Source organism: Xiphophorus maculatus, chromosome 11 (genome assembly GCF_002775205.1).
Source record: "Xiphophorus maculatus strain JP 163 A chromosome 11, X_maculatus-5.0-male, whole genome shotgun sequence".
Taxonomy (NCBI): Eukaryota; Metazoa; Chordata; class Actinopteri; order Cyprinodontiformes; family Poeciliidae; genus Xiphophorus; species Xiphophorus maculatus.
Window position 1 is genome coordinate 1339261 of NC_036453.1, and position 120297 is coordinate 1459557.

The 120297-nt window shown below is 38.5% G+C and overlaps 2 protein-coding genes across 3 annotated transcripts; one reads left to right on the forward strand and one right to left on the reverse strand.

Moving 5' to 3' along the window:
- Nucleotides 1–28115: 28115 nt before the first annotated feature.
- adgrd2 (adhesion G protein-coupled receptor D2) lies at nucleotides 28116–71714 on the forward strand. Of its 2 annotated transcripts, XM_023341855.1 has the most exons (26): nucleotides 28116–28196; nucleotides 28495–28541; nucleotides 28731–28788; nucleotides 28901–29140; nucleotides 29224–29853; nucleotides 31693–31815; nucleotides 35092–35186; nucleotides 35765–36061; nucleotides 40178–40289; nucleotides 41674–41808; nucleotides 42050–42158; nucleotides 44140–44245; nucleotides 44334–44389; nucleotides 44514–44640; nucleotides 44747–44850; nucleotides 45090–45192; nucleotides 45973–46126; nucleotides 51239–51372; nucleotides 51796–51911; nucleotides 56183–56303; nucleotides 60094–60135; nucleotides 60264–60317; nucleotides 60915–61062; nucleotides 66304–66362; nucleotides 67570–67600; nucleotides 70826–71714. In XM_023341855.1, the coding sequence occupies exons 2-26, from the start codon at nucleotides 28497–28499 to the stop codon at nucleotides 70831–70833; spliced, it is 3207 nt and encodes a 1068-aa protein (XP_023197623.1). In that variant the 5' UTR covers nucleotides 28116–28196; nucleotides 28495–28496; the 3' UTR covers nucleotides 70834–71714. The 2 variants fall into 2 exon arrangements, 1 of the variants encoding a protein (XP_023197623.1); XR_002753443.1 differs by lacking the exons at nucleotides 67570–67600; nucleotides 70826–71714 and having other exon boundaries at nucleotides 60953–61062.
- Nucleotides 71715–74756: 3042 nt separating this feature from the next.
- On the reverse strand, nucleotides 74757–96471 carry LOC102230421 (steroidogenic factor 1-like). The gene is made up of 7 exons (XM_005812757.2): nucleotides 96249–96471; nucleotides 94336–94454; nucleotides 93839–93980; nucleotides 92499–93154; nucleotides 83176–83295; nucleotides 80013–80160; nucleotides 74757–78034 (listed from the first exon to the last, which is right to left on the reverse strand). The coding sequence occupies exons 1-7, from the start codon at nucleotides 96268–96270 to the stop codon at nucleotides 77781–77783; spliced, it is 1461 nt and encodes a 486-aa protein (XP_005812814.1). The 5' UTR covers nucleotides 96271–96471; the 3' UTR covers nucleotides 74757–77780.
- Between the last annotated feature and the right edge of the window lie 23826 nt (nucleotides 96472–120297).

Below are 120297 nucleotides of genomic sequence, written 5' to 3' on the forward strand. Positions count from 1 at the left end.
TAAAGAAGAAGGGACCAAAATTAATCCATAGAAATGTAAAAGACTCCTTGTTAGTTTTGGTGTCAGTAGTTGCCACTGTAACAGTGTTTAGGTTTAAGTTGTAGAATCCCACTTGCCTTATATGGATCAGTGCAATGGGGAAATAGCGCCCCCTCTTAGTGTGGCTGGTTAAATGTTGCTGGCTCCTGAACTCAGTGCCAGTCTGTGAAAGCTGCACCAGAGGTGAGTTGCTTTTTTCAGCACACAGTAGAAACGTGTTAGCAACATAATAAAACATCATTTTTATTAACTTAGACAGATGGTGTGAAATTTAGTATTTACTAGATGTGTGCCTAAGCACCAAATTTTGTACTTTTAGTTTAGTTAATATTATCAAACACTTCATATGCTAAGTTAAAGGCTAACTTAATGCTGTGTTGTAGTGTGCTGAGTGAAGCTGAGCCGTTGCACTGATTCGAACCCCCGATGTGTTCTCCTTCAGGAAATAAACTGCCTCATCACCCAGAAACTTCTCGTCTTCATTAAAAAATCTACACAACGCAGAGTCGAGGGGTTACTTGGGCCAGCCTGGTACAGTGGAGTGAAGCAGAACCCGGTTACACCACCGTTGGTGGCAAAACCAGGTTTTACGTTTAGTACATGATTACTTTTTCACATTGGGCCAATTGGTTAGGTTTATAGATTTATACCAATTACATCTTGCATTTAGAAATTTGTCTGAAAACTGAAACTTTTAGAAACTTATCTCAAAAATACAGTAGATGCCAAAGATCCAGATTTTGGGTATTAAGATACTTTACATCTAACGTGCATAAACAAATGAGTTCAAATGTCCTCTAATTCAGAAAACATTACCTTTTGCCCCTTACCTTCATAATAATACATATTTTACACATCTAAATGAAATATGTCACAACTGTATGGCCACTGATGTAGCTTGTTCCTGAGGTCTGAGAGGGTGAGAGTTAAAGAGAAGAGCATGAACACATATCAAAGGGTGAGAAGAAGCCAAGAAATATTTTGACTCTATGAGTGGGAGCTGATGTGTGTGCGTGTGTTGGGTGGGGGTGGGGGGGTGCTTAAGTGTGTGTGTGTGTCTCTCTGTGCGGGGATCCATGTGTGTGTATGCATGTGTCTATGCCTGCGGCAGTAGCAAGGGTCGGGCAGAAAAGACTTTTTCTCCACATCTTCAAACAGCAGCACAGTTCTGTGCAGCAGGACCCTGCAGACGGTGGCAACGCCAGGGGCTGCCAGGGTGGCGGAGAGGAGTCACACTGCTTCAAAGAAACAAGACACAACTGCGGGGCAGAGCATCTGATCCAAGCACGCGCCTCCACCCTCCAACCAAGCATGGCAAGGAGGAGATGCAGTCGGTACGGCTGGTTTGGGAGGGGGTGACTTCTCTATTCACTGCTGCTTCACTTTCTCGTCGGAGCAAACAAGAGAGATATGAAGAGGTTACAATTACAGCCCGTCATGCAGCTTAAACACCCTGCTCCATCTCCCTCCGTCTCTCCTCCTGGGAGAGGAGAACCAGAAAATGGGCAGACAGCCACAGAACAAACTCAAGAGGAAATGTTTTTCTTAAAACTGTGATAAAATTGTTAAGACAGTCTAAAAAAGCATGACATGTTGACATGCTGTCAAGCCTGAGACTGTAAAGAAGTTATATTTGACGTGGTGACAGCTGTGGCAGTATTTTGAGCCAAGCTGGCTGCCGTAGAGATGTTGGACAACATCTCTACGGCACAGTGTTAGTAAACATAAAGTTTTTCCAATGAAATTTGCAACACTTTTTCTTCACAAATTAATCACAAAAAAGTTACAAGTTTGTGAGTGTTTGTGAGTGTGTGGGAGTGAACAGTGGTGTGTTTTTAAACTGCTTAGCAGTCTGGGAATTTTTGTATCAATACAATTCCAAGAAAATACAGGGTTAGTAATACCAATACTCTTTTTCTTCCAATGTCGTCATCATCCAATAACTTGATAATTGAATTTCAGTTAGTTGATAATAATTATGATAAAACATGGGAAAAAATTTGAAGGCAAGTCAAAGTGTTTTATTAAACTATTTTTATGAAACTATCAATGTAAAATAACACAACATAACAAAATTAAATGACATAATTTCATTTTAACCTTCTACTACACACTGTTTGGTATTAACTAAGTCTTTAACTGTAATCTGCATGTATTCTAAATAAGAATACTATTTTCCCCTCAACAGCAAACAGAGGAGCATTTTCATATTCAATGTTAAGATTGATAAGTCCAGCTCTAAGCAACAGTGTGGAGGAGTGTATTACAAAAGCCTATAAAAATGTCAGATACCTGTACACAAAATATATTATGAGAGATGTAACAGTAAGTTAATGTAGTTCTGTTCAGTAGATTTGTTGGCAATGTCCTGATTATTTGTTTTGTGTTATATAATAATTTAAAGTTTAATTAAAATATTGCTAATAATGTCTGCATTCCTAACAGAACAAATACATAAAACTAGGCAAGTTAAAGGCTTCTCATAAAACATTGAATCTAAAAGAATTTAACATAAAAAAAAAAAAAAAAACATTTTTACTTTCAAGCCAAGGAAAAAATCTGATGATAATAAAAGTCTCTCCTTTGGGAGCCATGTCACAAGAAAAAGAGCCAAACTTCATGTTACTGGAGGACGACTTCAAAGAAGAGTTAGGTTTTAAATCAATATCCTTAAAATTTGAGCACTTCAGAGAGAACTTTTCAATTCATCATCCAAAAACGGAGAATATGGAACAATAGTAAACTTATTAAGACATGGCCATGCACCTGAAGACCCTGGTTTCTTTGGGGGAGGTGCAGAGATTCACATCTCAGCTGGGAGAGTCTGTCAACAGGCAACCATTAGTGATGTACTCTAAAAAAATCATTGGTGGTCATGCAGAGTAATTTGAGCATTTGTGGCAGGCTATGTTGTGGTGAACCATTTGTAGTGTAGCATAGATCAAAGGGGAAGATGTGAGCACCATGTACATGAGAGTGATTAACAGCGCTAAGAACCTCCTTCTATCTCTGATTGACTGTTTCTGACATCCGTGTGTTTGTTCAGATGGCAGCAGGACCACATGGACCACAGGGAGGCAGGGGAGCTCCATCTTCTTCCCAGATTATGTCTCATATGATCCTGTCAGCTTGGTGAGTTTAAACATAATGAAACAAAGAGGCAGAATAAACATGCACTCCTTTCATTTGACATTTATGTGCTACTTTGCACTGGTCTTAAATATATTACCCAATAAAATAGAGGGACGCTTCTGTTTATGAAGGGATGTGATATATAAATGTTAAGGATTATTTCTATATTTCTATAGACGGTTCATGGGAAATGCAGCTGAAATGCAGCTCCAGCTTCATGACTCTTAGTGATAGATTTTAGTCAAATAACTTCTCAAACTCCAGGTGAAATATTTTATTTGGGGTGGTTTTTTGCAGTCTGGTTCGCCTGTAATATTCACAATGACATTTACTGGTGATGAGTAAATTTACAACCCTTCAAAGGATAAAGTAACTACTGCTGGGCAGAGCATCTGATCCCAGCAAGCACTTCCACCTGGCAACACTATCGTCGGCCACAAGTGGGGGGCGATAGCTTCAGCTAGCTCTCCTCCAAGCAAACAAGAAAGGAAAAGTGCAAAAGTTACAATTACCGTCGTCACACATCTTAAACACCCGGCTCCTTCTCCTTCCATCTCTCCTCCTGGGATTGGAACAGCAGAAAATGTGCCAAAAGCTACAGAATAAATAACAGAGCTGGGGTGGGGCTGAGGGTCTCTTCAAATGAATGCTAATTCCACTGAACCTCCACAACCACTGCACCCCAGCACCAACAACTTTGTTCACATATTGATGGGTTCTGCAATGAACTTCAATGACAGCAGCCATCTTGCAGAGAGGACGATCAAGCCAGAGAAATGGTGAGAGAGAGAGAGAAAGTCAGAAAAGCAGAGGGGGGGAAAAGGAACTGGGGTCCCAGATTATTTCTCCACTCGATCCCAGCCACTCATTTCATTAGCCACCCCGTTAATTAGCCTCCTTGAGCTCATTTGCAAGTCAATGTCTGTGGCTGTAGGACTGGCGGCTTTGAGCCGCAGCGCCCCTGTGATCTCTGGGTCCTCCAGCCCCTCCACCCCTCACACACTGGATGCAAGCCTTCCTGACAATTAGTACAAAAGAGATTCATGCTTCGTATAGCCAATACATTATTCATATTTTCTCCTCACTTAAATAAATCATAATGTTCTTGAGGGTTTTACTTAAACAACATGCTTTCCATCCCTCTCTCCCGGCTACAGCCCACTCTTTTGGCAACATCTAGGAGAAGCTGGTTTGCAGTGACCTTGGCCCTCGTTTGGATCTCTGCTTTAGTTCTGCAGAACAACCCAGCTCACAACATTTACTCCGCCACTTAATCCAAGTAATAATCAGATTGGAAAGAAGGTTTACTTTGAGCACTGTAGTCCTTCCTCATATGACTAAAAGTTACAATATTGCTTAGATAATATTGTGTGAAACTTTTTGCCCCATTACAGATTTCCTTCAGTTTATTTCTTTTTTTGTTTGTCCTTTATCAGTGTTTCAGATCAGATGAAGGTCATAATAAAGTAAACTAAAGTAGAAGTAAAATGATGACTAAATTTATTAAAGGAAAAAGCAATCCAAAACCTGTTTTAGCTCAAACTACACGCTCAGTCAGATTTAAGTAAAAAAAGTAATTAATTAATAAGTCCAGCCTTTGATTAGGACAAAACCTCATTTTGTTAGCCATTAAAAGTTGGATTACAGTTTGGTTTGAATCATTGTCCTGTAGCAAAACCAAAATGAGCTTGAAAATGAGATCAGGAGTTGGGAATTTATTTTTCAAGTGAGCAGAATTTATGACTTCATTAAATATGCAAGCAAAGCAAAGCAGGCCCTGACCATCACACTACCTCCGCCATGTCTGACTGTCTGTGTGATGTTGTTTTCTGATAGGCTGTTTGTTTTAAATCAGATGTAACGTGATCCACTTCTCTCCAAAATCTCATTTCTTCTCCCATCTGTCCACAAAATGTTGTTCCAAAACTCTGAGGGATTTTTTTTTTTTTTGGCAAATGTGCAATGGGTCTTGGTGTGCTTGGTCAGCAGTCATTTTGACTTGGAACTCTCCCATGGAGGCCATTTTTTTTTCATAACCTCTGACCTTACCTGAGACAAGTGACCTGCGATCCTCTAGATGTTAGTCTGGGTTCTTTTGCCAACTCCTTTGACTAATCTGATAACTTGTAGGACTGTCCCCAATGTCCTCAAAATGTGATGAATGTCTCTCTGTAGAGTCCACTGGCATCCTGTAAATTAAAAAATTTACTTAGGAACCTTTTAAATAATGACAACTTTAATGAGTTTTTCTTATGAGTTCTTGAATTTCTATCTAGCTGAACATAATGTTTTGCTTAATGCGATCTTTATGCTTACTTCATGTTGTTGGACAGGTTCTATTCAAGAGAGTTCCCAGCTCTGGCTATTGAAATCACAGTAAATAACAGTAATTATCATTAATAAAATAATAAGGGTTCAATTACAGGTCAGTTTGAATTATTTTTTTCCACCTTAAAGGGAAAACATCATTTTTAACGTTCGTTCTGTACTTACTCATGTTCTTTTTGTCCTATTTTGACTCTGATTCATAATCTGACACATTTCAATGTGACAAATATAACCAAAAAAATCTGTAAGGCAGCATGTACTTTTTCATAGTACTGTAGCTTTTAGCTTTCTTCATTCTTTAACCACAGATAAAACAACTCTCTCTTATCATCAATGCTTTCAGCATTATATAAGTGTTTATGTTAAGCACAGATACAAGTTTAAGTTTCTTCAGTTCCCTCAGAGAGCAAACAGAGACTTCATCCGGAGGATCATGTGCCTCAATCCCTCTCAAGTCCTCCACATTGATCTGATCTGTTAGTGCTGTTGTGTTGGCCCAGTGCTGTCTGGACAGAGCAGCGCAGCTGTCTCAATGATTTAGCAGCCCTTTGTACTATTATTCATCTGACTGGAGGGAGTCAGTGTCCAGCTGAGGGCTTGCATCTTTCATGACCACTTGCACTTCATTCAGACAAAGGTACTTCCAAAGAATACTTTCGGGACCACAGCACATGTATATTGATGCATATGGCTGCATATTGATTTTTAACATCTTTATTTTATTGTCAAAGAATAAGACTCGCTGAAGTGAACTCTTAAATTTTATGTTTTTCTTTCGACAGATGCTGCCAGTTTCTCTGATGCACCTGTCACTTTAGTTAAGTCATCAATGCATGTCCGACAGCTGTCAGTTTTAACTACAAAGTTTACTGCTCATTTGGAAAGTTGCCCAGTGCTTTATAGTGAATAATCCCTCTAACTCTCTCTCTCTCTCCGGAGTTCCTCTGCCTCGTTCTGGTTGCTGTATTTTTAAGTGTTCTGCTCCAGAGTTGTGGGGTCTTGGAGATCTGAGGCTTCAGGTATACACAGCTAGCCTGTCACTTGAGAACGGCTAGGAACAGATAGTGCAATTAGCCAGCAGAGAACATGTTTATCTGTCAGCCCACAGACAGGTTGGGACGGCTTTGAGGGGAAGGTGGGGAAGGGAGGTGCACCACCCGTTCTCTCTGTGCTCAGGCTATTAGACAATTTCACAGAGCCCATTTTCAAATACAAAAAGGGTAACACCCATGCTCCCTCCACCCAAACCCACCCAATTAGCAGAAAATTCCCCCTTCTTCAGCATTTATTACACCTATTCAGTATTCTGGATGCTGCTATCACTTTTCCATAACTAGGCCGTACAAAGAGCAAATGCTCCATTTGGTGTGATTTGTTGCCCTGCTTGACCACTTCTTTGTGTCGGCCGGGCTGGTTAAGCGCCATGGAATGGTGCACCCCTGCTGTTTTATCAAGTCTGCTGAATCCGTAATGAAATAAGTGAGGGTGACAGTGGCTAGGGAGGGAGGGGAGGCGGAGGTAAGAGCAACAGAGCGGCTTATTTGAATCATTTAAGCAAGATGCAATTACAGCTGTGCCTGGTGCGAAGGAAACAGCCCATTTTAAAGGCAACACAAATCAATGGGCACGGCAATGGTGATGTGTTTGACAGAAGTGCCTGTTAGTGGTATGCGGCTGCTCCAGAGGATCATTACACACCCTGTAGACAATACATTATCCACAAAAGAGAAGAATGAAAACAAAGAGCAGTGGGAGAGGAGGAGGAGGGCATGGAATCGTCTTTAAAATGGCCCATAAAGGTGTTTTGGAGAAAGAAAATGTCACTCTGTTTGCACATTTTCAGGCACTCTCGCATCCTTTTGGCACTTTTACACACTTATCCTCGATGCCTGCAACTTAGGCTTTCTCCAAGCTTCTCTGAGGAGCCTTTTCTTTGACTTTATGGACAAAGAAAGTCAAACAGTGAAAAATCTGTACGCCTTAGAGTCATCCTTTACCTCACTGAAAACCATATCCATATTACCATCAGCTCTCAGTAGCTTCTCCCAACTTGGTAGGTTGTAGTTGTGCTGTACATGTGTATGTTCTGATAAGGGATGAAATGGTGCTGCTTACGTTGAAGTATTGTTTCACAACCTTAACTATCTTTAATCCTGTAAGACTCAGAGTTGTAATGATGCAACATCTCTACTTCAAACAGACGAATTACGAATGTAAACTTTTTTACCCTGTTTCTTTTTTTGTTTTTTTTTTACCCAAACTTACTCAAATGGTATTACAGTGACTTAGAAAGCTAGTGAATAAGAAAAACTACCACAATTTGAAAAACTTTGGCTAAGCAACATCTCTGTGACTACACTTGTGATTTGCTTTATCAGATTAATAAAAAAGAAGGCCAGGCTGCCATCAGGATTCCTTTTAGCATGACCAGAGCACGATCTGTTGGCTGGACAGTATGAAATGTGGTCAGCAGCGTCTGCTTTTCCATTGACCTTAAAACTGCACAAGTTGAAATTCTGAAAATAAATGGAAACATGCCAATTTTTTTAAAAAGTCACATTTTCAAGTTCATTAAGAATGTTTTTTGTATTAGGATGAGGTTGTGTCAAAATTAGTGTATTTCACAAAACTGCAATCAATTTATTTATTTTTTTGCATCACGAGTCAAGTGATCAACAACCACATGTTTCTAATATTGGAAGAGATGACAGGAAGTAGTTGTAGGATGATGGAGCAGCATGTTTTATTTAATGACTTATTGCATGAACAAACTTATTCTTGATTTTGAACGCTTTTTTAATTTAACGGAAACATTGTATTTGGGAAATTGTGTTTTTTTACATTAGCAGAATATCAACACCGATTTGCATCAACATTTGTAATGGAAATGCAGCGAGTGAGATGCAACATTTTGCCCCTCACCCAATGTCTTTAATTTTGTTTTACAATTTCAAACAGCATATGAAAGGAAGGCAAAGCCAATGGAACTTCAAAGGGAGGGGGACGCTGACATATCTATGTGTGACTTTGACTTGTACCAAGGTCACATGTTTCACAATGATATTGTTGAAATTAAACATCTAATTGTTTTTACTGAGCCTATTGAAATCCTGCCATTCATTTCTCCCAATATTGTAATGTTACAACATTCTCATGAAACCTTAATAAAAAAAAAAGAAATGACAGAACCTTCGGCTGCCTCTGCGTCTCCACTGTGTTCTGACCTGTCTGCTGTTTGTTCCCTCATGTTCTCTAACAAAACTCTGAGCCTAGAAACACAGTGTCTGAAAGAAAAATATGATGTTTATTTAAACATATGAATATGACATATGAAAGCCTTTATGTACTTTAAAATATATATGAATATGTTTTACAGCTCTCCAAGATTGTTGCTTTTCCCCTTATGGACAAAGAAATTTCAGTTTCTCAGTCATGGAGTAAATGAAGTAAGATAGCAGCAATAAAACATTCAGGTCTGTGTGGCTGATATTGACATGCAGTTGAAGCTTAAAGCCATCTCAATGATACACTCTGTCCATCTGTATTCCTTTAGCAGTAAAGGAGACCAGACTACAAGCCAAATCCGCAGAGTGTGAAAGTCAAGACTTTGCTGCTTTGATTTTGACCATTCCTTTCCTTTTATCTGTCACTTCCGATTGCCCCCTATCGCTCTGAAACAAAATGCTCCTTCTTTAGAGAGTCCCTTTAAAGTATTGGACTAAACATGTACTCAAAGCATATTCAAAAAGGATGGGAATTGCAAGTCAGTAACTGTCCATGCTTAAAAACGTCTGAAAGTCTTTCTGAAGCCAACTTGTATTTGTTTGATTTCAAAAGTTCTCATAAGTAATGAGAAGGAAGGAGGGAGGATGGAATGAGGTCACCTACAATGACAATTCTGCAGAATTTGGGCTTTTCCAGTTAGTTAGCCTCAACATTAGATGAGCTCCAGCAGCATTCAGGCCCAGTGTTGGGTGTAACTTTGACTGAGCCTGGCACCTCTGGGACATGTCAAGCATGAGTGCTTTCTCTATCTCTCATTCTCACTTTTTGATTATTTCTCCCTCTCTCTTTGCCTGAGGACCAGGCCATCTGCTGCCTGTTGGTGCAGCCAGGCATTCTGACTGGAGTCGGCGCAGACCAGTCTGAGCAGCTCGTTCTGTGCATCGCCTGGTTTTAGCCACAGATTCATGCCGCTTCTCCCCTTTAGCCAAACACTTTGCATTTGTAATACACTCTGCAGCCGCCGCCGAGTTGTAAATAAAATGATCCGATCAAAACACGAACCATACAGCAGCAGCAACACCCGTTTCCCTGAGCGCTCCAGCCTCTTTTTCACACAGAGGGGGAGGAGGACGCTGGGGATTGAGAAGCAACGCTGAAAAGTTGTCAGAGAAAATTAGAGGAGGTTCCTGAACCGTGGACCCACTGACTGGAAAACAGGAACAGGATGAGAGACCCCAGACTTTCAGTCTAGTCATGTGTGAAAAGAAAAGAATCTCTTTTTTTCTTAAGCTTTCTGGCGACCCCCGCCCCCGCCCTCACCCACTCCACCACTCCCTCACCCCCACAAGTCCCTGAGTGCCAGTGACTTCCAGAGCAGGCTGCAAGTGAAAGAAGCCTAAAAGTGCCAAGTCAACAGCAGCCTTGCCTGGCCTTAATGTATGCAGAGTTTATTGCTAACCCCTTGCTTCAGTCTGTTTCCAGGGCTCGCCTCCTTTGTACCTGACGCCCTCCACCCTGCTGCCTCTGTGGCTTTCTGTGGAGAACCGTGGCTGGCCATTGGGGCCCCGTTCTGGACCACCCCTCATCTATCAGTGACACTACTGGCTGACAGAGCACTTATTCACATTCACTCATGAATATTTAATTTACTCCTGCTTCCTTCAAGGGTACAACAGATACAGCATATCTAAATACAGGAGAGAGAAAAGTGGCATCTCTTAGTTTACCCCTCCCCCTCCTCATCCTCTTCGTCAGTCTTTACACATCTACAACCTAAAGATCAGCAGCAACATGCAGGCCTTAATTTCATTTCCGTTTCATCAGAGGTGTCAACCAGGAAAATCCCCCCCCCCCAACACTTTGAACAAGCTAATACAATCCTGCACCGTTTGCGCGAAAGAAAAATCCCATTTGTCCTTTGTCAGCACAAACACTTTAATTTGAGGCTTTCACTCCTGAGTAAGCAGCAGATCTTCTCAGAAGTCCAGAGAGACGGAGGAAACACATGTGGGTCCTTCAATCTCGCCCTCATCAGCAGAGGCACAGTTCGTTCGGCGTGGCCTCCATGTTTTTGTCAGTCAGCGAGGGCATGCATAAGTCAAGAGGAGGGGAGAGGGGAGAGGGGTTCGGGCGCGTCAGCGGATAAACAGCCGCCAGGACCAGCAGTCACATTTCTGTTGCAAAGTCTTGTAAGACTGCTTGATGTGGCAGACTTTCTGGGTGGTTTGGAGCTGTGCTGTGCACGGTCAGAAGCACACAGTGAAACTGTAACAGCGAGGCTTCTTCCTGTTGTGGCACAGAGACAGAGAAGACAGCAGTGGGAACTGAGTAAAATGACAATGAAGTGCTTGAACAGCATTGTCTGGTCTCTTGTAGTGAATAACTGACATTGCGCAAAATCATCTCAATTACATTTTAGGGAAATGCAAAGAAAAGTGCAACTCAAGACTTATGGTGGTTTAATGTTAAAGACACGGTGACTCTTAGCATGCAGCTATAACAGAGACTTTAGAAAAAACTTCGGACCCTTTTGTGAAGCATTCTATGTAGAATGGCATAAAAACCCAAACTCTACTGAACATAGTCTAACCCCAGATAAAAAAGTAGTACAAGGCCTATAGCAAAACAATAATTTAATATTTGATACAAAGCTAGAACTGAATTTCCTGACCTTATTACAGATAACAGATAATATTCAAATAAGACTGAAATGACTAAAGAATATTTTTTCTTTTCTGTTCATGTTGTTTTAATCCATCAGATTATGCAATGACCAGATCATAAAACCTAAAAATTCAGCCAGGCAGAGCAAAGTTTAGAAGGTTTATTTGACCACTGGTGGTGGGCAGCAACAGCTTTCTGCAAAGATCAGGAGTCTCATAAAGAAAATGGAGAAGGTTAGCAGCTGAGTTGAAATCTTAAACCAAATAATAATCAGAAAGCCACTAGAATCTTTATAAGAAAAGAGTCAGGTTGACAGAGCTCTTAGCTCTTTTAGGTGCAGGCACTCAGTAATAGAATCGGCCAAGGCAGAAGCACTTTCCTCTTTGGTCCAAGTTCAATTCAGCAGAGTTAAAAGTGGCTGAGGTATGCAAGCTGTAATTATTAGATGATGTCGGGGATCAGGCAATGGTCAAAAACAAAAGCTCGAAGGGTGGTGAGGCTGAAGATGATCTGGAAGGGAACTTCTTCTGGAGATTAAAGGCACTTTACATCCATAATGGTGTATTACCGCCACCTAAAGGAACTAAATGCTATGACTTCTTAAATATTTGTAAATAGACCCTATACCCACAGGAAAGACATAAAGTATTGACATCCACATTTACTGGATCCCCAATCCAATACACTCTTCATAAAAACATTGTCTGATGTTTGGTTCAGAAGGCATTTCCTTTCAGCTGAGTATTTGCAACAGTCCAAGAGAGTATGGTTCACAGTTTCTGACAAAAGTTACAATACCCAGTGTTCCCTATGAGAAATAAAGTGTTGCTTAAACTTGAATGATCTATTCCTAATCTAATCAATCTAGTTCCTAACTCCTCCATAATACCTGCCTCTGCAACACAGAAAGAAGTCTTTCTCCTGAGGCAACAGGCAATAATCAGACACAGGTGATGTGACACCGAGATGATTTTAGGTTCATCTGCAAAGGTTATTTTCTCATTTATGCTGAACGTCCTCACGGACCAGACATCTTGGGAGACCAAAAACAAACATTTTTGAAACCGGATCCCAGGATAAGTTTCAAAACGCCATTTTTATGTTCCCGTGTGTTCATGCAGGCCGCATCTTCTTAGAAACAGTGACATAGTAGCTCTATCTCTATCTCTCTGTCCCTTATGCACCTGACTTTTACAAAAAAGAAAATAAAAATATGGAGCCCTTCCTTGTTATTTGGTGTCTTTCGCATCGTTCGGGGCAGTGCAGCATGTGACAGTCGGTGTCCCATATCTACCACAACGTTTTCAGTGATGCAGCATTGTTTCATGTGGATGAACATTTTTTTCTTAATCAATAACAAAAATTAACTATTAAAATATTCACTGTGAAGACTGGACCTAGGAAACGGGCAGGTTCCTGGTTGGAATACTGCAGTGCATAGAAATATGCATCACCCTGGTTACACTACAGATACTCAGCCTTTGCATAATTCGCTGAATGTGCTGTTCTGTAGTGAAACCCAAATCTGCACTAGCCAAAGAGATGGCACTAAAACATTAGTTTGGTGCAATTCATGAAGCTAATTGACAAAAAGGAGTGGATTTCCACAGTCACTGATGAAATGGAGCTTCATCCCAGAAAAAGCAGCAGGGCAGGTGGAAAACATTTACTAAAAACAATTGGTAGATATTAACATTTTTGAAATTTTTCTCAGTCCATCCATTCAAAGTAGATTCGCTGATGAAATCATTGTCTTTAGGATGACGATGCTTCTTCCCAATACACAAATAATAAACTCAATAAAGCAGCCAGTCAAGAGCCTGGATCTTAATCCAACTGAAATGTATGGCAGAAACAGAACAGAAACAGTGTGTGAACAGTCTCATATAAGAGCTGCTGTATGAAAACATTGAGGAATCGTTTGGTTTTCAAAAGCATCAGAGTTCAAACTGGAGAATTGTTGCAACAAAGTATAAAAATCATATTTTAAATCATATTTAACTAAATAATTCCATATTCCCTATTTGATCCAAAAAAAAAAGTTCCATCAATTACATGCATTAGGCCAGATCATTGGATTTAATAGGTTGCTCTTTAGATCATCAGTTGGGTAGTCAGGTTTATTTCCATATGCAACCTAAAAATATTTTATACTTTGTGGAGTCTGTTGCTGCCTGAGCTCCATGATGTGGCAGTGACTGACAGAACCTTTGCCCTACAGCTAGAAGCTCCTTTACTTCCCATCATGCTGAGGCCTTCCTGTGTAGACTTTCCATCATCTCCTCATACTTGTATTACTTTTCTCCAGGATTTTTCTCCTGACCAAACTACATGAAGGCCTTGTGATGGACTGTGAATCTGTTCAGTGGCCTGCTTAGTCATTGGCTGCAACACAGACATCAGCGAGACGCTTCAAGTTTTAATAAGTAGATATGAAAAAGAATGAAGGTTAAAACATAATGCGATCAAATAAGGTAACATGCTCTGTTGCATTTCTCTATCAGTTAATGAATATAAGTCCTCTATGCTTGTTTTAGATATGACCTGGATATTAGTGGATATGCTGTTTTCATTATTATAAAATGTGAACATTTCTGAAATTGTGTATGAAGAAAGCAACAGGAGATCGCTGCTATTGATGCTATTTTTATTACATTTGATGTGAAAGTTAGACCTCAGAATATCCAGATTTATTTCATCCTGAGAAAAAGAAACCCATTAGAATGTTTTTGATCTTGACACCTCTTAAAACTTTATTAAAAATGGATCAGGCATAAAACTAATCACAGTGGGTTAGCAATGAATGTTTGGCTTAATTGTGCTGGCTGGATTTAGATATATGGCACTTGCATATCCTCCCACTTAACTAGTAGCCTTGTGAATAACTGGCAACCCTGTCTTGGCGGCAACGTATTAACAGGGATTGTGGTTTGATTGGAATCTACCACACACTGTTTGTGACCAATGTTATTGTGCCAGCGAGTTGGAAAGAAAGAGAAGCTCTTCGGCTGTTGCAGAGGATTCAGCATTAAACCATCCAGCTGCAGAAAAGAAAAAAAAATCATTCTAATCCATTTGACCTTCTGCTCTGCTGAAAAGGAATGAAATTACACCAGTTGATTGGATAGTGATAAATATCCAATCAACCAGATTTAGGTATTTGCATATTTAGATGCAAATATCTAAATGTATTTAAATATTTATAGGTCACCATTCCAAAAGTATGATCACATAGCAGCAGTTATAATAATTACGGTCCCTTAAAGGCCTCCAGTCTATCAGTCTATTACCAGCATTTATCCAATTTACTAACTACAATGGAAGGTGATGCTTTCCCTGCCAGAGAACTCTGAATCATGTTTGCAGTGATCAGAGTTCACAGCTCTCTCTGTGTGATGAGGACTTAATTAACTTTGTAGATTTGGCTGCAGCAGATCGTATTGTGAATTTTACTATGGAAGCTGGGGCAATGAGCAGGCTAAGTGCAAACCTCTGTTCTCATAATTGCACATCTGTTTTCCGTTGCTTGCTTGTGTAATTACCTCCTCCTCAGTCATCCCAGCGGAGGCCGGCTGCAGGTGACTGCAGGTAAAACGGGACCGGGAAACCTGTGTGCTCCCCGATAAGCACAGATGTACAGGAACAACAGGGATGGATGTTGTGACAGCTTCTCATGGGCACGCATGCACATAAACACACACACACACCCACGCACGCCCACACACACCCCCACACCTCTGCACACACAATGGTTTCATTTTCAGGCGTTACACCACAGCACCATCCAGTGGATGATGATGAAGCTGCAGCCCAAAGTGGTTATACTAGTTATCGGTGCAGCTGAACTCACACACACATACACGGTGTGGCCAAGCCCAGCTGTTTTTATTTATTTATTTATTTTTGTCTCGTCACGTTTCTGAAAAGATAACTCTTGTTTAGTATGTGTGAGTGTGTGATTCTGACTTGGATCATATGTTTGAATAAACACAGCGTCCATCAGTTCATTGAAATGATGGGTTGATGAGGAACATACAGTATCTGTCTTTTGCAGTACTGAGCTTGATAGAAACTCTGTCATATGTTAAATCATAATTACACTAAACTGACAAATGCAGTCAGAAGTTTATTTACACTCATTTATTAAATTTGAATTCATGTGGGAGTTTTAAACCAGATACACCAAATATTATTTTGAAAACGTATTAGAACACTCAAAATATTGCTATTTCACATGACAAATTTGTAAGTGTATATAGCTGCATCATTACACTGATAAATAATAGATGATTATTTATTAGAAATAGACAAATTTCAAATTCTAATCAAAATATCGATTTTTTTCTAAATAACATTTAGATACAGAGCAAATCAGCCAATCACACGGTAGTAACTCATTGCATTTGGGCATCAAAACATGGTAAAAATGCTAAAGTTAATAGTGATCATCAGAATGAGGAAAACATTTGGCCACTGCATGGGACGGAACTTCATCCATCAAATTCTGGTCCAGAATTGTTTTTCTTCAAAGTAGGTCTGTGTGTGACTAAAAATGTAGTATAGTTATTTAAGTTACATTAAATATTTTTATGAGTACCTCTTCCTACGGTCATTGCAGTATTGGCCCAACCCAAACACAGACATGGTTTGGCCACTTTCATAATGTCTGACTTTGAGCTCATTAGGTCCACAATAGGAAAGTATAAAATGTTCCAAGCTGCAGCCAAAAAGGGGAAAATATACAACTTCAGTCTGTCAGTCCTCTCTGGGCCAGGCAGCTGCTGCATCCTCTGATATAAACAGTGAGGAACAATCTTCAGTCTGCGCTGCTCTCCTGTCCACAACTACTGCTATCATTTTTGTGTCCTCTACTCCAACGATGTTAACTAACTTAACAGTTTTTGTCAGAGTTATACCTTTGTTTGTGTCAGTGTCAGTGGTTGAGCTGTTTTGTAACTTGTGTTAGACTGACGTTACTACCCAGAGCGACCTCAGCGCTGCACACAGGCCTGGGCTGGAGGTGAGTGGCTGTGAAAGAAAAGAAGATGCTTCTAGAGCCTCAGCTGCTAAAGGAACATTTGACCTTTGGCATTTGGTGCTCAAATCTCGCCATGCAACACAGGCTGTAGCCTAAAATAAGAAAGGTTTCAAACAGCTAGCAAGTATGGAAAGCCAAAAGTGCCACAATTTGATACATTTTTAATAAAGTGAGAAACAGCAACAGTTTACATTACACATTTGATGATGTGCTTTTGCATGAGAAGCAATATATGTATAGAAAAACAGACATTTTTATGTGTGATATTAATTTGTATTTGATTTAAAATTTTAATTAGATCCCCCAAATTAATTACATCATAAAGTAATCAATTTATTTTTATAGTCTTTACAAAGAGGAGACTTTTTAAATCAATAAAAAAAACATTTAATGTAGATACTGCATTTTCATTTCTTTTCAAATGAACAAATATAGCAATGTATTAAATAACTGATAAATACATAATTAATTTGGCTCACAGTTAGACTAATATAGCAGGAATATTATATGGTGTCGATTCGAAGGAAGAAAATTTTAAAAATGCAAAGTATGGAGAGGGAAGAAGAGAGAAAGGAAGAACATGGAAGAAAAGAAGAAAGAATGCAGTATCAGTAGTGTTTTTAATAGTAAATAATAAATAATTTTCTACTAGTTGTAGAATATTGTGGGTAGGAACTCACATGAAATGATCTTGTCCCAGACCAGCCAATGTTGTCAGACATCCTGGTTGTTGGTGTTAGGCAGCCATGAATATTTTAGAAACTGATACTCATCTTGATGACCATTTCAACAGATCAAGTGATCAATTAATGTTGATTCATGTTACCAATCAACTAACTGATATGCCCATTTTCTTAAAAGCTATAGTTTTCTCTTGTATCAGGTACCATACATTTTTCACAAAGAAAAATTTAAATTTAATTTATATGTTAAATTCTTTTTGTGTCAGCTGCATTATTTAAAGAAGATTTAAAGAAAAGGGGAAAAAAGAGGAAAATTTAATGAGAAGCAGCTGTGTGTGCAAAATACACACCCTTTGATATTTGAGTTCAGAGAATGTGCAGACATGTTTGAGATAATAGCAATACCTTTCACAAAATACTTGAAACACTGTCTCTTAACACACATGCAGAGATGTGGTTATCTTTTCAGAATAATGCACCATGTCATAAAATGAGAGTGAAATCACTGCATTCCTATGACAGCATTTGCACTTCCAAGAGGGGGCGCCCTGTCCCCCCAACGAGACCAACCCTCCACCCCAGCCTGGGTGCTTGTTCTCTGTTTGTGTAAGCTGGGCCTGGACAATCTACACATGCTTTGCTGGAGGGTTACTATTCTTGGGAGAAAACGCATGAAATTTCTTGGAGGAGGAAGATTATACCTGAGCAACAAAATGATGGTTAAGTATTCTGGCCCTGTCGTTTGGGTAGGCAGACCTATGAAGACACTGTTGCAGCATCAGTGCTACTAAAGATAAACTCATGCAGCATATTCTTAAGAATTTTCAAGAAAATTAGTCCAGGAAATGTTCTTCAGATGACAGAAGACAACTTTGTAGCTGTCTTTATGTGGCTCTACAGATTCAGGTCCAAGTCCATCACAACATCCAGATTTTGGTCCTGATCACTAGGGTTTAGTTACAATAGCAGAAACTGCATCCTGACTCTAGACTGCTTGTTTTTGATTCAAAAATAATTTTACTTCTATTGAGCTCAATAAAGAGATTAGAAAAAAACAAGCATTGATTTATTTTAAGCATCTGCTCAGTGGGTCCATAGTGATTCAAAAATGCAACTTCAACACTATTGTGTAGAATAAATTTCCTTCCAAGTTATTTCTTTTCCTGATAAATTATGTGGAAATACAGGGTAGCAATGACCTCAGAAATGCCCCCTTGTTCCTAGAAAAGGCTCCTGTAATGAAAACAAAAAATTCTGTTGGTTTTCCTCTGTTAATGTTATGATATTTGGTACACCATTAAATCTGTAGTATATAGCTTTTATAAACAATTTATTTTTTACATATTTGTTTAAACTGTCACTTTTTCATGACAGTATAACATGAGAGGTAATCAGTGAAAAAATCCAGCTCTTTTCCTTCCTCTCTGCTATCCTACAACAATCTGCAGAAATGCACAGGACCCGGTCAGAAACAACCAATCAGAGCCAAGGGCGGGGTCTTAGTGCTGTCAATCAACTCCTGTATATGCTACAGCTCTGAAAGTGGTGGGGAAGAAAACCTAGCATTACAGGAAACGTGTTGATCCTGGCTCTGAAGGGCTGTTTCTTACAGAACAGTGTGTTTCTGGAAACAGCTGCAGGGCCATGTGGAGGAGGCAGAAGAGATCCATCTATTCACAGATCTATCTCACATCTGTCACAACATAGTGACAATTTTAACAAATATGTAAGAAACACATTGTTCATAAAGTTACGTACTTCGGCTTTAAAGACTACTTTTGGGCTAAAACTCTTTAAACAAACGTTAAAGTTTCTAACTGAAAAAGAGTTTTAGTATTTAACAAGGTCAGACAGTAAATCTGAGAAATAATTAACAAAGAGGAGATTCCTTGATGTTGGAAAACTTATACTGTGTGAAACTCAACTGGTTTATGACTTTATGAAGCCTTTCTCTGAAAAGAAGGCAGTTTACTCAGCCCAACATTGTCCCCCTCAAGTCAAAATCTGTCCAAAGAGCAGAAAACTAACGGTGGACCTTCGGCCCTCTCCCCCTCTCTCTCTTTTTCTTTGTGTCATGCCAGCACCACTTATTGTTTATATGGCTGTTTGTAAAGCTAGTCTCCATGGTAATGGCATGACCCCTGCTGCTGTTCATCAGTTGCAGGCCTGATTGATGGCAACCAGGCAGCCATAAAGGCTATCTGCTCTCTCCAGATATGGCCAGACAAACATGGCCACTGATTGTTGACCTACCAGAGGTGTTTGTTAGCAAGGATGGATTCTGCAAATGTCTGCCTATAAATATTGGGCTTTTGGGCTAACCAGCTGATTTGTGCAGTTTGAGTATGTGGTTGGATTTGTCAGGTAGGTACCATCTTTGCTCTATAGTCAAAACTATTACTGGGTCACGAAACAAGTGTAAAGCAGATTCTCTCAAGTGTTTAAAAATACATCTGCTCTCCTCCCCCTTTCATGTTACCAGTTTATGTTGTAGAATCTTATTTTTATTTAAGGTCTCTTCTGGAACAGAGCAGCTGGCTGAGATTAAAAATGAGGAGCCGAGGGGCTGTCACCGCTTTCTCCCCTGTCCTCTCTTGCTGGGCTGGTTCTTCTGGGAAAAGCCTTCATCCTCGCTCCACATGTATGTCACTGGCCTTTTGTGAGCAACGAAGCACGCCCACAGAGTGTTTGACGTTTCCATACCTCTCTTACAATCCACAGGTTGTCATGGAAATGCGCTGGGTGGCAGTGGGTGCAGAGTTACAGTGAAGGAACAGCCAGGGAAGAAGGGAGGTCAATTAGTCCACTTCTCTTTTGTGAGTCTCTGCTTATTACAATCGGACCAGAAGAGTCTGGTCAGAACATTGTACATTGCTCAAACTACTGGGAAAAACCCAGACAATATTCTACCTCAAGGAGGCTTTGGTGTGAATTGCCTCCCCTGAAATGTGGTCCAAACTCTGGAAGATTTATTTTTGTTTGCTTGCTGTGTTCAACCAGCACCCCCAAAAATGAATAGCCCTCTTTTGAACGTTAATCTTCTGAAGTAACTTTCTTTTTTTTTTGGATCTAGCAAAAAGGCTTCTGAATAGCTTTTCATACAATGAAAACAAGGCCCAGACCATGAGGACAAAGTCTTTTAAGACTCTTTAAAGCAGTTTTAAATGCATTTTCTAGTTAGTATTATGCCTGAAAATACCATAAAAGTATCTATTAAGAAATTATAATAACTCTGTAAAAAACTTAATAAAGCTTCTGTATGTATTGTTGCTTTGGGATGTAAATAGAATGCCTCAAGAACTTTCACTTAGACTTGGATTGTGCATTGTCGGTTTTTTAACAACCGTCTCCTGGATTGTCACTGACGTCAGGTTTACAAGAAAAAAGAAAAGAAAACGAAACAACAGAGATGAGGTGTTTTTTTTATTATATTTTGATTTCTGTATAATTCTTCAACTTTTGTAGTAAACTCTGTTCCATAGTAATATATATATATATATATATGTTAGTTTGACTCTAAAATGTTAAATTTCTACAAGGGATAAATATAAGCAAATTATTTATTTTCAATTATAATATACTCCTGATCCCAGATAAGACATTACAGCTATATAAAGCTATTATGTTTGAAGGCTTAACTTTAACCAATCAAACCGATTTGCTCAGGAATAAATGAAATACTATAGTAAACCAAACATTTTGCCATCGGTGTTTTTATGACAACATGCCGGGAGTCGGGCGTTCTCTAAACCAAACCTGAAGCGCCCGGCCAGCTGGCAGCTGGCATGTGGAGCTGTCTGCTAATGCAGCGGGAGCAGACATGTCCGACAAATTCAGAGCAATATTGCAATCAGGTTGATATACTGAGCAGATATTTGAGACTTACACAGATACATTCTCACCTAAAAACATTGTAAAATATCATGCTGAATCACTTCAAGTGTAATATAGCAAAAAAATGTGCAGCACTTCACCACCATTGCCGCTTTGCTTGAACACTCGGTGTGGATCCTCAATGAATTATGGGATATGTTAGGAAGAAACAACGGCCTCAGTTTTCTGCTCCATGTTACTCTAAACATCTGCCGGCAGTGTGCTACTGATCATTAACAGCCTTCTGATATTAGGCAGGAGTCTGTTCACCCAACCAACTCTCCACATCCAGTGGGCAGTGCAGGTTGCTACAATCAATAGTGGCCACACAGGCACACCCCCTGGAAGGAAACAAACGGAGAAGTTTTTAGTACAAGCATTACACGTTTGACATGAAGTCCTGCTTTCAAAATAAAAATGTAAACAAAAGTATTAAAAGTTTTGAGAACAAAAGACATGATATCCTGCTTTCAGACTGGAAATGTGTGCTTTTGGATTACGGCAGAAAAATTCCTCTATACCTCCAGAAGTTCATCAGAGTTGAAGGAGATGCATCGAAGGAGACTCTCCAGAGAGTCCAATGGAAGAACATCAGGAGGGAATCAGACTGGGAAGGAGGAAAAGCACTCGAGTAAGCATCAACTCATTAGAATAGAATAGAATAGAATAGAATAGAATAGAATAGAATAGAATAGAATAGAATAGAATAGAATAGAATAGAATAGAATAGAATAGACTTACTTTATTCATCCCAGCAGGGAAATGATTTCGCAGTTACAGCAGTATAGAGACAAGACACACAACAACCACCACTGAGTAGCAATTGTAGACAAGATAAAATAAAAATAAAATATAACATGCTGTCAATATAAAAAGCAGCTTAGACATTAAACATTCAATGAAGTTTTAGGAAGGCCAGATAATTACCAGAATATTGGGGAAAATCATCCAGGGTTTGCTTCAAGAAAGCCTCTCTCCTAAATATTTCTTTAATCAGGTCAGATTCCAGCTGGACATCAAGCAGCCTGTGGAGGAAAGGTAAAAGAGAACACATGAAAACCAGTCCAGCTCCTGCACACACTGGGACACATTGGAACAATGAAAAAGGATTCTTTTTTTTATTTATTAGGGTAAGATTTTAAAAAAAGAAAAAATTGTATGTAAAACATAAAGTATGTGTCTGTTATTAACCAGCTTTTTTCTCTTTCAGTATAATGCTGTCGAAAAGCAAACATCCAAAAGTTTTTACTCAGTGGTCAATTTTATCAAATGTGTTTTTGAAGTTTGGCTCAATGCAGAAAGTGTTTTCGATGAGTGATTCTTATCCTGTTATTAGAGTTTGCAGTGAGGAAGATTAACTTCTCTCATCCAGACAATTCTCTGCTCTGGTTCAGTAAATGTGTTCTGTCTGGTTGAAGCCACGACTCAAATTCTTCTACAAACTCCTTCTTGACATTGTGGATCTTGTGCAATGATACACATATGGGACCATCCCCAAACTGCTCACACAAAATAGAAAACATGAAATTGTTAAAAATTTCTTGGTATTCTGAAATATTAAGAATTAATTTCACTGGAATTAAGTCCAGCTCCTCTGGACCAAACTTTACACATTTCGCAGTCAGGCCGGTACTGTTCTCCCTGCAGCTTGTCTAGACACAAACCAATTTTATGAAGCTCATTTCAGGTAATAGGTTGTTCTTTTTCACTCAGTAGAAAGAGGGATGGCTCCTTAGTGCCTCATCATCCACTTCATGGATGAGTTGCTATTGTTGACAAATGCGTCCAGTTTGTTCTGATATCATAAACAGTTACCTGTAGAAGATTGAGTAGAGTAGAAATTTCACTAGACTTGCTGCACAGGTGAAATCAGATCATGATACTAAGCTGAAATAACTGCAGCTCTTTAGAGCGACAGTATGCACAATGTTTTTTAGAAGCAGTCTGTAAGACTAGGTGCTGGATTTTTTTTTTATATACGTGTGGTCATGTAAGTGATTGGAAAAGCTGAATTCAATGACCTGGAAAGGAGACTTCAAATATGGTCAAATAGCTACAATATTTTTTTCAGTGGATATTTTTAACCCCTGACCCTTAAAATAAAATATACTGAAAAATATGAGATTCGAAGGCAACAATGACTATTAAAACTGTCGCCTTTTTCTTGGCAAATGTTTGGTGCTATCTAGTGACGACAGCCTTTTTTCCCCACTGGGTAAGAATGGAAGAAATTTTCCTGACAAAAATCAATTCAACAGCAGACCTTCAAAATAATAACAGTTTGAACACTTTAACAATGGTAAGAGGATTAGAGGATTTTCCACAGAGGTTTGAGTTTATACCATTGGTTCTTATTCTTCAGATAACCTTCATGTTTGGGTGAACCCGTTTCAACTTTGGCTGGACACATTTGAACCTTTCAGTGTGAAACAAAGCTTAGTTGTAGTTGCCGTCACACAAAGGGTTAATATGTCACTTTGCGCGTTGATTTACTGGCTCTAACATTATATGTTCTAAAACATTGTCTCGACGTTCTTCACATTTTTTATTTATTTCTTTGGTATTTTTTCATTGAATTTCTGAAAGAGTAGATTTATGGCTATAATGTGGCCTAATTGTATTACTGGAGAAAAGAAGCACCCTGGTAAGAGACGTTTTATTAAGTTTCTTACAACATGCATATGAGTTGATTGTGTTGTTGCCTCCTGCAATATAACAAATCTCCAAAATAAGTTTTTTCTTAAGTGTCTTCTGTGATTAAAGCCATTTTTTGTTTTGCATATGAGGGAAATGTACATTGGTCCTGGTGAAGTATTAAGTATACATGAAGACTTGTTTTATATGTATATCAGAACATATAGATCAGTAACAACATTTTGTTCTCGGGGCAATTTCACAACCATCTATTCATCAAAATGAAAATGAAGGAACCTCTGACCCTATTATACTGCTATGACTAACATCTGTCTGAGCTACATTCTTTTGTAATTTTGAATAAGGTACAATAAATATGTGAATGTGCCCATATTCATACATGTTCCTGTAAATTACACCCAGAGGAATGGCACCAAGTTCTCAAAGATTAGCAAATATATGAATGTTTGGTTCACATATCAAGGTCAGTTTTTTGTCAATTCGAAATATTCTGTTTTTAGTCAATAAAAATCAGACATTGAGTTCTATATACTGATAATTAAGCTTTTTATTGTCTTCTCACACTATCAACTGCTGGAAATTTTATACAGAAATTTTTTTATCTACTGTGGATTGTCTCTAATCCACATGTTTAATATTATTCACACTTGCTCCAATATCAATAATACATACAACAAAATTATTCATAAACAGGCTCAAGGTAATAGAAACTTAGAGATCTTTATTGGTAGGTCTTTTTCCTCTTGTTGATCTTGTCACACTGTGGGCTGTTGTCTATGTGGAATACTAATTGACTTGTTGTGTCTTAATGGGTCTTTTCCTGGATTACTGGATTCTTGGTATTGAACTATTTAGCCTTTGTTACAAAAATATTAGTTCTTGTTTTTTGGAGTCTGACTAAAACAAGAAAGAAAACATTCTTAAAACATAGGCCAGTAAACCTGTACACAGATAAAGTCCAATGTTCCCAATATAAAAGAAAGAAATGTCAAACAGTCTTTTTCATGAAAATAACTTTAACAGATTTCAACTGAACCCAAGAGAACTTAACAGTAAAAAAATGTGTTTGATCAAGAGATTAAGGTTTCTTCCAAGTCTCCCCTCATCAACTGGAAGATTTATTATCTTAAATACAATGGTTACATATTGCATTTGAAGACAAAACCTTTTTACTAGCTATTTTATTGACAATAAATCTGAGTAAATTTGAGCTTTTATTAGGATTATCAAAGTCTTTTATATTTATATTACTTATTTATACTTACTTATTATTACTTATTATTTATCATACTTACAGTCAGTCGATGATGCCACAGTAATTAAATAGGAATAAACACCTTGATGGACCCATCCTGTATTCTGTTTGGTGATTATGGATTTTTACTTTTAGGAAAATGCTACAGAGCCTTTCATTGCTAAATTTCATTGCCACTGACTTTCCTCCCCTCTGACGTAGGAGCGGCTCTGAGCAGGATTAAATCCCACAAGGCTGCGGGTCCTGATGGCATACCTGGACGTGTCCTCAGAACGTGCTCTGGGGAGCTGGCAGGAGTGCTGACAGACATCTTCAACCTGTCCCTGGCCCGTGCTGTGGTACCGACCTGCTTCAAGTCTACCTCCATCGTCCCAATCCCCAAGAATCCCAACCCAACCAGACTCAATGACTACCGCCCGGTAGCCCTTACCCCCATCATTACCAAGTGCTTGGAGCGGCTGGTCCTAGCACACCTCAGATCCTGTCTCCCCCCCACACTAGACCCCCACCAATTTGCAGAACAGGAGCACAGAGGACGCAGTCTCTATTGCGCTGCACTCTGTCCTTTCTCACCTGGACAGTAAGAACACTTACGCCAGACTGCTGTTCTTAGATTTTAGTTCAGCATTCAACACTGTCATCCCATCACAACTCATTACCAAACTCACAGACCTCGGCATCAATCCATTCATGTGTAACTGGTTGCTCGACTTCCTGACCAGTCGACCTCATCATGTCCGGCTGGACAACCACTTCTCATCCACCATCATCATAAACACCGGAGTGCCACAAGGCTGTGTGATGAGTCCCTTCCTCTACTCCCTCTTCACCTACAACTGCAGACCTGTCCATGGCTCTAACGCCATCATCAAGTTTGCAGACGACACCATGGTGATCGGCGTTACAGAAGCCTACGGACCAGAACCACCAGGCACCGGAACAGCTTCTTTCCCACAGTTGTCACGCTTTTGAACACCTCCTGACATAAAACATAAACTATAAGGACTGTACTCCCCTATCCTCTCATACAACAATAACACATGGACTATCCTCACACACACACACACACACACATCACGGACTGTTTTCTTCACACACACATACAACCTGTAAATTTATCTGCCATTATTTATCTTGTATTATATTATATACATATATAATCCATTCCCTAACATTCTTGTATAATCTGTATATTCTGTATAATCTGTGCATACAGCTCCCATATTTATATTTATACACAATATCTATATCTCTTTGCTATAACCCCTTATAGTCCATACATACATAGTCTTGTACATCTGTAAATAAATATTTATATCTCGTAGAGCACTTCTGGATAGATGCAAACTACATCTCGTTGCTTGTACTTGTGACAGTGCAATGACAATAAAGTTGAATTCTATTCTATTCTATTCTATTCTATTCTAAAGCATTCCTTCCAACCTCCTTCTCGCTTCTTAATGAACTAACAATTTTTTGGAGGATGGCACAAAAAGCCTTTTATTGCACTTCAAGTTATTTTTGTCTTTTACATTAGTTACATTTTCTATCTATTTCTTAGGGCGGTGGTGCTCTTTTAAATTGTTGAAATCGGTCCAAACTGCATTCTTATTATCTGTTTATGTCTTTATCTTATTGTATCTGTATCTTGCAGTCACTTCACTTCTGCTGTCAAAAATTTCCCTTAGGGGTCAATAAAGTATACAGTGGCTTGCAAAAGTATTCATACCCCTTGAATATGCAGAAAATGTGCGTCGTCGAAACAGGATGCAGCAACACATAAAATGTTTGTTCTTTGTGAAAGTGAGGGGAATGCAGGGTAGAGAGAGAGAGATGGAGCTTTGATGTCATCATTTAAAAACAGACCACATGGCAACACGGAAACATGAAATTTATCCACTCCGGAACCCTGTTTCAAAAATTATCATTTCTGATGTCCTGAGATGTTGAATCCATGTGGACATACAGCCTAAACGACAAAAAAACTTTTGCAGATACACTGAAAATCATCTCAGTGTGAATGGGGCTTGAAATTGAAGTGTTTGACATAACCATTGTAACATCTGGGTGAAAAACGTAGAAGCACGCAATCCTAAAAGCCCCAACATGGTTGGACAAAAAGTCGAGCTGTTTGTGCGCGGTCACATGGTTTTCAGACGTTTGTTTTTGCACAGACCTTTCAAGGTCCACATCTAGGTGTGAAGACATAGTAAACACAAAGATTATGGTAGTGACAAACAAGGATATGATATTTGATGGGCTGGAAAATCTCTTATGTTTTTGCATTATCAAAAAGAAAAGAAGGAAAGGCATTGGTGAAACGTTCTCCTGCTGCATCAACCCAGAACTGAGCCTCACAGCCTCGAACAATCACTCCTCAAAATCTGACCATAATCAGATAATGTCCTGACTATTGGTGCTACCAGACTACCCAGTCCACCTTGCATAGATAGTCAGAACTACAGATCATGGAAGTTGAGTAGCGCTGTTATGGGGTTCCATTTGTGTCAAAAATAAGCAGAAGTCAGATGTGTAGATGTTGCATATCTCTATGTTACACATGCGTTCGCTAGGTGTTGTGCTGTAGGAGGAACTTCACAAAACTGCATCTTGAGAAAAGAATATTATTCCTTAAAAAAATCATTATGTTAATGCTAACTGACCTAAAACAGGAATTCATTCATATCAGGAAATGAGAGAGAAATCTGTGTTTTTTTTATAGTGTTTTTAGATAATTTATTCAAACATTTGGTTTCAACTGTATATTGAACTATAATAATAATATGAAAAACTCAGATGATGTTGTGAAATAATTACAAGGAACGCTTTACATTTTATAGAATATACTAATTATTTTATTCTTTAAGCAACATGATTTTCTGAAAATGTTTACAAAAAATATGAAGAGGTTTTATTAGATAATAATATGAGTATTTTCAGCTTTACTGTCTATAAATTACAGTAATGGAACTGATAGGACCATTAACTTTCGAGTGGCCTGTTGAAAACATAGATAAGGGCAAAGTGGTGGGTATGTGCAGCTTCCTGCTGCTGTAAATGAACTCTCTGTGCCAAAGGCTTGACACCGCTTGCGCAAGTGGAGTTCTTTTTAAAAAATGACCCTCTTTGCATGACAAAAGCAGATTGCTTTAGGGTGGCTGCACAAGAGGGAGGAACGCAAGGAGGAGTGTTGAAGCAGGAAGGGGAGGTAGACGGGGACTTGGGCAGATGCACTGGGAGCACTGGTTCTTTTTCTCTGAGGAGAGTGTACACACTGCAGGACATGGTTGACATTGACACAGAGGTACCGTATGAGGAGCTAGAGTTGGATTTATGTTTCGCTGTTTGGCAGTTATCTCCAGAGTGGCGTGAAATGAACGCACAATCTCTGAGTGCAGAAGAATCTGGCGATATTTTTTTGCAATTTGTGAGGGTCAGCGGTTGGGGAGAGTCATTGTGAAACTCTGCTTGCGTGTTTTCTAGTGCTGTTACTGGCAGTGAATTTTGCATAGTGATGTTTTTAAAGCAATCATTAACCGATGGCACATGGATACAGTGAAAATACATTTTTGTAGCTCAACTGATTCATTTCTTCTGTCTAGAAATGGCTGGGATCATGCTTACAGGACTCGTACTCTTCTTGTTGGAGGTAATATTGTTCACAATATACTGTGTAACAGAAGCCATATTTGTAATTTTTTTTTAATTCTCCAAAGGCCACAAAAATTTAATTGAAATCATTGCAACGAATGAATCTTAAATAGCCACGATTCATACAAGTGTGAACACTGTGGAACATCCACTGTGGAATGATAAACTGGGAATCTTTTCTCTGTAGGTTATATGTGATGGTGAGCCAACACATGCTGGGACAGAAACAATGGAACAGCCCCATGGTGAGGGAACAGAGTCTGCAATTATTCTGGCATTTTTCTCATTTAAAAATTGAAAAATGGGCCAACTGATAAGATTTCTAATCAACTATCTGTAATGTGTCTGCTTTCTCAGAGCAAGTCAAGCTCATCCATCCTACATCACAATGGGTGCTGAAGTTATTTAACGACTCGCTGCCCTTTTCCAGAGCTGAGAGTTTCTGCAGAGGTCAGTTCAGCTCTCTGATGACCCTGGAACGGTCAGAGGACAAGAAAGAGACCGTGGAGTTTCTGCAGCAGACTGGACTTCGCTCTCCAGTCTGGGTTAAAGATCACTCCAGAGCAGAGTCCAAGCCGGTAGCTCTCTCCAAGCAGTGTAAGTGGAACTAGGGATCTTCAAAACTGTGATCAAAATTTTCCCTGAACAAAAAGTATATATTTTTTTCTCTCTGGGTTCAGATTTGGAGTTCTCAGTGCTAAGATTTCCAAAGGAATCCCATGAAGGCTTTGCACGTGTCAGAGTGTCTTTTCCCGCCATGTCGTCTGTCAGTGTGTCTGTTCGAGTTCAGTGGGACACAGAGTGGACTGATGTATCAACAGTCTTCTCCTACGCTGCACCTGTACTGACCAATGAGTTCCAGCTGCGAGGCCGAGTGGACACGCAGGGTCGTATCCACCTGGCCCTCATAATCCACGGAAAACACTTTCCATACAAGGCCTCCTTTGCAAATGATGGTGCATGGCATCACATCTGTGTCACATGGAGTAGGATGAGCAATCACTGGGCTATCTATGTGGACGGAGACAGGAAAGACACGGGCTCTGGTACAGACATGGACAGGGATATACACGGTGATGGTATTCTTATCCTGGGTCAGGACCAAGACTCCTTTGGGGGAAATTTCACAGAACCATTTTTTGGGAACATCACTGACCTGAATGTATGGAACGTTTCTTTGGAAACGAGGCATGTCCGTGCCTTGAATTTGTGCTCGGCCACAATACAGGAAAAACTTTTCAGCTGGAACCTCAGCCTCATAGACAGCCATCATGTGGTCAAAGAGGTGAAGGCCCCGTTGTTCTGTCCAGGTAGGATAACAGTCTATTTATAAAACCATAAGTTCACAAAACATGTTGGGTTTTTGTTTTTCACAGCCAATCAGCCAGTTACAAATTTTATAACATTCTCTTGAAATGACAGTAAAAAATGTGGTAACACGCCTCCTTCACTTTACTTGAACTTTCCTTAGTTCAATGATACACATTAACAGATGAAGTTGAATTAGAATTGAGCTTGATTACATTAAAAGTAGAATTTGTTGCTTATCTCTCTGCTGCTTTTGTAGTAAATGTGTAGTAGGTCAATATACCAAACACAGCCACTGTGCATTACCAATTTCTAATTAAAATAACATTTCTAAATGTATTTTGCCAGTGCATTTACAAATGATAAATAGACTGGATGTACTGGCAGATATAAAAAAATTGAAAGGTGCATAAATGTGCAACATGTCTTGCTAGTCATCTCAGAAAGTGAAACAGTCATTTTTCATTACACATAGTGTACATTATTCCAAGCTTTAATTTTTTGCAATTTTAATGATCAATGTAGACAAAATAATTAAAGACATTCAATGCCACAAAGTTAGAATATCACAATAGATCGATCAAAAAAATATGTTTTAAGCACAAATGTAAGTACGTACATTTCTGTACACTCAATGCTTTGATTGGCTGTTTGACACAACATTTGTAGACAATCATTACCTGTGATCACAGGAGACAGGATCACAGGTAATGATCCTGCAGAGGTCAGTTCAGCTGTCTGGTCACCCTGGAACGGTGACCAGAGATATGCAGGTAATACCTACCTATATGTAGGTAGGACCTAATACATGTAGGTAATACATGTATTACCTACATGTATTACCAATGTAGGTAATACATTAGTACTGCAGGCAATGTAGGAATTTCTGACAAACATTAGAAGAACATTAGAAAAAGTTTTTTTTCTAAACTTTTAAAAGCAAAGAGAGTTTATGAACTCTGTTTAATTCATGAGAGTTCATAAATGAAAGTGAAACTCCCCACAAATCACTTTTATGCTGATGGAACTGTCTAAACTGGTTGCTTAGGGTTCTATATTTATGTTTCTGAGTGAATGTTGACATTTTTGCATAATTCTTTTAGTTTGGTATTATTTTGTCTGAAACCATTTCTCTACTGGCCTCTTTGGTCAAACGGTTCTTACGCAGTTGAATTTTCCTATAGTGGTAAGGCTTGGTACAACTTCGTCACTTTGGGTATAAAACCAGAGTCCAGGAACCTGGCATGTAACATAGTTAGAGCTGAACGGCTAAAAAAACAAAATAAAATATTTTGAAAAGTCCTATTAAACGTCAGGAGTCAGGACTATAAATTGACTCAGATGCCATGGCTTGATCTTCATAAGAAATATTAATGCCTAAAACTCTACAAAGTCTCTGCAAAGAATAGTTGTTACCATGAGGTGGCCCAAGCAGTTGGTAGTTTTTGTCTTTTCAGATTGTCTTAAAATATGTTCAATGACGATTTTTTGCAGCTGTGTAGGTGATGAATTCAACCTTTGCAGTGTTTACCTAAGCGCCACTGCTGAACCTCTTATGTAAAATGTGTGTAAAATGTCTTGTTGCTCATGGAGCCGTCAGTAAAGGACAGTGAAAGGCGAAGGCATTTAGAACTGAGCGGTCTGGAAGTCAGCGCCTCCACTTTCTGCTTCCCTTAATTGTGAACCATAAACATCCAGGAGAAATTCAAACCTTGCCAAAATATGTTTACGAATAATCTTATAGTTGAAAGCTGAAGCCATTATTCTGCTTCTGTGTGTGTGCGGGTGTGTGGGGGTGGGCGCCTGTGTGTGTATTTGTAACAATTTGAATGTATGAGCAGCAGTGCTCCAGCAGATGGAGCTCCAGGGCTGCAGGACATTGCAGGGCTGGTCGGATCAGCTGCCATCCTTCAGCTGGACAGACTGCTCTGATCTTCTGCCTTTCATCTGCAGGAGCAGCCGAGGTGAGACTCTACAGTGTGTTTCAGAATAATCCATGATTTTGCAGTCTGCATGGTATTGTTGAATTAAAACTGGGCCTATAAATACACATCAGTGACTCTGTAGGAGAAGAGTTGATGTCTTTTAAAATTTTGAAAGCAATGTTGAACTGGTTGAAAGCACAATATCCATGCCGAGGTCCTGGCAGAAACCTGAACCCAGAACCTTCCTGATTAATGAAGTTTAAGACCTGGTACTCTGGAGGTCAGTGAGGTCATACGTAGTTTGTTATTTTTCTGGTTTCGGCTAAAATGGTTCTATGGAATCCTTCACTATCTTTATTGTCAACTTCCATGTCCAGATGGTTAGCCACAGTTGAAATGTGTAATTGGTCTAACATTTTTTAGACGCGTTATTGGGATTGTCACAGAAACAGTGGATGATATTAAATATAGATTTTGTCTCGTTTTTATGTTGGACTTTAAAATAGTGAGGAATTGCAACTTCTCACGGTACACTTCATCCTACAACCATCTGATTGATCTATCTATCTATCTATCTATCTATCTATCTATCTATCTATCTATCTATCTATCTATCTATCTATCTATCTATCTATCTATCTATCTATCTATCTATCTATCTATCTATCTATCTATCTATCTATCTATCTATCTATCTATCTATCTATCTATCTATCTATCTATCTATCTATCTATCTATCTATCTATCTATCTATCTATCTATCTATCTATCTATCTATCTATCTATCTATCTATCTATCTATCTATCTATCTATCTATCTATCTATCTATCTATCTATCTATCTATCTATCTATCTATCTATCTGTCTTTATGTCTGTCTGTCTGTCTGTCTGTTTTAGAGATGGAAGGTAAGTTGGAAATGGGACAGAGATTATTGTAGTTGGATTTGGTCCATGTTTTTTCAGGACAACTTGAGATGTTCTCGTCATATTACTTAATCCTGCTTTAAATCTTTCCATTGTGTTCCTTGTTCTTCATTATGCTGATGTTCACTAATGTTCTCCAACAACATCTGGGTTCATGCTGAAATCAGAATACACACAAATGAACTCTGTTTACACTGAGGTTTATTTTAGAGTGATCATTTAAAGAAATCTGAAAACAAATGTTTTCAGATTTTACACAATTGTATTTGTAAAAATGTGGAGACACTGTCTCATTTCCCCCTAAATCACAATTATACACTACTTTATATTGTTTATATAAGAAAACACATTGAATCTACATTCAATGTAGATTCAATGAAAATGAAAATACATAAATTATTTTTTTTATTTTTATTTTACCTTGCATTGTTAAATGTTTTTCCAACAACAAATAAAGCAAACTTTAATTCAGGTTTTAAAATTGAGTTGTGTATGAGGGTGTTACATTTTGTTGAATGAATCAGCGAGAAGTTTGATTTTTCTCTTTCAGTTTTGCTTTCTTTTTACTAGATGTTTCTGTTTAGAAGCACAAATAGGAATTTGTCCAATTAAATTATTCACTGTCCCTTCAAGTTTGTATAAGATGGCATAAATGCCCTGAAAAACAATTGTAATTTTAGCCAAGTTTTTATGTTTTCTTTAATTTTAATTTAATTTCCTTCTGAGATAAAGGAAGTATTGAATTGAAATAAAGTGAATTAAGGGAACGTTCAGCATTCAAGGTTTCATAACAACACAAAGGTGCTTCTTAATTTGTTTCATTTGAACATCAGTTTAAAAAATAAACAATTGTTGCCTCTGTACTGGACACTGGGTTTGTACAGGCAACATCTGAAATTTAGTAATTAGCAGTGAAAACCAGACAAGTTAAAACATTTTTAAAACACAAGGTTAACACCATCAATAGGAACACATGTAACACACCTCAGTCTACATGGACTGTTGTGTGTCAACCTCTGAACTACAACATTCAATATTTTATCTTTATTTTAAATGAATCTTTTGTCTATTTTTAGCTTTTAGGAAATGTCTTCGTTAAAAAAATAATTTAATTTAGTTCAGCACACACAAACTATTGCAGGATTTATAACATAAAGCATTTGCTCTTCTCCAGGTTCTAAAATTAATTAAATATGACCTCAGGTGAATAAAAACACACCACAGATTCCAGCATGTCATTAATTTTTTAAACAAAGGTAAAACCAAATTGAAAAAGTTTGTGAAAAACTAAGTTCAGTAAAAGATGATTACACTGCTTTGGCAGTGTAATCTATGATTATCTACATTTTAACATGTAGATAAAACTATTATTATCTACTGCAGCAGCAGATTATCTTTTTTTTCACTGAGATTCAAAATAGAATTCCTGTTCAGATTCTGATTAAAGAATCAGATAATGAACTGATGGAAACCATGCCATTATTGATAGTTAATGAAATATGCAGTTATGAGATGACCAAATTCAATATAATACATTTTCAAACGCCCCCATATGCAGAACAAGTTAGGTTTGATTGCTGTCCTCCTATATATCCATGTGTTGTAACAGATTTGTATCAAATTGAAGGCGATTTCCACAGCCAGGTAACTCTGATAACTAAAACAGAAATGTCACACTTCAAAATGATTGTCCTAAACAAAACAAAAATCATATGAATTAAAAGAAAATATCTTAATCAAACTGAATTTAGCTATTTTTAATTATATGTTTTAAGAAATCCAGTTGGTGTGTGTTGTTATTTCATTGAACTGAACTTTTGTATTTGTTTTTCTTTGAGTATCTCTGACATGACCTGCTTGTTAAATAATTAATTGAATTACTGCAATGTAAATGAATTAAAGTAAGCTACTGAGATCTGGAAAACAGTGACCAGCAGTATTTAGCAGAGATTCTTATCTAACATTTTAATGAAGGGTTTTTAGTTATAGATGCCTGTACCAATGAAATGAAATAACCAATAGCTGAACTCAGAAAATGTCAAATATTTTCTATCAGACTACTCAATGAGATCTTTTGCTTTTGTTTTGCTCATTAATATAGTGCATATTCTCCCATACGAATGTTTAATCAGCATTGTATTTGTACCTGATAAAAGCAAGGACATCTAGATGACTAATGTAACATGTAGGTGTTCAATAGTTGAAAATGATTTTATTCAGGGTGTATGGGCCTTCTGATGTCACTGAGAGCAGATATAGTAACCTGTCATGATGAAGAGAAAAACCTTTATCTCCAAGTAATGTTTTTTATCTCAGGATTTATAGTTCAATGGTCTGTTCTCCCATCTGTTCATAACCAACACACATGAACTGTCCTCTCTGCTGCAGAACGGCACCACAGGATGGAGCAGATCAGTAAGTCTCAGAGCAGCCAGCCTTCTGCCTTCATGAACCAACTGATGAAGCTTTCCAACAAGAGCCAGGTAGGCCACGCCTGCATGCCTATCAAATACCAGCTGATTCCTGATACCAGACAGTCGCAGCTAAACGTTCCCAGTGAGGATATCAACACCGTACCAGTTTGATGGAAGCTGGAATTGACAAAGAAAAATTACAAAAGGCATTACATCTATCTGCAAAATCAAATTAATTGAGTGATCAACAATACAAAAAACACAATATTTTTAGGTTATTGTGCAGTGTTTCTATGTAGATCTTAATGTGAAAGTAAAAAAAAAAATTGTTGACTTTTCCTTTTCTTACTTTTAAGACAAGTAATCCTTGTCTTAAAATAATTTAGCCCAATGTTTCATTGAATTCAGACTATACAGCGGCACAGTTGATAGTACCGTTGTTTTACAGCAAGAAGGTCCTGGGTTCAAATCCTGGCCAGGTTCTTTCTGCATGTCCTCTGTATGTATGTGGAGAGAGGCACCAGCTCCCCACCCAGCAAGGATATGCGTGTTTAGATAATGGATGGATGGTTTATTAGATTGCAAAATAAAAAAAAGTTGAATTATTCAGTGTAGATTTTCACTGAATCCAGCATATTCTCTTTCAGTCTGAGCTGATGCTTGTGCAGCAGCCATCAGGGCTGGACAGCCTGGCCCAGGCTGCGGCCCTGCTCAACGCCTCCATCCAGGCCCTGGAAGACACGCAGCAGGACGGCCTGCAGCCAGCCGACATGGTGACGCTCATCCAGCTGCTGACACTCACTGCTGACGTCTCCTCTGAACCATCAGTCAGTGCTGAAAACAGTAGCTGTGACAACATCCAGGAGCTCAGTCAGCACTTCATCAGTGTGGCTGACAGCATCATCAGTGAAGACAATGCAGACAAGTGGCAGGCTATCAAAGAGGTAGCATGTGATGTATGAAGTAGATTTACTGGAGACTTACCATTATTGCTCTTCTGAGCAATATAAGTGCTTGAAATGTTTCTAAAGCCGTGTCATTCTTCCTGCTGACATCACAGAGAAAAGATGGGAATCATCCTTCAACCTTGACCCAATCACTTCAGGTCAAATCATTAAATGAAAACGTTACTTACAAAAGCATAGATGTTGAAATTTACAGCAACATATCGTGACAAATTCTAAATATATTTAAAAAGTCTCCTAACACTGTTGATTTATAGATAGTTAAGTCTAAATTTTACCATCTTTCCAATTTTCTAACTCTGAAATTAGTGACTCTGAGTAGCAAAGCTGGAGTTGTTCATTGTTAAAAGGATGTTGTTTTTTTATGAAAACCATATAAACCATCACTAATGTAAATTGCATCTTATCAATGTCTCCTAGAAAGACATTAATGGGTTCTTCATTTGCTGTGTTTATATTGACTATAAATTTGTGCAAATTTGAATTACAAAAATAAATGCGTTTAATGGAAACACAGCAATTTTTAAAAAAAATGCCACCTTCGGCCTTTTGCACCTGCCATTAAAATATTAACAGATTTGACATTAAAATAATTCCGACTTCTATGCAGTGGATAAGATGACATTCAGAGATCCAGCACCCCGCTGTCCTTTCATGTGACTGATTAGTTGATAAAATTCTGATGACGTTTTCTCCTCCATAGAAAAGCTTACAGTAACGGTGAACATCCAGCAGAATTCAGCACAAAGGAGGCAACTTGTCTGAGCTGACATGTATGTTTTGTTTTAATTAAGCTACCTACTTTGACCTAAAAGCCTCTCTCCTGTGGAGGGATACGTAGTTCACAGCAGTGTGTTATTAGTTCGACACACGGTGAGCAACGAATGACAAAGAAAGATAAACGTTTTCTGCGACAGCAACAAAATTTGAACATTTTCAACTTTCTTGTGTTGCGTCGCTGGTCTTCATGTGGATATCTACGTATACCAGCTCAAAGTTACATCGAGCCGAGTGACTGGCAAGTTCCACTGGAAAGGAATAGAGAGGGACATTTCTAAATTAATGTTTAAAACAAAATGACTTCCTTAAGCCCTTGCTGAATATACAAACCTGGAAAACTGAGAATCTTCAGACATGTTTGGTTTGAGACAATAAAACATTTTTTTGTAAATATTTTTTGAAAACATGCACAGAGACATGGGCTACATGGGCAGTTTGCATCTGCTACACAAATTTAAAATGACTGTCTTACTTAAACAAGCTTCTGTGTCTTTTTGTAGCTCAGTATTCCTGCCAAATTCAAAGACTGAAGAGCTTTAAACTTAACATGGTTTATAATTAATGGACTTCAGTTATTCCATAGTAGACTGTTGACTGTGACGTATGTTTTTGCTAAAGTTAATTCCAATCCATAGCTTTAGTTCTGTTTAGCCAGTTCGAATTAACTGGAAGCATCAGGTATTGTTCTAAGTTTTTTCCTTTGTTTTCCTTGAACAGAAGCAGGTTCATGGGGGCAGTTGATCTATATTTTATATTCTCCAGCTTTCTGTGTGTCTGAGAATCACAAAACTATGTTCTGCTTTGTCTGTAACAACAACTTTCTGCCACGCCCTGCCTGGTAAGCGCTGTACTTTCTGCAATGAACAAACTAACCTTGAGAGGAATTGGTGGATTACATATTTATCTGTTGGTAAAACCGTAAAATATTGTGTCAAGGATATGTTTTCCTTAGTGGAATGTGTTTTGCTGTAAAGGGAACAAGGACATGATGAATGAGTTGACAAAAATGTGTGAAACAATGAAAGTCTGAATTTTATAGGGCTGAGAATATCCAAATAAAAAGCAATATAAGTTCAGAGTTCCTGTCGCACTAACAGTGAAAATTATAAACACCAAAGCTCAATTCTTCAAACAATCACCAGTATGATAACCACATTTTCTATACAGCTTCAGAATTTTAATGCATGTAAAACACATTAACATCTTAATGTGCATTACAGAATGCAACTGTATGAATAATAATTATACTTCTGGTTCTCTGAAGAGTGGTGAAAATGAAGTTCCATGTATTGTACCCACAACTGTTGACCTTTATATTTAATTTTTTTAAAACTACCATTAAGTTCATGTATTTTATGGGGATTTTATGTGATGGACCAACACAAAGTAATGTATGAAATGTGAGCAATATGGCTCATAGTAATCACATTTTTTTTCTCATGTACATATATGAGAGGTGTGCCCTGTAACACGGTCAACTCTCTTAACTTTAATGTCTTTACAGAAACTCCAGTGCAACCAAACGCCTTTGAAAGTGACCTAACTAGTACAAAGATTATCCTTGTAATGCAACTGAATCTGGGTTTACATCCAGCTGTTCTGTGAAGTCCTCAGAGGTTTGTTGGGGATCACTAGGGAACAAAAAGCATGAAGAAGACCAAGGAACACAGCAGTCTGGTCAGGGAGGAGAAATGAGGTTACTGAACAATATCCAGTCACGCTGATCAGTCCATCATCTGAAAATGAAAGGAGAAATAGAATCCTCAAATCTACAAAGATGTAGCCATCCACCTAAACTCACATGCCGTAAAAGAGGAGTACTAATCTTGTAACCAGGTGTAACCTATGTATTACAAATTTTTTGCTCAGGTCCCTCTTGAAAATGAGATCTAGATCTCAACGGGGTTTACCTGATTAAATAAAGGAATATGAACTAATCTAAGGATGGGAACCCAGGAGGAGCAGCAGTGATTCACAGTTCATGTGGGAGAATCAACCGGCAGTTAAATATAGTCCAATCCTGAAACAAAAGCTGTTGGAGAACTCAGAAAACTTGAAAATTGGGTGGAGGTTCACCTTCCATCAGGACAATTACCCTAAACATACAGCCAGATGGAAAACAATGGAATGGCTTGGAATAAAGCAGATCTATGTGTAGCAATGGCCCAGTCAAAGTCCAGACTTAAATTCAATTGTGAATAATTTGTAAGAAGATTTTCATGTTTTTCATCTATGCCTGAGCAGAAGCTATCTAGCACAGATTTCCTCTCTAGAAGATGTTAGAATTAAACCCCACAGGACTGAGAGAAGAAGAAAAAAATGTGCAGAATATTTAGAAAGTAAATAAATGCAGTTAAGTTTGAGGGTGGAATGTGATCAAATGAACAGCTTAATATGGCAGGTGAACATCACTAACACATGATCGGTTCTCTGAAGGCAGGAAATAGGAGAGATGAAATTAGGAGATAAAATGGTGCATCGTTGTTTGGTGGGACAGTGATTTAGATAAACCTGCACAATCATACTCAGAACTGATTTACAGCCGAAAGCGTCGGCATTGCAATGAAATGTGTTATGTTCTGTTCCAAACACTAGAGGACAGTGCGCTTCTGTAAATGCAACTGAAAATGCACCAAGATCAGCTAAAATGATGAACACCTGAGTAGATCATCTTAAAGGCTTCCTCAAATATAATGCTTAATCAGTCAGACTTTGCTCTGCGTTTTGATTGGAAATGTCAGCCAAAGAGAAGGCACATTGCTTCCTCTTGTTTATTTATTTTTTATTTATAATCATTTTATGTACTTCTGCACCATTGTGTTTTATATAGATCTGTGGAACAACTGCTCTACGTGAAAAGCTGTATTTCTCTCAGCGCTTTCCCTTCCTTCTCCCCCCCACCCGCAGCCCCCAAGCCTCTTAGTTCTCCAAGGCCACCTCAACGCATCCTCAATGGATGAGAAGCACTCTGAAAAACCGAGGCTGCACTCATCCACAAACCTCCCGCGCTCTGCTCCCAGCTCCGTCTCCAAGGCTCAGCTTTTAGATGGGCACACTGAAATCAGAATGCGGTGTTTGGAAACAGACAATGGCAAAATCTATGAGGCATGCATTATAGGCCTGTCTGTTGAGCTTTGTGTGTCCTCCTCGGCTAATCTGCAGACTCTTTCAAACTGTTAACGGCACTTAAAGTATTTTTCCATTGTGCTGCAATGAATGGTCATTTTGAAGAGTCCTTAGCTCTGATGAGTGTGTAGCTCTGGGCAGGGTGGGTGAGGGCTGTCGATGCCAACACACTGGTGCTCTGGGTTTCAGGTGGTGAACGGTCCCATGGATGTTGTGAAGAGCGTGGACCGGATGGTGACCCGCTTGAGTCCAAGTTTGACAGCAGAGACTGACCATGTGACCATCCACGCTCCCAATATCAGTGAGTTGCCCAAATTTGCACTTTTGTTACGGACACAGGATTTATGAAGTTATGAATTCCAGGTTGGAGCCACGACCCGAGTCTATCATCCAAAACATTAATGAAAGCACAGAAATGAAATTATGTAACAGCAGACCTTCAAAAATGATCAAATATATTCTAGAATGGAGACAGAAATGCAGCACTAAACCAACAATAAAGGCACAAATTTAAATGCTTTGTCAAAAGACAAAAATTCTGAGTTTTTGAATGCAGCTTTCATGTTGATTTTAATTTCAGAACAAAAACACAAACTGAATTTGGCATCTTTTTGTGGTGCTGGTTGATTGAGGCTGTTCATTATGTGATACTTACTACTGGATGAGCTGCTGGATTGTTCACAGACTATAATACAACAAATATAGCGCTGGTCACTGCTTGTAATCTGAATTGAACTTTCTGAACCCAAGAGGAATCCTATGTGTGTGTGAGGGATGACTCATGTGTTAAGTATAAATACTTGGTCATTTTTTGTTTGTATAGTGGCAACTATGTGTAAAAAAAAGACATATATTTGCGCTGCAGTTAATATTTTATATAAACAATTATTTTATGTGGAAACAAACACAACATAGTGAGCAACAGACATGATTTAATTGTCCATGCTGAATATTATCCAGATTCAGATACTTTTATTTAGTCAGTGTTAGACAAAATTTACATGGAGCAGATTTACATCCATAAGTTCATTTTTATACCCCCCACAATCAATTAAAAATTCACAAGAAACAAAGATAATTAATCTTAAGAAAATGAAAGAAAGAACACAGTTAAACTTTGGATATTATAGTATAATATGAATATGAATAATATGAATGAAATGGAATAGTTTCTTAAAGTCAGAAAAGGAAGCTTAATGATAAATGTGACAGAATTTTTTCATATTTGTTCTGTACTAACAGGTAGAAACAAAAGCTTGCTCATCTTATGTGTTGTTGAACAGGATGTTAGTGAAAACACATTTCCATTTTTCCTTCTCATAAACTTTAATGTGACATGATCAAGCAATCCTTAATTTTAGCCACTTGAATGTTATGAAGCCTGCTTTTTATTTAAAAACATTAGTCCACTAATAGCTGCAGATACTAAATATGCATAGGAGAATTTCCATCCCAGTTTAGGTATTGCAAAAAAACACTAACAAAAAAAATGAAGCCTCAAACAATAGTCAGACATTCTAATCTTAACCTAAAAGGTGGCAGAACCTTTTCAATACAAAAAGTAATCAATACAACATCAGAAACTTGTATACAGAAACATCAGGATATTCTGCTGATGTTCTGCATAAAACCTTTTTTAATGTCACACATTTGAAATGTTATCTGGATTGTTATGTTCTTTGTAGAAGTGGAGCTGCAGCAACAAAGACTGGGTGAAGGATCTAGAGTAGAGAGTTTCTGTGGGCCTGGGCCAGAGACTCTCAGCCTTCTAGACTGCATTTCTGTTCCACGTCAGAAGCTACAGGATCTGCAGAACAATGGTAGAAAATTCATACAAATCCATTCCTCGATTCATTCTGTCAAAAGAGTTTTATTTGATGTTAAATTCTGCAGGTGAAATCAAAGGCATCGTGCTCTTCCTGTGCCACAATGTCAGATTTTGCAACAAATCCTGATAGAAAATCATAATCTAGCGATGAATTAGTTCTCTTTTAGTGTATGTTTTCTTTTTAGCTTTTTTGTCCTGCAAACTGAAGAAAAGCTTTTGTGTTGAATGTGCAGGTTTCTATAAGATCACCTTGGTCAACACGTGGTATGGCTCTCTGCGACCTCTTTTCAATCCAGAAGAGAACATCACCATGGAGCCTACGGTCACTGACGGCGCACAAAGGTAGAATTAACCCCTTACTGCCAGAACCGCTCTGCAGCTGGCATTTCAAAATAGTGCATTTAACATATTTAGGTTTTATGAAAATCTGCTAAATTAAGTATATTTGGGACAAACTCAGACAACTTGATGGCAGCAAAATGTTTTCTCTATGATTTTTGGTATCCAATAAATTTACATACATAGGCGTTAGTTGATGCAGCACCCTATCAGAATTGTGCTTAGATTATGGCATTCAATGTGGCAGCATATTGGAATATTGTTACATTAATTCTGATTTATACTATGAAACTTAAATTTCCCTTTTTCTGATTGAAATTGTGTTTTTGTGGATGAGGATCCTCTAGTTTTGGATGCCGTGCAGCTGGAAGAATTTTTGCTGATATTCCTTTACTTTTGTACAGTTGTTGAGTAACCATGGCAACAAGAAGATCTTTACAAGGAGCTCAAATAATACCTCAAATACAGCCCCGAATATGGGATGACCTGAAAATGAGACATTATGATAATAATCATTTGTACAGTGCTTTTCTAAATAGTCCAAGACACTTGACATGAATCAAGCAAAATTACAAGCAGAACACTGAGCACAACAAACAAAATCATAAAGGAGAACGCTTAAAAAGCAGGTTAAAAAAAAAGATGACCAGACGACATACGATTTAAAAGACCTTAATGAATTTTAAGAAAGGGGAAAGAAAAAACACTGCTTGTAAACTTTGTCCACCGCCAGGATTAACCATCTGGAAAGTGAGTGAGACGGAGGTCAGTAGCTCAAAAAGACAAAATAGGGATACATTGGTATAAAATGTTCTGCTGAACTTCTTGTTCTGGTTTATGTTTGCACATTCACAGTGAGCAACAGACATATTGCCAGCAAAATACACATTTTGTTTCTTTAAACACTTCCTTATGGCTTTATGTTACCTGTGCTTTGTTAACTTTTAGTCCTCCCTCAGTAACAGTAGTGATAGTAGTAAACATGCTCTTATGAAAATGAGTTGAAAATTAATTTTTATGTTTTTACTTTCCTCTTTTGTGTTTTGTATATGACTTGTGGAGCCTTGAGAATACGATATGTGAATGGTTATGTGATGTGTTCTCACTTTTTACAGTGTGTGTGTGTGTGTGTGTGTGTGGGTGTGTGTGTGCGTGTGTGTGTGTGTGTGTGTGTGTAGGTGTGTGTAGGTGTGTGTGTGAGTGTGTGTGTGTGCATGTGTGTGTGTGTGTGTGTGTGTGCGCGCGTGTGTGTGTGTGTGTGTGTGTGCGTGTGTGTGTGTGTGGGCGTGTGTGTGTGTGTGTGTGTGTGTGTGTGTGTGTGTGTGTGTGTGTGTGTGTGTGTGTGTGTGTGTGTGTGTGTGTGTGTGTGTGTGCATGGATATGTATGTACCACTGCAAACCAAATCTATTTTTGGATAACAAAAAATAAAATAACCCAACCTAACTAGCTAACCTAACTCTCTGTGACCACCTTCTAACCAGGTGGTCACAGATCTCAGCCGACTGGGATGATTGATCATCAGTCAGTTCTCAGTCAGTCAGTGTGTAAAGATGTCCTTGTTCTGAAACTATGGAGCAAAGATTGGTGAAAAGCCACATTCTAGGCTGTAGAAACGAATGAATTAATTTATTGTCTTGACTTTACTTTCAATTTTTTTTCACAATAGAAGAAGGGAATGTGTCTTATGTTTAGCATCTTCATTGAAAATCCAATCAAAAGTACACACTTATTTAAAAAACACACAATAAATCAACCAACCAATCAATCAATCAAGTTTATTTGTACATTACTCTTCAGCAGCAAGGCAGTTAAAAGTGCATTACATAACAAAAACACAAAATGACAAAGTTATAAAGAAAACACCATACAGTCAACGACTGAACAAACATTACATTTTGATGAGTGCCATTATCAAAATCATACACATCAATCATGTTGATCGATGTTTCATTTACTGTGGGTAAAGTCTTTGTTCACCGACAGGTATCTGGGCACTGTGCTGGGCTCGGCTGTTATATCCTCCACTGTGCTGGGAGACGACCAGCCAGTCAGCATGGCGGTTCACTTCCAGCTCCAGCACAAAGCACAGGTTAACCAAACCTCTGGTTTATGTCTGCACCATAAAAGTACTGGCCTATTAGAATGACATATTAATCATCTCCTGATAATTTCCCCAGAATTCCATTGATGCTGTGTATGATCCTGTGTGTGCATTCTGGGACTTTGATCTCACGTAAGTAGGAATGGTTATATTTAGGAGAACTTGCTATTTAAGTGACTATTGCAAATTTTACAATAACAAAATTAACTGTGTAAGTGGATCCTAAGCAGACGGCATATCATGTTTGTCTAAGCAGTCCGGAGGCTGGTGGGTGGTGGAACACAAGAGGCTGTGAGCTTGTGTCCAAACATTATGGATACACTGTGTGCTACTGCAACCATACCACCAATTTTGCTGTGCTGCTGCAGGTTTACGAAACTCAGGTAACATTTGTTTGTCTGACAACGGCTGTGGATTTCTGTAGCATCCTCATCAATAGGATGTGCAGCTGTTTAAACAGCAAATGCATTTTGTGTTGCTCTGCACCAGAGGAGCCCAGAAAACGAAAAAGCTCTGCAGGTGCTGACGTTCATTGGCTGTGGAGTGTCTCTGTGTGGCCTCCTCTTCACCTTCATCCTCTTCATTGCTGTGGGGTGAGTCACAAACATCACAGAGTGCATTCTGAAAGCATCAAGGGTGAAAAGCATTTCATAAATCGCTGCTAGATTCACACCAATAAGAAAAAAAGCTGAATATTGTGTGGATGTGTGAGCATCCCTACAGGAAATCATTTTTCAATAAACGTGGGAGAGCTTCTCTCACACATCGCAGCTCACACACGATGGGGTGTGTGTGTGCGGGGGCGTGCGCGTGTGTGTGTGTGACTTTGTAGAGTCCCCAAATCAGACCGAACCACTGTCCACAAGAACCTGATAGCTGCTCTGGGCCTCGCTGAGCTGCTGCTGATGTGCAGCGACTGGGCCGCAGAAAATCAGGTGAGACACTTTCATTTACTGACTTGAAGTGTACAATCCAGAACACTCCCAATAGTAATCATATAAAGTGTTATAAAAAGATTTTCCACCATATTGTAAAACCATGTATTCATAATGCATTCAGCCTGGTGCATTATGACTAGGGCTGTCAACGTTAACGTGTGAACACAAGATTAATCTGAAAATGTTAACGTGTTAACGTTACTAATATTAATATTATTAATATTAATATTAATGCTGATTAATCAAACTACCTGCTGTGGAATAAAAGCCTCTCTCCTGTAAATGGTTGTGTAGTTCACAGCCGTTATCGGCTCGACACACGGTGAGCGACGAACGACAGAGAAAGGTGAAAGTTCTCTGTGACTGCAGACTGAAACAAAAGTTGGACATTTTTAACTTTCTCGTGTTGCGTCTCTGGTCTTCATGTGGACATGAACGAATTATGGCGGCCTCTCAGCTGGATGAGGACAAGCGACATCATTGAAGTTCCATAGGAAGTGAATGGAGAGGGACGTTTCTAAATTAACATTTAAAGCCTCGAAAACTGAGGATCTTCAGACAATAAAACATTTTCTTAATGATGTGATTAATGTGATTAATCACAGTGTGGTTAATCCGATTTTTAATCGACTGACAGCTCGAGTTATGATCACTGATTATCTGCTGAAAATAGATCTAGCACAGATGTAGCAAAGAAGGTGCGTTGTTTTGATCAAGATGCACATCAATAAAGTTTCAAGATTAATTCCATGTGTTTTTGTCTGTTTAACCCTCCAGGCAGCATGTTTCATGGTGACTGCTCTGCTTCATCTCTTCTTCATGGCGTCCTTCTGCTGGATGCTGGTTGAGGGTCTTCTTCTTTGGAGCAAAGTGGTTTCTGTTAACATCAGCGAGGACCGGAGGATGAAGCTCTACTACGTCATAGGCTGGGGTAAACTTGTCTTATTGATGATGGTCACAACTTAGCATTTCTCTGCTTCAATCGCCAAGACACTATTTTGAAAAACACAACAGCACCGTGGGCTGGCTCTAGATAAACATCACGTTTTTACCAAGATTTACTTCCATGATGTTGTTCTCTTATCCAGTAACTTCTGAGTGTGTACACGTCACTACATATAGGCTCGTAGAAGATGGGAGTAGCAGTAACCCACGGAGACAAGTATACATAGTAATTATGACTTTTATTTATGAACAATTAGAACAATAAGCAATACTTACAATAACCAAGACTCATTCGTCTTGAAAAACAAAAAAATGTCTTTTGGGGAACATTCAAACCGGCGAGTGAAATTTTTCCAGTGGATCCACTCAAAGTTCAAGTCTATACGTTTTAGAGGAAATTCAGTCAAGAAAAGTATCCAAAGGTTCTCATTGGTGTCAGGCAGAGGACTGACCCAGTCCTATCTCACCTTCTGCTGACAAATGTGGGGGGGGTCAAAGTTCGACTGGGAGGCTCACCATTGACTGGACCCCCAATCCTAGGCTGCAGCATCAAATAAATTCCTGACCTAGATTTAAAATACAGACCTATCGTCCTTTTTCTAATGCTCTGTCATAAAATGAGATTTATTCAACCACCGTACAACATTACATGTATCTTTTCTTTATGTAAAATTATATGTTATAATTTACAGGTAGGTAACTATAGTTATTTATTTTAGAACATAACATTTTAATTAATTGTAATCACAATAAAATGAAATTATATGATTCTGTTTTACCAACAGATTTTGCATAACTCACACTCCTCCATGTGTGCTCTCTCTCTTTTTATCTCTTTCTAACTTCTTTTAACACAGGATTTTAGATTGTAAATAAAATCAGTTAAATAAATAATTTTTAGATTAACATAGCATAAATTACAGCTTTGCTGGTTTTACCCATGTTCACTAAATTAAAAACAAAGCCACTCCTCTCAGTCCCTCAGGTGACTAAGGTTTAACCACCTGCCCATATGTGACCTTAGTCATATAAGCAGATGATTCCGATTATTTCACAAGTTCCATAAAATATTTGTTTTAATGTTACAGGATGGCTTTAATTTTTGGGATGTTGTTAATTTTTCATAAATATCCATTATGGCTCATCTGTGTGTAATACATAGTATCATGATGAAATCTGTTGTGTGTGGCCTGGAGACATACGCTTAGAACGTATGAACTTCACCATGTCTGTTAACAGCTTTATTAAGCAGGTTTCCCTGGAAACATTGCCTCTGTTTCCAGTCAGGCTTTCTGCTCCTTCTGGTATTTGTTTCTATGTTCACTAAACAGAGACCAACCAGAGATCAGTTTACAAGATAGTTCGCTTGTTAGCATCAAATTAACTGAGAAGCATATTAAATCATATTTAACATACAGTCTATACATACGGCAGTAGCTGAGCAGGTTAAGGTAAACTCATCCAATGTAAACACAAGCCAGCTGGGATCACTTGTATGTATATTTTTTTTTTTTACCAGGAACTGAAACGAGTCTTCTAAAAAAGTGTTGAGGTCAAGTGGTTGACCTTGCTTCTTCACCAGGATCTAAGATTTTCTTTGCCTTACTGTGACATTGTCTCTCACTAATAAGGCTCTTAAGATTCAAAAGCTATCTTAGGAACTCACTAAGTGGATTATTGCTAACTGTGTGGATATAGGTTCACATCTGCGGTGAAATTTTCTTTAGAAAATAAATTGTGAAGGCTATAGCTAATATTTTATTTCACAGATTTAATGACAATGTTTGAGGGAGAAAGTGAAGCTTTTCAGGTGCTAACATTGCTTTTTGATCTGCACAACAAGTCACATCTACAGTGTCCTTGCAAAAGGATTTGCACTGACTGAATATTTCTCAAAAATATGGAAATTTTGGTGATGAGATATATCCAAAACTTGGATGCCAACAGATATAGATCAATAAATTCAGCACAACCAACTGCTTTCAGAAGTCACCGAAGTCAGGCTAATGTCAAATATAACCTCAGTCTAAATAAACATCAGCCAACCAACTAATCAACGTCTATGAAACATCATGTTTTCTGTAAAGGGGGGTATTATGTAAAATCGACTTTTTTGAGCTTTACATCATTTATAATGTTATTCCCTCATATAAAACATACCTTGAGTGTTGCCTTTATTCTTTCATTCATGTTTGAGAAATCATTTGATCTCCATGGCAACCTTTCAGCCGTTCAAAACGCTTGCTTTCTCCAAGCACTGCGTTTTCCACACAGCTCTTCTTCAGAGTTTTGGTCGCGAGTCGAGCTCCTGCCTCACAGAGCAGCTCTCCCTCACATCTTCACCACTCAGCTCCTCTAGACTAGCTGCATCAACAAGTGAAACACTACTTAGAATGATTATAAATGGCATAATGGTGAAATGTGATGACATGACAGGCACAGTGTCAAAAAGAGCAGAAGCTTCTTAAAGAGACAGAGGCCTAATTTTATTGAATTGCATAGTTAAATTTATTTTAAGTCATGTTTGAAATATACAGTATTTTTGTAACAACTGAACATAACATAGTTACTACATTATGCTATAAAATGTTAAATTGTTGAGTGTGAGATTATGCAACTGTAGTAAAACCTAAATTCCTCTTAAGGCTTTACATACATGTCTTTAAGCTCTTTTTAAGTTATTGTTGTTTCAATCTGGAGAGACTCAGACGGAGATAGGAAGACAATTAGAAGAGTTTATTGACAAACAGAATTTAAAGTGTTTGGCTCTCGGGCCCCGGCTGGGGATAACGGTTATCGCAGCGTTAGCGATAGGTTTCAGATGAGCATCCCGATGCTGTTAGGAACGTCATCCCCCAGGGCCCGGCACTGGTGGTGGAGGTTGAAGAAGGGTGCGGGCCTCAGGACCGGGCGAGTGGAGGAGAAGGGGTGGTGGTGGGTTGAGCTCGGCTGGAGAGCGAAGGACACGATAAATGAAGGTCCTTATCAGCTGGGACTTGGTCGATGATTGGACGTGACGTGGCTTGGTCCGGCGTTGATAGGTCGACGATTGTGGGCAGGTCGCTTCAATTAACGGGTCCCGGTGGAGATAAAAGAGTCTTCCAGTTTGAATTTGTGCCTAGGCTTCATAACACATACCGTGGTGAAAATCAGGGTTATGAGTCGTCTACTTGTAAGGTTCAGGGAAAAAAAAACAGGAGGCTGGATAATTTAGATTTTCAAATATGAATTTCTTAACGTATGTAATCAACGAATCTAAAAGTTGCCTAAAAACAATATATACTTTGTTCTTACATTAGGCAAATGTATGTCTGTTTACTTGGCTGGTAAACCATGAGCTTGAATTTCTTCCTTTCCTCCTTTTTCATGCGTCACTTTGACAACAATACAAAAAGAATGTGACAGTCTTTTGCACAGTATTTGAAAATTTGTGAAATCAAGATTTAAAAAGAAATAAAGCAACAACCCTGTTTTAGAAGACAGGCAAAACACTTTCCTCTCACGTGGAATATCACAGTTTGACTGAAGGACATGGTAATAATCTCACAGCAAGAATAAAAGTACACACATCTACAGTTAATGCTTTTTACCCAGTGGCAGTGAGGGAAAATAAGACATGTTGCCGCCTTGTTTGTTAGCAAATAAAAAAAAAAACAAGACAGGAGCAGATAGAGGGACCGAGGTTTGAGGACACACACACACACCCACACACACACTGATCAACTGTAGATTTTCTCACCTCCTCTTCTAACTGCAAAACTATTATTCTCCCCACTGAGCCACAGTTGCAATTTGTTTTATATTAGTTCAGGATTTAAATTATATTTTGTAAAGAGACCAAATAATACTTACAGGTAAAATCAGTTTGAGCGTTTTTTGTTGTTGGGCTTTTTTTGTTGTTTTTTTGTTTTTTACGTGTTACTGGTAGTGAGTTTCTCAGAGCAGACACATTAGATAAAATTTTAGCTAAATTCAGAATTAATGTGATGGTGACCCATGTCGGGTTGGGGGCGTACAAAGCGGGGTCTGCGACCCTTACAACCCTAACAGCCATTTTGTTTTCAGGACAGCCAAAAACTCGTTTAGAGCCTCAAACGTCACAGGACTTCTAGAAAAGATCTACTCTTGGAAATTTCTTGTTAGTTTTAAAGAACTAGAATTTTATTTTCATTTTTAGGACTTAAAATAAAGGTAAACATAGAAAAACATGGGTATTTTCATATACTGTATGTAAATCATGAATTCCAACCTAATGACAAAGAAAGCAGAGCTTCTGATACTTTTAGTGTCATTATTTATGGAAATACAGAACAATTATTGTAGGAAAAACTTAAAAATGGTTTAAAAAAAACCTTGCATTACTTACGATATGTGTATTAACATTAACTTGCGTCTCTGGAGCCGCAGGTTGCCGACCCCTTGTGTAGATTGAGGGTATCCATGCAATGCTGCCCAGTGTGTGATAACTCCTCACACACTGGCAGCAGAACGGTTCAATCCTCCAGCTTCATTTAAACCCACAACGACCTTCACCCACTGATTGCTGTAGACATGCCAGCTCATCTTAAATTAAATACTTTATATTCCATTTTCCGGGCAGTAAATTAGATTTTCCACCACTAAAAATCTGTAATGCTAAAGTAATTCTGCTATGTTTACCTCATGCTTCCCACCAGGGCTAAGAACCTTTTATTCTCACCTGATTTGCAGCTTCACAGAGGTGGCTGGTTGCTCTTTCCAACATTTTCTGTTTATTCTAAATCTTCTCTGCTTATAATTACTTACATGATGTTATGCTACACAACAGCCTTAACCCAGTTTTTATTTATGGCAGATGTTCCCGTATCCATTAGTGAGCGCGTGTTATGTCGCATGCTGAGCCGAGAACACGATGTGAGTCAGTAGCACAAACAGTCGTCAGGTGTTACTCTGGTCTTTACCCCTCAGACTAAACAGGAACAAACAACAGGAGAGACACAACATGCAGCTGAACCCGATTGAACTGTGACAGTAACTGATGCAGATTGATGCTTTAAACAAGCTCTTTGTTGTTGCAGCACCACCACAGTTGATTTTATGTCAATGACCTATTTTTCAGGACTACCTGTTCTGATAGTTGGACTAACACTGGTGATATCAAGGGGCAAATACAAGTCACATGATCACTGCTGGCTCAGTGTGCAAACTGACACCATCTGGGCCTTTGTGGGACCGGTCATATTTGTCTTGACGGTATGTATTCATATTGTGAGCTGTTCATCTGTGCACTGCAGGCATGCTTCAGTCATATGTACTGTTCATGCATGGATTGAAAGCTTCTTGACGCTGTTTATAGAATGAGCATGTCAGCTCCTGATTTGTATTTTATTCCTGACATAAATGTAGAATATTTGTTCATAACACACTGAATGCAAAATGACATCTCTGCAGTCCAACTGCAGCAGCAACAATGACAGTAAGATTTAAAAGAACCTTATAGAAAACAGCTCAAACAGCTAACTCGCAGTATCACTCCTGCCATCCAAAACATGAGTCGTCACAGAGGTGTTTTCTGCTCCAGGTGTGTGCTGAGATCTATTTTGGTGCAGCTGAATGTTCCCGTCAGCTTAAGGCCAAGTGGCTCTGCAGTGACACGTTGTTGTGTTCTGCCCACAGGTCAATGCAGTTGTGCTGTGCCGAGTCGTCATGGTGACCGTTTCCAGCGCTCATCGCCGCGCTAAGATGCTCAGTCCAAGCTTTGCATCGAAAATGCAGACCTTTGACCTCACCTGGTGAGATACAAAAACATCTCTGCCTCTTTCCTTCACAAATTGTTTCCTGCTGTCTGCCCACTCTCTTCCACACTCACACACACACCCCCACCCCCACCAACCCACACACTATTTTCCTTCTTTACTTGAGGAGCACTGGACTCAATGGAGGCAGTGTGTGAGACTGGGAGTTTACTGTGGGAGTTACAAGGGCTTATCAACTTAACACCTGGCCTCGGCACAGTTGTTTGTCTTTCCGTCAAGCCTTTCCTCTGCCATGGCCGTGTTGGCATTGTATTATTCATACTGCTTGGTATTAGAAATGCACCAATCCAGTTATTTTGAGTTTTAGTCAAAATTTTTCTGTTTTACATTTAAATTTAAATATCTGCCTGTACTGAAATGTCCTGATCCACAACATTTTTCATTAAAAAATGTTTCTTATTGCTGATGGCACCACACAAGCTTAACTGGAAAAAACAACAAAGAAGACAACAGGAAGGAGGAGAATGATGGTATGTTTTCGTTTTTCGGACAATGTGCAGCTGCTTCACCAGAGCTCTCACAGCATCACAGTTCATAAGAAACCATGTGTCATTCCAACATGTTGAATCCAGAGCTCTTCTGTAAAATCTGCAATTACAATTTTTCCAAAACGCTGTACAGATATTATGCAGCGTTTATGCATCTCCTTTAACTTGTTTACGGCGCTTGTTGCTCCAACGCCTGACTAAAATGCTAGCATCTTCTCTGATTGGCGGAACTATAAGTACATTTCACGTGACTGCTTACATCCATGGCTGTCATGATTTTTAATGTCTTATCGCTTGAACAACCTTATTCACATGTGACTTTCATTTCATTTCTTAATTAATGTTAACAATTCAATTGCAAAATTGTGTTTGTTCAAAATTAGCGTTAGAATATAGAAGATTTGCACACATTTGTAATCCAAACATGGCTATTATCAGTAATTCTTCCACAATTGTATGCATATTTCCAGTATTATTTATATTTGTAAGATTTGGATGATGAGCCATGTGGAAAAATTTAAGACACCTCATCAAGGATCCAATCTGTCTAAAGAAACATTCACATGTTGTTGACTAATCATCTTTTATCTCCTGAAGCAAATTGATTTATTTACATTTAAACGCCAAAAATGATCCTCGTTTCACTCTTTACAGAGATAAAGAGAACTGTGTTTTCTAACTGAGGACGAGGTTAGGACACCCTGCCTTCTGATAGCTAGTGAGAAGAGTGTTTGAGCTTGAGGAAACTTTCGCCTCTCATCACCAGCTTTGACTGTCAGGACTCTCAGTTCATTAACATTCATTCAGTCACTGGTGGGTTTGCTGGTATTCTCTGGGTCCAGTTCTGCATCAGCCTTCATTTTTCCATCGATTGTCTTGACAAATTTCTAATTCATGTCAAATTCCCAGCGGTGTATGTGGTGGTGATGGCCACGTCGTGCTTCATGATGCTTTAAGGTTCATTTCCTCGCCCCTATGTCATTTTCTCTCTCCCCTCATCCCTGCAATAAGTCTGCCAGTCAGCCCAGGTTATTTGCTCCATCATTCACTCTCTATGTTTAAACACATCTCCCATTCTCACTCCTTCCGGGGCGGTAAGCGGCTGAGCGGCTATACTGATGCGGTCTCCCGTTGTGGTCACGCCTCTCTTACTCTGCGGCGGCAGCCCTCGACCTCACATCCCTTCCGCTGCTGCTCAATCTCTGGCTGTATGTCAATAGTTCATACCTCTGGTGCGGACCGTGCCGTCTGGCTGTGTCTGCCGCTCAGCTGCTTGGTGTCTTGATGCCCCAGGAAGCAGGCCGGGGCTGGTGACGCCCTGGTCGCTCCATCTCCCCTCCTTTTTTTTCTCCAGCCGCACTCTCCCATCGTAGCAAATGGGAGACACCTGGGAAACAATTCCCACCAAAAAAAAGAAAAAAAAACACTTGCAACACAAATTTAAAGCCTAAGGATGCATATAGAAAACAGCCACCTTGCCACACATACTCAAATCTTTGAACGTTGTCTGGTTGTTCCAATGCAGAAAATGCCACACTCACGACATTTGTGTTTATGATAAAAGTAAAAATTGTCAAACAGAATGTTCCTTGCAGCCAGAATTTGAATTTGTATTCATAAAGTCTACCTTTAAGAAGCTCTTCCACATTACATTTTTTACTGCATGTTTGTTTGCAACTAATGGAAATGCCACAATGCCATTCCTTTCCCTCTGTAGCCGTTTCTCTTCATTCCCTCACAAACAGGCGGATGTATGTGCCAGTCGTGTTACATCAATTCAGGAGATAGGAGGGAAAACAACTTTCAGAAATAAAAAGAAGAGTGAGTCGGCTTTGTCCTTGCTGACACAGTGCAGCTGAAAAACTCAATCTCTCCATCCAGGTGCAGCAGTGTGACAACAATGGTGGTTTAAACAAAGGCAATGTTTTCTGCCTTGCCCCATGAAATGGTTATTGGCCGTATAAGAACCGAGATCACTGAAAGGATGGTTGCAAAGGAGCAGGAAAATGAATGCAGTCGGGCAGAAAATCTATACTTACACAGAAATTTTTGGTTTGGATTCAACAGGGAAACATCCAACAATAAACTGTCTTTACAATACGTTCAATGATTTTCTTTTCTTTTTAAGACCTCAAGAATGATAACCCACACAAGTGTGAGGCTGAATATGTTTTAACCTGATGCATATGAAGGAAAATAAGGACAACAAAATAATTGTTGAAGACTTTCTCCGAAAAATGTACATGTATCAATGCATGCTAAGTACGAGAGATTGCTGTAAGGTCAATGCACAATGCAAGCAATCGTCTGCCATCACTGTGTGCTCATCCAGGAGGAGTGAATGCTGCAAGTCAGTGACTCAATGCCATCTGCTGGGTTTCCTTAGATTGGAAACGTTCTGTCTGATAACGAGGATCAAATGTGTGATTTGATTGAATTTTTTTTTTTTTTTTGGTAAAGTGCCTCCAGATGACATTTATTGTGAAATGGCTCAACACACACACACAAATATATATAAAAAAAAATAAAAAAAAAAAAATTTAAAAATTCCCTTCTCACCCACCGCGGGTGGTTCTTATCCTCTGAGCTCGGGTCCTCTACCAGAGGCCTGGGAGCTTGAGGGTTCTGCGCAGTATCTTGGCTGTGCCAAGGACTGCACATTTCTGGACTGAGATGTCTGATGTTGTTCCTGGGATCTGTTGGAATCTGTTGGATCTGTTGGTATATATATATATATATATAGAGTTTTTTAGTTCATTTTGGTTTGTAGCACCGATGCAAGGAATTGGTGCTACAAACCAATTCCTTGCATTGGTGCAAGGAATTGGTTTGATGCTAATTTTCACACAAAATGTCCCAAGACACAAAATCAACAGATCCAATCTTTGTATGGAAGTATATGGAGAGCTTAATCCAATCATAAAGACAAATTCATCTTAAGTTACATACATTCCAATTTGATCCCAGTTTTTATACCAGATCACTTCTGAGGCCAGTTGGTAAAAAAGAGATCTGTCTAAGGAAACCAAGCAAACTACATCGAGTCACTGAAAACACAGCAATTGCTCCTCCTGAACAAGCATTTGGTAACAACACATTATTAAATGCATTGATTCTTTATGTTTGCAGCAATTCTCGAACCATGTGATATATTAAGATAGCATTCAAAAGTCAATTTATTTCAGTAACTCAATCACCAACTAAGATAGACTATATAGATTAATTAGACAAAAATTAATTCACAAAAACTCAATACTACAAGGATGTGAGCTTTGAGTAGGCCAGATTCACTTGTGAGTTTTGGGTTATTCTGGATGATGTTGTAAAGTTCAGTTCTGCTTTGGTTTTATGTTTTTTACAGTTGGCCTCATATTTTCTGCAGCCTCCCTCAGGTTCACCATACGCTTGTATGATGGATTCTGTGATGGAGGGCTTTCCAGATGGCTCTACAATAAACCATGACACTTTCCCCTCCAATGTTGCACATTTGAGTTTTTTTGGGGGGGGCGGGGGGTTCTGCAATACTGTGATTCACATTCAGCACTTCCTTTGTTCTGGTATCCTAACAATTTTTTGACTTAATCTGAATCGATAGAAGATTATTATATGTTAAGTTCTCTCTTTGTCTCTTTTTGTGGTCCTCACCTAAATGTTGTTACTACTGGTTTTAATTGATTATCTATAGACCATAGTCACTAAGTATAACACCTGAACCAATTCCACAGGGTTAATGTTGATACTGTCTCTGTGTGCTTTTAGGGCTGTGACCCGTCCAATTCTCATCCTGCTGCCGGTTCTGGGTCTGACGTGGATGTGTGGCGTGCTGGTCCATCTGTCTGTGGTCGTCAGCTACATCTTCATCATCCTCAATTCCTTCCAAGTAAGCAAGATTGAAGTCAGTGTACTAGAAATTATTTGAAAAAGGCAAGATGAAAGAAAAGTGTGACATCATTACTGTAAAAACAATAGGCATGCAACAGATGTAACCTGATATCAATATGTTTTTAGTTTGTTTGCTTTTTTACTTAAACTATGTCACAAAGTACAATTAAAACTTTAATATATGCCACAGAAAGTGTGGCATATAAATGTAAGAACCAGCCCTTGTTCTGTTTGAGGGTCTAGGCTCTTGACTGTTGAGAAACGATTGCTTCCCAAAGGTCTGGCCTCTATTGAGGTTTTAAATTTAACCCAGTCACTAACATTTGCCCGTAATTAGCCAGTTTGACGTTAAGAAGCTTACCAGAAGTTGCCTGCTCTGTAAACAACGATCCTCCACTGTGAAGAGAGAAAAGCCCCAAACCGGGTGAATCATAATTAACAGTCCTGCTTCCAGTAGTCTGTTTGAATATGGCTAAAAAACCCATCTCATTCTAGCACCAAAACGTTTTTATCAAAGTATTATTATTATTATTTTAATTGGTGTATTTCCATTATGCTAATTTATTTTCAAAATGTCAAATTGCGCAATTAAATAAGTAGCAGAAACACAGCTGTTGATTACTCGTCACCCTTTAAATAAGCAGCCTGACTGGTTAGGAGCATGAAGACACCTGTAATATGAATTAGAGGACAGCCTTAGTCCAACATGTCCCTGTGGACACATCAGGTCAGTCTTCACTAGAGGAACCATCACGTTTGTCCAGGCATGTTTTATTAATTTGTTTTTTAAAATGATTCAGCTGAACCACATTTCAAAGCAATGTCTGATTTTCATTGGTTCATTTTTGCTAAGGTATTATTTAATCATGTTCATAATAATTTTCTTTAATATTAATGTGAATTCAAGTTAGTACAGTGATCTTTGGGGCTTGCTTCGATATTTAGAGAGGGGTTCCAACAATTTTCACATCCATATGTGCAAGTGTTTTCAGTATCACAAAATCAATATTGAGTCTTCAACAACACAGCTGCCTTGATTCAGTAACACCCTCATTGTTTTACAGCAGAAAATCATTTTAGTCTATGCATTTATATATGATGTTTAGTAGTTTGGTGCTCTTAGCCAGACATGATAGCTTCTTCTAATTAAATTGATGCATTTTCATGGTATAGATGATTTATCTATTTTCATTCATTTGCTCTATGTTGCTTCAGAAGGAAGCAACTGTTACTTTCACATTCAGATCCATTTCAACATGAAGGCTGTTGGCAAAGCTTTGAACAACTTTACATCTACATCCACTTCTCCTCCCTAGATAACATGGCACTCATTTCCTGCGTCTCACATGCTTCCTTTGCTTCCTTTTTTTCCATATAAATTTCCCCTCCATGTTTTTCTTGTACTTTTTCTGTTATGTCCCTTCTTTTTTGCTTTTTTTGCTTGCCTCTCCTTACCTTTATCGTCCTTATTTGCTCTTCCCGGGTCTTTAATTAATCAAAATGAGTTAGCCCTTGAGTGACCCCAGAAAGCTGCTAGTTAATTTAGATTTACTGCCAGTGTCCAGTTGAGGCCAGATAACACTACAGTAGGAGTTTTTCCTCATGGTGGTAGGAGGATGAGGCAGAGCCAGCAGCTTTCCTCCTAACTAATGAAACAGGAAAAAAGAAGAAGGGTTGAAAGAGCCAATAATAGAGCATGTGCTTAATAAGCTCCGGTAGTTGTTGGACATACTCTGGAATCTCAGACATGCGTTTTAAACATCGTCGTTGTCCCTGCGAGTTGAACTTGTTGAGCAGGTTTCCACCTCTGTAGCACAGACCAAATCCACATGAATCACGATTTCTGCAACAGAAACTCTCACAGCTCAGTGTTAGGGTGGTCTTCTTCAAGGTTCTGGGTTCAGTTATTGTTCCTGCTGATGAGCAGCACACTCCAGGAACTAGCATAGACCTTTAAAGGGGCCCTCAAGTTCTAAAAGGGGAAACACATTTCAAAAGACAAAATTGAGCGTTTTTGTGCTTGTTGGACACGTTTGCATCTTTCACATCAAACCTTGTCTGTGTGTTTCATTTTGACATTGTGTTGATAGCAAAAAATAAACGTGGGTCTGTAAAACTAGACAAAAAAGGAAATAAAAAAAGAATATATATATTAGAATATATTTTTTTAATTATTTAAATGTTTACCACTGAAAAACTTTTCCCAAAAGGTAACTTTTCATAAGCTTAGAAGCAGGAGCTTCATCCCACTATAACCCTGATCAGAATCCGTGTGGTAAGCTGTAAATCTTCTGAACCCTGTTTACAGAGCACGGGGGGCTTACATGCATTAAATAAGTTTAACAATTTGAACTTGTTAACAATTTTAGAAAACAGTTCTGTTGATTAAATTTCAACACTGGATCAACAGCTGTGTGGTCAGGGTTGCTTAAAGCCCCAAAAGCTTTATCTCAAAGGTTCCTCTAACAAATTCACGTTTCTTAACTATTATTTCTATAAACAAACAGTCATCAGTTCTGTGTACAGAAACACCTAAACCTGGCATGGGGTAAAACGCTGCTGTGGATGATAGTAGCAGCTAAAAACAGCCTCTTCCTGTGGTTGTATGAGGGTCCATTAACATTAGAACCTCAGAACTGGGTTTGTTGGGTTTTTGGTTGTTTTTTTTTTGTTTGTTTTTTTGCCACCATGTAAAATATATTTTGCACTGAGGCTGTAAGCAAAGATCCTGGCTGCTTCCAAAAAATAGAGAGCGTGTTTGGAAGCACGTGGAGCACAACTAGCTTCTGAAATCCTGCCTGAAATACAAAAATGAAATTTGTGTATTTATTAACAGAATGACATGTAAAACACAAAATGACTTGTTGATCAGTATTTAAGATTTTTGCTGATCCCAGTCTAAACAAGCCTACTGACTTTAACCATGGGTTGTTATAAAGTTTGAAGTAAATGCTCACATTTTCCCTCAGTGGGAACTTTTAAGGCACTCTCATTTGAAAATATTGGTTTTGAAAATCTGTGTTGATAGAGAATATTTGGACATATCCATGTTTAATATTAATTGCAGTAAAAAAAATTTCTGAAATTACAGAATGTATTTTTTTCAGCATGAGAAAAAATGTAAATTAAACAAAAGACTGTAAAAGGTGCATTTTGTTTGCACTGACTTGAAGCACAAGTCAGAAGATTCTTGCCCTTTGACTTGGAAATAGTTGAAAACAGCCTCTGTGTTATTATCCAACATCAATACTGTAGAAACAAAAAGGAGGGGAACACTGCAGTTGCTATCAGGAAATATTGCCGCATGTCCTTATAACACAGGTTTTGTGGAAAGACCTGGGAATAAGTTTAAACAATTCATAGAAAATAATTCTTCTTTCAAGTAAGAGCCAACCTTGGTGCCACCGCAGTTGCAAAGCATTGATAGTTGTGTGGAGGGAAAACATTTCTACTTATCTCAATGTCTGGATAAACTCAAGGCCAACAAATATCAATCCCTGAAAAATAGAGCATTTTATAATTTGTCTGCCAAAGATGTAGCCTATGTTGTTTAAACTTAGGCTCCATTGTGGACTTCACTGTGAGCTGAAAACCACACTCTCCTGAATCCAGCGCAGCGTTAAAGGAAGCACAAATGAATAGCAGTGAATTCGCAGTGAATGCTTTCCTTTTATTAGTGGAGAGAAAAAACAGTTTTGCAGAGGTTGCAACGTGGAATGATAAATGGAGACATACTGTCAATAATGGTTTGTTTTCTACTGCCTGTTCATTATTTCTCCTATCCACAGGGCCTGTATATCTTCTTAGTGTATGCTGTTTACAACAGTGAGGTAAGAAGGCACTCAAGTTTATTTTAGAGCTGCTGCTGGGTCTGCAATTAAATATAAAAAAATAAACTGTGTATTTGCACAATATGTGAGGACAAAAGGAGTGAGAATAAAACCTGAATCTGATTTAGGTGAGGAATGCCATAAAGAGGATCAAAGAAAAGAGAAAGGCTCTGTCTTTCACGGTAAGTAAATCCACAACATCCACACACAGAGCCGTGCATGTCACATAGTCTTACTGTTTACCTTTATTTATTATTATATAAAATATTAAACTTTATGGGGGTTTTTTTCAACATCAATCAGATCCTATAAAGAGGTTTTAATGTGTCACATACAGACAATTATGATGTATTTATTATGAAAATGTGCAAAAATGAAAAACCATTCTGCACAATTTCAGCTGCTAGGCTGTAACACATTTTCCATAAGATATCATTTTCATTATGATTTTTTTTTTAAGATCTACATGGTTTCCCCCTGAAAATGTGCTAAACCCAGTGGTAGGAGATCCAGGGCCGTCATCCGGCAGCCAGCTGTGTTTTTGAATTAAAACATGTTTTAAATTGAAATAAAATTGGAAAATGTGACCAGCTAACCATGTGTTATTATTTTAATACAATTAAAATATATACAATTAAAATAAATGTGAATGTTCTTTTTTTGTTGTTGTTGTTGTTTGTAACCCACTGAGGGAAACCCTGATCTGAAACTTTCACAGTCCAGCAAAACAGCAAAAAGAGAAGAAATGTGTAACAGAGAAAGTGACTTGTGTTTTGTAGAACTGCTCCCATCCTACCAGCTTCCTTCCCTCCCAAAGGGTTCCAACAACCTCCTGGAGCCGGAGCCCCCCAACCTCCTCCAGCCCGGAAACAAGTGAGACCTCTGGACCCCTCAGCTCCACTTCCACATCACTGGTCATCAAGAACGGTACGCTACAAGTAACATGCTCTGGGTTCCACTGGTTACTCGGTAGAACGTCTCTGACTGGGAAAAGAACATGTTGGCCCATCAGAGATGACACCACCAATGTTCCAAAAAATAAAAAAAATATAAAAAATGGGAAAATTCCATTTCTTTAGATGAGACACAAGAGAGATTTCAAGGTTAAAAACCATCTTCATCTGGAGGAATGAAAAGGAAAAACTCTTCAGCTTTAAAATCAAACTGTTTTTTAATAGTAGAGCAGATCAGTATAGAGACCTGACTGGACTGATCCCTGGGAGCATGTGGTTTGTGTACTAACAACACAATATGTGAACAAAGTCTGGCACATGTTCACAACCTGAACATTCATTGGGTTTTACTTGTTTCATTTGATTTACCAGCACAGAATGGTGATAAGTTCTAAATAAATAATGATGCATGGTTTAAAAAAACTAAATTCAAAAACAACCCAAAAACTCTGGTTCAAACGAAGCTTAATTTTGTCAAAGCTTGTTGACAAAATGAGAAACTTATGAGAGAATAGCTTTCATGGCGCCGCTTTCTGCATTTAGGTATGTTAAAGAGGCAGTACTGTGTTTTCCAGGCACATAGAGTCATCTTAGAGCACAAACAACTAACTATGTTACCTCCAGTTTATATATATATATATATATATATATATATATATATATATATATATATATATATATATATATATATATATATATATATATATATATATATATATATATATATATATATATATAAAATACTGTATATATCAAATGTGATTTAAAAGAAACTTGATTTTGTAATTTAGTGCTTTGAATTTGGGCTTTGTCTCTTCAAACACACCAGCTCTTTCTGAAGCTCTGCCTTCACATTTCTCCTCTATTAACTCTTTACCAAAGTTTCTACCAGCACTGTACTGAGATGTAGCTCCTATAATGACCTCAGCAGATGAGCATTTACATCAGGTGTTTGCTAATTGCTGCTGGCTAGTCTGACATGTGTGAAAGAATGAAGGCCACACTTTAGGTGTGTTTTTAATGAGGGAATAACATTTTTACGTGATTTAAAACAAACAAAAAAAAATCTATTTTACATAGTACTGCCCCTTTAAGGGCAGCAGCTGAAAAATCTAAAAATGTACTTATTATTTTACCAGCACAAAGAATTACTACTTATTATATAAAGCCTTATTAGTCCCAGACTAATAAGACTACTTCAGAGAAATGATTCTATGTATCTGTGCTGGATGTTTATTCATTTCCTGGCAGCTCTACTTCTTTGTGTTTCACATGTTCTAAATGGTGGAACTTTTGAGTGTGACTTGAAGATTGCGTAAAAGTTTTCACTTCTTTGGTAAAACTTTGTAACAAAGCAACGAGACAACAGACCTTCAGCTGAGTGTGCTTTTCTCTCTGTACTCTGTACTTAATGAAGAAAAAGGAATACAACGAATGCACAATAGTTATCTCCTATTCAAGAAGCTGAGAAAAAAAGAAAAAAACAAGGGACGATTTTTCAAACACCAGCATTATTGAGCTTCAAAAGTTCATGATTTACACGACTGAGTTGTATTAAAGTTAGTTTGATATTAAAATGACAGAAGATCACAGCATACTGCTATATGTGTGTCTTGTCTCTATGCTGCTGTAACTGCGAAATAATTTCCCTGCTGGGATGAATAAAGTAATTCTATTCTATTCTATTCTATTCTATTAAATATACTGCAGCAGTAGATTATGGCTCATCAATTTCATAAAGATGCTCTGCTTTTCTCTGATGTAGGAAATGCAGATATATACATTTAATTCTCTTGTGGTTTTTATCTTATATATAAATACGCATTTATTTTATGCTGGCAGCGCAGTCCAGAAAAGTTTGAATAGTAAAGCTCAAAACGTCGCCATGTCAGCATCAGCTCTTAAAACGCCTAAAAGGTGTCATGACCTCAGGGCTACCAGCAGATACAGTGTTCAGGATTTCATCTTTTCCATTCCTCCTGCAAACAAAAGAAGAGAAGAATAAGAACTCTGTTGCTTCAATTTTAAATCAAAATTCTCCAGAAATTCTCCGTCTTTAATAGGTCAGCAGTCGTCAGTAGGCCTGTTTAATGCCAATACCTTTTTACTCTCTTGCTTTGGCAGTTTGGGCAGAATGTGAATTTATTGGTTTTGTTGAAAACTCAACTGATGTACCTCAGAGACAGAAGAGTAGCTCTAAAAAACCTTTAAGTCACATCTGAAGACCCTTCATACTGTCTGACTGCGATTCAGATGGAGACTGAGGGAGACGCCAAGGGAAACAGCCACAGACCTAAAGTTTGAAATTATCCTTTAATCTATCATTGGATTATAGGCTCCAAATTAGATTTCATTAGCCACCCTCGTCCTATGTCCATGCTTTATGTCAATGTTCTCTCTATAATAAGTGGCTCAGAAGGTAGGAGTTTATCCTGTAACAGTGTGTTATCGTTTCAAATTGCTGTTCCGTCTGTCTCAGTCTTTTTGTCCTTGGGCGTTTGTCAGTCTGCCTACAAGGTAGCTTCCCACCATCAGTGTGTGAATGTGTGCACAAATGGGTGAATGACTGAATGTAGTGGAAGGCGCATTGGTGTCCTTGGACTTGATAAAGAGCTGTAAAAATGCAGACCATTTACCTTTTACTGTGCCTCAGGAAAGCCTTCACAGATCTTCACTTTTTCCACATTTTGTTGTGTTACGGCCTTATTCCAAATTGTACAAAAGTAATTAACCCGTTTAATCCCACTGGCAACAATTGTTGCCAGACATTTTTTCTAACTTCTGGAAGATCTAAAAGAATTGTTTTGCCTTTTGGCAGCTAATTAAAGTTTTAAAATAAAATAACAGGGTGTCTACTCTAAGCAATATCAATTTCATGTAGCTAGTGTGAAAGGTCACATGACCAGACCTCTTTACTTCCTGCCTGTAACACTGGAGGTACAGTAAATGTCAGTCACAAACCTGTACAAGAGGAAGTCAGTAAAATATTTAAATTAACAAATATAAATAAAATGTTTTGAACATATGTTCTTTGAAGTGTTTTCTACTGATATATAAAGAAAATTGTATCCCTTCATTCATCTTTTGATCTTAAGAAGAGTGAATGTAAGCATGGTGACAATTGTTGCTGCTAGCATAATACATAGACAGCACTATGCTGTGTGTCCATAGCTTTGTTTATTCTATATGCCTCACTGTTTCATACAGCTTAAAACTATCGGATATTTTAGATCTTCTAGACCTGAAAGAACCTCAAAATGTTGTTTTCTACATCACTGTCATTCCCACAGTTGAAACCCTACAACCCCCCCCCCCCCCCCCCCCCCCCACCACCACCACCACCACCAAAAGGCGACCCCTTTCACAAAGCGTAGCCTATGCACTGCATGATCAATACAAGATGATGCCACTGCTGAAACTAGTTTAGAACAGAGCCAAGGTGTATCGTAGTGTTTGTTCTGCTAAAACAAGGAGAATTTCATCCTAGATGCAGATTGGTTCATACTAACATTTTCACTTGACTTTGCCTCATTGATGAAATGATTAAATGAAGTCAAAGGTCATTCGGCACATTGAGACAATGACATCTGCAGGATGTGGCATTGAATGTTTATGTATCTAAAATATTTTGGAACACTTTTGTAACCATTCTTTGTTATAATAGATTATGTATGTCATGATTTTTTAAATTTTTTTATATGTGTATATAGGCCAGATTTGTGTATTTTCCCACCGGCAACAATTGTTGCCGAGTATAAAACCTACATTTTCACTAACATAACCAACATAAAATGTAATAATTCATAAATATCATGTGTTAGGGAGGTCCAAGGATTGAAATGCATGCACTTATTTTGCAGGAAAAAATTGGGGATTAAACGGGTTAATTAGAATTGAAAACTAAGAAATCAGATTCATATAAATATACACAAACTGCCATCAAGCTAAAAATTGAGACATTTCCACTGATCATCCTTGTGAAGTCTTTGTGATCAATTCAATTGACTTTGGACTTGATTTGACATGGACTTGATTTTGAAAGACTCACACCTGCCCATAGGTGGTCCCACAGTTAACAGAGCAGGTCAGAGGTCAAACACCAAGCATGAAGTCAGAGGAACTGTCTCTAGACCTCAGAGACAGGATGATCTTGAGGCACAAATCTTGAGAAAGATCCAGAAAAATTTCTGCTGCTCTGAAGATCCCAGTGAGCTCAGCGGCCTCCATCACTGGAAGTCTGCTGGAAGCAGCAGGACTTTTCCTGAACTGAGTGATCGGGTATAACGGGCTTTAGTCAAGGTGGAGACCAAGAACTTGATGGTCACTCTGTTGGAGCTGAAGGGTTCCTTTGTGGAGAGAGAAGAACCTTCCAGAAGGAAAACTATCTCTTCAGCAATCCACCAATCAGCCTGGATCTTAGCTCGGCCAGATGAAAGCTGCGCCTTAATAAAAGGCTCATGGCAGCGAGTCTGGAGACGGACCTCAGCCCAAGAGAAACAAGATTCTCAGCTCTGAGGAGACACAGATTGAACTCTGATGTGAATGCCAGGCATCATGTTTGGAGGAAATCAGACACAGATCATCATCAGGTCAATGCTGTCCCTACATTGAAGCACGGCGGTGGCCGCTTCATGCTAGGGGGATGTGTAGCAGCAGCAGGAAGTGGTAGTCTAGTCAGGATAGAGGACAGATGATAACAAAGCACACAGATATCCTGAATGAAAGCCTGCTGCAGAGCATCTTGACATCAGTTCAAGCAGGACAACGACCCAAAGAACCCGGCCCAGATCTCTAAGGCTTCAGAACCTCCTTGGGAATGTCCTTGAGGGGGCAAACCATCAGATAGAACATCTGTGAGATCTGAAAATGGCTGACAGACACCTCCATCCAGCCTGAACATGGAGGTTCAGGTTGGATGAAGGCTGGATTATGCTTTAGGGAACTAATTATGCTTTAGTTCCCTAAAACATAATGCATCCCTGACCGGCAATTTGGCACCAAGATAATAAAGTAAATGTATCAGTAAAGGAATGTAGAACTGACAGATTTCATTCTTTTCCCATTGGACTGTTTACATCTTCTTATTCTTTGTGTTCTAAAAAGCTTTGCTTGTGTTATATTCAGGCTGACTTACTTTTTTTGACCTTGCATAAACAAATATGTGGATCTCGAGAGACATTCAGCTGAAATAAATGATTTCTTCTGCTTCTTTCAGAGAGTTTCAAAAAGGAAAGCTTTGTCAGTTTCTCTTTGAGACACGCATCAGGAAACCAAGTGAGTAATGTTTGGACCACATTAACATTTTCTAAAATCCCAAACAAAGCAACAACTAAGGAAACTGTTGATTATTTCTTTGTTGTAACAATGCTTCATGGCAGTCAGTCTTATTATTCCATTGGAAAGCTTGTTTATTTCCTTTTAGATGAACACATCTTTAGAAGGAAAATGCATCTGTGGACTAAGTAGCAGAGTTGAGTATGTGGAAAAGTATGTGAGTATGTGACGGTAAACTGGAATTGCATGGGCTGTAAACAACTATCAAAATAAGAGATCTTAAAGGAGACCTATTATGGATCCTTGAGCTAGTTAGGAAAGTTCTGTGGGCTACACAAAACATGTTCATTACATGTTTTGCAAATAGTCTTTCCCAGATGATGAGATTTCACCTGGTCAGTTCTGACTAACGGATTATGCAAATAAGTTGCTGATCAGTGTTTACACTTTATACACGTGAAAATAGCTGTGAGTTTACCCACACACTGTGACTCTGTGGACTGTTACCAGGACTGAACAGAGATGAGATGAGAATGGAGCAGCATTGTGTCGGGGCAACAGCCAGGATGTGCGGGTCATTCCTCTGGGAGTTAGTCTGTCATGTACACTGACACCTCATCACCATGTCTTTCTCTAATGAACACAGCTTTAATCCTGCAAACCTTCACTGTAAATCTGTAGAAGACTGCCTGTGGTTTCTAAGTGCAGGCGCAGCTTTATCTCTCACTTCTATCTCTGATGTCCGCCATTAAATAGAGCCTGGCTTTTCATTTGGAGTTTGAAATGGGGATTCCTCCACATGATGCTGCAGCTTATGTAGAAGAACCACATCAATCAAACATGGCAGAGCAGATGCCAAATAACCACTGTAGCAGGATCCTGCTGGTCATGAACCAATCAGGTTCCTGACCCTGAGTGTCTGCACCTGATGTACCAGAAGCTCAAAGAAAGAACCAGTAGCAGATTGTGCTATTTAGCATTAGCCAAAAAGAATCGGCATGTTCTTCACACACTCAACTCCGTTCCTCAACCTTCTAGTGTATTCTCTTTATACATGAGGAACCATATAAAGGCAAATAAACAGGATTTTTACCTGTATTGTTTTAGTCTTGTTTCAACAAAGAAACAATTGACCACAATGTCCTTAGTTCTTTGCTATGTTTAGAAGTTAAATATGAATACAGAATGTTTGTTTATTTATTTACAGGTGGTGCAGCTGACTGGGTTTAAACCATCAGGTACAATATTAGTTTGTTTCAACTTTGTATCAGATGTTCACACTACACTTTGTAACTTTTGTAAAAAATAATATGTTTTTGTACATATTTGTTAAAAGTGTCACCATGTTGTGACAGTGTGTTATGAGACAGTCTGTGAGAAGATGGATCTCCTCCCTGAGCTGCTATTGTAGTCTGAAGAAGAAATGCACGGCTCTTGACTTTGACACAAAAATTGCTCTTACTGATGCTGACTAATAATCAAAAGATGTAATCTGTGAAAGAAGGGCTAAAAACCGGCCAACCTTTTCAGTGGTCACATCTCCGTCTATTTTCCAAATATGTATTTTTGGATTTGCAAGGGAGCCTCTACCCTTGGCAGTAAGACAGAGTAGACGTGTTGGAAGTTAACAGATTTCCACTGTTACTAGTGTGACATGGAGCTACTCATTCAGACACATTTTTGACATTTTTAGTTGTTTTTTCAGGCTTATAGTCTTAAGCTTAGAATTAGGTGATGAAAAGCCTGTCTCGGTTTATTTGTGGCTTATAATAAATTGCCCACTGTTTCTGGAGGGTGAGGGTCTCTTGCTTTAGCCTTTTATTTGTTGTTATATGCATTTTGAAGCTCAACGTCCCATCTGGTTGTAGGAGAGTATTTTCTGCACATGTGAAAATGTCTCCTTGTGCACTAGCTTGAGTTTCTCAGAAATCAGATTATACATAGCAACAAAACTTGACTTCCAATGTCCAAAGTAGGGTAATGTCAGCTTCCTCAGAGCTGAGGAAGTTTGAATCAATGATGGGCTTTTAGTTCACTTGAGCAAACTGGTTTAAATTGCTCCAAGAAACGCAGGAGTGATATGTTTTGTACAAACAATGTTAAGAGATCTGCATATAATTTTAATGCACACATTTGTATTTTATTGGATCCAAGACACTCCACTGAATTCTCAGTGCTGGTTTGAAACAGGTTTCCAGATGCAAATAACGTGTTTCAAAAGGAAACCTTAACCCTAACCCTCTTAAATATTTTTTGTCTCCATGTTTATTGAGCAACTTTTAATATCTAACAAAGATATCCTGAGTAAATACATGAAGTAGTTTTTAAACAAGGATTTGTCTATGAAGAGAAAGAAGCATTTCCATCTAACCTGGCCCTTAGTAAAAAAAAAAAGGAAAAAAAATAGATCCCAGATCTCAGTAGAAATATTTTAATCGTAAACAGACAGTTTAAGGTCAGACCATAGAATCCTCATCAGAATTAAGATCAGACTCCAACTACAGCCACTTCAGACTCTCCACTTTTTTATCCAGTCAGAGGTGAACGTCCTGCTGTCCTGTTGCAGAACTCCAGTCTGCTTGAGCTTAATGTCACAGACTGATGGGTGGAGTCTCTCCATCAAGACCATCAGCAGAATTCAGGGTTAAGTGTGGCAGGTCATTCACTTCCTGAAGAAGCAAAGCAGTCTTACACCATCACCCAACCTCCATCTTTGACTGTTGTCATTAGCCGTGTATCCATCAATGTTTTTGAAATGTCACATTAGAAAAGGGTGATGGAAACTGCAAAATTTGAAATAATCTTCATAACCTTTCTTTAAACTAATTTGTATAGTTAACTGAGCTTATTGTGTTATATAATAACTAGAATCAATTGGATTCTATATGTGACAGAATTGAAATGATTTCTTGTGACCTTTCAATGGTGTTGGGGTCGCTGCCGACTCTGTTCAGTTGTTAAGTGCATAAAAGCAGCAGATTAATTTTGTTTAAAAAAGTACAAAAAATTGGAATAAAAGCTGCAGTATGTAACTTTTATAAAAATATGTTTTTTACTTATCTGTTAACCATGACATGACATGACAGTGTGTTACGAGAGACAATCTGTGAAAAGATGGATCTCCTCCATCTTGTCCCTGAGCTGCTATGGTCTGTTGAAGAAATGCATTGCTCTGACCAAAACCAACCAATCACAGCCAGGAGGAGGGGCTTAAAGCTGTCAGTCAACCTTGTGTACTCATTACTCAATGCGCTAATGGAGTATTGAGCAATTAGCACGTTGTACACTGTAACAATTTACTTTTACAGGAAAACAGTTTATGTCCCATCATTGGTGTCCAGGCTAACCAATCTAGCTGTCATGTTGTAGGGAACCAGCTGTATGTAGCAGTGAGGATGTGAGCGGTGCTGTTTGGCTCTGATTGGTTGTTTTTGACTGGGATCATTTGAGCAGATCACAGCATAAGGAAAAGGCAGGTGACCTTGATTTATTTTTTTTCATAAATTATCTGTCTTTTATTATACTATCATAACATAATGACGGTTTTAACAAATATGTGAATAAAAATAAAGGGGAAACCAGGTGTCATTACATTTTTGGTTTTTATACATCTGGCCAGGTTGATTTAGATAGCTTTATTTTATCAAATAAATCAAATCATCTATGATGATCTAAACCATTTATCCATGATAAAAAGCCAAACAGAAAAAATCTGTAAGAGAGCAAATATGTTTGGCACAGTACTGTAAATCAATGGTTACGTTTATTACCAAATTGTTCTTCTTATAGTGTCCTCAAACCACACACATGTGTGAAGTGGCCTCGAAAACGTAGGATGTGCCAGCATGTGTCAAGTCAATGTAATATATCAATGTACATTGATTTTAGTTATGCAATATATAAAACAGTCCAGGTGTTTTGGAGTATTTTTGTGATGAGCAAAGCCTCAGACAGGAAAGAGTCACATGTGATGCAGAGAGCTGACTGGAGGCAAAGCAGAAAAATAAGCTTTTATTTGGTGCTGCATCCATTCTGTGTGAAAACTGCGCCCTGTGCTCTTTGTTGAAGTGAATGTAAAGGCAGACACAACAGATGGGCTCCATACTTCCAGAGGGTTAAATCGTTGTCAAATGTTCTAAGTGGATAGGCGGCACTGACGAGGAAATCTTTCATAGCTTCTTTAAACGTCCCAGAAGAACCCGATGGACGACGTCTGAGTGCTGCTGCAGCGCTCAGTCTGGAGACAAAGCAGAAGTTCATTCCCTTAATCTGGATGGACCAGCAGTGGCCATTCACACTATCAGCCATTAAGCACTCCAACACCTGCTCTCTTTCACTCCGCCTTTCACACCCCTCCCTTCTTCTGTCCTCCTTTGTACACGAACACACTCAGAACGCAAACACACGACACGTGAGACAGAGCCAGGAGTTGCTGCTAATGCCTTTCACTTTCCTTCACACAGGTTGTTGAGCTGCAGATGGGGAGGCTCGCCTCTGTATTCTATACACACACACACACACACACACACAGGATGGAGAGCAAGAGGACAAGAATGGAAAGAGGAAACTCAACAGTCATCTACTCAACTGAACCCATCAGCTCATCACTTTCCTAATAACTCACTTATGTAATATTTTACATTTCTTCAGTGTAGCTCAAGTAGTGATGAGACTTAAACTCTCATTGATGAGTTTGATTCATCTTCCCAACATTGCAAAGCACAACATTTTTCACATTCTTCAGTTGAAGACAGAAACGTCTGGATACTGTAAGTAGAACCAGGACTTGGCTCATCCATCCCGTAACCCGGCAGTGTGGAACTGGACCGACGCACCACTAACTCACTTTAAAGCATTTTTATAGTTTAACGTTTGTGTTTCTACTTGACACAATTTCCTGTGGTCTAAAGAGACAGAACGCAGGTGTGTGAATAGTCATTATCTTACCAGCAGTCAGAGTCGACCTAGTTACGCTTCCAATCAGAAGTTTACATACACTAATCCTCAGGGTCGATAGCAGCGGTCCATTGACCATGTAACTGAGGAATTTATATTTCAAAAATAAATTTGCTTAATAGAGACTAGACAATTTGAAAAAGAAAAATACTCATGTTTGTCGATAAGAAGTTTTGGTGTGAGGTGGGGTTTTTTTGCCCATAATCAAAATGTATTTATTTTACAAAACTGCAATAGAAACATTTTTTGGCATCAGTTGAGTCACATGATCAATAACCATGAAGAATAAGATGACAGGAAGCAGTTGGACAGTGGCTTCCCATGTGTTTTAATGACTGATTGTGTGGACAATTTTATTCACATGTGATTTTAATTGCTTTTCTTATTTAGTGGAAATGCCACCATTTTGAAATTGCGGGTGGGGGGGGGGGTTGTTCTGTTTTTTTTTTTTGACAAGTTTTGCACACGTGTGTAATAGAAACACAGCTAGAGCAACATAAACCCCACCAATATTTATCTCATTTGCAAATTAGAAATAAATCACACACATTCTGGACCCGTATTTACTCCAAAACCAGTTTCCAGTTCAGTTTGGGGTCATCGTCCTGCCTGAACCTTCGCTTGGTTCTCTTGTTTCAACTTTTCCAATGTTTATTGGAGGTGTAGTTGAAGAAATGGAAGATAATCCTTTATCCGTCTTCTTCCACCTGCTTTGTTTGACACATTAGTAACACTGGCGCTAAAAGAACCTTCAGTATGATGCCACCAACACCATGCTCAAAAGCTGGTGCATTGTTCTCTGGTTTAAAACGCCCAGCTTATCTCATCCATTCCTATTTCTTATTATATCCAGACCATTAAATATTTGTCTTGCCTAAATGAACAGAGAGAGATTTTCATCTGAAAGTATAAAAAAGGGACATTTTACTTCTCAGTTCATGTTGATGTTCCACACTGCAGACATTGTGGCATCTTCCATTCTATGATATCCTTGATTCTTTATCGTGTCTTGGTTGTTTCCAAAAATTCCAAAACATTATTCTAATGCATGAAACATGAATCTGAGAAACTCAGGCTTGTTCGCACAGTTATTCTTTCTCAAATAAATTAAGAGTTTTTGCCAACTAATTGTTCCACTTTGAAAAAAAGAACAGTTGGGATTCATGATTAAAAGCTCAATTAATATAATATTGATTCTGATGATGAGTGTATGTAAGCTTTTCACTGGCACAGTAAATATATTATCATGTAGTCTTATCGAGACTTACATTTGTCAGCTTTACATCAGTTTGTCTCTGCTTCATGTGTTTGGGGGGGATACTGTCTACACACTCTGCATGGCGTATTGATGAAACGACCGTACAGTAACCTGTCTGAGGGCTTATGTTGACAAACATCAAAATGTAATAAAAAATGTTGAAATAAAGTACAGAGCAGTTAGCTGACGAGCTAACGCCCCACTACAGTTCCTCTGTTACATGTTGGCCTCTTTCCTGTTTCGTTCCATTTCTTCTAAGGCCAAATGAACTTCATTTCATTGATGCTACTAGTAAAACACAATAACATCCGACTTGGAAAAAACATTTTAGAACAGCTGTATTTGGGGAGAATTCAGCCTTATTTATTTAAATAGCGACCGTTCTTAGTAAATGTTGTGAAAAGCAGCAGTTTTCTATACACTTCATGCCAGATTACACTATACTATATGAAAAAGGTAAACATTTTTTCACAGTCTGATGTTAAACTATAGAGAACTTTTCTTTCTTTAATGTCAGTCGGCATTATCAAAATGATTTCTATTTTCTGCATGGACTACAGTCTGCAAGAGCTCTGATGTCAGAGTTTTGCAGCACCACAATGCCTCAAACTTCTCTACTGAGCATTTGCAACTTCACTCACTCATTTCAGCAACTCCCAGAAGTGAACCTGTAAACACTGAAGGGCACAACAGAACTGCCCAGCTCACAATGAAGCCGGGCCGTCAATCTGAAAATCTTGTCCCACAAAACCTGTGGAGCCAAAACAACCATCTTCTGTGGCCAAGTTTAACTGGTCGAGCTAAAAGTAATCACTGATAATTGATTATTATTTGCAGTGATGTATTTGTGGACAAACCGCGTTGAAACACAAAGATTACCGATGGTGTCAGATTGTAGCCATGGTAACACAACAGTGAAACTATGAAGATGATTCTTTGAACTTTTACTTCCTAAATCCTAAATTTATATATATTTTTTTAAACTTGTCTCTGCCCAACCAATAAAATCAGTTATTGAAATATATCAGAAATATTCTCAATAAACAACGCTAACAATTTTAGATCTGCTAAATGTTAAGCATTTAGAGGGGCCCGTGAAGGTCGAGGGTCCTAAGCAGCTGCTGAGTTTGGGCCAGAAAAAGAAAACCCTCAGAGAAAATGCAGTAATGAAAATTTTCTGACCCGTCTGGTCCTTCCTCTAGTTCTGGGTCTGGTCTCTGCCAGACATGAGAAGTCAGATGATACTGCTAATAGCAGCATCTCTGTGTGGGTGTGCGTGTGTGGGTGTGTGTATGTATGTGTGCTTTTTCACTAAAACATGTTCTATTTTTGTTCCCGGAGCCTTGCTGTTTAATTATACACTACTTTAGATGACCTCCGTGAAAATGTTCAGGAAATGGCATCACAACCCTTTTCATATTGATGGGAAGCAAAAGTTCATCCTCCAAGGTCGATGCTAATGTGTTTGCTCCTGGTCTTTGTGCTATCACTGTCGCTATGCTTCAAATCTACCAAAGGTCCAATGTTTATAGAGTGAGTCTGACTTTGTGATGATCAGTAAAAGAACATCTGATAGCAGCAGCTGGCTGCCATTTTCCTCTAAGATCCTCTAAACTGCAGTTTAAATGATTCTTTACACACAGATTTTCCACTTTGATTTTATCTTTGATCAGCAATAAATGTATCTAAATAAGGATTTTGCTGTGTGTCTGCTACACTTGAAGTTTGATATATAGACTTTTAGAACCTACAAGTGACTGGAGTTTTATTGTGTCCCCTGATAAAAATAAATAAGTAAAAAAAAAAAAAAACTAGATATCCAGGCAGATGTTCTTTTTTTTTTAACCACGACTCTATTTAAGCATCTTACAGTGTTGCAAATTAAAAATCCCATAATGTCAGAGACTAAATTGAAAGAATTATTGTCATTTCTGTGAAACATGTGGAGCAGAGGTGTTGTGAACCGATCTGCAGACTCAGTCCAATAAACGCCTTACTAAGTGCCCATGTGAAGCTTTGACGTGTTTGCAAAAACAATAATGAACACAGAACACAAGCTTTACTCTTTGTTGAATTTATTGATTTTTTGCTATTACAATAAAATATATCTAAAGAAAAATGTGTTCAATTTCTCTGTTCAGAGAAAAACATTTCAGTTTAAGATGGATTCACAAGAAAAAAGGAGAACAAAGCGAGAACCAAAAACAATACCAAGAGAATCAGTTCCACAACAGTAGCGCTTAGACCTCAACATAAAGCAGATATTTTTTTTGTGTTGAATGTGTCCTCATATTGTAGTAGATATTCACTTCACAACATAAATATACTGTACAGAGTGTTGGCGGCTGTCTCCACTGGAAATCCAAGGTGCGTGGGCGTGCGTGTATGTGTGTGTGTGTTCAGGCAGTCACTGAATTAAGGCAGACGGAATGATTGTCTACAATACCTTGAAATGGCAAACAAGGACTAATCTGACATGGCAACAGTAAGAAAGTTGAGCTGCACAATAATACAAACACCACTGTGTTTCTTTGTTTTCACTGACTCTGGTGACAGACGGGAGCAGAAAATATTGTCACTGTCAATTTGATTGGAGTGCTTTTAAATGTTTTTTTTTTTATCTTTCCTTTTTTTAACACAACTTAGGAGACCAGTGTGGGACAAAACACAAGTTTAACAGAGTAAGTTCCACAAACAGAGGAGGGTTTTTGGGAAGGGAAGGTCGTGGCTGGTCGTGGGCTCACAAGTTCAGCCTCACTGTTTAATTGTTGTTTAACTTCAGTTTGCAGCTGAGACGCTGAGTTCCAGTGATGGTGCTGGAACTTAAATCCAATCAGTGCAAACCATGCATTTAATGAGTAATGATCACAGCGATAAAATCTGCAACTTTCTTTCACTTATTTCCTTGTTTTGAAAAGACCAAAGTTGTGCAAATTTATCGAGACTAACTAGCCTCCCATCAGCTTCCTGGCTGCATCCTCCAAGGCAGAATAAAAATCCCAGATGAAAACTGGATCATCAAATATGATGAATGTTTTTGTCATTCTACAAACAGATCAAACAAACCATAAAACCCCTTTGTCAATCAGTAAAGTAGTGCAACCGGACAGATGGCCACACATTGCTGTATGTGTCAGTGATAAAACAGTGAGCACCAGCTGATGGTAGTCATGGGGATGTGTTGCTACTAAGTCTTCTGTCTTACAGGAAACTCATTTTTTATTCTGTTTGTTTCGATGTGCCAATTTAAACTATTCCTCCAACCACATAGAAAGATTAATGAGATTGGTTAAAAAAAGCTATTATATTGTCATGATGAGGTCACCTGCTGACAAAAACGGGCTAAATTTGGAAGAACTAGTGGTATACTGGTATAGTATCCTTCAGCAGGGAAAGATAAGGTAGAGTGTTTTGGAAGATGGATGGAGCTCATTAAAAAAACTGCTGGAGAAACAAACCATGATCAAATGAAGCTCAACTTCTCCTCCCAGCAAGAAACCCAGCTGAGGTCACAGCCAGAGCTGCAGTGGATTGGCACTGTCATGAATGACTTTGAATGGCCCAGTCAAAGCCCAGATCTAAATCTATTTGAGGATCTGTGAAACTACAAGTGTACTGTTCACAGAAGTACAGACATCAGGAGAGCAGTGAATGTGGGTAAGGTCAGAGGTCACCCTGAGGCATGGCTGTTTAATCTTTTTAATGCGTTTTGTTGCTGTAAAGCAAACAAGAAGCCAGATTTAGTCAACGTTCACACAGAAGAGTCCATCTTTGCTTTGGTGTCATCAAACATCATCATTTCTGAGGTCCAGTTGCTTTCAGGACTCAATTAATAAACTGTGTAAATAAGAAGGAGTCAATATGTGGCCAAACAAACCCCTTCACCCCGACCCATCTGTGCAGTCAGGGAAAACTGAAGGATGCCCATTTCCACAACCTGTCTTTACTGTTCGCATCTTTAAACTGCTGCCTTTTTTATCTTCTGTCTCCTCACATTTGCTCATAACTCTATTTTATGTTCTTGACTAGCGCATAGTTTTTATATCTGACCAAACATTACTGTTTTCTTAATTTCCTTCAACTTAGCTTTATTTAATTAGTGTCCAGTTTCTTCCTCTTTTTTCACTTTTCTTTGTCTGCGTTTTGATGTTTGGTTCAATAGGAATGTTTTCCATTAAGAAAAGTTTTGGATAGATAATGTTTTAAATAAATAGATGAAAACTCAACTCTACAGAACATGATGAGGCTTTTACATTTAGGCTGCCTGTAGAGTTGAAGATATTAAGTGCATTCCTTCCTGGTCTGACTAGACCAGTGTGGCATCTTATTTTAAAGTATGTTCAAAAATTGGACACAAACGTCACACAGTCCATCTTCAGTTTTTTTTTTCTTTTTTGTTTTTTTTTTTCTACTTTGGCAAATATTTAATTTACAGCCTCCAGGCCTGTAAAAAGGGATGAGATTCTATAAAGCTTAAAAACTTCTCACAGGAGTAAGGTGTGTGACATTTACATTTTTGATTGTCACAATGATCAGCACCTCTCTGAAGTCCTTGATGCTTTATATTTTTTACAACAACAATTATAAAGTCTGTTTTTTACTTAAATAAAATAATCTATGTTCCGCATTGCACCCAGAACAAGCTTCCTTATAGGAGACATTGTTGCAGGCAACTGCGATTTCTGAAGGAAGGAAACAAAATGTGTTGTGAAAAGGCCTGGAAAACAGGCAGACCTCCAGCCAGTTAGCAGAGGAGTTCCCAGCTGAAACTCAGAGGCATCAGGAAGTGGGAACTTACAGGTAACTGCAAAGCTGCAAACAGACATCAGCTCTGCAGCTCTGTGGAATGTACAATAAGTTTAACGCGTTATTCATGTTTATTCTGACTTCCCTCATAAACCCAATTTCAGATGTTTGTAATAAGAGTAGAAAATCCAGTTTTAAGGTCATGTTAAAGTAGCTGTGCAGGATATGAAGATGGAAACATTCAAAACCTTTAAATTCCAAACATCTGAAACATCTTTTTGTCTTTCAACCTTAGGAAAAGTCCTAACAAAGATGACCCAGTGTGAAACCTTTTCACCTTTTATTTTTCATTCCCATACACATTCTCACACACAGGCACATGCACACACGCGCACACACACCTCCTCATGCAGAAATGTAACACTTGGTGGTAGAATGTTGGTGTGTGTGTGTATTGTTCACACACACGCTCTCTTAGCGTGTAGCATCTCAATGAGCAGGTTGTTGCAGGTCACCTCTCCGCTCAGGTGCATGAAGCACAGGTAGTCCTCAGCCTGTGTGCTGAGGGAGCGCAGGTCAGGCAGCTGGACCACCAGCTGGCTGAACTTCTCCTGAAACTGAGGGTAGGTGGACAGGATGTACTCCAGCAGAGCCCCGTTCACCTGCTCCTGCACGCACTCAACGAAGGCCTGGTTCTCCAGCAGCTTTACGTCTGTAGAGACACAGAGGACAAATGGAACTCTCTGGAAACTCTGACAGGAAGAGATCAATAGTATCGTATAGTGCTGCCAATCAATTAAAAAATTGTATTTGATTAATCATACTGAAGCAATCTGATTAATCACTCTTAATCACTATGCCTAAATTTGTGAGTTTGAAATATAAATATACACACAGTTTTGCTTATTACAGGAATAGTGCCCTGGGCATGCCTCTCTTTCTGCTGAACTCCAGCTGATTCATTTGCTATATGTCATATTAATGCATTAAAATTTTCAGATTTATTGCCTGCGTTGACGTGTTAACATTGACAACCAAAATTGATATTCATCAGATTTGACTAAAATTGATTTGACAGAGAATTTTATAGAAATAGAAACACTGGCAATTAGAATAGTTACAAGACTTTATGGGAAGAGGTTATGATATCACTTTTATTGGAGTACCAGTAAGAAAAGTAAGAATTAGTATATTTCAATCAAGCAGGAAAACAGATATAAAACTGTGTGCACCAAATGCCTGTGTCCCTGCTTGATAACATTGTGGTTGATATAATTTGTGTGTATTAGTTTGACTTAAAGCCCAGTAAGATAAACCCACCTTCACTAAATCCAATCCAAACAAATATTCTGTTTAAACTGTGACATTGCTACAGTTTGGGCCATCATGATGGTACCCTACTAACAGTTTAAGCTTTAATCAGTTAAGCATTTTATGTCATAAAAGAATATAATTTCTCAGTGTCTCTGTGTGTTTGTCTTTTCGTGTAGTGTAGGTGCGCGTGTGTGTGTCTGCGCCTGTGTGTGTGTACGTGTTCTTGTATTTGATACATTGTAAGGACCATTTTCCTGACATACCGCACTGTGGGGACCGACTGTTTCCTATGGGACCCAAAGCCCGGACTATGGATTAGATTTAGAGAATTAAGTATTAGTTAAGGGTAGGGTCTGGAATATACTAGTACTGACTTGGATTAGGAAAAATATCGGGATTAGACGTAGATGCAGTTAATAAAATGAACAGAAGTCAATGCAAAGTCTTAATATGGATAGAAATCCAAATGTGTGTGTGTGTGAATGTGTGTGGGCGTGTGCAGTAGGGGTGTGCGTGTGTGTGTGTGTGTGAGTGTGAGAGACAATAGCCTTGCCCTGCTGCTGAATAGCATTCAGCATCAGCTGAGCCCATCTCAGAGAATCCATTCACGCAGTAATTAAATGTTTTGAATCCATGCTCTGAATCATCTTTTCAAACTGCTTAAGGGCAATTAAATTACCCCCAACAAATCTGACTCTGAGGATGAGGATGAGGGAGAGCAAGAGCGTGAGCAAAGAAGCTGCTGGCAAAGACAGCAAATATTTTCTGTGTATAACGAGTGCTCTCCCTGTTCAAAAGCTCTTTGTTCCCTGTTTTGCCAGCACTGAACAGGAAACACTTCTGGGAATCTGGCGAGCCACATCTATGCTCTCTCCATCTGCACAAGCCACTACATGAATGTCAGTCTTGCTATCAAATGATAGACCCATCCATTACTCTTCTTTTGAATGCCATTAGTGGACAATGGATAAGGTTGCTTTTGTTAATATTGCCTTTGTCAAGCTTAAAAATTTAATTAAGTGAACTTATTGTGGGGAGAGAGACCATGTTGGAAAACACTTAGATTAATAGGAAGCACAGATTATCTGCATTTGTGACATTTTTTTATTAGGATGTCAGTGTTGCTATTCAAATGCTGCATCTGTACGGCAATGCCGACCCAAGAACTCGACGAATTTGCATCAGGCATTCTTTTCTTAATTCATCATTTTTACACAGGCCTTTTATAGCAATATGCAGAACAAGAAAATCCTCAATAAATATGAATACTACATTTCAATAATCAGGATGCATATAACTAATATTTTGATGTATCTGTTGCTAAACATGACCTATGCTTCTTCCAGTGATGAAAGGTGATCTAGAGAGTGACTTACTGGGGTTGAACAGAAGGAGGAACTTGAGACAGGCCATCTCCCTGCGGTCCACCTGCAGCACCCGCAGCCTCGCTGCAAGCTCCTGACCTCTCTGGACCAGACTGGACAGTGTTGTCTCTCCTTGTGACAAAATTGAGGACATTTCAATCTGCAAGAATATGGAAAAAGGAATTTCTTTGTTATTAGCTCATTTTCATGTTTTTGTGCACCTGAGCTTTTGTTTGGACTTATCTATAGAAAAGCCCTTACAAGTGAAATATGAAGTAGGCCTGTCACCGCAACAAATTTGGCCGTACGATAAATTGTCCCAGTAATTATAACTATTGCGATAAACAATAACATTGTTGTTTTGAGACCATTTTCATGTAATATATTCACAATGGCATATCAATATATTAGATTTTACTTTTATAAAGTCTAATAAACTGTAATTCAGTAAAGAATATCAAGCTCTGTAAATGGAAGATATTTTAAACATCCAAAATAAAACATAGCAATAAAAAAACTATAAATAAAACGAAAATAAAATTTACTTAGAACCAAAATAATGGATAACATGTATTATGAAGTCTCTGTAAAGAAAATTACCCTTCAAAAAATATTCACTGTCAGAATAGAAATTATTTTGCTAATTTTAATTTATCATGCAATTCATTGATTATGATATTTATATGGCTTTATCTAAACTGCTATTTAGGAAAACTTTAGAAGTTCATGCTGGAACCTTTTATGTTATATAGTAAACAAATAATTGTGCTTTTTCATAATTGAAATACACTTGTGTACTTTTTGTTTTCTACTGTATATGTTGAATGTAAACAATTTCAACAGTACTAAGATTTTTTTTGCAGAAATATTTTTAAATGTACTCATAAAACATACTCAAGTTATTTTTCATATAATTTTCATTGATTGACACAGCCCACAATGAAAATATGACTCTATTTTGGCAATTCCTACTAGACAATAGTAATCATAGTTACATTGACTCAGTATCTGCTGTGTGTCATACAGCTATGACAGTTGCTCTCAATGGACCATTAAATTGAATCTGATGAATATATAGTGTGAACAGAAACAACATTCTTGACCGTCACATTGCTTATTAATTCATTATAATTTGACTAGTTGTTAAGAAGTAAGAAAACTGTGAAAGTATGTTTCTAGCAATATAATTAACGGCTTAATTTACGGATGAAATGATACAAAGTCAATTACGAAGTCAATAGGAAAATAGGCAAAATGTGAGAATCAGGCTAAAAAACAAGAGGAGTGAATCTGTAAACCAGGCCATAGGTCAGATGTAAATGATATGCATCATACAATTTTAGATTAACTTTTATTTCATTGCTGTTTTTCGATATTGTTCTGAAGACTTTGTGGCTGATAATCTGTCTGAGTAGCTTCTGACTAAATTCTCAGACAGTTCTAATTACAGTCCTTTTGTTTAAGAAGTGGTGGAAGAAGAAGCTGTACAGGGTGATTATTCCTTTAACATCCCACCACACCACTGGTTAGAACTTCCTTACTTCTAGCCCTACTGTGAACTGTGTTCCTTTTTTCGGGCAGAAGCAATACGCAGCTGCAGATCAGTTGTTTGGTTATTTCACAAAATGTGTCGATGCCAAAAATAAATAGATAAAAAATATACTTTCAACTACTTAGGGAATGCATCACTAGTTAGATACAGCAATGCAACTTCAGCTAATAAGGTCCTAGGTGCTTATTGTGAATTTTGATGTCTTCAGGGTTTCATCTATACTGTAATTCCTAGTTATTTAACAGGTTTTCTATGGCTTTCAGTGGAAAGACAACCGTAAGTTTGCAAGTTTGCAATAATACTTGCAACTATTATTTCAGCTTGTCCATCAGATGACAAAGTGCACTTTGGGCAAAACAAGTTTCCCACCAATACATTGTACTGGTGTGTGAATGGTTCATAATGGTAAAGTGAGTTGATGCTCTGTATAACTAGAGCAAAACTGTATCATTTCTGTCCATGTAGTACCTAAAACTTAATTTTGCTCAGCAAAATTACAAGTTGAATCCTAAATTATTAGAAACTTTTTAAACTACTTTGAATAATTAATGGATGTTACTATACTGTTTAATAACTAGTATCAATTGGAATGTACTGTATGTGGGATTGGACTGAAATAACTTTTTTGTAAAGTGCCTTGATATGAAATGGTACTAGATAAATAAACTGACCTGAACTGAAATTGAATTAAATACATATCAGAGTATTTCTACCAGTGAAAAAGGTGAGGTGGGTCAGCTTTCCTTCCAGAACTACACACTATATAAAAAGTTTGTCTTTCATCAAGTAAGTTCAGGGGCTGACACATTTAAAAATATACTGTCTTCATTGAGCTTTGGGTTTGAAACGAACAAGCATAAAGATGTTGGTAATGTTTTAGTAAATCTAATTACTTGTTTTTTTTTTCCCTTTTTTGGATGGAGAGCAAATAAATAATGGTAAACAATTTATTAATAATTGGAGGATATGCAGATGCTGAGTTACAATGAATACATGTGTATAATTACCATTGTTCTGTTTTTTAGTTTATTTTTTCTAACATTATACTATTGCATAATGAGAAAGCAGCAGAATCTACATGTTAACATACCCAGTTTTGCTTAACTAACAGATCAGCAGCAGGAAAGACCTGAGGTTCTAGTAGCTTTTTCACTGTGATACCTAACAGGAATTTAGTTAAAAGGTAAATGAAAATGTCCATTTAAGGTAATAATGTTCCACAGTATTATAATCATCTGCACAATTTTATAATTGCTGCATTAATCTATTTAATTGTCTTTTTATTCTGTGTTTTTATTGTCTTGACTTAGTTTTTTTTTGTAATTCGTCAATTAGTGTATACAGAACAAACACTACAGACTAAAAAAAGAGGAAATGGTCTACAAAATAAATAACTGAATAAAAGAACAAATAACATCAACAAAATTAAATAAACAAGCAAACAAACAACAATAAAAACAACCGAAAAAATTGCTTAGAAACTTTTTCTTTTTGATAAATCAAGGCTGTAGTGTACTTCTTCTGCTGCTGCTGCAGTGCAGTTGTCACTGAAGTGCTGTTAAAGCTTAGTAAGTGAGGCAGACGGTTTATGTGCTGCTGGGAAGTTGAGCGAGGGAGTGTTACCTCCTGGCCAGTCACCAGCAGGATACTGTCTTCCTTTCCATGTTGAACTTGTCTGAAAATGTGATCCAGGACCAGGAGTTCCGACCAGCAGTTGTGAAGCAGCTTCATTTGATCTCCCACCTTCAGAAAATAGAGCAGAGGGGGAAAAACATATCATTTTCACTTCATTTTAAGCAACTCAGTACATCTCTCCTTTAAATGCCATTCTATAAAATCCCATAGAGAATCCTAACATTATGGTGAAGTTACTTTCCTTTATTTTCTGTCATTACAGAAAACATTTCAACATGCGGCTGTAAAATACTGTGAAAACTCCCACAGAGGCAGGCGATCATAAAGCAGTGAAATAGAGGTGGTACTTGTGTGTGTTGTCCCATGTTGTGTATTTACAAACACATCTTTGACCTCTTCAACCTGCTAACCCTAACAGTCCCACCTTGAACAGTCACATCTGTTCTGTTCTATTTGGGGGGATGAGTGTGTGTTCCTAGATTAACCTCACCCCACCGCAGTATTGACAGTAAAGTGAAGGACACGGCAGACAGTAATTCTGCAGCCGCAGCTGCTAATAGGCCCAGACACACATTTATCTAACACAAGCTGACAGAATTACTGTTCATCTGAATGAAACTATATATCACTGGCAGTGAAGATGGTCCAATCTTCTGTGCTGCACTCATCTAGGCCGGTGAAGTGGTGGGGGTCTGCATGTGTGGTGATAAAAGGAAGGGGTTAAGGAAGCAAGAGGTCTTGGTGACCTCCTGTGCTTCCTCTCCAAAAGGAGTTGGAGGCAGCAGCCAAAGACATACTTGGAAAAAAAAACCCTCAAACATACAAGAAGCAGGGTTCAGAAGGGTTTCATTTTGTTACCCACATGAAATGTTATTTTTCTGATTCTCCATGTTTGATCCATGTTAAACAGGATTCAAATACATATCAAATAGCCCACTGAGCAAGTGGCATGATTTACCATGCACACAGATTTTTATGAAACACAATTTCTCAGGAAAATATGCCTGATTTATGTCTCTTTAAGAAGTTCATGCTCTTTCTGACACTCTGTCATCACCAAGTCCGCAGTAAAAAAAAAGCTCCTCCATTCTGTTGTTTGTAGCTCTTCTTAGGAGCATTGCTTTGAGAAGTCGTTCCTATGATGAGTTCAGCAAATGCACTCATCATAGGAGTGCTGACTAGCCAGCAGCAATTAGGTGTTTGCTAATTGCTGCTGGCTAGTCTGGAGGAGCTAATTGATGGTGTCATGGGGGAGGGCTACTCTATGTGGTAGAAGCTTGGAAGCTGCAGCTCAGAGGAGGATCTGTGTGGAAAAGGCAGCGCTCGGTGACAGCAAGCATTTAGGCACCTCTGAACGGTTGCCACCGGAGATTAAAAGAAAGAATCAAGAATTAAAGCAACACTTCAGATGAGTTTTTGCTGAGGGAATAACATTATAATACAATGTAAAGCTAAAAAAGCTGATATTACATAATAATACCCTTCAAACTAATTTCTTCCTGCAAAAATAAATATAACAAATTCTAACATTTGTCAGCATGATCACACATTTTCATTCTTTCTTTTAGCAAAAGATATTCCTTTAAGACTTTAAAATGTGTTTTGTCTTAAGTGTGATTCTGCAGCAGACCGCACTTTCTAAAAAACCTGAAATGAACAGCATGCTCACATAATTCTGCAGAGATGTGGAGGAGGTTGTGTTGATATGCTGCAGCCAGCCACATCGTGGCTAAAAAGCTAGCCCTGCACAGACAGTGAGTGGAGCTGAAAGGGTCACTGAGGTGTTCCTACCCTCTGCCCAGGAGGTGTTTCAGGGCTGCAGCAAGAACAGCACTCCAAATATCACCAAAGACTCCTCACACACTCCCCATCAACTTTTTGAAGTGCTGCCAACAGTACTGTATAATCAAAAGCAAAATCAACTCAGTGATACACAGCTTTCAGCCTTCAACTGTTAAAACGCTCAACTGCGGTTCGGACTACGAGGCTGAACATTACTGCTCTTGTTTCATAGGTTTTATCTGTTTGGAGTTTGGGGGGGTTCAATTATAAATTACAAATAAATTTAAAAAATAATGTTATATCTAAAATAACACCTGCATTTTGCACAAATATACACAATACACACACACACACACATATATATATATATATATATATATATATATATATATATATATATATATATATATATATATATATATATATATATATATATATATATATATATATATATATACAGTATATATAAATTAAAATTAGCTCAATAATCTCCCTTTGTGTGATTTATTGTTTTTCTCTTTCTAAATAAAACTGGATGATAAATATCTGCAGTCTGTTGCTTTGTTTTCAACTAGACCTTTTTTTGTAGGATAATTTTGTTTACAGAGACTTCATAATTAATTTTATTTGTTTATTCTGGATATTTAAAATGTCTTCCAGTTCCAATTTTAAATGATCATTATGATTTAAAGTTTATTTATCTTTGAGAATGTGGTCTTGCATTATTATGCCATTACCATTACATTACTTGCAGAGAGTCTCAAAATAACAAGATTATTCTTTATCGCAATAACTTCTGGGATAATTTATCATCCAGTAAAATGTTGCTATAGTGATGGGCCCAGGTACCCATTCTCTTTAATCCCTCATCATGCCTCCGTTGATGTGGCTGTACTGGTGAGTGCAATGCTGCAAGAGAGTTATGATGTTTCATTACATCTTGCGTTATGCAAATAAAATCTATGTCTGATAGTAAAAATGCAGTGTGTCATTAAAGGGTAAGTACATAAAGCTAAGTCTGGTAACCTGTGTAATAAACAACCAACCTTATCTCCTCAGACATCATTCTGGTGGAGCAGGTGATCCTAAGGCCAGTCAGTAAGGACAGACAAACAGCACCACTGAGGAACTGCAGCGAAAAGTAGTTTCCATTTTGCAAACTATTTAACAATGTAGGCAAGCACGAAGTAAAGCTGCAGTGAGAGCTCACATTCCCCCGTTATCATCTGCATGGAATGTAATTATCCAGCACAGGGAAAAAGTCATTTCAACAGGCTCTTCTTGGTAAAATACACACAGCTTTATTCTCACAGCTTTGACCATCAACTGTGCATATAAGCAGCCTGGCTCTCAACAGGCACGACTTACAAGGGTTTAAAAGAAGATTCCGAGTAAGCAAAACTTTTACTTATTTCTTAATCTACAAATCATTTCTAAATTTAAAGATAATAAGCAAACAAAAGTGTGACTATCACTGCAAAAATAAATTAAATGGGTCCTAAGTGGTTAATATATCTGCAGTGAGGAATAGTATTTTATTGGAAGGTTCCGGTTCCATCTAACCTCGGATCAATAAACAACTAAATCTATAAATTTAACCTTAACTTTTTTATGTCACCTGTGTATAATTATAGATTCTCCTGCTCTTAGTAATATCCTTTATTGTCCCTGGCAGAACATACACAGGATCTAATATCTTGTGTCAAAGTCACACGGAGGACATGAAGGTATCATTAGTATAATTATTATAATAGTATTTTATCATAAACAAGACAAAGACGACTGTGACTGATTTAGCAGCATCAGAATCTTTCTTCCAGAGATAATCACTGCAGATACACTGCAAACACAACAATGGAGCACAAATCAGGCAACAGCAGACAACTCAGGCCTTAGATTAAAGAGACTCATACTTTTCCACACCACCTTACAAAGCATTATGTCAAAACTCTGCCTCATGCTTCAGTAGCTTGGGACAGGAAACGTGAAATTACAGTACAGTAAATACACAGGAGAGTAAACATTACACCGATTTCTGCTTAGCCACTGTGTTTCTTTCCCTGACTTTTAGCATGCAGGAAGATATCCCTTCAACACATTCACAACAAAGATAACTTGTGCAACAACTATCAGAAGGTGCAACAACTATCAGCCCCAACACAATGTGAACTTTGTTTCTGAGACAAGGAACACACAAAAGTTGCAACTAAACACTATAATCCCTGTGAGAGTACTGAGAAAATCATACTTCCATCAATGTCTTCCTCCATTCTGGACATCGGGAATGAGTAATTCATTATTTTACGTATGTATTTATTATCAGGTGAAAACTGTTGAGAAACTGAATGATGACAGTTTCAAATATGTCGCTGCCAGCATCAATAAAAGACCTAGCTGATTTGTATGGTATAGTTGCCATAGAAACTAGATGTGGTTATTCTGAAAGAGTGGAACAGAGATGAAAAAAGAAGCAAAATTAAATAATTTTGCACACTGCCTTCCCCTCAAGAGTTCAAATCCTGTTTGCTCACATGTTCAGAAAAAAAAACTGATACATTTAAACATCTATTATTTAAAAAAAACACACAAGCAATAAATAAACTAACATTTAAGAGTAATAATCATGTGGACTCCCAATATTAGATGAAGAAAACAAGCAAAGCTAAACAATCAAATAGCTTCAAGTTGGGCAAAATGTTTGAAAAAATGACTTCTTCATTCTAACCTTCTCTCAGCCTTGTGTGTGTGTGTGTGATGAGCCTGTGTTGAGAGCTTGGTGTACATGCAGCGCTGCAGTTCGCTGACAGACTGCTCACAGAATACTTTTATCGTACAAATGTGGAAAACACCCCAGATCTGTAGATGCTGACCAAAACATGATGTATCACATGGACACCCGTATGTACTTGATGTTCACTGTATGCATATCTCCATATCATTTCCATTGGCTGTAAAATTGCACGAATTGGAGTTAAAAAGATAAATTCGCTTAATGGAAAGACAGCAGTTTAGAAAAACTCAAGCTTTCCGCTAGAAGGTTTTCGCACTAGGATAAGGTGGTTTTTCAGTTGTAACAAAATTTGTGTATTTTTCAAAACTGCAAAACACTTATTTCGCATTACACAAGTCGTGATCAACAACCAGATGTTACTACGTGAAGAAAAGACAAAGATGACAGGAAGTGGTTGGAGGATGGCGGTACGGCAGGTTTTTAATGACTCATCACGTGAACAAATTTATTCACATGTAATTTTAAAGGTGTTTCTTATTTAATGGAAACACTACAATTGCTAAATTGTGTTTTTTCAACATTAGCAGAATATTGGCAAAGCTGTGAGTACATTTGTGATGGAAACAGCAGTTGTGTTGCTGAAGGCCCAGCTACAGAAATGATGATGGTTGGAAGGTCCATGATTATTTCTGGTGACAACAACAATAGTCTGGTAAGGAGACAGTCAAGCAGAGTGACTATGAACTGCTTGGAAGATGATACGACAATGTGGGAACCTGGTGAGACTAATCAGGAGAATGGAGAGAACCTACTAGTGGTTACTAGATTCATTCACACATTCACACATAGTAGGTGGGACAAATTTCTAGCTCCTGAGCCACTGCCAACTCATCATAATAAACCAAAAATTAAATACTAACACCAAAAAAGGAAACTAAATGAATATAAATAAAAAATTAACACAATAATGAATTAATGCACATGTATGGAACAACATTAATGACAAATTACAACCCAAAGACAATCCAAATACTTCATACCCAAAACACAAAGACCCTCAGATCATAATAGACAGTCATTGTGACGACTTCTCTGTACATGTTAAACTTGACTGAAAAGACTTCTTCGCTTTACACCTTAACAATTTAAACTGAACTGATTGAGTTTTTTTTTTTAAGTTTAACTTACCTCCTCACCAGAGTTGAGTTTAATCAGAAGATCTAAAAATGTTTTTGATATGTCTGAAATTACTTGGTCTGAAGGGATTGCCCTTCAGTCAAAAACTGAGACTCATTTTGCTTCTTAAAGAATGAACAGGAACTAAATGTCAGCTAATTTAGTAATTGAATGTATACAGACTCTAAAACATGACATTTACTGAAAGAACAACACTGTCAGAGCAGATTATAAGCCAACTCTGCATTATATATATATATATATATATATATATATATATATATATATATATATATATATATATATATATATATATATACACACATTTTGCATTTACTATAAAAAAATTCATCAAAACTCATTAAGTAGTTGTATTAGCTGAAAATGGTTCAAATTCTGAAAGTTAAATTTCCTAGTAAGCACCTTTAGCGATCCAATTATTAATAAAAAAATAAAAAATCAGATCAGCTCTACACTGTATAGATGCGAAGTCGAGCAAAACGGGTTAAGCTTTTTAAATGTTGATGCTAGAAGGATTTTAATAGCAGCAGATGCATTCTGTGCCACAAATGATCAAGAGTTCACTACAGGAATACTCTTATTGCACTTCCTGCACCATAAAGTTTATTTTCCTAATTAAAAAAGAAACTCAAACAGTTGTGTTTTTTTTGTTTGTTTGTGTTTTTTTTGTTGTTTTGTTTTTTTTTTTTTTGCATTTTCCTATAAAGTTCTAATATTATACAAAATGAGCTTAAGTGGTTCAATAAAATATTTGCAGAATGTGCCAGTTTGGTTTTTTTATTTAATGACTAATCATCAGAATAGTCAATATAATACTTGACTGCTAAAATAACAGTTAACTGCAGCCCTAGATTTGTGTCTATTCTACACAAGGATAATTCTCTTTTTTTGTCCCTGCTCTGGTGGTCTTGCCTAATCTGTCAGATTAGGCAGATTAGGCAATCAAATCCATTAAGTTGATTAATGGTGGCTGTTGTGTAAGATAATATCTTGCTTACACACTCTTCACACAGCCACCAACATTAAATATGAACTATTAATTTAAAGACAATCAGCTAATTTAGATTTAGCTGGAATTTGTGACTTTTGTGTTTATTTGTCCAAGGACAGCACAAAATTCACTCCTGACCCAGATCTCTAATTTTGGCACTAATGCTTCCCCTGCTATAGTGATATTTATAATTTCAGTGAATGTTTTACAGTACATTTCTTTGACAACAGTGTCAGTATTAAATATGGATAAAAAGAAAATGCTGTTGCTACACTCACAGCTGCAAAATTGCGGCAACTTTGTCTGTAATAATACAAAAGAGTTGCCAGAGACAGACGTCATTAAGAGGCATAAAAAGATCTGATCAGATCAATGCTAAAGCAGCTTCTTCTGAAGTCTTATTTTTTAGATGAAGTGCAAATATTATATTAAATATTAAATAATATTAAATAATATATTATTATTATTATTATTATTATTATTATTATTATTATTATTATTATTATTATTTTTGTTTTACTTACAAAAAATGATTTCATGGTAAGTAAAACACATTATTATGCATCAAGCTTTATGTTATAATGGCTATTGTGGATGCAAATTACTTTAAATCAAGTAATAAGTAACCTTTGCATTTCTTGTGCTTATTAATGATTATTGTGAGTCATACCAAAAAGAATTAAGGAGTGATTATTATGACATTGAATACAACCAAATATTTACATTCAATGTCTCTGCAGGCACAACTTCTGTCCCTTCATTTCTTGGTGTGCCTCTTGAAAATCTTAAATTTTGATGAGCTGGGAAGCCATCCCTCCCTTAACCACACAAACATTTGGGAAAATTAGAAAAAGCAGGGATAAGGAAGAAAACAGAAATTAGACATGGGTTTTTCTCTTTTGGTTACCATTTAAGAAATAAAAACTAACATTTTTATTTGAAGAGAATCCACAATCATGGAGGGAGTTTCATAAAGTAATCATTTGTCTTCCTAAATATTAGAGTTCCTCAATGACCTAAACTTTATTTTTCTGTTTCTAAAATATATACTAATCAACCAGCTCTTTAACATTTAGTTCAATGCATCTAGAAGTACACAATAATTAGTTTCAAGCAAGTGCCCTGCACTGAAAGGAAAATGCAACATAACTTTCAAGTAGCAGAAGAGCAGAACTTTCCTTTAAATTTTGATAATTTATATAGTTCCAATTCCTGGGTCTTGTCTGCATTGTTGCATCTCATCAACAATGCACTTTACAACTGAAACAAAAATCCAATTTACTGTATATTCAGAATAGCATATAAAATCAATCAAATCATACAGCAAATGTGCTCTGAGTGAACCTGAGAGGAGTCCACTTGTTGATGAGACAGCACAGAGCTTCACCAAGTGGCATCAAGGCCTATCCGTAGCTTGACCGTTTACTTAGCTGAGGAGATCTGACCAGAGCAATAACTGCTGTTTGTCTACACTGGAAAGATCACGTCATGTAAACTGATAGGTGGCACATTTCAATTGACAGTCATAAATGTAGAAACGACAGATCTGGAAATTCATCTGCTTTAAGGGATGTATGAGCTGCGATAAACTGTGGACGCCACTTCGCTCACCGTCCTTACAAGGATGAAGGTATTCCAACATTCTCCTACAACACAAGCTATTCGCTCCTCATAGTTGGCGCAATTTGCCTTTAAAGACTGAAACGGCAAACATAATGCTGACTAGTCTGAGCATAGAGCAAAAATTTCAGTGACCAGGGTTATAGTGGGCAGTGTTGTTATTTTTCTGCATCTCTATATGATTGGCACTAAATACCAATTATGTTTTTTGTGTTCACTATTTTTTTTTTTTTTACCAATTACCAAAATGTAATTTTATAAAGTTAGAGCACATCTTCCTCACCACAAAACCCTTCACATCACTACCAACTCTCTCTCAATTTCATTTCTTTTTAGAAAAGCCAATCTAATGTGACCATGATGTTCGCAGAGTTTTAATGGAATTAAATTGTAATATTGAAAAAGTTAATTGAAATTTTACAAAAATGTCAATTAAATTTGAAATTTTAATTTTCATGTCGTCTCCTGAGTAGAAATAAGTATTGATGTTTCCTTTTAAATTATGCATTGCCAAATGTTTGTTCATATTAACTGTTATCAGGAGGCTTTTTCAAAAGTTGTGCTGGGTGAAAAATGATTTGGTGAATCACATCCAAGTGATTTGGAGTAATTTAATTACTCCAAATCACTCCATTAAGGAATGGTGAATGGTTCATTAAGGAAAAACTATGGATTTGAAAATCCTAAATTACATAAAATGTACAAAACGCAAAAATAATCAAACAGCATAATAGCACACAAAATTATAAAGTACCTTCCGATGTAAGACACAGTACCACAGCGGTAAGCACCACTCCTTGCCACCAAACACACACTTGAAGAAAGCAACAGATAAAAAAGATAACATCAAACTGAACTGGACCAAAGACTTTTTTAAAAACCTGTCAGATTTGTATTGCAACATCTTTATGAATTTGCAAAGGTCAACCTTATACAGTCATCTCTGTTTTAGGTGAGTGCAAGCATGCTTGTGAAATGCTAAAGACTCACCCTCAACTCCTTGAAGAAGATGCAGCTCCGAGCCCATTCCACGATGGAGAAGAGGGTCTGATCCGCCATGCGGCACATCAGGCTGAAGGTGCTGGGCTTGTCAATCCGGCCCCTGCCGTTCTGCTCCTGCTGCAGGTGAGCCACAATCTTGTTCTGCACCACCAACTCATCTGGGTCGCAGCGGAGCAGCTCCAGCACCAGCGGTGGCAGGCTGGGCGGCTGAGGAGAGGCTGAGGGGTAGACCTCTGGGTAGGGGTATCCTGTGATGGACTCGGGGGAGCTGGTGTAGTCTGGGCACTCAGCTTTAATTGCCCTGTTGGGGAATGCTGTGTACTGGTACTGGGGAGTCAGGGGCACATGGGACTGCATGGCCATGCCCAGTGACGTAGGTCCATAGAGGTTGGCCTCGTAGTCTGTAGAGGTGATGGAGCTCGGGGTGGACGGCAGAAGACTTTTAGAGATGGTGGGCAGAGCATGTAGGGGGCCAGTAAAGCTGTAGTCAGTCTGCAGAGGGGAGGCCGGTGGGGGGGCCGAGGTCTCCAGCTTGAACCCGTTGGATCGTATCAAAGCCTTTTTCTGCTGCTTCAAGGCCCTGTCTCTCTTGTACATGGGGCCAAACTTGTTCCTCCCCCCACGCATGCGATCTGCACGTACAGCTATCACACAAGACACAAGAGGAGAAAATGGAGTTCCAGGTAAAGCCATTTTTCTGACACACAGTTTTTGTAAAAGTAGAGCTTTTAAAGCTCAGCTGGAACCAACAAAAACAAGCTAACTGAAAGCTCTGGTTTCAGCTACATCTAGAGTTATTCTCATGGAGTAAATGACAGACATGATGGTCTTCCTTGCTTCCCTTTTAGGGATAAGAAGAATCCCCTTAGAGTCTGTGAGCAGCTCTACTCCTTCTTCCCTGGGGAGTCTCCAGAGTTTTATCAGTAAGTAAAAGAATGTGTGTTTTTTTTTTCTGCTACGGAAGCAGGTGCTTTCCTTTTACTGCTGTCTGGGAATTAATCTCATCCAATGTGTGTGTGTGTGTGGGGGGGGGGGGTGTAGGCTATAACTAAAGCCACCAGGCAACAAGAAGGAAATAATTTAAGTCACAAGACCACATAGCTAAAATTAATTTAAAATATCACAAACTGGATGATGGAATTACATTACTGGACTTATTCTGGTAATTGTATTATTCTAGTAATTAATAATAAAGAGTAAAAATAGAAAAAATAATTTTCTTTTCTTATTTTTCTTTATTAATTTATTATTATTATTATTATTATTATTATTATTATTATTATTATTATTATTATTATTATTACTGAGGGCAGTAAATATGGACATACCTTCAAGGCGCATCCCTACGTTGAGGCATTTTTGGAAGCGGCAGAACGGACACCTCTTCCGCTGGGTCTTGTCTATCTTACACTCCTGGTTTTCCGCACATGTGTACCTCTTGCTGTTCTGCACGGTCCGCTTGAAGAAACCCTGAACACAGACGGAACACGAGAATGAGGAGAAGAGACGGCAGAAGAAATGAAGCGCTGGGCCCGAACAGCATCTCAACTGCGGTCAAAAAACAGCTCCACATATTAAGCGTTCCAACCGTTGTTTTTTTTGTTTGTTTGTTTGTTTGTTTGTTTTTCGTTTAATTTAAAGCAAAATTGGTTAATTAATAAACAAGACGAAGTAGCAGTTTAAAGAAAATGTATTTAGGATGTGAAGGAGACCGATGGGGATGGGGGGGGTCATGTTTCATCATATTAGTCGTCAGTGAATCTGAACGAGCATTTAGAGCCCAGCTCAGTGCGGACTGACACTGGGAGCTATAGAGCTGTCCTACCTTGCAGCTTTCGCAGGTGAGCAGACCGTAGTGGTATCCGGACACTTTGTCTCCGCACACAGGACACAGCTCTTCCAGGTCATCATCGTATGTGTATTCCATCACCTTCAAAGTCACGCCTGGATTACCGCAAGCACACATACAAAGAAAATCATAATTGACCAAGAAATAATATATATATATGCGGCTGTTGCATTTTAATTATTTGGCGAAATAATTTGACCTAATCATGGCCTACTGTAGCGTTATTTTTTTTATTTATAATTACTTTCTTTTTTCTTTTTCTTTCTTTCTTTTTTTTTTTTTTACCTAATTCAACGATCTAGGTTGGCTTTCAATATTCGGCTTATAATTTTAACACAAGCAAAAAAAACATACCACTTAATTCATAACTTAAATTGGTTGTAATATTTGTTTCGTTAACTCGAACTTCATGCACACCTATTGTGCTTTTAAAGCTTACGCCGTTACAGCACTTTTTTCTATTTATTTAATTTTTTACGGAAGACTAATCTATTTTCTATTACTAATAATATTTTATATAATATAAGCAGATTGGAAACATTGTCATTTCGATGGAAATTGTTCGACCCTATGGATGCAGATCCTAAGCAGTTATTTAATAATATAGCCTGCAAATTGTTCTTTGTTGTTAAACTGATTTCTAGTTATTATGACGGTTCTATAAATTTTCAAGAGACATATAGTTTATCACAGGGGCTAAATTAAGACGTTACATTTTAAAAAGCATTCATTCTTTTCACGTAATTTAACATAGCGGCTCAAACAAGACACCTTTTTTACCCCCACAAGTTTCCGCCTGTAAGCGTCTCACAGTTAGCCAGGCTGAGGTTCCCGCTCGGTGTCCGGGCCAGAGCAGCGGGAACGGCCGTGTTTTAATGGGACCGAGGTATCGGTCGTTCAAATGTGACCGACCTCCAGCACACCAACGACAATATGACAGATGAGAAAATAAAAATAAAGTAAAAAAAAAAGGCCAAGCTAAGCCAGCTAAGTGAAATAAATTGCAGCGGAAATGTATTCCGCAGCAGCTGAGCACGCGGACCAACAGTCGGTACCGGAGAGCGCGCGCTCTACAGGGCGGACAAGAGGAGCTTCATAGAGAGACCAGTAAACTTCCTCTCATTATGAATATCATTATTATTATTATTACTATTATTGTTGTCGTTGTTATTGGTAGCAGTAATATTAATTATAAAATGAGGCTCAGAGTTTTATTTGCAATATTCTTAAGTGTTTTTTAATTATTTAATTCTATACTTTCTATCCAAACATAAGTATTAATATGTATTTTACTATATATCTTCTTTACGTCCAGTGCATATAAGTTTGTCATGTGCATTTTTGATTATTAATTTACTTTTTTGATGCTATTCTAGAATATGACAAATGATCATTTCCGTCATTATAATTCGTCGTGTTGGTACAATATCTATCTATCTATCTATCTATCTATCTATCTATCTATCTATCTATCTATCTATCTATCTATCTATCTATCTATCTATCTATCTATCTATCTATCTATCTATCTATCTATCTATCTATCTATCTATCTATCTTATTGTGTAGCTATTTTTATTTTAGAAACATTTTTCATAATTGTTTTAACAATTATATTCCACCCAGTCAGATCCTTGATTCTGAAAATTCCAATAATTAGTTTATTTCATTTTTGAACTATTTTCCACTTTGTGTGAAAAAGTTTGGTATAATATATATTTTTAAAACTATATGAGCGATTTTAATTAAAGAATTGGAGACGTCGCTCCTATATTAACCTATCAGGCTGATGTACCGAGTTCTTGACTGGGACGGTAACCGAACAGGAACACACTCCATCAAGGTGATGGCAGCCGGTATAGAACATGCAGAGCAGGAACTGGTCTTACCGTGAGCCTTGTCTCCCAGCATCTGAGCTACAGACAGCCGCCAGTCACAGAAGATTGTCTAATTAAACCAAAGACTGAATGTACTGTGTGCTGCTGCAGCCTCGCGCAGGCTGCTTAAGGGGGAAAAAGACCAAGATAACTCCAGGTGGACTCTGTCTAAACCTTTGCTGCTGTCGGAGCCGGTGTGTCCAACTGTAGTCTGTATGTGCGCCGGTGATCATTAACGAACACAGAGTGAAACTCCTTGGCTCTGATCGCTCTTTACTGCCCTTCCCTTATGGCCAAAGTTAAGTTCCTTTGCTGCCATTGGCTAACGCGGTGCCACGTGACGGATGCTCGCTGCCTCCTCAGAGAAAAATGCCTGGACAGGCGGAGCGGAGCCGCGCAGACGGAGGAGTCACTCTCTCCATGCACACGTTAGGCTGTTGTCAGGCAGGCTTTTAACTGAGGAAATTAGCAGTCAAATTAGATGGTTACAGTGTGGTTATTATAATAATAATAATAATAATAATAATAATAATAATAATAATAATAATAATATTTTTTTTACAAACGATTGACACAGTATAGGCCATTTCAGGTCAATGTGTGTGTGTGTGTGTGTGTGTGTGTGTGTGTGTGTGTGTGTGTGTGTGTGTGTGTGTGTGTGTGTGTGTGTGTGTTTTTAACTAGTCATTAAAACAATGGCGGCCTTCTGTTTGTTTCTATATTTATCCGCACTGTAGATCACTACATGTAGATGGAACAGATTAATAATAATTGACTCTGACCGGACATTTTGCTTGGTAAGCGCGACTGATAGTTAAAGTGCCTATTGTTAGCTGAAGCAGGATGCAGCGTCAGGCCGCTGAGGGTCACTGCATGGAAACATGAACAAAGCAGCTTGGTCCTCAGCTCTTCAGACACCGTGGTGTTGAGCGGAGGTGGAGGAGTGGGGGCCAAATGGCGGACTAAATTTAAAGACTGCTTTTCTGCGTGATCTCTGGGAGATTAAGATTTCTTTGCATTAGTTCTCTTTCTTTCAATTTTGATCATGTTCCTTTAATTGTTTATTATTATTATTACTATTATTATTATTATTATTATTATTATTATTATTATTATTATTATTTGCTTTAGCAGGCCTTAAAGATCTCTGTTCAACAAGACCCAAATTCTCAGTTGTCTGACTTGTTGATCCCTAAAATAGTATCTTAGTCAAATGATATGACAGATATTTACTCATAGCGCAATAATTATTTAAAACAATTAGACTAGGATGTTTTTTTTTGTTTGTTTTTCTTGGGTTTAAAAAAATAATAAACACCTCTGGTGGTTTGTTGAAGGGACGCGATCTCAATGGGGCTCCCCCTAGTGGCGAGATAAGCTGGATCACTGAAGAATTCTGTTGAGGATGTTGTTATAGTACCCATTCAAAGCTGAATAAAATATGTGAACAGATGTATTCATAAAGTGACTGGACATAATGGATGGATACCAGATGAACTGATCAGAGTAGATGTGATGATTTGATTCTAATGGCTAGGGTCAAAGGGCAGTAAAGAATCTCTTGGGTTGATCTCCAAAATAAGGGAGACATGGGATGATTGAAACATGGGGAGCGTTGTGATGCCATTCCACCACTTTTAGGGGACAGGTAGAAGTCACATGATTCTTTTAATATTTAGCTACTCCCGCCCAACACCGTATGGTGGATATCAGAGCAGAAGGTTTGTGTATTCCAATTTTATTGAGAAAAAAGGTGATTTAGAGATAAGAAAGTAATTTTTTGACCAAAGGTAAATTTTGTTTGGTACTTACACAGTTGGAGCTACAATCACGTGACTGTGAGTTGAAAATGTAGCTTTTCAATCCTCAGCTTTGAAGCTGTGGATTTACTTTTCTTCAGCTAATTTCAAAGCACAGTTAGCTACTACAGCTAATACAGTTAGCTATACAATGGCTGACAGAAGTGGGGTGGGTTGTAGACATAATGTTACAAACAGGCCTGTCGCAATAAGCAATAAATCCATTAATCGCTTGATAAATTAAAACAAGCTCAATAATTTCCATTTGCATGATTTCTCATTTTTCTCGTTTCTCTCTCTTTCTACTAAAAACTGAATGCCAAGAGGCTTCATCCTGGTCCACTGGCCTCAACTAGCCCATTTTTTGACAATTGCATTTACTTAGATTTACATAGATTCCGTTCAGCAAAACTTCTTAACATGACAGGCCTATTTACAAACCTGTCCTTAAGTATTTAACAGCACAAAATGATTGTACTCTTCATGTATTTCACAAAAATGACATCAGTCAAGAAAGTGATACATGCCACTGCGGATCTGTTACTTTATAACTGTAATTTAATAGAGATGGCCAAAGTTACTCCAGTATTTAAAGCTGAGAACCAAAATATTTTCACTAATAACAGAACAGCATCATCACTTTGCCGGGTCTGTACAATCCTGGTAAAACTGATCCACATCCATGGCAGATAACAGCATGGACAACAAATCCTTTGTCACTGATTTACTTTCAGATCAGACCAATATGTTTTATTGAATATGCAAATGAATGCTGTAACCTAGTTCATGTATTCTCTCTCATACAGACAATAAATTGAACGGAAGTTAAAGTTATGGCACATCAAAAACAGTGATATTGTTCTGGATTTGTTGTAAAATGGACTCCACAATGTGGCCTCTGTTTGTGATTCTTTTTTTTTTCTTTTTTTTTGTCTTATTGTTACAACTCACTTCAGCTTGTATTGCAACGTAGCGATCCCAGTACTGGAGTAAGTTGTAACAGAGGAGGTCTGTATCTTTGACATTAACTCAAAGTCTGTGATATACTTAAAGGGTTATCAGTCAGTACCATCTGTAGTAAACACACATGGGTATTTTGCATAACAGTTTGAGAAGTCTATCTCCAAAACTCACGGAGTAAGATATGCTGAAGAAAAAATTTTTACAATCTCGGTCTCCACTACTTTTGAAAATGATCATTACTCTTTCAGGATGTTGACCATAATTATTAAAATAGATTTTTTTAAAAACATGTGTCAAAAGTAAATTAAAGTAGGAAGGAAGGTAATTTGCTGTTAACATGTCTCTGGTTTGCTTGATCGCAATATTTTTTCAAGGTCAAGCAGTCAAAGATGAAGTCATGAGTTGTAGTAGTTTTCTGGTAAACAGCCAGAATGTTTGAGAACCACCAAGCTGAACGAAAGTATCTCCACTGAGATACTGAGAGTACTCTTATAATATCCAGAGTATCTCCACTGCTATATGTGTGGGAACATGGTCCCAGTCTACACTGGTTAGTATCTATCCAAATTACTCCAAGTAAGGGAGCAGTGGGCCAACAGGATCGTGAATGTCAGGCCCTTTCATAAACATGGGGACCACAAAGATCAACCCAACATATGAGCTGTTGTAGCTCAGACTGCTGAAGAAGGTTCTGTCAGAAAGGTGTCAGGGCAGTTTACTGGGTATGTGGACTAGCTACAGACTACTCAGATCGCCCATACTGAAAGAGCCAACAAAATAAAGAAATGGGGCAGTAAGTACAAGAACCTGATCTCAGAGCAATGGAAGAAAGTGGTCTTGTCCAATTAATCTCATTTTCCAATAAATTTCATGTTTGGTCAGATGCTTTCCTGCAAAACACATAGTTCTAGAATCTTTTGTAGGAAGAAGGCAAACAGGGGAAGGTTATGATGCTTTGGGCAATATTCTGCTAGAAAACATTGGATCCCTACCATCAGTATTGAAGTTTCTTGACACATGTTAAAAAAGCTAATTAGAGACCATATATATACTCTCATGGAAACAGTATCATCTGAAAGTGGTGGCCTCTTTCAGCAGGTGTAAAGCAAAGACATTTCTGAAATAGTTTGAGGAGGGTAAGAATGTGTTGAAGTTGTTCACTTGGCCTCCAGTTTCCCCAAATCTTTCCAATCAAGTGTCTGTGGGATGAGTCTGATTCATGAAGGCTTCACCTCACAAGCTGCAGAACTCAAAGTCTCTGTTGCTAACATCTTGGTGCCAGATAAAACAGCACTCCTTCAGGGGCCGTTGTACATAGCTTGATGGGCCAGGGCTGTTGTTTCAGAAAAAGAGGTACCAACACAATGCTAGGCAGGCGGTGATAATGTTATGCCTGGCCAGTGTTGTTTCTTTATAAAGGCTTAATGTAATCTATGTGGAAATGTTCAAATAAGTGTAGTCCAAAGCTCATTAAGCCCAGCACATCACATAATCTGCCTGTGAAGTGTTTGCTCAGCAGAGGGTCTATGGACAGAAGACAGCTCCTATTTATCACTGTGTTTCACCCCTGACCTCCCAGAGTCACAGTTTGGTCCTCGATCAGCCTACAAGTGCTCTTACAAATATTAGGGAGCCCAGGGGCAGAAAGCACGGCCCTGCCCCAGGGGTTGGGTGGCGGGTGACGACTTCAGACTATCTCCTGTTTGTCTCCAGCATGATTTTGTTTTGCAAGTGTGCTGTGGCTACTGCTCAGCACAGACCTGCATCAGACAAGCCCTGTCTCTGTCTCCCAGATATATTTGTACAATAAATAAAGGGGAAGGGCTACAGTCAGGCTGCTGTTTTGACTTCATCATTTATAATTTGTGCAGTTTATTCCCCGCACCCCCCTCTACACACACCCACAGAGATTTTCTGCTGGAGTGGCAGGATCTTTGTGGATAAAAGCAGATAGCGGTGCAATCACTCTGGGTGAAAGCTACAGGAAGATGAGTTGCCGTGTTTAAAGATAACTTGAGAGATTTCAGATTGTGGGTTAGTTAATATATCATTGCTCATAAGGGACCAGTACTGCAGAGTTTCTGGAGGTTGTCTTACTGGGAGAAACATTGATAGACAAACTAATCTAGAAATAAAAACAGAACAACTGTATTAAAAAAAAAGATGAAGTTGGATAATTTCAAAAAGGGTTGTTTCAGTGCAGAATGCATCCTGGTATGGCAATATAGAGGAAGTGAAAATATTGGTTGGGGATATTCAGGACCAGCCTATGATTACAAGCGGCCATCATTTAAATTGGGGCCCCTTTTTTCAGTGAGCAGTGAAGCACCCACCACAATGTCTCCTACATTTTCTAGGTTGATTTGTGAAAGCAGGGCCTGAAAGACAAATAATTTAATTGATTGATCATCAATGTGATGGAGACCATGGGTTCCATCCCATGTTGATTATTGATATTATGTTGTTTTCAGTTCAAATGTGTTTGTATTAGTTTTTGTTTAGTTATATTGTGACATTTGGTGAACATTCTTTGTGGGGGGGAGACTGGCCATCTTTCCTGTTCGGAGAATGTGGGAGAGAGGGGGAAATGTCAGTTCGTTTTGATTTAGATTAGTTCAATTTGAGTTAATTGAGTATTTGCCTTTCTGGGTGTGTCTCAGCAAGGTGGATCAGAGAGGGAGACGAATGCTCCTGGAGCATACCAACTTCCATTAAGAGGGGGAATACTCTGAGGATGTATATTTAGTTATATTTACTTTTGATTGACTTTAGATTAGTTTAATTTTAATAATTTGCATGCATGTAAATATTTGTTGGACCATTTATTGTTAGGTTTGTGTAAGTAGTGTTTGTTTGTCTTTTCTTTTTGGATCACCCCTTTACCTGGTGTAAGTGTTGGAACTTGCCTCAGGTATAAATGCCAGCTTCTTTGTTTCACTAAGGAGGGAAGGGTGCTGGTGTAATGAAGATTTGGAGCTCCCAAATAAATCCACCTCAAAGACATTTGTTGCCTCACTTCCTTCATTAAACGCAGAGCCTCCGCCGGTCAAAGTGACAATCAAATTATCTGTTTCACATCATTAACTCAAAACTAGCACTAAATATCATTCCTCAGGGGAATGTTATTTATTGAGGAACTGCAGAGCAGACAGACCTCACCACCATCACCGTGGAGAAGAGATTCCCTACCTGAGCACCACCACCACCACCACCCTTCACCTGAGGGTTACAGTGGGGTAATGGTGGGTTGCTGGTTTGATCTTTGTCCTACACACCTCTGTTGTTGTGTCCTTGGGCAAGTGGCTACAATCCAGTACCTTCCTATCGTCAGCATGTCAATGTGTGCATGAATGGGAATGACTCTTTCAATACAAAGCATCTGTGAGTGTCCTTAAAAGTGCTATGTAAGTCTGATGTAATTTCATATAAGTGTACTTAAGTGAGAAAACTTACGGCAAACTTAAACAATTATTTTCAGGATACTTCAAAGCCTACTTTTGTTAACTAACACTGAAAAGGACACTAGAAGTTTACACAAGTACACTTACAGTACACATAGTCTATAGAAGAACAATTTAAATATACTTCAAAGTATATTTTCAAAAAACTAAACTGGGCCAATTTAGTCCTAAGAAAGCGTACTTGCTAAGTTAAGTGTATAATTGGGGGAATATACTTTTCTATACCTGAGTATACTTAATGTCATGTACTTGAGCTATGCTTCTTTTTGGGAAGGGTTCTCAAAACTAAAGTGGGTCAATTTAGTTTTGAGTTCAAAACTAAATCGGAGAACCATGACAGGAGAAATAATTCAGTTCAATTCACTTAGTAAAAACCTCAATTTTCCTCCCCTCCCCACCTTACTCTGTTTATGTCAGTTCACCGGTTTCTCCACGCTGATTCCCATTTCTCCACTTGCTTGTCGTTGGATCTTTAAGTTATTTTATCCACTCTGCCTCCATCTGTCTGCATTTGGTTTCTTATCCTTACGACCATGAGATCGTATGATTGTGATATCTCAATGCTCCGTGTAATAAATTAATTCAAATTAAATTAACTTAGTGAAAATCCTACTCTATCACATGACTTGTGTGACAAAACACTGAGGTGGATGCAGAAAGTGTCTCAGTCAGATGCATACAGAGTTTTTAAACTAAAGGTTTTCTTAGAGAAAATGAAAGGATGAGACTGCTTACAAGTGTTTTTTGTATTCTGACATAATTCTGAAACTTATTACATTTACTGTAGCCTACCTGCATTACTAACTTATTGGGAAACAATGTTGCAACATTATTCCTGCAGTCACATGCTGTTCTTAAAGTCTTAAGGAATGCCTTAAAACTTAAAAAAAAAAAAGAGAGAGAAAAGGTCAGGATGCAGAGCTCTGTTAACTCCTGGTTGCCAACAGAGAAGGAAAAAAGAACAAACGTTTTTTGGGGAATCTCTCATTTTGTGCTCCACCTGTTTTCACCAGCCACAGAAAATACACTTTCAAAATAAAATGTCATGTATCAATATACTTTTTCTGTGGTGGCTCAGGGGGTCAGCACGCCCCACGTTTGGAGGCCTTAGTCCTCGACGTGGACGTCGTGGGTTCGACTCCCGGTCCTGACGGCCTTTGCCGCATGTCTTCTCCTCACCCTCCTTCCTGTCTGCCTACTGTCAAAAAAATACGAGCCACTAGTGCCGCAAAAACTCTTCGGAGAAAAAAAACAATATACTTTTTCCAATATTTTTGATGAATCTGTTTCTTCTACTACATTCAGCAGATAACAAGCAATTATGAATTTTAACCATTTACATGCCACTTTTGGTGGCTATATTATCTCACTTTTTTTGGAGGGGGAAAAAAACAAATATCTTTGGAAACAAAATAAACTACAAACACCACAAACACCTCACAATGGTGGTGTTTGGAGTTTGGACTTGTTTTGAAGTCACAGGGCTTGGGCACCTCACAGTCACTTAGTCAGTTGAGAACTTCTCTGCATAGCAAAGAACTGGAGAGTGAACTGAGAAAATGTGTCAAACAAATCTGAAGCAGGTAAACCCCCAAAACGCCAATGAAACAGCTATGAATGGAACGTCAAGCACAGGAACAGAAAAAAGTTTACAGAAATAATAGCAGTAATGTAGTTTGAACATGGATTTGCCCTCTAAGGGAGGGCTAGCGGTCCCACCTTTTGAACGACAACAACGACCTTTTAGTAAAACAATATTTTACTTTGAGTTCAATTTTTGGCTGACTTGTGCATCTGGAAAATTGAGCAGGATATTTATGATTGATGGATGGATGGACGGACGGATGGATGGATGGATGGATCATTTGAAGTTTGTATTCTGCTTGGAGACCCTAAGCAGCATTTTTAGTTCATTTGTGTCCTGTGTTAGCCTGGTGAAAACCAGCTCCTTGTCCTACGCTATGTGAGGGTTTTGGGCTCTGGCTGTTGAGAAATAATTGCTTCTTGCAGGTGTTCTTAGTTCAATGACTTGTGGTCTATGATGTCCATATAATGAAACCATATTGCAGCTTCATATTGATTCCCTCCTCAATCCCACATAGCTGAGAGCACTGATAAGGAAGAGAGCTTTCAAATTTATTTCTGATATAGTATATTCTGACCCATTCCACCAGTTGAATGGATCAGAACAAAGTTATTTTATTTCAGGAACTAAAGTGAAACACATTATTAATTCTTCTCAGACTAACGTTTCCAAACCTTTATTACTGTTAATTTAGAGGATTTGCTGCTTACAGCCAATAACAAAAATAACATCTAAGATTAAAATGTTATATCAGACCAACAACAAAACATTTTTAATACAGAAACGTGAACTGAATGAAATGTGTAATATTTGATCAATTAGTTTTTTTTAAAACGTCACTTTTAATCTGGCGACGCAGCCTGATCAGAACACAGTGAGTTGAATTCTGTATGAGTGAACATGATGGCTAAAAGTCCCCATTAGGTAGCTTGTTATTCCAAGTTAAAAACACTGGCAGGCCAAAAAGAATAAATGAATCGTGGCAGGACAGGTCAGATACTGAACATGGACCGTTGTTCAGTTTTATTAAAAAATCACACTGACAGCAACAGGTGAAGCTACTTATTACAAACCAAACACTGTTTTATGTTTTTACAATCATAAACCATCAGTGTCATAATTTCAACTTCAACCTTTATATGTGGCTAATCCAGCTGTGCTCAGTAGTTCACAGCCAGCGCGCACCATAACGGAGTAATGCGTCACTTCATCTCTCTGTAACTGAAGCAGGATACAGAGATTTTGCTCTAACCATCCAAATGTTCAGTGTCCTCACGTTTGTCCTTGACAAAGCCAGGGCACAACTACAAAAAGCACTTGGAAAAGGGAAATTAATGAGAATGACTACAATAGCATTGAGAGAAAGCAAGCTTGGCAGGGGGTTTTCCTCAGAGTCATCCACCAAGGTCATACAAAAAAAAAAAAAACATGTTCCTCTGATCCCTGTGGCACCCTGCCTTTCAGAACTACTCAAGGCTAACATGTACTAGACTTGCACTGAATGGTGGATTCCTTGAAGAGGGTCATAAATCACTGCTGTGGATGAGCTCTGATGGGCACATGCCCCCTGTTGGTCAATGGGAAGCGTTGCTTGGTCAAATGTAATGAGCCTAAATCTTTCCCTTCAAAGATGTTAATCATAACTATTACCTAATGAAGTGACAGGAGGAAACTTTTTCATTCCATTTTGAACTATTAGACTCGAAAATGTGGTTACTGCAGCAAACTATACTGTTTTTAAAATTTGATCTGACCGTAGTTTGCCGTTATTGTATACAGTCTGTGTTGCAAATGTATTCACCTTTTTCACATTTTGACAGTTTAAAACCGCAAATGTATTTTATCAGGATTTAATATTAGAGACCAACACAAAGTGATGCATAAGCAGGAAGTTTGGGAAAGGATAGATGACTTTTCACAAATAATAACCAGAATGTGTGTGATCTATACTTGCCCTCAGTCTTTCTTACCCTGATGCCATTTCAGAAGTCACCTAGTAAGTGAAGAAAGTCCATCTGTGTTTTGTTTCATCTTAATAAGTAACTGTTCTGTGTGTGAGATAAGCTGCTCTGTCAGTCATGTGTTTATTTTTTACTAATTAAAATCAGAAAACACTGGTGTGCAGCTCTATTCAGTCAACGCCGTGTAGAACTGCTTATTGCACAAAGTACCAGCTATAAACTTTGCACTTTTGAAGACCGACATCTTTGTCCATCCTCTTTGTATGCTAGCAGAAACTCAGACTGGATGTGGAGGATCTGTCAGCATCAAAGTCTTGCCACAGATTCTAGCACATCAATCTGCTTTGATCTAAACCAAAAAAGTCTCTTCCATCCTCTGGTTATCTTCCAGAATGGTCTCCACGTTGACTCATACATGACATTTTGAATAAGTTCAGTTTTATTCTCTGAGCAGAACACCTTCTACATGTTCATTGTGTTTTCTTCTTCCTACTTTTCTACATACACAGTCAAATGGTGTCCTGATTGACAGCGGTAGAAGCTTGTCATGTAGCCGGTGGGTTGCCGGTTCAAATCCCCACTCTGTCAGAGTGGTGGTCAGACTGTCCCAGATCAGCTGCAGAAATTAATTGTGACAAATTAACCAGGAATTCTTACACAATTCTGCTCAGTTTTCATTTCCCTTCAGTGCTCCATCTGTACTTTCTCCCACTGAAATGGATTTGTCTGGTAGAATTTCAACTGGGCCAATCAGAGTACAGAGGGAGAAGTTTCTGCAGTGTCTTAGAATTACAGTCTTGTAGTTTTGGCAATGGCAGCCGAGGAAGTGACTGAAGCCATTCAGTCTGTGTTGGCCACACTTCCAAATATTATATTAACATTAACAAGCTCTTCTCTCTTCGCAGTGGAGGATGGTTGTGTACAGCACAGGCAACTTCTGGTAAGCTGCTTAGCGTCAAACTGGTGCATTACATACATCACAGACAAACGTTAGCAATTGGGTAAAATTTTAAACCTCAGCAGAGTCCACGCCTCCAGGATACAATTGTTTCTCAACAGCCAGAGTCCAGACCTTCTGGACCTAGTGAGACGTAGAGGGAAGGATGGTTGACTCCAGGGAACAGGAACCCCAGGTCCTTGAGGGTCGGTGTCCTGCAACTCTTAGATGTCTGCCGGGTTCAAGAAGCTTCAATCAAACAGCTGAATCACCTCCTCAGTGCAGTCGAGTTCTCCAGAGTCGTACTAATGACCTCATTATTTGACTCAGGTGTGTTGAAGCAAGAACAAATCTAAAGGTTGCAGGACTCCGGCTCTCGAGGCCTGGAGTTTCCCACCCCGCTCTAAAGGGAAACTATCTATTCTTGTCATTGCCTAATTTACTTAATGAATGATACACTCAGATTAAAATCCCATAAGATTCATTTTTTTGGATTTGGAGTTTAATTCTATGAAACTTGATTTAATGTAAAAGTTGTCCTGGTGACCGACATATGGTTCAGATACCATGAGTGTTGAAATTGAGTTGCAGCAAGTTTTCCTTCTTTCAAATGAAGGTCGTTTCATAAACTGCTGCTCACTAATTCAAGTTTTAAGTAAAACTGCTCATTTCTTTGCCAGGAGCCGACAGACCCAAAGGTGCTTTCAGTTAATCTGCACCAATGCTTTGGCTCAGTGATAAGAGGATGTTAGTAATGGAAAAAAAAAAAATTGACAACCCAAACTCAGTCCCGTCAGAACTTTTCTATAAGTGTGTTTACAGTGTGTGAAACCGAGGGGCCAAAGACTGTCCAACCCCCCCTCCCCCCCTCCCCCCAGGTGACCCTTGACCTGGAGAAAGTTTTGCCTACATTTCTGCGGTGAAATTGGAAATAAAAACCAAACTTCAGTGGCCTTGTTAATTCTTCTCTGCTCAACACATATTAGCATGTGTAATCGCTATTTGTGTTTAAAATGTTTCATTTATTTGTTTTACTTTTTAGCTGCGTGGTGCTGGATAAACTTATGTGGACACCAGATGTTCAAGTGTAGATTTATGCCAGAGTCACATTCAGTTTCAAGGCCACAGTGGGCTGGCTGATAATTAGCTGTCATGAAAGAGGCCTTCACAAACCTGCAGATATCTGACTAAAGGCCGAGCAAAACAACGGGAAGTGAAAAGCTGCCCTGAATGCATTTAGTTTCCCAACAGAGCGACAAAATGTGAACTCAATTAAAGCACACTGAGCTGATGTGTTCCCTTAACCTCTCGGAGGTGTTGGTTCAGACGCCACCTGAATAATTATGTTCTCACCGAGTTCATTCAAAGACATGATGCAGGGATTCAGAATGTATAAGTCGGTGCATGTTTCCCTTTCAGACAGAAGGCAGCATGTCGCTGCAATGAAGTCACCATGAATGTTTTATTTCTGCCTATTAAATGATTTTTAATGTAACGCAAACAAAAAGAGACTGAAAAGTTTCTCACGTCGTGGTGGAGTGAAATTCCTGTGAGGAGGAATACAGGAGCAACTGTTACCATAGCAACAGCGATTTCCACAGAGATTGTAGTTCAAACAAGTTTATGGCAATATCTTATAGGGGTAGTGTTACGCATTTTACAATGCAATTTTAGAGCACAATCAAGTAACTATGTTTATTTCAGTTGTTATAGAAATGCTGTATGTATGAAATATAACGTCAAAAAAAATTTGACTTCATAATTTAACTCCATGAAATTGGACCTCTGTCTCTTTAAAAACTCCTGCTCTTTCTGAAACTCCACCTTCAGGAAGTCATCGCAACATGGCTCCTCTGTTAACCCTTTAACAACGTTTTTGCTCTGAGAAGTAGCTCCTATAATGAGCTCAGCTGATGAGAAATTCCACCAGGTGTTTGCTGATTGCTACTGGCTAGTCTGAAGGATCTAATTAGGGGAGTAGCTGGGGAGGGCTGCTCTGTGAGGTGGAAACTTGGAAGCTGAAGCTCTGAGGAGGATCTGTGTGGAAAAGGGAGCGCTCTGCTACATCAAGCATTTAGGCATCCCAGAATGGTTGCTATGGAGATTAAAGGACTTCTCAAACATCTGCAGTGTTTGAGAAGGGAACAACACTCATCAAAAGGACAAAATAACAGGAATGTGATACTGTGTGTAAATTTTTTGGTGTTATTTTATCATTCCTTAACATTTCTCTGTGGCATAAAATATGTTTTGACCTGGGTGTGTGTTTCCATGACGGCGTGCTCAGACTCAGAGGCTCGGATCTCCTCTTGTCGCCTGTGTGTTTATGGTTTTATTGTTTTAGTGAATATGTTTGGGGTCACTTACAGCTGACAAGATCTTTTCCACATTGGATGACAAACTGAGCAGGGCTTAACGGAGGACTTTTTACACCTGCACAACATTCCACCAGACTTAGTCCAGAAACCATTTTGCTTCTCGCTGACACCGATGGTTAAAATCTCCCGCTGGGAGATATGGAGAATCTGCTTTTTTATATATATTTATTGAAATATAGTTATTTATTATTATTTATTTATGTGCACCTGCTTTGAGAGTTGCTGTTTTTTAAATTCTTTTGTGCTTTCTTGCACAATTACAAAGAAATTCTGATTCTGATTCCCCCTCCATCTCTGTCTGCCCCGTTCCTGTCATTTTATTGTGAATGGCACCGACCAGCAAAAATAAACTCAACTACACATTTGAGCCTATTTCCATAATTCATCAAAAATACCAAACATTCAGGAGAAAAAACTGACGTGCATTGATAAAAACCTAATTTTCAAATGGTATGTTCACATGTAGTGCATGAAAATAAGAAGGGGGCTTCAAAATAAGGGTATTGGCAAAAGGACGATTTCACCAGGAGCCATTAAAATATTTACGTACAGTACATGAAAAAACACAAGCATTTCCCTCACTGAGATATAATCAGACTAAACTCTTCCAGTTCAGATTGCCAACATTACTACATCTTACTAAATGTCAGAATATTGACAGTTGAGGCCACTCAGAGAGGAAGAAGCCATAACTTCAATAGCAACATAAAATCCCAGATTACATGAGCGACGTCCTGTGGTCCCATGAAACTATAATGAAAGTGTTGGTTATAACCAATCTTATGTTTAAAACTGAAAAAAAGGGAGAAGTTTAAGTTGTATTGATTATATTTCACCCAAATTTCACCCAAACATTTTCTTTTGCAAAAGAAAATGTCTAATTAAACGTAGACAGTTGGCTGGAGCCCTCGAATATCACCATGACCGGGTTGGATGAGTTCTTGCAGGTCTGAGGCCTCGAATGAGTTGAAACGTAGAACAGACCCATATTTGCAGGCGGGTGCTGATTGGAAGAAGTGTGTGTGGAGGGGTGGGGAGCTGTAGTGGAGGCCCTGCAGAAATGTGGAGGAACAAGGTTATGGCCCTCCTGGAAGCGTGTCAGTTGGCGACGGGTCAGGAATGGCGGCTGCTGTCCCTTTATCAGCATCTAGGTCGCAGCTTGTCAGGGTCAAGGGTAGCGAGATGAGAGAGAGATGGGGGAGCTGGGGGCCGGAGGAGGACCACACCTGGTGAAGGCACGCTTCTGGAGCGTGCTGGACCATGCGCACTCTGTTAACACGAGCCAGGAGCCGGCAGACAAGGGAGCGTTTAGGCCAGGCTGCACAGCCAGTTCTGGCCTTGACATGACTGACGTAGATACAGACGGCCAACACCAAACTGAGCTGGGTGGAGGGCTTGGACTTCACCTTCTGAAACATCTTCATCTAATTTGGGACTGACTTCAATTGTATGGACAGTCTGACACCATCAGGAGCGATGCCTCCTTTAAACTTCAGGGCTTTATGCATTTTTTCCAGTTTGTACTTAGTTCTGCACAAACATACGGTTTTGGCTTCATCTTTGTTTAGGAATATTCAATTCAGTTTATTTCTATAGAGCCAATTCACAACAGATGTCCTCCTGAGGAACTTTGCAACAAAATAAACAAAAAACAAATCAATCACACATACATTCAAATTGATCCTAGTTATCAAACAGAACAGTATGTTCAATTGATTACTAATAGTAGATTAAAACGTTTCTATGTAAGGAAACCCAGCAGACTGCATCCAGTCATCGACCTGCAGCATTCACTGCTCCTGGATGAGAATGTAGTGACAACTGCTTATGTTGTGTCGTTGACTTTACAGCAATCCCTACAGCAAACCCACCATGTATGTAGTAACAGAAAGAAACATCCAACAGAACCAGAACCGGGCTCAGTACACGCAGCCATGACAGACTGGGGGTTATCACCTAGGGATGATTGGATCTGAATTATTGAAGATTTTAATTTAGAAAAAAGACAGATTCCTCAGTACATTTTCACTGTAGCACAGGGAGGGTGAACTCATGTTAAGCATTTGCAAACAATAACAGAAATAGCAGTAAAATATATTTTATAGAAAAGCTTAATGGTCTCAGAGAGTGAGTGTGTCCAGGCGCTGATCAGCTGACAATTCAACGTCAAAATCAGCCTCAGAACAAAAAGACAAAGTTAATGTCATTCTTAGAGAAATTAAAATCCTTTTAACATGTGGGAAATGTTGTCAAATTATATCATAGTAATTATGATATAATTTATATCTATATTTATTATATATTTTACTATGGAACTGCTGGATGATAGTTTAATGGCAGGATGAATGAGGAAAACCCTCTAATTGCTGCTTCAACAGAACCTGCTGGGTTCTTCTCCGGTCTCCAGAACTACGTGGAAAAGTTGTGGGATGGCAGGAAGAAAAGCCTGACTGAGTCTGAGTAAAAAGATCCGCCTCCAACAAAGAACGAGACAAATAGATCTCTGAACAAATCCAATTTGAATCACACTTTTTTTTGTATAAAAAAATGAAAAGAAAAAAACATTTTTATTTTAATTCAGAATTCTGCTGTACTTTGTGTTTTTTATCTCATAAAAAATCCAACTAAACACACTGGTGTTTGTGGTCGTGTTAAGACAACATTTGGAAAAGTGCAAAGAGTCTGAATACAAAACTTAATATTATGCATATTGTTATGAATGGCAATATTTTACTAGAAACCAGGAAATGTTTATTCACCTTTAGAGATATTATTAAATGAATATTTTCATGGTAAAAAGAGTGAAATGTATGGAATATTTATGGTTTTACTGAAACTGGGTAATCAGTTTGACCCAGCAGTGAGTTCAGTCATGCAGGAGGACAACATTATGAATTTCTATCCCACAGGACAAATGATTCTCTAAACAACTGTAGCCGCTGATTCAGCCGCTGCTGTTTGGTGAAGTTCAGGAGATTTGATGTCAGAATCGCTTCATGAACGGGACCAAAGTGACGCAGAAGGTTTCAGGGTCGCCGTGGGAAACAACAAAAAGCTGTATCATCACACGGGAAGAAAAGATATTAATAAACAACAAACATCCTCTCTGGAGAACACGATTTATCACAGCAATGGCTGAGCTGGCTCTGCAGCTGACCATTAGCTGCCAATGATGCTCTGCTGCGCAATATTTAATAACATTAGGTGCAATATGAAGGGGAGGTTCTCACTGCAAACAGGGCTACCAGCCGCACCGCTGTGCAGCACAGGCTCCTTTAAATCTAGACTGAAAACCTCCCTGATTAGAGTTGCTTTTCAACCGTAATAAATGAAACATTGACCAATGATTCTGATGATGTCACTCGACAAAATGGTCGTTATTGGTTTCTCAGTGACTGTTGTTTTTATAACTTTTCTAATTTTGTCTGTTTATGATTTGAAGCACTTTGAACTGCTCTGTTACTGAATTGTGCTGTAAAAATAAATTGATTGATTGATTGATCCTCAATTCATCACATGCGACCAATAAGTCAATTTAGGTTTCTCATAATGCTATTTTATTTATTTATTTATTTATTTTTGGTAGAGTAATATAAAAATTATTTCATCTTTAATAGGTTTAAAACTTATTTAAATCTAACCTGTGGTAGAAACAATACAGAACATATTCTCCAATGTTTGCATTATCAAGCAAAAAGATTAAAAAAATTAATTTGAAAATGTGGAAAAAAAGGGAAAATATCAAATGCTTTACAGTATCATCAGCAGGTGCTACTGCCTCTTTAAAAGCAGCATACAGTAACAATACGTTACTGTATTGTATTAACAATACGTTAAGACAGCAGCAATTAACCTGAGTGGAGCAATTGTAGCTGGGCATCAATCTGGGAAGGGCTAAAAACACTTTGCTAAACTGTGTCAGACAGATGCTAATCCTCCTGGGGGTTAGAATTATTTCGAACATAAACTCTGTAACTCTGAAAAATAAAACATTCAACCATCAGTTTCTGACCTCATACGATTTGGCAGAATTCAAATAATTCTCCAAAGACTAGTGGGCTTAAAATCCACTGCAGTGACATCAACGATTCGCTGTTGGTTGTTGGAACAACATGGTAGTTCCTGCAACCAAGTTGGCACAAAGAGTTTTGGGGTGAAATGACTTTTCACACAGGTCAGGTTGTTCTGCTTGCTTTTCTGCAAAGTCAGCATGCAAATCAAATCCATCGATCCAATCATATGAAGGGATTCATATGATTTTCATATGATTGGAATGTTTTAGAGTTCTATGATCTGAACTGATCTGACTGTGCTGAAAGGACAGTCACATAAAGTGCTGGGACATTTTTCAAATGAAAGTTACTATGAAATGTTTGAAAAATCCAATTTTTTGTGGTTCCACTCAGACAAGCTATCAGCTGAAAAAAAAAATCACTGTTTGACTAACTGGTGGAATAGAACAGGTAAGATGTGAACTCTATTTTAAAGAAATGTGAACTGTCCCTTTAAAATAGGACTTTTTTAGCATTAAACTTTAGGCATGTTCTCAGAGAAAGGTCAGAATTTGTCTTCCTTAGTTTACGTTTCTTGTTTTCTCATTTAATTGATGGCCTTGGTCATCAAATACATACTGCTCTTTCCCTCAGAACTTCAGCTGTAAACGGGTTTAATCATACAGAAGTTCTACAACCTTGGTTTAATTACTATCATATTTTTTGTGTCCTGCTTAAATCTGTACAGAAACTCCTGGAGCAGCCAGCCTCCCACTGCTTTACCCTCTGACCTGAAACTACACACTCCTTTCATATGTTTGCCTTACTGAAGCATCTTTTCAAATCGGAACCATAAAATAAATGAATGCAGCCATCAGAGCTGAATGTTAAGCAGTCATCGCTGATTTCCATCCCCGGTTCTCATCAAAAGCCACGGCGGTGCTGGAAGCCTGAGGCCAGGAATCTTATCTCCGTTCCAAACATCCATGTGCGTTATCGGAGAGAAAGAGGATGCAGATAACACACACCACAGGGGCCGGCGAGGTGAAGGGCGGCGTCTGATGGCGCGCGCCAAGGTGAAAGCAGACGGATCAACCGGCCGGACAAATAAACACGGTGCACACTGATAATGCCATCTCATGAGAGATAATCATCTCACAGCTGATAGTGATGCTGGGGTCGCGACCTCTTGCATAATCATGTGTAGAAACCAGCGGCCAGCGGCCCTCCTGTTGTTGTTCCCAGGAGGACCGGCAGCCTTGACTGGTCGTGGGAGGGGGGTAGTGTTAGGGACAACTCGTCAAAAAGCCACTGCGTCAGCCTTGAGGATATAAAGTGACGCCCTCTGGACCCGTGGCCCGCTCCACTCATGATGCAATCAGCAGTGCAAAGGAGACCATCCATCAGCGCAAAGGCAACCTGACTGACTGACTGAAGAGGCTCCACATGATTTCATACATCATGCAGCCCAGATTCTAGAAGAAAACATGCTGATTCCGGTTTTAGAAAGCTTTACATTTTCAGTATCAACGAAAAGATTGAATAGATAGAAAGGAGAATGTTTCTGAGATTAACCTCGAGCATTTTCTGACGAAAATTTTCTCCTTTTTTTTCTGTCTACAACGGCCCTGATGAGCTGCCGTAGATATAAAACTGTTTTGTGGTTTGGGTTATATTGTAGTTTTGATAGGGAAGCTGTGGTGGTTCTTGAATAACAGCTGCTACTGGTTGAGCTCCTCCCACTGTTACATTAAAACTGTTGTAACATCTGTAATAAATGAAAAGCATTCAATTTAGATATGACATTCAGAAGATTGAAGTTTTCACTCGTTTCTGTCCAAAAGCTAAACATCTTCATTTAGTTTAGAAGTTAGCTAATGAGGTTTGATCAAATTCATGGTTTCAGATTTTCAGATGCAGCACATTTTTATCAGACTTTGCTGCAGATTTGAATTTGGACTCAGATCCTGCAGGTGGTCAAAACCTTTTCACAGATCCACAGTTCAGATGTTTAAATGACTCTGCCTCTGAACCCGGCTCCTGGATGAGCTTCAGCTTTTTTCTGGAATCTGCTGCTGCTTCTGCAGCCACTAGTCACAGGTAACCTCCTCATGAAAACTTCACTGCCATAATATTCCTCAAGTATAACAGATTCCATTTCTCTGTGTTTTGTTGTGAACATATACAGTAACTGCTTCGTGTTAATGTGCGACAATCTAACGGCTGCCAAGTCAGTTTCATTAGAAGTTCACTATTTACAGAGAACCTCTGATAAATAAGCAGCTCTTGAGAATACAAAAGGTTAATGGCAAACGCATTTCAATAAATTAGATTATCATCAAAGAGGGAGACTCAAACATTATACACAGAGTGATACAATTTCAAGCACTTACTTCAGTTCATTTTGATGATTATGGCTTATAAAATAAATAACAAAACCTCAGTTTCTCAGCAAATGAGAACATTATAGGAAACAGAATAGAAAACGTATATAATGATGCCAACATATTAAGGCTTATCCAGTGGGCACACACCATCACCCTCTACAACGTGTTAAACTCAAGGCCCAGGGGCCAAATCTGGCCTGCTGTAAGGCTTTTTGAGGGCCACATAAATGGAACCTTTAAGGCAACAGTTTTGTGCTTAACTATTATCATATTAATCAAATCAAAGCAGTTTTTAGTTGGACATTGCCAAGATACATCATTATGAATGATTTTTATCAATTTTTTCAGAAGTTCTCATAAAATGCATCTAGATGATCAGTCCACTGGGTTTCTGAACTCCACATTCAGTGATGGTTTGGGTTCCCATGTCCTCTGCTGGTTCTGGTCCACTGGGTTTTCTGAACTCCACAGTCAGTGCAGCTTCTAGCAGGAGGTGTCAGAACACTTCCTGTTTCTCTCTGCTGGATGGAGAGGCTGGTTTGATTTCCATCTGGACTTGGTTCTGAACCACACTGACCAAAAGCTGGTCCAATGATCATTGTGTTACTGTACCTTATTGGTCAACAAACTCCCCTGACCTTTAACCTCCCAATAGGGGAGGTATACTATACCAGGCCTACCTGTTATAGTATACCTGCTGTGTTGCAGGTATAGTTTTATGTTTTGAAATTACTAAATTGCTGAAATTATTTATTTTCCCGATCTTAATTTACTGAGAACAACCTGCATTTAGATCACAAGCAAACAGGCGTTTACTGGAAACAGTTAGCTCTCATTAGCATCCAGACGGCTCAACAATCATCCAGTTCAATATTGTTTCCTCTTCTATATGTTTAGTAATATTTTAACATTTGTATATTCAATCTAATTTTTATATTTCCTAAATGTACCAGTAACACTTGAATGTACTCTTATAGTTTTTCAGTATTTTTCTGGGTACTCTATCCAAGCAACAACATTTTGTTGAAAAATTCACTGTTGTGTCTTTCTGCAGTGACAGTCAGTCTGAATCTACCATCAATGCTCCGCTGAGGACCTCATGACCCTGAGACCATCTCAGACAGAACCATGAAAAACAAAGAGACCAACTGCTTTTACTTGCATAACATTCACATTTATTTGGTTTCAAGTCCTAAAACATTCTAAACATGCTTTAAACACGTAATGGATCACATTCTTCACAGGTAGTTACAGTAATGAGAGCAGACAAGAGATTTCTGAAGAGGGAGGAAAAAAAAGACGTTTCAGTGAATTGATTCAATCGTGTAAATGTATTAAATCCCTGAGATATGTCAACATTCATTCACTCCTGCAAACCATGTTCCTGTTCAAAGGTCATGGCAGTGTCACGGCTCAGTTTCAGATTCCAGGAGTCCCCCGCTTCATGAGAACATCAGACCCAACGATGAGGACTTCACACAATAAAAACTAGGCTGTGTCATTAGTGACGCCCGGCACTTTGAATGTGAGGATTCAAAGCGGAGCTGAGGCCTAAGCAGGCCCCGCCCCGCCCCCACCCCACTCCACCGAGTGGCGTCACCGTCCGCATCAGCAGAGGTCAGCTCGGAGCGGGTCCGTGCTCTCGTGCCACGGCGCCAGGGTCACACGAGAGCGCCACCGCACGTCAACACCAGGAGAGGTCAGTTTGACCACAGCTCCATTCTCTCATTGATAATCGATCACAAGCAGCATTGACAGAGTCAGATATGATAGCGCTCTGTGTTGCCTTGAAGGAACAATAATCAGGGAACACAATGGGGATTAAAAAATAAAAATAAACACAAACACACACACACACACTGAGGCGTGTCGTGATGTGGAGAAAACAATGCAGCCGTCGGCATGATAATGTTCTGATACGGTGGATGTGGCACCGCCACTGACGTTCTTTCATCTCCGGCCCAGATTCATAATGAGGGGGCAGGAGTTGGAATATGAAATGACGCTAATTTAACAGAAACAAAGCAAAAACATAAAAGGAAAGTCAAGGGACACGAGGGACTCTGGGTGTTTTCAAAATAAAAGCTGCCAAAGGACAAAAGGAGTGTCTGAGGTAGAACGTTAGGAGAGGTTCGGATGTGTGTCCGGATTTAAGAGTTTGATATCAATGCGAGAGCACCGAGTGAAAAACAATAACACACAACAGAACAGAATGTTGTAGTGAAAGCAATAAATAAGAAAAACACAATGACAACTTAGAGAGGTAGTTTTAGCACAGAAATGATGAATGACTTCTCCCTCGTCTGCACATTCAAATCACAAAAACAGGAAAGAAAAAGAAGCCTTTGTCCAGAGAGAGCAGGAGGTCGGAGGTCAGGCAGCGATGCGGCTGCTCGGTTACTGTCTGATCTGAACTCTGATCGCTGGCCAGAGCGTTACCGAGGTGACGTGTCGACGGAACCTTTTCAGACAGTCTATGTTTGACACTCCCTTTCTGTGCAGACAATAAGTCGACAACGGTGAATGTGTTAGAGAGGCAGTTATGAATTTCCCTTCATAAAACACTCGCTATTGCTCAGGTTTTGTTCACAGAAAGTGGTTTATCCCTGAGATCATGTAGTGGAAAGAGTCAGTCGGTTACAAAGATGTCTTCTGTTCAAAGGTGAATGACGCAGAACACAAAGCTGCATAGATAAACCTGAGCTAGATAAAAACAGAATGCCCACGCTCCTCCACACGGCTAAACACTTAAAGAAACTGAAAACAAGGAGCACATATTTATGATGACTTATTAACCATTGTAGATTTTAATATAGGAGTAGCAAATTTCTGCCAAAAAAAATCTCAGAAACTTTTAGATTAATCTAAGAAATTTTCCAGAAAAAAAACTTGGAATTTTCTGACTTTTGAAAATCAAATATTTACAGGGAAAAAAACCTCCAATTTTGAGAATAATCTCAGAATTCTTTTCTAGAAAAATTAAGACTATAATGTCAGGAAATTTTAAGACTAAAAAAATCTCAGTTCTTTTTCTTGCAATTTTTTATTTTTACTTTTTTCATTGTGTCTTCTGAAAAATTGCTGACATCAATCTAAACGTTTCTGAGTTTCTTGGCGGAAATGTAATCCTCTTCTGTTCTTTTCGACCTACAATGGCCCTAATGTGCTGCCGTATATCTCTAATTCTTCAGGTAGGCCACACAAATTTCCAGATCAGTCAAACGTGGAAACAGGCCACATGTTTAGAGGAAAACATTCCGAACAGAAAACCTCCATGAGTCCAGAGCTGTTCCTTTCTGAATTCTAAACCACAGACTGCTGCGATGTGATGAACGAGACAAGGGAAAGAGTTTGGTTTGAAAATCTTTTTAAAACTTCTGAATATAATGGAGAACACTTTGACCCACTGCCAAAAAAAAGAACAAAAAAAAAACTGGGAAAAGCAAAGAAAGCACAACAAAAGAAAAAAAAACCCTGAAAACATTCAAAATAACTACAGAGGAAAACACATTTCACACAGCAAGGCTGGGGCGAGACTGACTGGAGGAGGACAGGTGGCATCTGTCAGACATGGGGGAGGAGGTGAAGAGGACCCCCACCCCAGTCCTCACCTTCAGACTACAACCACTGTCTCTCAAAGCTTGGGTGAAATACTGTGAAAAAGGGGAGGGGGAAAAAAAAGAAATTTTCTACAAGAGGACCTACGATGTCCCCAAACCTACATCTACTAACACTACAGGTACATCAGCACGGTCACTGAGGAACTCCTGAATGCAACATAAAACACTCACTTTACCCTGTTTAGATCCAGGTCTGCAGGGACCTGCCAGAGGAACACACTGGGAGGGCAGCAGCCATGGTCAAGCGTCCAGGTCTCTGAACCTCATCGGTGTGTGCAAAAAAAATAAAAAAATAAAAAAATAAAGTAAAAAGGAAAAAAATTACAACAACAGAAAAAAAAGTTGTTGCAAGAACAGCATCTTCCTGCGCTTCTAATTGTTCAAATATTGTGAAACCGCAAAAACCCCGAAGAATCCATGAGGAAATATTCAAGCGGTCTGAAATGATCATCTCACATTTTAAAAATAAAGACCTTTTTTTTTCTATGGCTATTCTTTTAAAACAATGTGCATATCTGTCCCAGAGGCTCATCCAGACGCAGGTCACCTAAATTCCATCACTCAGCGTTGGTTCTTTAAGAAGTGGGCCGCCGTCATGAGCTACATTTCTACTCGCGTTCAGTTGTTCTAAAACTTCAAGGTGTAGATCAGATGCTGCATTCAGTGCTAGCTGGAAGCCGGAAAGTTCTGGTTTTACTTGTGAACAATCAGGACTTTGAGTTACAGTTGGAGATTTTTCCCCAACCACAAAATCAAAAAAAAGAGAGCTGCAGGAATAGAGCAAATGGTAGCTTCTTTAATCTGCTGTAAGGATTTTACTGCACAACTAGATCATGTTGCTGCAGCAGAGGAAGACCTGAGCTACATGAAGAGCCACAAACCTTGCTAGCTGTACGAGTTTTAATTTGTGTCCAGAACAGAAAGAGAATCCAAGCAGTTTCCTGACCTGCATCTGGAACGCTGTCAAAATGTGCTTGG

Coding starts and splice junctions, on each gene's coding strand:
- adgrd2 (XM_023341855.1), top strand. CDS start 28,497: ATGGCTGGGATCATGCTTACAGGACTCGTACTCTTCTTGTTGGAG. Junction 31,816..35,091: donor CATCTGCAGGAGCAGCCGAG/GTGAGACTCTAC, acceptor TCTCTGCTGCAG/AACGGCACCACAGGATGGAG. Junction 42,159..44,139: donor GTCACTGACGGCGCACAAAG/GTAGAATTAACC, acceptor GTTCACCGACAG/GTATCTGGGCACTGTGCTGG.
- LOC102230421 (XM_005812757.2), bottom strand. CDS start 96,270: ATGCTGGGAGACAAGGCTCACG. Junction 94,455..96,248: donor GCTGGGAGACAAGGCTCACG/GTAAGACCAGTT, acceptor GCGGTAATCCAG/GCGTGACTTTGAAGGTGATG. Junction 78,035..80,012: donor CCTCCTTCTGTTCAACCCCA/GTAAGTCACTCT, acceptor GTGTCTCTACAG/ACGTAAAGCTGCTGGAGAAC.